At 43.8% G+C, this 116,576-nt stretch overlaps 1 protein-coding gene across 2 annotated transcripts; it reads left to right on the forward strand.

The window, feature by feature from the left end:
- Window positions 1-21,940: 21,940 nt before the first annotated feature.
- On the forward strand, window positions 21,941-109,866 carry LOC138371342 (peptidyl-prolyl cis-trans isomerase-like). 2 transcript variants are annotated; one of them, XM_069336130.1, is made up of 6 exons: window positions 21,941-22,227; window positions 31,803-31,873; window positions 83,499-84,199; window positions 97,778-97,924; window positions 101,539-101,712; window positions 101,829-109,866. In XM_069336130.1, the coding sequence occupies exons 4-6, from the start codon at window positions 97,808-97,810 to the stop codon at window positions 102,339-102,341; spliced, it is 804 nt and encodes a 267-aa protein (XP_069192231.1). In that variant the 5' UTR covers window positions 21,941-22,227; window positions 31,803-31,873; window positions 83,499-84,199; window positions 97,778-97,807; the 3' UTR covers window positions 102,342-109,866. The 2 variants fall into 2 exon arrangements, with proteins under 2 accessions (XP_069192231.1, XP_069192232.1); XM_069336131.1 differs by lacking the exons at window positions 21,941-22,227; window positions 31,803-31,873 and adding an exon at window positions 54,040-54,139.
- Window positions 109,867-116,576: the final 6,710 nt, after the last annotated feature.

The raw sequence follows: 116,576 nt of genomic DNA on the forward strand, positions 1-116,576 counted from the left end.
AAGGCCCGGAAACGGTTGTGAGTCTGAGGAAGGCGGGAAGGACGAGGAGAGGAAGAGCGCAACACGTGAGCATAAGAGATATTAGCATAAGGCGGGAGCCGGCGAACCTGGCGCCTCGCCTCAGGAAAAGATAAACCCTCCCGGTGCTTCAGGTTGAGGACGGCTGCCTCAAGCTTGTAATGGACACACGCACGGGAGAAGGTAGGATGGGCCTCACCGCAGTTGAGGCAACGAGCCTGGGGAGAAGTGCACTCCGACTTAGAGTGACCTTCGCCACCACACAAAGGACAGAGAGAGACAGTCCCGGAGCAGCGGAGGGCACCATGCCCAAACCTCCAGCACTTGTTGCAGAGCCGAGAAGGAATGTACTCCTGGACAGAGCACCTGGCACCAGCAAGAATGACAGAGGGTGGAAGGGTCCTACCATCAAAGGTAATCTTCACAACCCGGAGGGGTTGACGGCGACTACCACGAGGGGGACGAGTAAACGTGTCCACCTGGCGAATAGAATGGCCCTGGGCAGCGAGGATATGGCGAATATCGTCGTGGCAGTCGCGCAGGTCCCGAACACCGGTTGCAACATGGGGCGGGAGCAAAATAGTGCCAACACTGGCATTCAACTGAGCGTTCTTCGAGACCCGAACGGGGGTCTCGCCAAGGCAGGATAAGGCAGCCAAGCGGGAAGCAGCATCCTGAGAAGGAGCAGCAACGACACGTGTACCGAGACGAGTGGGGTTGAAAGTAATGGAGGCATCCACGGAATCAATGAGATGTCGATGAAGGGAGAAATCGTCAGGAGGCGCAGAATCAAGAGGGAGGAGATCAAAATATTTGGCCCACGAAGCGGGACCAAACAAGGCTTGATAGGTAGCAGAACTGGAAGGAATCGAGCGAGGGCGGCCGTGACGAGGACGGCGGTGAGAACCCCCAGAGAGAGAGGGGTTAAAAGGCGCAGTAGTTACAACTAGAGAAGGAGCCGCGCCAGGGGACGAGGTAGTCACCACTGGGGGCTTGGGGCTCGACCCAACCACAGAGGAGGGAGGGGAGCCAGGGGAAGGAGTCAGAGAGGCCAAAGGAGGAGCAAGGTCGGGGCCCAATGCAGCGGAGGCTACAGAGCCCGGTCTTCCAATACGGACCGACTCGGGGGCTTGGTCGCCCACCCCACGAGCCTGAGAAGGTAAGGCAGAAGCAGCCGAAACAGGGGTTATCATCTTGACGAAATGAAGAATTCACTCACGAATGTGCCCCCCACACCCACCATGGAGCCACAATTAGAGGCAGGACACCCAACAAGAAGCTATCGCCGATCTTGTCGGGGCCTCCTAGGGGTGCGTCGTGAGTATACGCCCCACAAACGCCACCTTAAGAAACCGACAGTCAGTCGAGATCGGGTTCAGTGACGAAGTGGGGATTGACAATAAAAGGTTCCCCTCGCTCTCGACGTCGGGTACTGCAGTTCTACGGGTGCATGAGTATGCCTCCTCAAGCACCCGGGCGTCAAAATAGAAGAAGTCCATGGAAGAACCAGAACGAGCAAAAGGTCGGCAGGAAACGGCAAGCAGATAGGAGAAGAGGGGGGAGAAAAACGAAACAGAAGGAAAAGGAAAAGATGCCCAGCAAAATTGGAGAGGACGGCAGCAGGAGCACAAGGCTAGAAAAGGACAGAGGACTGTCCCAAGGAGCATCACACTCCGGCAGCCGCCCACTAAGCCCCCACACGGCGACAACGAGCTGAGCGGGGAGGGGGCTGGTATGTACAAGACGCCTTAATCCACTTGACCATCACGACCGGACATAATGAGGTGATAGCCTAAGCTATTTGAACCACCCCACCGCTGGCACTCGGATAGTAATCTTGGGCATAGCATTTTACCAAATCACCTCATATATATATATATATATATATATATATATATATATATATATATATATATATATATATATATATATATATATATATATATATGCAATTGACGATCACAAAACACTGATCATTTTATGCGGAAAATCCACAGAGAAATATGAAATGAGGTGAACGTTTCGGCTTGTTAAAGCCTTTGTCAACACCAGACTGACTAAAGGAGAAGGGAGAAGGGGGAGGATATATAGGCCGACACCTGACCAACCCATCCCTAGGGAAAGAATTAACCAGAAACAGGTATAGCTTAGCTTAGAATGGTCAAAGAGGATTAAGCGGTCAGAGAATAAGGATGAAAGATTAAAGTAAAGCCTCATGAACACACAATATATGAATATAAAATTATAATGAGACATTGTAAGCCTCTCTATCAGAGTTTTTTCTTAAACTGTTGTGCAATATTATAACTTAAAAATGGATCACGTTTGTACATTCCAGTACTAACATTAAGAAGATTTGGACACTGATTAGAGCAGACTCAATTAAATTCCGTTCCACGAAATCCCCACAATTGGTAATGCTTTTTGCCCCATTCCAGTTAATATTGTGATCGCATAAACTCATATGTAGATACAATGCATTAGACGTTTGGGCAGTTCTAATACTATACGCATGTTGTGACAACCGCAATTGTAAGGACTTTCCTGTTTGTCCAAGGTACACAGAATCACAATCATTGCAGGGAATCAAATACACACAACCTGCTGTATCAGGGGAGTTTTTTATTAAATTGGATTTGATCGTACTATTAGTGAACACCAAATTTATATTAAGTTTCTTAAAAATCAGAGACAATTTTTCAAGTCCACTCGCATAAGGTACCACCAATGAGTTAATTTTTGGTTTCGCCTTAGGGACGTGATTATAAAACGTACGCTTGGCTTGTTCAAACGAGAAATCCAAAAACCTCTTAGGATATTGTAAACTCTTCCCAATTTCATATATTTTAGCAATCTCTTCATCAAAAACTCAAGGCTGCATACCCTCAAAGCTCGTAGAAACATTCCTGAAAAAACTGCCTGTTTAACTTTACTATGATGATTCGAATAAAAATGAACATACGACCCCACGTTGGAAGGTTTCCTAAAAGAAACCTACCAACGTGGGGTCGTATGTTCATTTTTATTTTCTGTATATAGTGAATAAAAGCAAAAACAGTATTGTGGGAGGAGAATGTGGGTGAGTCAGGTGACTTGAGGGAGGGCGTGAGTGGCTGGCTGGTACACGGCGGTCACTCCTCGTTACTTTTTGACTCATAATAGCAACTTAGTGGTTCGTTATGGTGAACAAAACATGCTGATACTTATATATAACCTGTGTATATAGTGTAGTAACCGACAAAGTATTTGTTCACTGTTTGATGAACATAATTGAATCAACAATATGCACACCATATTTTTGAGTACAGCGATGATTCACTCATTTTATTATATAAATATATCACACAACATACTATTGAATAATATTACAGCAAAAAAACTAAGAAAAATCAGAGACATTGAAATAATTAGGTAATTATCTCTTTGTGGCAACTCCGGCCTGACAGCTGGCGATCAACAGACCGCCTGGGACGCACGCTGAGTCAGCGCCTGTTTTTTGTCAGATTTCCCTGCCCTATAGCGGGCAATATATGCCACTTACGATTTTTTTATTATTTTTCCCATGATCAATGAACACAAATTAACAGGTTAGGAAGAAAAACGATTTTTTTGAATGCGCCTGTGGGTGTCAAATGGTATATAGCCATGCGCCATTTAAGGGTTAAAATATTTTAGACAAAATCGGCAGAATTGATATTGGTCTATAATTGATGACTTCATTGAGGTTGCTGCTTTTATGGACTAAGGTTACTCTTGCTTTTTTCTCAAAATATCAGGAAAGGTTTAGAGTTCATATAATTTGTTGTAGAGCAATGCAATGGCTGGAGCTAAAAATCTAGAGGCTTTTTTGTAAATTAGGGTTGGTATCTCAACATACAGTATTTATGTATGGGATTCATTCATCCACTGCAAATTACCTCAAACCCATCATCACCAAACGAAAATCTGCTATCAGAACAATAAAACTGTCTTCAAACCGCACACAGCCTCTCTGTTTAAATCCCTGAACATGCTACATATACATTTGCTATACACATCCTCTTGTGCTATTTACAAGTACAAAACCTTGTTCCTAAATGCCAACCCTGATCTGAAACTCTCCATTGATAGACGTAATAGAACCCACAAGCACCACATCATTAATAAATATTTCTTTGATATAAATTATTTATATAAATTGACAATCAGGCTAATATAATTGCCAATCAGGCTAATATAATTGCCAATCAGGCTAACATAACTTTGAATCAGGCTTTATCACCCACAGGGTTATTGATCGATGGAACTGCCGAAGCCATAACTGCTAAAACTGTGCTGAATTTCAAAATATACATGGAAAAAATCATGAAGGCAAACTGGGAGGGGGAAGGGAACCTTCAACAAGCCGACTTCCTGTTCTCATTGAGGCCACTCGGGTTAGTGGCCCTCAGGTAAATCGGGTAAAATATTATTCCCAGACAATTACAGCATAACTCATAAAGTTAGGCTAGAGTAATAAATTTCTGGTAAATTTAGAGTGATAAATTTCTAGAGTACTATAAATTTAAATATCATATTAACTTGACTGACAGCTATAAATGCCAATCAGCCTTCAATATACTCTTCGGTGAATTATTTATAATCAAGAGTAGAACTCATAAATAGGGCTAAAAAAAAAAAAATAGACATCAGTTTGCATATGAATCTGATGAGAAAATTCCTTGATTAACATACATTTCCTTACCAATCAAATGGTCTCACCTTAAGTACGTCTCAGATTGTCTTCTTCACCAACTCCAATGCTAAATAATATTACAACAAAAATGTCCATAACTTAGCTACAGAGTATATTACATTTTAAATAAATTTCCACAGAAAGGAAAAAAAGGAAGCACATTATTTACATAAGTATGAAGAAAAACATTTAAAGCTTTGTTTTACCTTTGCTAAATTAAAGAGATATTTCTATACTTATAAGCAATTTTGAGTTTTCCTAGTGACAGCTTCTCTAGTTCTTGCTTGGTCATCTTTCATAAAAGAACAATATAATAAAATATATTCAGATCTTTACCTTTTCATTGTGAAGTGTATTTCTCAAACAAAATATAATTACCTCTGAAGGACATCTAACTGACATTGTGATAGCACACTGTTAGATTAAAAGTAAGTTAATATACTATTATGTGCCTCATTATCCTTCCACATTCTCTTAATGATCTTTCACACTCAAAGTGTTTAGCCTATTATCTGCATGTATCATCTTGTGCTTCTTCATTTGTCCAAGACGACTGAATCTCTTCCCACACTCTGGACCCTCATGTGGTTTGTCCCTTGAATGCACTAACATATGAGTCTTCATAGTTCCACGCTCTCTGAATCTCTTTCCACATTCTGGACACTCGTGAGGTTTGTCACCTGAATGCACTAACATGTGCTTTATTATAGTTCCACGTACTCTAAATTTTTTGCCACACTCAACACATTGAAAAGGTCTCTCATCCGCATGCACCATCCTGTGCCTCTTCATACTTCCACGCTGACTGAATCTCTTCCCACACTCAGGACACTCATGTGGTTTGTCCTTTGAATGCACTAACATGTGACGCTCCACATCTCCAGTACGGGTGAATACCTTCTGACACTGTGGACACTGGTGAGGCTTCATCTTCTTTATGACAGGTGCAGTTTGTGTGAAGGTTTTCTCCCCCGGATGTTGGGAGAAGCGTCAAGGCTTGAGTGTTGTTTCTAAGAGTTAGACTTGATGTGAGCACTTGGCGGTCAGTGGTGGTGCTTCTTCTTTATGACAGGTGCAGTTTGTGTCAAGGTTTTCTCTTAATGTTCGTGATGGACATCACCGGCTGTAGCGCTGCAAAAATGGCGGCGGTTGTTTACCCTCTCATCACCTAAGGGTTCCAATGTTTTTGTCGGGTTCCACATATAATTTTTCTACTTCTTATTTTTGTTTATAACTGGTCATTTACAATTAAGACTTGGATTTATCCTCTTGTTTTTCAATCAAAGAATGTACTTGGAATTGTTTCTTTAAACATAATGCTACACGATTATGCTTTTTGAAGGAAACAGCTCTCCCATAGTGAATGTGTTCCGAACCATAATGGAACTGACCCAAGTATCAGTTGGGTTAACCCAAGTATCGCGTTTCCAAAATGGTCTCCCATGTTGGAATAGTCGAACGCCGAAAAAATATGGTTGAAAACATCTTGATAACTTAAATTATTTATTAGACAGAAGAAAGACAGAAATGGGAGCAATATATAAAACCTTTACCAGACAAATATTTTTTAAAAATTAAAAATTTAAATTCAAAGGTTTATTTAGGTAAAATACATACATACAAGGGGTGAAACAAAAATTGATGAATTTATAGATAGAGCTAGTACATACAATGCTAGTACATTCAATATATTAAGTAAAACCAAAGATATTTGTAGTTGTATAAAAGTGGCAGTTTAGACACTCCGTACATTGACAACGTGAAATTGAAATTGAAATAAGCTTATTGACGTAAAATACACACAAAGAGATGAGGTAGCTCAAGCTATTCTCACCCCGTTCAGTACATCGTGTTAATACGTACATAGATACATATCACAAACAATAAACATATTACCAAACATTCTGAGAGATAAACATATACATTTCCTCCTTTACACAACCAGTATGGTATCAGACGTACACATAAATACTTTTATGACCTAGGTATACTGTATACACAATTTGCTAGAGACATGCAGATAATTCAACAAAAAAATTACAGTCTTGGTGCAAAATTCTTATATCTCTCAAAAATATCATCAACCTTTCCGTTGTGACACATCCAGGCTATTTGTTCGGGAACAGTCCTTATCTCAGTGTTTCTATATACATTAATCAACGGACAATCAAGAACATAATGGGCAAGGGTGTGAGACCTTAACATACCACATAGTTTACACTTCGTGTCATTATCATGAACACCTATCCCCATAGGGGACTGGTCAAGTCGTATACTGCAATTTCGGATACCGGGCTAGAAACAACTTCGTTCACTGAGAAGTTTGTACATACAAACCATTCCGTTCGTATATGCGCTGGTTTGTGTTCGCTGTTGTTCTCGTCTGAATAAATACATGGCACTTGTTCATATAATTAGCGCTTCTATTATTAGAATTATTTATCCATTATTAGAATAATAATGGATAAATAATTATTAAACGAGCTAAATTAAACGAGCTGCCTCCCCATGTACTGACTTTAAGCGTCCCGCTGATAATCCATGGCTCAGATTATTGACTCAAATACATGATGACCAAAAGTCTATAATCCGAGAGCAGTCGGACCTGATAATGAAGCTTCAGAGTGATGCTTTGGCAATGCACAAGGCTAACCAAGATCTGTCTGCCAGAGTCGGCCACCTCGAACATGAATTAAGCTCTCTTCGGATCTCGGTTACTAACTTTAAACCAGCAGAAACCTCTAAGAAGCAAGAAGAGATGTTACAAAAGTTAGAGAACCATTTTAACTCCCTACAACAGCAACAAACTGCAACCCAAGACGAACCAGACCAACTTAAGCTCCTTGATTCTGTCATCATCTCATCACAGGATTTTCCCCATGAAACTGACAGAGAAGACTGTACTGCCATCGTGATCCAGGAATTGCGTACTAAGTTGAATTATTCAATCGAAGCAAGAGACATTAAGTCAGCTTATAGAGTGGGTACCAAATCATCTGGTGCAAACAACAGAAGGATACGCGTGAAGTTGGATAGCTGCTCCCGCAAGTCAGACCTTATCACTGCTGCAGTCGCTAGGAAATCCAAGGTTTATGTGAACGAATGTCTTACCAGATTCAGACAAAATCTCTTATTTAAACTACGTGGAATTCGCAATAGATCCACTGCTATTAAACATTGTTTTGTGCGCGATGGTAAAATAATAGCTAGGAAGACTGACTCTGGAAAAACTTATGTCATAACCACTGAAGCACACCTCACTTCTTTCCTGGATGACTGTGGGATATCAGCTGAATAACCAGAACATAATTTGTAGTCTCACATACAACCAAAGTGTACTTAAGCTCTGCCTTTCCTTTCCAAAGGTGTTTATTTTTATTTTTATTTTAATTTTTACTTTATTTTTTGTTTGTCATCTTTGCCTGTTTTATACTCTTAATTATTTGTTCTTAGTTAATCCCCTTGTCACTAAACCTAGGGCTTTTTATTACCCTGTTAATTAACCATTACTAAGCTAATTATCTTCAAGATCATTTTTTTATGATTATTATTTTTCTTATTATTTTTTATTTTACATTTATATTGTCAGTCTCTACTGATTTTTTGTGTTTTATTTTATGTAACTTCTGTGTCCTCCCTGGCTATCTATTGGATCTTTATTTTACTTCTAAATTGTTACTATTTTATTGTATCTGCTCTTATTCTTGTGTTTTGCTTTATCGTGTATCTTGTATCGTGATCCCTCTGCATCTCTATGCACACTGATATTGATCCTGATCAAAATCTTCTGTCTCATATCTATACCAACCAGCACATTGATCATCATTATTGTAAGTATTTCACAGCACACCAGGCTAAAAACAAACTCCAAAATAGCACCTGTCTATCAGTCTATAACCAAAATGTTAGATCACTTGGTAAACATTTTGACGATTTAAATGCACTACTCACAGCACTAGGTACTAACCTATCGTTCATTATTTTAACAGAAACTTGGCTAAATAAAGACTATACCCAACTCTACAACTTAGCTGGTTATAAAGCCATTCATAACTGTAGGCCTAATAAAAAAGGTGGTGGCACAGCTATATATTACCGAGATACATTTATCTGCAACAGTGTTATTAGTGACAGAGATGACTACTGTGAATATACTTTTGCTCAGTTTACAATTAAATCCCTTAAATCCTCTTTGACTATTGGAGCCATCTATAGATTTCCTAATACTAACATAGCTTCTTTCTCAGACAACCTAAGGAATCTTATTATAAACAACAATCTCAACAAAAACCACATCATTCTGGGAGGAGACTTTAATATTGACCTGGGTCAACAAAACTGCTCTCAAGTTGACTATTTCCTTAACAGCATGAACTCCTGTATGCTAATCCCCACTATCACCAAACCTACCCGAGTCACTCAAACATCAGCCACTACCTTGGACCACATATGGACAAACATAACAGCTCCCCTTGTATCTGGTATAATCTACGACAGAACAACTGACCACTATCCTACCTTTCTCATAGCGAACATGGACATAACACCACCAAAAAGCAAGAAATTTTCATTTAGGCTACACAGTGAATCAGCTTTAGACAATCTTACAGAGGCACTTCACAATATTAACTGGGATTCTGAATTCAATAATACCCATGATATAAATTCATTAGCTAACCTCTTCCTCTCCAAAACTCTAAGCCTCTACAACCTTCATTGTCCCCTTCTTACAAAGCAAGTAACTGACAAAAGATTAAACAATCCATGGCTCACAAATGGCATTCTCAACTCAATCAACAAGAAACATGAATATGAAAAGAAAGTTAGGATTGGCCTAGTTTCAAAGGAAGTAGCTAAAAGGTACTCATCAATGCTTACCAGTATCATAAGAAAGGCAAAACTTGCATATTATGTGAATAGATTCAATGAAGCAAAAGGCAACATGAAAAACACTTGGAAAACTATCTCTAGTATCCTAGGAACTAAACAACACTCACATAACCAAATAAAACTCTACAAGGATGGGGATATACCGTCAACTGATTTAGAAATGGCAAATGAATTTAATAGTTTCTTTTCATCGGTTGGTGCTAATCTTGCCAGTAAAATCCCACAGACTCAGACACATATTAACACATATCTCTCAGGCAGCTATCCAAACTCTCTTCTCCTTTCACCAATCAGCCCGGCAGATGTTGTGTCCATCATACACTCTCTAAAAACCAAGGCAGGGAACACCAGTGAAATTCCGTCCATTGTGTACAAGAGAGCCTCCCATGCCCTTGCCCCACCCATAGCACTACTGTTCAACAAATCTATAGAGTGTCACACCTTCCCTGATATCCTCAAAAAAGCAAGAGTAACGCCAGTCCATAAAGGAGGCAATCCGGCGGACATAAACAATTATAGACCAATATCAAATCTACCCATTCTATCAAAAATATTTGAAAAAATTATTTACAAACAGCTCTATTCCTACCTCGTAAAATTCGACATACTCAGCCCCTGCCAGTTTGGCTTCCGGTCCCAAAAGAGTACCAATGATGCAATCATTAGTCTCCTTGACATTATCTACTCAGCCCTTGACAAAAATGAGTTTCCGATTGGACTCTTCATTGACCTAAGAAAAGCCTTTGATACTGTTAATCACAACTACCTCTTATTTAAACTCCAGCATTATGGAATCCGAGGCCTTGCCCTTGACTACATCCGATCCTATCTTAGTGACAGACACCAATATGTAACCATCAATGATACAACTTCTTCCACTCTACCAATTACCGTTGGAGTGCCACAGGGCAGCATCTTAGGACCTCTTCTATTTCTTATATATATAAACGATCTGCCTAATGTCTCTAATATTCTCAAACCTATATTGTTTGCTGACGATACTACCCTTATCTACTCAAACCTCAACCCACATACACTAAATAATGTTGTGAATAATGAATTAAAAAAAGTCCACTTATGGATGTCAACGAACAAACTAACATTAAACATCGAAAAGACTTACTACATCTTATTTGGAAGCAAATCATCAAATGCAATTCAGCTACAGATAGACAACATTAACATCAGTAATAAAAATGATGGCAAGTTTCTTGGCCTATTCCTAGACAAGAGACTCAACTTCAGCACCCACATTCAACACATAACTAAGAAAGTTTCTAAGACAGTTGGTATACTCTCCAAAATCAGATATTATGTTCCTAACTCTGCTCTCCTCTCACTATATTATGCACTAATCTACCCCTATCTTAATTATGGTATCTGTGCATGGGGGTCTACCACTGCAAACCACCTTAAGCCCATCATCACACAGCAAAAATCTGCTATCAGAATAATAACTAACTCTGCTTTCAGACAACACTCAGCTCCCTTGTTTAAATCTCTAAACTTGCTAAATATTAACTCCCTCCACACATTCTCTTGTGTCAACTATATTTACAAAACCCTGTTCTTAAATGCAAACCATGCTCTGAAACTCTCCCTGGACAGATGTAATAGGACCCATTATCACCACACCAGAAATAAATATCTCTTTGATATCCCCAGGGTCAAACTTAATCTGTGTAAACACTCTATGCAAATTAAGGGACCTAGTCTATGGAACTCACTCCCTAGTGAATTGAAAAACTGTAAAACTTTTGCCTTATTTAAAAGCAAAACCAAAAAGTACCTAACTTCATCTATTTAGTTTCCTACACTGAGCTTTAAATTTGCTCTGTACCTAGTGGTACCCAATCTCCTAATTTTTATGTAATATCAAACAACCTTATCATTGTGTTCATTGCTGTCTTCTTTTATGTGCTAGCCATATGCTGTATTGTGACTACCAATTTTTGTCAACTACCATTCAAGCTGTCATTGCAATCAATCTTATATTGTTTCTGCTGTATTGTGCCTACCAATTTGTTGTCAACTACCATTTTAAGCTGTCATTGCAATCAATCATAGCTACCTATGTGCTTTAATATACTGTACCTATAATTTTCTCTCATCTTTTTTTTTTTTTTTCATTCCATGTAATCTGTTATCATTTTTTTGTCTATAAATTTTGCAAGTATTTACCTCCTTAAAATTTTCTTAGATTAAGGACCTGCCCGAAACGCTGCGCGTGCTAGTGGCTTTACAAGACTGTAATTACCATAATTGTATCCTCACATTCCTTATGTACATTCTTGTATATGCATAAATAAATAAATAAATAAATAACAAGGTGCAAACCATACCCCCTTACAGTTGAAATCTATTTATTTATATACAAGAAGGTACATTGGGTTGCGAGAGTACATAACATTTATTAAGAGGTACATTGTAGCAAGATTTGAGATTAAAGGATTTAAGACTAACACGTTTAGAAACAAGGCGCCCCCGAAGGAGGCTATTACTTGTTATGCACCCCATACTCAACTAGTAAGTAGTGGAGCAAAACATAGATTACATGGTCATAAAGTCTTAATCAGACCAATTCAATTCAATTTCTTTCTTTATTATGCACCCCATACCCATCCAGTGGGCGGTGGTGTAAAGGATTACAGAGGCACATAATCGGTTCAGGAACTGAACCTTGTAGTTCGTTTAGCTAAGCAAATATCAATTTGTGACGCTAGTTACAAAATTATTAATATTATATATACATGTACACACTCTCATACATACATGTACATATATATATATATATATACGTATACATATATACATACACATACATATCTAATCACCTACACAAATACACACATCAATAATCTTTGTGTCACAAGTGATCAACAAGAGGCTCACAACAGTCACTATACAAGGCACTTTACATCTATGGTGAGTCACACAGTTACTAGTCTTGCTGCACACCCACCCAACTGGGCGGCAGCTTTACAGTCATGTGCATGCATTACCTACAGTAAGCAAATTTTGGATACTTCGCTAAGATTTCGAGCAGCACATCATTATGAATGAAGTACTTACACATTTCTTGGACACTATTGATGGTGTTATCTCTAAATTCCGCGATTTTTCACATTCCATTATATAATGACGCAAAGGATGCGAATAGTTCTGCTGACAGAGTTTACATTTAGTCAAATCTACATCAGCAGATGTTACAAACTCCCAGAGGTACTTGTAGCCGAGCCTAAGCCTAGCAGTGGTAACATCTAGATTCTAGAAGTCTGCTAACATTATTGGATGACCCACAGACGTGCGGTTCTTCCTGCATAACAGAATGATGATAGATGGAGTAACTGGTTTGAATTTCACTTTGCCTCAAGTCTCCGAAATTTAGTTGATGTTCCTGGGATATTGCTGCCCTCAGGCTGCTCAAAGGCAGTCCAAGTTTGTAATCAATTCCCTCTTTACGAGCAAAAGTCTTGGGCAACTCATCAGTTCTCAGTGGCTATTTTTACATTATCATTTACAACTAACTTAAGTTAAATAACAACCAGTAAACAGACTGCTGTTTTCTAATTCTAGTTCAGGCACTTCCTGGGATAAAACGCGAACATTCCTTGAGGAACTGTGAGGTGCTTATCTGTTTTTCCTCGTAACGGTCCCAAAGCTTCCACAAATGTTCCTGTTTCTCTTTATTGCCCTTGCGGCGACTGGACTTTAGCTTTTGATCAGAAACCAGTTGGTATTGCAAGGTTACCAGGGACGCCTCACGGTATAGTAAGGGGATTAAAATATATAAAGCCAAGTTGTCCCTCACTGCCCTTTGATTCAGACGCTAGTGCCCTCCTTCTACGTCATTGTTGGTCCTCACCAGTCGTCTAAATGCACACCAGTTCCCCAATTCTCACACACTGTTGCACAGCCACGTATTTTTTTATGTAACGAGTTAATTGTGTCGTTAAGGGTGGACTGCTAGCCGACTTTTCTAATTCAGCAAACGCCTTACAATTATGTAGTACATACGTACCACATAAGTACGTGTGTGTTACACACGTACACACACACACACACACACACACCTTGTCAAGCACAAGACGAAGCTTGAAAAAGTTTAGTGGTATGCCAATAGGCTAGTCCCAGGACTAAGAGGAATGAGTTACGAGGACAGGCTGCGAGAAATGCACCTCATGACACTGGAAGACAGAAGAGTAAGGGGAGACATGATCACTACCTACAAAATTCTCAGAGCAATTGATAGGGTACATAAAGATAAACTGTTTAACACGGGTGGTAGGCGAACAAGGGGACACAGGTGGAAACTTAGTACCCAAATGAGCCACTGGGATGTTAGAAAGAACTTTTTCAGTGTCAGAGTAGTTAATAGATGGAATGCATTAGGCAGTGATGTGGTGGAGGCTGACTCCATACACAGTTTCAAATGCAGATATGATAGAGCCCAGTAGGCTCAGGAATCTGTACATCAGTAGATTGCCAGTTGAGAGGTGGGACCAAAGAGCCAGAGCTCAACCCCCCGCAACCACAACTAGGTGAGTATACACACAAACACACACACGTACACACGTACACACACACACACAGACACAAACATAGACACACTAATGCCTCTATTCACCTTGCAGTAAATAGGAACCTGAAAGTCAGGAAGCTGCTAAAGGCTGCATCTTGGGGATGTGTGAGTGTGTTAGATAAAAATATATGTTGTTTAGATATGATGGAGGAAAAGAGGCCGAGAGTCGGTACATTAGACAACCGACGCTTAGAAAGGCGGGGTCCAAGAGCTAACAGTTAAATCTTGGAAATAATAAATTAAAATATTTAATACACCCACATACATGTTTCACATTATTTTGGCTGAGGGCACACTGAGGGCTGATGGCCCCGTCGACGGGGCAGGAAGTCGGTGGTTGATCAAAGGCCTCCCACTTCCTCCACATACCTGAGGATTATTCCGGCTTAATTTTAAACGGAAGTAATGTCTTGGCATTTACGGCTTCAGCGGGTGGGCGGCTCCGTGGGTTTATTACACTATGAGTGAAAACAATCGCCTATTCTCAATTTTATATTGCCGCTTGTAGAGCTAGAAGCTGTTGCCTCTTGTGTGCGTTGCACAAGGGGATTAATATCTTTCAATATTTCCAGTATTTTTTAAGGTATCGCTTAAATACCGAAGATACTGCTATTGGACACCGCTTAATTGACAATGTCTCAACAACGCAGGCTAAAGATGTGCGTGGCTCATGCTATTGCAATGCTGCTCATTTGTTTTTCAATGATGGGCCTTAGTTGCCCCCTCTCTAACTTACCGTTCTAAATACCCCTTCTCCATCTTCCGCAAACATTTCCCCTCATACATCTCCCCCCTTTCCTCCTGTCCCCCCTGTCCATCTTTGTCCCCCTGTCCATCTTTGTCCCCTGTCCCGCACTTTGTCCCCTTGCCCACATAATAAATAAATAAATAAATAAATATGTTTATTCAGGTAAGGTACATACGTACAAGTGATGTTACATTAATGGATTGATATATAGATAGAGCTAGTACATACAATGCCTAAAGCCACTATTACGCAATGCGTTTCGGGCAAGAAAAACATTAATATCTAGAACTTAATACTAATTGAGCATAAAGAATAAGAGGTGTTGAAAACAAATACAAATAAAGATAAAAAAAAGGGGGAACATGACTGAAAAAGCAGCACAAATACAATAGGTTGACAAACAGTGTTGATTAAAAAAAAAATAATAATAATAAAATAAAATAACAGACATGAGTTGACAATAAAGGAGTGAGGTGGGTTACAGGGAATTTATTAGGTAGTGTTTAGTTTTTATCTTAAACTGGTTGAGAGAGGTACAGTCTTTAACATGGTTGGGAAGGTCATTCCACATTCTGGGTCCCTTGATTTGTAGAGCATTTCTAGTTTGATTAAGTCGTACTCTAGGAATATCAAAACTGTATTCATTCCTGGTGTGGTGCTCATGGGTTCTGTTACAACCTTCAATGAAGCTTTTGAGGTCAGGATTGGCATTACAGTTCAGCGTTTTATATATGTATAATACACAAGAGAGAATGTGCAGTGACTTAATATCTAACATATTCAGAGATTTGAGTAAGGGTACCGAGTGATGTCTGGGGCCAGAGTTGGTTATTGTCCTAATAGCAGCTTTGTGTTGGGTAATGAGAGGACGTAAATGATTTTGGGTAGTAGAACCCCAAGCACAAATACCATAGTTGAGGTATGGATAGATGAGGGAGTAATAGAGAGTAACCAGGGCAGGGCGGGGTACATAATATCTGATCTTAGAAAGAATGCCAACAGTTTTTGAAACTTTTTTTGATATATTTAGAATGTGACCCTGGAAATTCAGCTTGTGGTCGATGAGAACGCCAAGGAATTTGCCATCTAATTTGTTACAAATTTGGGTATTGTTTATTTTGAGATTTATCTGATTAGAGGATTTATTGCCAAACAGAATATAAAACGTTTTGTCAATGTTAAGGGTGAGTTTGTTGGCAGTTAGCCAAAGATGGACTTTCTCTAGCTCAGTATTTACTGTGGCATTTAGAGCCAGGGGGTCAGGACTGGAGTAAATGAAGGTTGTGTCGTCAGCAAATAGAATTGGTTTGAGGTGTTGGGAGGCATTTGGAAGGTCATTAATGTAGATGAGAAAGAGGAGAGGGCCAAGTATGCTGCCCTGAGGAACACCAATGTTGATGGGTAGGGTGGGAGAAATTGTATTATTCACAGAAACATACTGGAGCCTGTCAGTAAGATAAGATTTGAGGTATTGCAGGGAGTGTCCTCTGACTCCATAATGATGTAATTTAAGAAGAAGGTTTTGATGGTTGACAGTGTCAAAAGCCTTACGCAGGTCCACAAATAACCCAACAGGAAACTCCTTTTTATCAAGAGCTGCGTGAATTAAGTTAATCATACTAATAAGTGCATCGTTAGTGCTTTTTTTGGGTCTGAAGCCATATTGACAAGAGCTAAGTATATTGTGTTTGGCTAGAAAAGAGTAAAACTGCTTGTAGATTAGCTTTTCGAATATTTTTGACAAGTTAGGCAGGATTGATATAGGTCTATAGTTGTTAACATCAGTGAGATCACCACATTTGTAGACAGGGGTTACTCTTGCTTTTTTTAGAATGTCAGGAAAGGTTTGGAGTTCAAGTGACTTGTTGAAGAGCAATGCAATAGCAGGGGCTAGAGATCTGGAGGCTTTTTTGTAAATTAAAGTTGGTATCTCCTCGAGGGCACTAGACTTGGTTTTAAGGGAAAGGATTATTTCATTGACATCAGTGGAACTAGTAGGCTTTAGGTACAGAGACTGTGGATAGTTACCTGTAAGATAGTCCTTAACATCAGTACAGGAAGATGGAATATCATTTGCAAGGGATGACCCAATGGAAGAGAAGAACCTATTGAACTCAATAGCAGAATCAGAGGCTGAAAGCTGACCAACGTTATTGGAAAGGAGTGTTGGTTTGTTATTTAAAATCTTCTTTGATCCCAATATTTGTGAAATTGTGCTCCAAGTTTTTTTAATGTTGCTCTTTATTTGGGTAAATTTATCTTCATAGTATTTAGTTTTGGCTCGTCTAATTATTTTAGATAGCAATAACGAGTAATTCTTTGAGAATTCTTTGGAGACTGTTCCTAGCCTATACTTCTTCTCAAGGTCGTGTTTTTTGTTAATGGATTTAAGTATTCCCTTTGTAAGCCAAGGATTGTTAAGTCTTTTGCTTGTGACTTGTTTTGTAAGCATAGGACAGTGGGTGTTATAAAGGCTAAGAGTTGTTTGTAGAAAAGATTTCACTGCTAGGTTGATGTCCCCTATGTTACCTAACTCGGACTCCCAGTTGACATTATCAGCAGCAGTTATAAAATTGTTTATAGCAGTTTCATTGTGCAGCCTAAAGCTTAACTCCCTTGTCTCTAGAGGTGGTTTGCTAATGTTAGTTAAGAGAAATGTGGGGTAATGGTCTGTAGTGCTATCGGTGATTATACCTGAAGTAAGCGGAGAGGTTATGTTGGTCCAGATGTGATCTAGAGTCGTAGCAGTACTATCAGTGATTCTAGTTGGTCTAGTGATTAAGGGTATGAGGAAGCAGGAATTCATACAGTTGAGGAAGCTAACAGCAGTAGGGTGTTCAGGCTCGCAGAGGTCAATATTAAAGTCCCCTGCGATAATTAGATGGTTTTTGTTCAATCTGTTATCTAGTATTAGATTTCTAAGGTTTGAGTTGAATTCAGACACATCAGTGTTAGGAATTCTATAGACTGCACCCACAGACAGGACAGACTCGGCACCCTTGACTCTGAAACTGGCGAAGATATACTCCCCACAGCAGTCTCTAGTTCTAATTATTTTTAAGCATGTTAGTTCTTGGTGGTAGTAAAGAGCAGTACCACCACCTCTCTGCATTTGACGACAGTTGTGAATTGCCGAGTAGTTAGGCATGTTAAAGAGTTGAGTATTATCCTCTTTCAACCACGTTTCAGTAAGTATAATAAAAGAGAATTTGTTGTCAATAGTTTCAATCAAGGCACTAACATCATCGAAGTGTTTACCTAGGGATCTAACGTTCAAGTTGATTACAGAGATATTGAGATTATCTGTTAATACATAGTTTACATCATGTGCTGTAAAATATCTGCAATTTTGATCATTGAAGTGATGATTGTCATAGATAGAGGATAAGAGGTTTAGTTCTGGGTCTATACTTGTCTGCATAAAAAGGCTGATTGCAGGAAAACAAGGTAAGAATGGCAAATTACAAAATAGAAAACAAAGAAAAAAAACAGATTAAAAATTCTAAAGTAAAATAAACTTAATGGTAATTTTAAGTAAAAAGAAAAAAAAAAAAAAAAAAACTTAATGGGAACTAGGAATGTAAAAAATTAACTAGAATAATTAGTAACAATAGATGACCAAAAAAGTAAAAAAAAAACAATTATGAAATCTATAAGAAAATAAGCTTGCTTACTATACTATTATAAGTACACTATAATTGAATACTAAAGTTACACTAAAACAAACTGAGGTAGTTTAAATAGAGATTTTCTAAAATAAAATAAACATTTTCTGTCCTCTGTCCCAGATCCCTTTCCCCCCCTCTGTCCCCTGTCCCCCTCTCTGTCCCCCTGTCCCCCCTTTCCATCTCTCTGTCCCCCTGTCCCTCTCTATCCCATTGTCCCTCTCTCTGTACCCCCTGTCTCTCTCTGTCCCCCTGTTCTTCTCTGTCCTCCTGTTCCTCTCTCTGTCCCCTGTTACTCTCTGTCCCCCTGTTCCTCTATGTCCCCCTGTCCATCTCTCTGTCCCCTGTACCTCTCTGTCCCCCTGCCCACTCTTTCTGTCCGCTGTCCATCATCTGTCCCCCTCCCTTTCCTTCAGTCCCCCTATCCATCTCTGTCCCCTTGTCCCTGTCTCTCTTCCCCTGTCCCTATCTCTGCCCCCTGTCCCTCTCTCTGTCACCCTTTCTGTCCCCCTGTCCGCCCTTTCTGTCCATCTGTTCCTGTCCTTCTCTGTCTGTCCCTGTCCCTCCCTCTGTCCCCCTGCCCACTCTTTCTATCCCCTGTCTCTCCTCTGTCCCCTCTCTCTTGGTCTCCTGCCCCCCCCTCTCCTCCCTCTGTCCCCCGGTCCCCCTCTCTGACCCTGTCCCTCTGTCTCTGTCCCTGTGTTCCTGTCCCTCTGTCTCTGTCCATGTCCCCCTCTCTGTCCCTGTCTCCCTCTCTGTCCCTGTCTCCCTCCCTGTCCCACTGCTCCCCCTCTGTTCCCCCGTCCCTCCTCTGGCCCTGTCCGTCTGTCCCTGTCCCTCTGTCTCTGCCTCTCCTCGTTTCTGACATTCTCTGTGTCAGCCTATCTCTCTGTCTCTTTCCTCGCTCTATCTCTGTCATTCTCTCACTGACTTTGCATATCCTTATCTATACGTCTCTGTGTCTAACATTCTCTCCCTGACTCTGTCTATATCTATTTCTCTGTCTCGATCTTCATCTCTTTCTCTCTCTCTCTCTCTCCTTCTCTCTCTCTCTCTCTCTCTCTCTCTCTCTCTCTCTCTCTCTCTCTCTCTCTCTCTCTCTCTCTCTCTCTCTCTCTCTCTCTCTCTCTCTCTCTCTCTCTCTCTCCTTACATACATACATACATACATACATACTTATTATATATATATATATATATATATATATATATATATATATATATATATATATATATATATATATATATATATATATATATATATATATATATATATATATATATATATATATATATATATATATGTGTGTGTGTGTGTGTATGTATGTATGAGTGTGTGTGTACATGTGTATACAACATTAATAATTTTGTAACTAGCGTCAAACATTGTTATTTGCTTAGCTAAACGAACTAGAGGGTTCAGTTCCTGAACCGATTATGTGCCTCTGTAATCCTTTACACCACGGCCCACGGGATGGGTATGGGGTGCATAATAAAGAAAGAAATAGAAGAAATTGAAATTGCATAATACGGTTATTGACATTCAATAATAGTAAGATAAAGCAATGAGGACCAAATGGGAGACCTGTGATCAGATGAATATTACAGACTCAAGGGTAGCCTTCTCTTCTTGTATATAAATGAAAAAATAAATTCGTTTGTTTAATTCTAATGCTTGTAGGCGAGAACAGTTGTGAACGCCAGCTAGCGCACAAGTACATGAGCGCCCAAAATACTTTTTCACAAAAGACATGTACAGACAGGCGTGTGGCTTCCGACTTCTTTTTTATTGATTAATATTAAATATTAGGCGCTTACCTATAATAGTTATCATTTTATACAAGTATAACTCTCACATAATAAATATAAAAGGAGTTTATCTAAAAACTGACAGAAGTGTTGTGTTTTGTGCGTTGTATCGTGTTTGTGGGTATTCGGGTGTGTTGTGTTTACGCTGGCGGGCGGCGTCCTTACCAACTCCGGATTATGTCTATTACATCACTAAACTTCATTTAATAACTATATGCCTGTTAAATAGAAGATTTTAATTGTTAATAGCATTATATTGTCGTTTTAATGTGGAACACGTACACATATGCGAAACATCGAAAGCTGGTGTCCGAAGTGGTAAAAATATTAGTGTGCGATGTTGTCAATGTACGGAGTGTCTTGTATCCCTCCCATATTCCCAGTAATATTTGTACCCAAGCCTGATCTTCTCTGTGTACAAATGCGGCTCGAGCCGCATTTGTACACAGTCACTCCAAGCATTTCTCCTTTTACCGTAAGTGAAATATAGGTGTTTTGACTCACATACATGTAGTGTTGCATGGTTTGACTTCTCTCATACATTATACTTCTCCTCTCTACTTCTGCCTGTGCCTGAATATTTCTGATTTTGCTTCTTATTGTGAATTCTTCTTATCTTATTGGATGTGCATGCGCAGAGTTGATTAGCAAGAATTTCATATTCACTTTAATTTATGTATTGATTATTTATTGTTGATTTATTATTGATAATTTATTGATTTTTTATGATTCATTGATTAATTGATTGATTTTATTGATATATATACATTATATATATTAGTATATTACAACAGATAGATGAAGAATGCGACATTGGAATCAGAATCCATCATTCACTAAAAGTTGCACAACAAGTGGGAGCGGCAGTAAAAAAAGCGAACCAAACCTTGGGAATAATCAAGCGTGCCTTTACCTTCAAGGAAACTAAAGTAGTCCTTCAATTGTATAAGTATTTGGTGCGCCCCCACCTGGATTATTGCATACAGGCATTGAGACCTTATCTTCAGAAAGACATAGCTGCTCTGGAGAAGGTGCAACACCGGGCAACAAAAATCATACCAGAGCTTAGTCATCTCTCGTATCAGGAAGGGTTGAGGGCCACTGGCCAAACAACACAGCAAACCAGGCATGACAGGGCGGAGCTCATCGAAACACTTAAAATACTCAACAATTTGGACGATGTTGATCCGGACACTTTCTTCAAAAGGTCAGATGTAACACGAACGAGGAGCAACGGGTTCAAGCTCAACAAGCCACAATGTAGGACAGAAAACAGGAGAGGCTTTTTCACCCGTATGGTGGTAAACCCGTGGAACAGCCTACCCGCCAAAAAGTAGGTAAGGTAAACGCCAAAACTCTACTGGGTTTTAAAATACAGATAGAAAAGATCGTCCAGGCAAATGGTAGGACCTTTGACAAGCCGCCAGCTTCCTGTCCTCGTTGAGGCCACCAATATTAGTGTCTCAAGTAAATTAAACGTCGGCAAAGATCAGTAACCAAAGAAAATGGGAAGAGCAACGTGGCGGGTAAGCGAGCGAGCGAGTGACGTCATCACAACAAAGGTTGCTATAGACGTCTCCACGACTCGTGAAGTTCGCCTGTCTTAAAGACCTGTGTCCACAATACCCGCCAAATTGTCCCTCCCACAGTACTCTCAGGACACTTATGGCAGTGTAAGTGTGTAGTGAGGCCACACCACTGAAGACATTGAGGATATACCACGAGGGAGAGACAAAACTGTTGAAGGAAGGAGTCACTGGCTCCGCCTGACCACCTTGTTTCTCGCACTCTCATCTTCCACCGTAAGTACTGGAGTACTTTCTGCTCCACTATTGTCTTACACCCCAACATGCAATTGTTGGGGTGTGGAAATAGGCCTATGGCATTGTTGGGATGTAGACGTAGGCCTATGGAATTGTTGAGGTAAATTATAAGCCTATGGCATTGTTGGGGTGTGGACATTGGCTTATCGAATAATAATAATAATAAGAATAATAATAATGAGAAAATCCACTGGGACTGTGTGGTGTCGCAAACCCACGACCAAGGCATTGCCAGCCGCATACTCTACCACTGTACCACCACCGACTTCCTAAAAGTCTGACAATCAGATTTCTACTGGGTCCGTTTAATTACCACAAGCTTCACAAAGCTTCAGAAAGCTTCCTGGCAATACGTTAGTAATGAATAAATATGATAGGCTGACCTAACCTAAACTAACCTAACCTAACCTAACCAAACCTAACCTAACCTAACCTAACCTAACTGACGCTTGAATCGTCGACTTTATTTGGTGTCACCAGCTCTTTATTTTCGTCTAATTTCTTAATAAAAATATACTTTTTCAGATTAAAATTACATTTTCTCGTATTGTACATTCTGCACCAACATTATAATGAGTAAATATATCATATTTATTCATTACTAACATATTGCCAGGAAGCTTTGTGAAGCTTGTGTAGCTTGTGGTAATTAAACGGACCGTTTCTACTGATGTCACAGGAAGTCTGTGATATCCTTATGTCACAGGAAGACTTGAAGCCAGTCCAAATTTTACGTAAGACCCCTCCAAGCACTCAGGTGAAGTGGTAAAGTGTTGTAGTTGAACACTGTACGCCCAACTTCAGATACTACACTGAAAATCGCACTAAGGAGATATACATCAATGAACGATCCACTGGGGCTGTGAGGTGACGCAAACATTGCAGGTTCGCATCGCCTCACAGCCCGAGTGAATTTTCTCATTGATGTATATCACGTTAGTGTGATTTTCTGTGAGTAAATAATAATAATAATATGAATACAGTAATAATATTATTATTATTTATTCAAAAGAGTGTGTACAAAGAACATAAGAGTAATAAATGAATAAATCCACAAGGGCCATGACGAGGGTTCGAACCTACATCCGAGAAGATCCCAGACGCTCCTTAACCACTTAACTGCGCCAACCGAGAATACTCGGTTTGATTTTTTCGTACCCATTCTAAATGTGCGCGAGGTTGGTTGTGTACGAAATGGAATCTTAGGACCTCCAGTGAGAGGTAGCCATCTTGGAAAAAATTCCCCTTATGCCCTAGGGCATCTGGCTGGGTTAGTACTGAGTGAGCAACCATGAGTGGCACACGCACCTCTGGCTCCCAAACACCTGTCCGACGCGGAGTTGAAAGATCGCGCTTTGTCGGTGAAATTCAAACCTTAATGTTTGAAGAATATAAGGGTCATAATATTGGTGAAGCTAGGTGCAATAAGGACCTAACACAAAGGTCAGATGCAAGTGATACAGCACCTATGAGGACAATACAGCGAGCGTATCCAGTTGTAGCTCTGAGCGCCACCCTTGCCCACCTATGCTATCTCCAATTTATTTAGATGATACATAGATGAATCGTTTTCTGCATTCAGTGATGATGCATCTGATACAAGTAGCATAGATAAACAGTGTTAGCAGCTTCCATGGTGGTGTTTTCCATAGATATTTTCAAGAATAGCTGAATCTCTTCTTAACTGACGGACACTCTTTGAGGCTGGCTGAATCTCTTCCAGACTGACGGACACTCTTTGAGGCTGACTGAATTTTTTCCTGTGTGGGACCTTACAAGGCGATCTTTTCACGACTACCTTACAAATTGATCTTTCCCTGTAATCTTTACAAGACTACCTTATGTTTTACAAGCTTGGCTACATACCACCTACAGGTACTAATGCCAAGGGTGTACATGAGTGCGTTATTTGCAAGCACACAGAACAAAGAAACAGGAAGTGAAATTCTATCTGTACCAGGTGCAACGAGAGAGAAGTCGCACTGTGTACCCTGGACTACTTCGTTGATTATTACTCACTTCCGAAGTACTGAGTGTGTAATACAGTGTGTTACTGTGTAGTGTGTGAAACTGTACATATTGTAATTTTAGTGAATTTTTAACAAGTAATATTGCGACAATAAACATTTATTGTGGACACATTGCTGACACATGTATCACAGTTTCATGGAACATTATGAACGTTCTACTGTATACATATTGTAAATAATACAAATATGCATCATATACGATAAAAAAACAAACAAATAAAACTGCATTGGAAATACATAAAACAAATAATTTAAAATATATTTGTGCCAACATCTGGTGCTTGAATGGCCCGCGCGATGATGTCTGGGCGTGTCACGCACAGGTGACCAGCCCCTGATGACATAACAACGCACCTTGCCCACGTTCCCAGAGCCAAAGTAAGTGGAATTTGGTACAGTATTTATTTTTACATAGACATGTTCAGGGAAGGGAATTTATCATTTTATGAAGAAAAATGAATTTTTTGGGAACGCTTTATTTCATGCGCACAGGGGAAATTTCACAATAAACTCGGCGCAGCATGGTGGTTAATTGACTGAGCTACGACATGGATAAGAATTGCAACCGAGAAATCAACTTGACCTACCACGGATCCTGCAGTCTTTCTGAGACACAAACTACTGTAGGTTTTTACACAATTCCCCCATGCACCTGAGCTCTGTCAATAAGCTGTTCTACCTCTTCGCCCTTCCTTCATTACACACTCTCGGACGTAGATTTGAACCCTCGTCACAGCTCTTGTGGATTTGTTCATTTCAAACTTGAAATGAAACAAACAAACAAACTCATTTCAAATTTGTTCATATCAAACCTACCCGTACTATCAAAAATATTTGAAAAAAATATATACAAACAGCTGTACTGCTACCTCGTAAAATTCGACATACTTGGCTCCTGTCAGTTTAGCTTCCGTTCCCAAAAGAGTACTAACGACGCAATTATTAGTCTCCTTGATATAATTTACTCAGCCCTTGACAAAAATGAGTTTCCGATTGGACTCTTCATTGACCTGAGAAAGGCCTTTGATACTGGTAATCACAACTACCTCTTATGTAAACTGCATCATTATGGAATCCGAGGCCATGTCCTGCACTATATACAATCCTATCTTAGTGATAGACAATAGACACCAATGTGTAGCCATCAACGATATAACTTCCACTCTACCAATAACCACTCTACCAATAACCATTGGTGTGCCACTCGGCAGCATCTTGGGACCTCTCCTATTTCTTATATACAGTACATCAATGGTCTGCCTGATGTCACCAACATTCTGAAACCTACATTGTTTGCTGATGATACTACCCTCATCTACTCTAACCCCAAAACACATACACTAAATAATGCTGTTAATAATGAACTAAAAAATAGTCCACTTATGGATGTCAACCAACAAACTAACACTTAACATAGAAAAGACCTACTACATCTTATTTGGAAGCAAATCAACAAATGCAATTCAGCTTCAGATAGACAATGTTAGCATTAGTAATAAAAATGATGGAAATTTTCTTGGCCTATTCCTAGATAAGAGACTCGACTTCAGCACCTACATACAACACAAAACTAAGAAAGTCTCTAAAACAGTTGGTATACTCTCCAAAATCAGATACTATGTATCTAACTCTGCTCTCATCTCACTATATTATACACTAATCTATCCCTATCTTAATTATGGTATCTGTGCATGGGGTTCAACCACTGCAAACCACCTCTGGTCCATCATCCCCCAGCAAAATCTGCTATCAGAATAATAAATTCTGTTTTCAGACAACACTCAGCCCCCTTGTTTAACTCCCTAAACATGCTAAACATAATCTCACTCCACACATTCTCTTGTGTCAACTACATTTACAAAACCCTGTTCTTAAATGCAAATCATGTTCTGAAACTCTCCCTGGACAGATATAATAGGACCCATTATCACCACACCAGAAATAAGTAAATCTTTGATATCCCCAGAGTCAAACTTAATCTGTGCAAACAATCTTTGCAAATAAAGGGACCTAGTGTATGGAACTCACTCCTAATGAATTGAAAAGATGTCCAGCTTTTGCATCATTCAAAAACAAAACTTAAAAAGTACTTAATTTCATCTTCATAGTTTTCTACCTTGTTGCTTTAAAATTGCACTGTATGTAGTGCTACCCAATCTTCATGTACCCAATCCAAACAACTTTACCATTGTGATCATTGCTGTCTTCTTATATGTGCTTTCAATTTGCTGTATGGTGCCTATTAATCTTCGTTTAAATTACCAATCAAGCTGTCAATGCAATCAGTCTGAACTTTAATATACCAATGTGCTCTAATATTCCTACTAATCTCTCTCATCTCATTTTTTTTCTTTCTTGCAATGTATCTGTTATCATTTTATTAATTCTGCTAGAATTTACCTACTTAAAATTATCTGATAGATTAAGGACCTGCCCGAAATGCTGTGCGTACTAGTGGCTTTACAAGATTGTAAATACCATGCTATGTATTCTCACAAACCCAATGTACCTTCTTGTATATAAATAAATAAATAAATAATAAATAAGTAAATAAATTTGATGCATCACACTATTGTGATTTCTATGTGTAATAAGAGTATTGTTCAATTGAAGGGACAGCAGTTACACATACTGTACTAATGAAGCCACTATTACGCAAAGCGTTTCGGGCAAAATTAATAGTAATATAGAAATTTTTTAATTAATATTGTGATGGGGTAAAACACTTAATACTATAAGAGAAGTAAGTTAACAAAATGAGAATGTTCAAGGAAAATAAAAAATTAATACAAAGGTGATACATAAGGATGACAAGCATTAATTTATTTATTTATTTATATACAAGAAGGTACATTGGGGGTTAAGAGAAAATATAGAAATGAAGTTGATTTTACATTCTTGTAAAGCCACTAGCACGCATAGAGTTTCAGGAAAGTCTTTAAACTAACAGATAATTTTAAGTAGATAATTTACAGTAAAATTGACAAAAAATGTGAACAGGTACTTTACAGCCTTACTTTACAGGTACAGAGTATAGTCAGAGTACTGGCATAGATTATTACATTATGGAGTCAGTAGTTCTAGCAACAGTACAGTAGTTTATTTACATTAATTACAGAATGGAAATACAAGGTGTAATTTAGAACTACTCCTCATGACATTTTCTTGGAACTTATCAGAACATAGAGTAATATAAACATACTATAATTTAAGTTTAATAGGGTCAATGGGGTGATTGTGCTGTCAATCTGCTGTATGGTGTCTATTAATCTTGTTTAAATTACCAATCAAGCTGTCAATGTAATTAATCAGAGCTCTAATATACCAATGTGCTTTAATATACTTACTAATCTCTCTCATCTCATTTTTTTTCTTGCAATGTATTTGTTATCATTTTATTAATTCAGATAGAATTTACCTACTTAAAATTATCTGTTAGATTAAGGACCTGCCTGAAACACTTCGCGTACTAGTGGCTTTACAAGATTGTAAATACTGTACTATGCTATGTATTCTCACAAACCCAATGTACCTTCTTGTATATAAATAAATAAAGATAAATAAATAAAAAACTTACAAATTACCAAGATCATAAAGGACACGAGTAAACACTTTATCAAAGAAATGCATGAAATTAAATGTAGATAGTAAATGTAGAAATTATATGAGTAATACAGTGTGCCCTCGTTTGAACGAACTATATGGGGGCATAGCCGATTCATTCATGTGTGGAATTCATTCCATCAATCCGGCCCCAGCATCCCCCTTCCCCCCCCCCCCAAAAAAAAATAATAATAATACATATGCCAGTACACATTTGCCTTTTGAAAAATTTAAATAACAAAGAATTTGAATTGCAATGAAATAAAATGATATTGCACGTTACAGTACTGTACTGACCCTACCAGTTGAGTTTTGTAGTGCAAACTTTGTTAGCCTTAATATCCTGAGAGAGCCACACACATGAATATAAATTGTTTAAAGAACAGTAACTTTTCTAACAAATGTACATTATACACTACATCTGTACATAAAGTACAGACCACTAGAATCACACTACTGCAGTACACTTATATCATAAACTACACTTTGTACATTTAATGTCATTAGAACTGTACTGTACAGCTCAATTGGTACTCCCAGGTAAGTTATGGCTAGTGCTGGGTGCTGGTATAGAGGCCTGGGCATCCTTGGAAGGTGAGTCCTTGCTAGTGCTGGGTGCTGGTCCAGTTGCCTGGACATCCTTGGAAGGTGAGTCCTTGCTAGTGCTGGGTGCTTGTCCAGTTGCCTGGGCATTCTTGGACGGTGAGTCCTTGCTAGTGCTGGGTGCTGGTCCAGTTGCCTGGGCATCCTTGGAAGGTGAGTCCTTGCTAGTGCTGGGTGCTTGTCCAGTTGCCTGGGCATTCTTGGAAGGTGAGTCCTTGCTAGTGCTGGGTGCTGGTCCAGTTGCCTGGACATCCTTGGAAGGTGAGTCCTTGCTAGTGCTGGGTGCTTGTCCAGTTGCCTGGGCATTCTTGGAAGGTGAGTCCTTGCTAGTGCTGGGTGCTGGTCCACTTGCCTGGGCATCCTTGGAAGGTGAGTCCTTGCTAGTGCTGGGTGCTGGTCCAGTTGCCTGTTTATCCTCGGAAGGTGAGTCCTTGCTAGTGCTGGTTGCTGGTCCTGTAGGCCTACTGTGAAACCATACCAAAACTTTTGAATCTTAGTTTGTTTCTTTCTTGTGAGCTTCATTACAGTATCTTTCATAATATATAGTTTCAGTTAAATATCTTATCATATACATATCTTTCAGATAAAGCCATTTTTATCTGCTTTGTACACTTAAAACCAGCTTTGATTATTAGATATCATGTGCTGAGAAAGTTTATGCTTATATGCATTAGCACTTCCAACATCTGCACTTAATGTTCACCACAAATTTTCATGTTAATGATGTATTAGCTCTCTTTAAATCGACATACCTATTCAGTGCTAGCCTTGAAATTGTCTATGTTTAACTTTACAGCAAGTCTTTCAGCTGCATTTCTAATAGAATCAACTTACAAATTGTTTTATTAAAAATATTATTATTGTTAGTTTGACATTTTATACATTTTATTCAGTACAGTTCTGTATTAACCCTTAAGCTGTGCATGGCATACATATTTATTTATTTATTTATTTACAAGAAGATATATTGGGGGGTTAACAGAGAATTTAGAAATTAAGTTAAGTTACCATTCTTGTAAAGCCACTAGCACGCATAGTGTTTCGGGACCATATACACCATATTTCGGGAGCATATATGACAGGACCTGATGGCAAAGTTCAGTTTCTCAAATTTGCTCTAATGCTTTCCAATTTTTTGTGCATACTAGCAAATCCTGCAACTTTGTCTAAATGATCACAAACGTAACTTAAAAAATAAGAAAATAAAAAATAATTATAAAATTGAATATTGAGAACATCAGATTTTGAAATCCGCTGCAAAAATATAAACTATCACCAATTGTTCCTTTGGTGTTATTATGCTCTCAGAATAGTATAGGATCTTCATTTTCATAGATTTAGAATGTATGTTTTCAGTTTAGTTTACTGTAAAAAAAATTGTCAATGTGGCATTTGAATTATACGCCAAACCTAGAAAAAAAATTGATAACTCCAAACATTTAGGGTTTGGGAAAAATCCATTCAATAGGATTGTAAAAGAGACAGCTGTGCACATTATTTGGAAAAATGGTGAGAATCGGTCAGAAACTGGATTTTTTAAAACTGACTCAAAGTTGAAACTCTAATTTTAGAGATAATAGAAGTTGAAGTTATCGACAATGAATAATTTAGTTCTTATTCATTAATTTACATATATGTTTTATTAAAGGTTGTTTGGCATTCTTACTCGAATATGTGAAACTTTTAGGTCAATGTGTGTTGTAATGATGTCAAGAATAAATACCCCCCCCCAGAGAAATAAAATATAGGGATTAAGGGGATAAAAATGTATTCTGTATAAAAGTTATAAAGCCCTAATCTGGTCCCTAATCATCAAAACTGCCTAAAGATACAAAGAAAATAGAATTTGAAATCTGAAAAACTGTCAAAAAATTCAGTCCCAAGTTCTGCCAGTTGTGACTGATTTATTTGATGACCAATTTCATTCTATCTTGACATAGTTAGGGATGGATATTCACTCTCCAGGATGTAGAGGTTACAACAAAATCTGATAATAAACAAAGGAGAAAAAACAAATCTCCTCCCCCCCCCAAAAAAAAAAAAATTGGACATTTGTGAAAGTAACAGAAATTAACATTAGGCAATGCATTTTTATGATATATAACAAAATAGAGCATGATAACATACTCATTATTATTGGTATTATTATGTATTACTCAGCAATGCTATACAGGCACCAGCTGCATATCCACTTTGTGGACACTTCTTGCTACTATTTTTCTTTGTACATTGGACAAGTGCTTACATCTCTTTATTACTGCATTATCCCTCAGTTCCAGTTAACAGGAGCTGTTCTCCTTATCAACAAAATGTTCTCCTTTTTAAAAAAAATTGTCTAAAATACATTTCTGAACATATTGGAATGAAACTTTCATGACACTTAAGCCAATAAGTTGGAGATTTGTTTAACATTTAATATTAATTTTCACATAATTCAAATATTTTTTGCCCAGCCCCAGCTTTTACAGCCCAGGCTGTAGCAGCTTTAGGGTTAATGCACGTGGTTTGTATTACGTAGGCTGTTAGAGAGGGAGGGGAGGCAGCCGAGAACCTGCCCATACCCCCTTCCCCTTTCCTGCCCACCCTCCTTACTCCTGCCCACCCTCCTTATTGCTGCCCACCCTTCTTACTCCTGCCCACCCTCCTTATTCCAGCCCACCTTCCTTACTCCAGCCCACCTTCCTTACTCCAGCCCACCTTCCTTACTCCTGCCCACTCTCCATACTCCTGCCCACTCTCCATACTCCTGCCCACCCTCCTTACTCCTGCCTACCCTCCTTATTGCTGTCCACCCTTCTTACTCCAGCCCACCTTCCTTACTCCAGCCCACCTTCCTTACTCCTGCCCACTCTCCGTACTCCTGCCAACTCTCCGTACTCCTGCCCACCCTCATTACTCCTGGCTACCCCCCTTTCTCCAGCCCACCCTCCTTACTCCTGCCCACCCTCCTTATTTCTGCCCACCCTCCTTACTCTTGCCCACCCTTCTTATTCCTGCCCACCCTCCTTATTCCTGCCCATCCTCCCCACTCCTGCCCACCCTCCTTACTCCTGCCCACCCTCCTTATTCCTGCCCATCCTCCCCACTCCTGCCCACCCTCCTTACTCCTGTCCACCCTCCTTATTGCTGCCCACCCTCCTTATTGCTGCCCACCCTCCTTATTCCTGCCCAGCCTCCTTACTCATGCCCACCCTCCTTACTTTTGCTCAAAGCATAATACCTAAAAAAAATTATTTAATTTTTCTAAACATTTACTGTGTTTTGGTGGGAAAAATTTAGTCATAGAAACCTTAAATTTGTTTTATTTTGCCTTAATAGGTAATACTGCTTCCAGTCTCTGCTCGGCTACCCAGGACGATAGCAAACACAACTTCTGCCCATTAATGATGGTAAGGACAATTTTATTCTTACTGTACTACCAGTGTGTGTGTTTATCATGTTGATGTCGATATCCAGTGATTGTGAGTGTATTAATCAAGATATTTTCATTAACTAGTGTATTAATGTTGGTGTTGTCATTTACCAGTGATGGCGAGTGTATTATTTATTATCATTACCCAGTGATGGTGAGTGTATTAATCATATTGGCATTACCCAGTGATGTTGAGTGTATTAACCCCTTAACTGCGTTGCCTCCAAATATGACACCCCCGCAGTGCGCAGGAAATAAATTCTCCGGAATTTTTTTTTTTAAAGTGTCAAAAACCCTTCCCTGAATATGGGTATGTAAAAAAAAATCGAAATTGTACTTACTTTGGCTGCTATGGGGTCCATAAGTTGGGGCGTGACGTCATCATTCCCCATTCGCCCGTGACGTACGCTCCCGGGGCCAGTAGGGCGTGGGGCGCGGGGCGCGCGAGTTGCTGCAAATATATATTTTTTCATTTTTTGCGCACAGTTCCAAATACATTTTATTTGTTTTTACGTGCTAATTCTATGTATAAAGAACACGTACACTATATTATGGCAGTAAAACATCCGTACTGTCCGAAGACACTGTGTTACGTGCAAGACACATGTGTACACGTATGTTGCACATATTTACCATGTATCATGCTAATTTATGTATATATACAATCTATTTACACACTATACACTGTCACACAGTATATACATTCACCATCAACATACACAGAACTCCTCGAGTGTGAGCAGCCACACCCAGCCAGCCAGTCCTCCCTTATTCCTCCAACATCGTACTCACTATCACCCCTCCTCCCACCATACTGTTATTCACACCAATGTTTTGGGTTCATTTATGTATATTTACAACACATTTACACACTCTGCACTGTCACACACCATAAACACACTCAGAACTCAGCGAGTGAGAGCTGCCACACCCAGCCAGCCAGTCCTCACTGTCTCCTCCAACATCGTACTCGCCATCACCCCTCCTCCCACCATACTCTTACTGTTTATATTACACTATTTACATATGTTATGTATACCTATCTACATGTTTTATTCACCAGAACTATGCAAGTAAGCCGGTATTGTGTCCTAACAGTACAGTTGCTACCATACACTGCATGAGAAATCACACAGCAGACGACGCTGCGATTACGACGTCACCTCCCTCACAAAAATAGCTCCTCCCAACATACTCTTGTTGCTGTTATTATACTATATACACACACTGTATATACCCATGTACATATGTGTTCCCCATAGTGAACCACTAAGCTAGTATGGTGAGCAAAACAAGATTGGCTCCCACACACAGTGGAGGCTACCTCAATTCTCTCCCTCCCTCCCTCACCAAAATTCCTCCTTCCACAATACTACGAACAATGCTAATTATAACCACAATCCTGGTCACTAATTCCTGTAAATGAATAATTGACCACACGTTTATTTTGAAAAGGAACCTAAGAAGTCATTTGAAGATTCCAAATGGACGAAATAATGCTGTGGTGCTGTGAACATCGTGAACAGCATTGAATCACTGATATTTGAACATTGTTCCAGGTCATTATCACACTCAGGCTCTTCTATAATACTATCATGGCTAAATAATACAGATTATATATATATTTTGACATTATTAGGCGATGCTGTGGTCACTCGCTGAACAGCAGTGCTGTGCACTCATACTGCGTGCGCCGGCCTTGGTTGCTCACTCACTACTGAGGCTCCAACACCCGGGAATGTGGACTACGATTTTTTTTAAAGATGGCGTCTGTTTACAAGAGCCCTGAGGAAGCTGATGTGAACCCCACATAGCCGCGGGAGTTTTGAATGGAACGTGAAAAATAAAAATACCCGGAGGCACGTTGCGCAAACCAGACGTGGGCCTGCAGGCGCATTGCGCAGTTTAAGGGTTAACCCTTGTGTTGCTAAGGGCTATTTGCATCTTGTCACCCACAGGTGCATAACAAAAAAGAAAAAAAATTGTTTCCTAACCTGTTAATTTGTGTTCCCTGACCACAAGAGAGAAAAAATTAATCGTACGTACAAATGGCATAAATGAGTCGACAATATGAGCAATGACGTCACACCCTGCATGCTTGCTCATGCAAGGTGCGGCCGAGAGGCATCGCGCGCAGTCTTCAAGCAGCCAGAATTGCTACGAATTTATTTTCGCGGCATTATTTATAGTGTCTACGCATATTTTATCACAAATATTCACTAATTGTGTTGCATATAATGTTACTTCATGTTCAATGGTAATAAATGTTGCATACATTGAGTATACACATGCGCACAAAAATGTTTTCCCATTATGCCAATATAATATGTATTCACATTGTTCATTATTATATTTACACACACATGCACACACTATTTACAGGTTTTTGTAATATTATTGCACATTTAAGAAGTCTTGGGGAGAGTGGTAGGCATTGAAGCAGTTGACAGCACATAATGGAACTGCACACGCTTCACACCATGTTTGCACATGTTTACGTTTCTGATCTCTTTTTTTTTTTTGTTCTACAAACTAAGCAATCACGCTTGCCTATTGCACGCTTTCCAGCTGGTGGCAAATGTTTTAGTCTGTGTGCTTGAATGACCTCCATGTGAGCGTGCCTGGGTGTAGCAGCATTCTGCAACACTGGGTTCATGATGGGTCTTTGTATGCCAGGAACATCTTTGCCAAACTTTGCTAATAACTGTGTCCCAAGTGTAAAAGCAAACGAACGGAAACTTGGTTTACGTCAAGTTTTAACCAGATACATATTATAGCTATTCATCATGCTTATGTCAACAAGACGGAAAAACACTTTTTTCGTCCACTTCAATGTTTTCTGCACACACTCGACAGTGCCCACCATCATGTCAGATTTATCAACCAAACGCATGTTGATATTATAGTCAAGAACACAATCTGGCTTATATACTGGTTCTTGCGTTACTCAGTTCACCTTGCCTCTGTTCATCATTGTACCATCACGAACGGTTGTCAGCAAGTTCACTTCTCTTTTGTCTTTCCACGTAACTGAGCGTATTTGATCACTTTTTCTTAGCTGGCAGTCATAAACTTCAAGTTTATTGTCAAACACTGGCATTTCCCTTCTTCTTGGCTTTACTGTACCAAACAATCCAGTTCTATTTTAAATCAAGAACCTAGCTGGCAAGGGACTTGTATAGCAGTTATCCGTGTATAAAATGTGGCCCTTGTTCATCCATGGTACCATCAGTGACTTCACCACACTACCTGAGAAACCATGTTGGTCGTTACCGGGAATGTCTACATCGCTAGCAGAATACAGAATCGTGTGTAAAATGTATCCTGTTTCACAGTCACAAAGAACAAAGAATTTCAATCCAAATCTGTTGCGTTTGGAGGGAATATACTGCTTGAATGCAACACGTCCTCTGAAAAGCACAAGGGAATCGTCAATCACCAGCTTCTGTGCTGGTACGTAGAAATCTCTGAACTTTCCAGTCACTTCATCCATATAGTGTCTAACTCTCCAAAATCTATCATCCTCTGTCCGGTCCTCATTACTTGCAAAATGAAGACACCTGAGGAGTATCTGAAACCTGTCTCAGAACATATATTTCCTGAAGAAAGGTGTTGGAATAGTCTGGTCTTTGCTCCAATAATCTGTGATAGCGTGTTTGACACAATGTTTCATCAACATACATATTGCCAAAAATGCATACATTTCACCTACAGTAGAGTTTTTCCAATGCTGCAATCGTGAATATTCTGTTATCTCTTTTCCAATGAGATGAGTCGCATTAAGGTTCATTTGGTGTACAATATATTCCATGAGCGGCTCATCATAAAATGCTGTAAAGTAATCCATTTCACACATGTCCTCACCATTATCAGGGAAAAGGTCTGTAATCCCAACTTCTTTATTGTCAAAGGCAGGAATTAGAGGAATAAAGTCATCACCATCACTCCACACAAGTACACCTGCTGTCCTGCGAGACGCAACAGCGGCTTGACAGCGAGGAAGCGTTGCACACCATGGACCAGGAGCTGTAGCCCGTCTACACAAAGTACGGCCGCTATGTGAACATGAGGTGAAATCACGTGAACATGAGGGTCTTGGTTCCTCATGTGGTGCCATGCGTCGGCGCTTGGCTGGGCGAGACGCTGCTGACGCGACAAGTTCTCGCCCGGTATCACCACTGGCACTAGCAACAGGCACGGTAACACTATGCTCTGAATCCACTTCACTAAAACCAGAAAATGAGTCACCTTCCTCTGACTCATCGCCCAAAATATCCTCGTACTCTAAATAAGCACAAGAACTGTGTGGTCGTGGGTGAATTGGAGTAGACACTGGGCGAGGAAGCACGGGTGAGCGTGTAGGCCTCGCCATGGGAGGAGATTGTATCTAATATTCACTGTTTGTGCTACTATCATCGGTCAATTGTCTGTAGTCCTTATCAATGTCAGGGTCATCAAAAATCACTTTCCTCACCATCAGAAAATAATTCACTAGTTATTTGGTCTTGAGTAAGTGATTGCGTGGTGCGTGCTCAGGAGGCATTTGGCCGTGTGTTCGCCATGGTGACCGCTGGGTAATTGGGGCCTCCCATGCATTGGTAGCGTGAGCTGGATTTTTTTTTACAAAATGGCAGCTGGTTTACTATAGCCCCTCGGCAGCATATGGGGGGCCCCCTACCCCGCTGGCCATTCAAATCTTGTGCGGTATTCCATCACGTCATATGACATGATGCACAATTTATAGCAAGTTACTCAAGACATCATATGACGTGTTGCGCAGTTTAAGGGTTAATCATGGTGTTATTACCCAATTATGTTGAGTGTATTAACCCTCTGAAATGCAAATAGCGCATAATTTTGCTCAATCATGGGTGCGCATAACACCTTAACCACTGCACTGTGCCAAACGACAAATGCCATTCGCCAGGTACTGCGCCAACTGACAAAAGTATTTTTTATTTCTTCATATACGGTCGAAGCACGCTCGCGGTAGGTTGGGTACAAAATGGACTCTTAGGACCTACAGTGAGAGGCAGCGATCTTGGAAAAAATTCCCAGATTGTTGTAGGGCTGCTGGCTGGGTTAGTACTGAGTGAGCAACAATGGGTGGCACACGAGCCTCTGGCTCCCAAACGCGGTGTTGACTTGGGTACAAGATGGATTCCTGAGGTGTTTGCCAGATTGAAAAAAAATTCCCAGCATTCCCCATGGTCATGGGCAGGCTCATATTCAAGGTAGCAACCGTGTCGTATTCATCCATATCGAGCTCCCAGCCCTAGTCGGCCATGTTTTTAAGAAAACATCATCTGATGTTGGAATACAAGGCATATTGCTTGAAGATGAGCATGCCAATGATTTTGATAACCCAAATCTGGAAAAAGACCTAACACAGGTGTCTGCTACTAGTGATATGCATATTGAAGTGAACGATGTGGAGAGTGTGTACAGTACACAGCTCTCACAGCCCTGCCGTGCCGGACTAGGTCATCACCATCAGTGGAACAACACAAATTAATTTTTGTATGTTCCACTGAACATTTAGTGCCAAATGCAATTCATTTGGACCATCCGGGAATTCGTTAGAGCGGGGTCTGTTATAGTGATGGTGCACTCTATTTGAAAAGAAAAAAATGCAAGAATAGAGAAGTGATTGCAAATATTATTCAGCAGATATGTAAGTAATAAAATTTAGCAGATACTGTATATAAGTAATAAAATTTACCAGATATAAAAGTAAAAATAATAAAGAACAGAAGAGTGGGAAATTAGATAATTAATCAAATTTAGATTCCTAGAGTAAACGAATTAAGATTCAAATAATTAATCAAATGGAATACAAATAATTAGCTAATTTAAGAATTAGATTAATATTGTAATACATGAATATGATATGGTAATAATACAACATGGGCAAAGATATGCAATATAAACGGGCAATACACAGGCCAAAAAAAAAAAAAAAAGAGAACAAAGTGAGAATTAGACAATTAGATTAAGATTGTGAATAAACAAATGGATTCAGATTCAAAATAATTAATAAAAAAAGAAACATAATTAATCTAATTAAAAATTCAGTAATCTCTTAAGATTGTAATACAGTAATATCATATGGTAATAAGACAAGTTGGATAAGGGTATGCAATAGAAACAAACACATATGGGCTGGAAACACTGATGCACTTAAAGCTTAAGAATCCATTAACAATACTGTACTGGTATATTAGACAACAAACAAGACTAGTAGCTAATATTAATGGGCAGATATATAAGTGAGAAATTAAATTATTAATTTTTAATTCACAAAGTAATGAATTAAAGATTCAGATAATTTGGCAAATTAAGAGTTCAAGGTTTATTACATTTTGGGAAATTGAAGTGTTAGTATCAACAGATAAATGGGTAAATTGCAAATATTGTAAGCTAAGAATCTGATAACTAGACAAATTAAGCATTCAAAAAATTATTACATTTTATAAAATTGAAGTCAATGTAGTAATAGTTATAAGAGGATGTATTTGAAGCCAATTATATAAAAAAGAAGCATATATTATTTGATATAAAAATATAAAAAAAAACAAAATTTTAATATGGTAAGGCTTGGTCACTTATGTGTTAGTTTCAGCAATGACATTGGAAGTTTGTTGGCTTCCAGTTATGTCAAAATCAATAAAGAAAGACAATAATTGTTGGGCACTTTTTATTTCACGTCTTTTGCCTGTTCTTTCTTGCCAATGATTGTTCCATTCCTGGTGTAGCACTGCTTGATAAGATTTAGGTTTTGTTTGTGAACATGATGCGGTCTGTAGAGGAGGATCAACGCTGCTTGGTAAGGCACTCATTAATATAAAGGTTGGTTTTATATTTATAGCTGATTGAATGAGATCTTACTTATCATTGGGATAAGCTAGTTTAGTGAGCTTACCTGTCTGGTGCTTTAGTGACTGTTTTTATCTATTCTGATAGATTTAAAAATATCATTAAAGTTTATCTCTGATCTAATCAGTTGATGAGCTACACCTGAGTAGTTCTCACCTTCTTGTTCTTCAGGCAGTTCAGTAGAGCTGATGATGAGCAAATCATGGAGTTTTTGTTGATCCCTGTTGTTTGGAGAACCTGAAACACTTATAAATCCATTACAGTAGAACCTCGAGTGACGACCGCTTCAAATGGCGAGCAATTTGGTTAACGAACACCTCGATTGCCGACAATTCGTCTTGTTTGGCGAGCACTCGTTTGAATAATGTCAACACCACATGGTGGGGTCGCGCTGCTTCTCGCAGATTCTCGAACGCCTCCGACGATGCAAATAAATTATTTTTCTTTGTTTAACATTATACATTAATAGCTGTTTTAGTGTTTAGTGCCTTAATTTAAACACCCCGCATAGGATAGGGGGCAGCTATAGTGCAGCCATGACCGATAGTTGACAGACACCACCTAGAAAAAAAATCCTGGCCAACATTCCTGGGTGTGAGAGCTTCAATACTGAGCGAGCCACCAAGGCTGACGCATGCGGCATGAGCTCACAGAACCACTGTTCAGCTTGTGACCACAGCATCACCTAAAAATGTCAAAATATATATGTTCATGCTATTATTTAGCAATGATAGTATTACAGAAGACCCCCCTGAATGTGATCAAACTGACCAGGATTCTGATAATAGCAGGATTGTGGTGATATTTAGCACTTTGCTCCATGGTGGGAGGAGTAATGTTGAGGGAGGGAGGGTTGTGGCGTCATCTTCTGACTGTGTGTGGCCACCTTTTATTGACTGGAATTACCACACCAGCTTAGTGGTTCACTATGGTGAACACAAATGTAGATACTTATATATAACGTGTGTATAGAGTGTAATAACAGCAATAGAAGTATGTTGGGGCCACCATTTTGGTGAGAGAGGTGCATCATCTGTAAGACATGTCTTGTTGTTTACTGGTGGCCACTATGGTCTTTGGGCACCATACCAGCTTAATTGTACAGGTATGGTGAATAAAACATGTAGATAGTTATATATAATGTGTGTATATAGTGTAATAACACCACAAACAGTATTGTTGGAGGAGAAATATTAGTGCATCTGGCCTCAAACCAGTGAAGGTGGCCGCCACCAGCTGACTATGTGAGTAGCTATGTCTTATTGTCTTTACTCGTCATACATGCTTAGATGTACAGTTTTGGTGAACAAAACATGTAAATACTTATATATAAAGTCTGTGTATAGTGAATAAAGGCAAAAACAGTAGCGTGAGAGGAGAATGTGGGCAAGTGAGGTGTTGTTGAGGGAGGGAGTGCCAGCGAGTGGCTGGCTGGTGTGTGACGGTCACTCCTCGTTGCATTTTGACTCACAATACCAACTTAGTGGTTCGTTATGGTGAGTAAAACATGCAGATACCTTTATATAACCTGTGTATATTGTATAATAACAGCAAAACTATTTGTTTATTGTTTTATGAACATAATAATTGAATCACTAATATGCACACCATAATTTTGAGTATAGCGATGGTTCACACATTTTATTATATAAATATATCACAATACACACTATTGAATAATATTACTGCAAAACAACAAAGAAAAAATCAATCAGAGACATTGAAATAATTAGGTAATAATATCTTTGTGGCAACAAAGCCTGACAGCTCGGGCAGAGCAGACCTTGTCTGGCGACTGCTCTGTCAATGCTTCTTTTTTGCCAGACTTCCCCACCCAATTGTGGCCAAAATATGCCACCTATGATTTCTTTGTTATTTTTTCCATGACCATGGAACACAAATGAACACTTTTATAAAACAAAAGAATTTTTTTATTTATTTTTTTTTGTTGCGCCTGTGGGTGTTGAAGCCATTATGACCTTTAGCGGCTCAAGGGTTAATGATGCTATTGATGCTGGGATGTTGTAAAGCATTGACTTTTTATGTAAAAAAAATGAAAGTAATTAAAAAAAAGAACAAATGTCAAAAAGGTTCATTTATTGGTTGTCAGGTAGGCTGCTCCATGTTTCTTAAAAAAAAAAAAACTTTGAAAAACTTTGAAAAAGGACAAATGCCATATAAGTTCGTTCAGCGTTTGTTGGGTAGGCTGCTCCATTATTGAGAAATAAATGAAAAATACAAAACAAATGGAACACATTGAAACACAGAAAGAGTGTGATAATGGAGCAGCCTATCCGACAAACACTGAATGAACCTTTATGGCATTTGTCCGTTTTTCAAAGTGTTTCAACTGTTTTATTTTTTTATTTTTATTTTTTTTTATTTTAGAAACATGGAGCAGCCTACCTGCTGAACCTCGAATGAATCTTTTTTGACATTTGTTCTGTTTTTCAAAATTCTTCATTTTTTTTTTAAGAAACATGGAGCAGCCTACCTGACAAACACCGAACGAACCTTTTGCTATACAAAAAAAGAAAAAAAGAAAAAAAAATTGAACAAATTTTGAGAAAGAAAAATGTCATAAAGGTTTGTTCAGTGTATGTGAGGTAGGCTGCTCTCCATTATTTATAACAACGAATATTATACTGATGTTTTTTGGTGGTAGAACGGAATATTTTTATTTACATTATTTTCAATGGGGAACTTCGTTTTGAATTACGTCAGTTTCACATGACGACCACGGTGCCAGAATGGATTAAATTCGTTATTCGAGGTTCCACTGTACTACCTACCTAACTACACATACTGTATTGCATATTAATGGGTTATAAGCCAGTCCAAACAGGGTATAAGTATGGAATACTATAACTCTCATACTGGGTGGGGTGGATATTATGAGGGACTGGTGGCTCATAACAGTTGTTGCTAACGTGTGTTGGTGAGTGTATTAATATACCTGAGTCTTGTCTCTCCTTACTCATAACCTTTGTGTACCTGAGTTTTGTCTCCCCTTATTCATAACCTTTGTGTACCTGAGTCTTGTCTGCTCTTTCTCATAACCTTTGTGTACCCGAGTCTTCTGTCTCCCCTTACTCGTAACCTTTGTGTACCTGAGTCTTGTCTGCTCTTTCTCATAACCTTTGTGTACCCGAGTCTTCTGTCTCCCCTTACTCGTAACCTTTGTGTACAAGAGTCTTGTCTCCCCTTACTCGTAACATTTGTGTTCCTGAGTCTTGTCTCCCCTTACTTGTAACATATGTGTTCCTGAGTCTTGTCTCCCCTTACTCGTAACCTTTGTGTACAAGAGTCTTGTCTCCCCTTACTCGTAACCTTTGTGTACCTGAGTCTTGTCTCCCCTTACTTGTAACATATGTGTTCCTGAGTCTTGTCTCCCCTTACTCGTAACCTTTGTGTACAAGAGTCTTGTCTCCCCTTACTCGTAACCTTTGTGTACCTGAGTCTTGTCTCCCCTTACTTGTAACATATGTGTTCCTGAGTCTTGTCTCCCCTTACTCGTAACCTTTGTGTACAAGAGTCTTGTCTCCCCTTACTCGTAACCTTTGTGTACCTGAGTCTTGTCTCCCCTTACTTGTAACATATGTGTTCCTGAGTCTTGTCTCTCTTTATTCTTAACCTTTGTATTCCTGTGTCTTGTCACTCCAGTAATGTGAGAGTATGTTAAATTGAACATTAGTAAATGTGTATGATTGTGTGTATTAAGTTTTCCCACAAATTTTCGTGAGAGTACCGTCCCAGCACTCTACGAGGACAGAGAGGGAGGAGCGAGACTTCACACGCTGCGGGTGTGTGGTGTGTGCTGGTGAGGAGTCCACCTCACTGTGTGGGGTTATTTACCTCCATTATATCTCTGTGACTGGAATACTGTCATTAATGGTGAGCGACATGTTATTCCTTGGTAGTGTATTGTCCCATTTCCTGTGTTTTAATAAATGTAATGCATGTACTGTACTTTACCTGGTTGATACCTGGTTGATGGGGTTCTGGGAGTTCTTCTACTCCCCAAGCCCGGCCCGAGGCCAGGCTCGACTTGTGAGAGTCTGGTCCACCAGGCTGTTGCTTGGAGCGGCCCGCAGGCCCACATACCCACCACAGCCCGGCTGATCCAGAACTTCTCTTAGAAAACCATCCAGTTTTCTCTTGAAGATGTCCATGGTTGTTCCGGCAATATTTCTTATAGTCGCTGGGAGGACGTTGAACAACCACGGACCTCTGATGTTTATACACTGCTCTCTGATTGTGCCTATGGCACCTCTGCTCTTCACTGGTTCAATCTTGCATTTCCTTCCATATCGTTCACTCCAGTACGTTGTTATTTTACTGTGTAGATTTGGGACCTGACCCTCCAGTATTTTCCATGTGTATATTATTTGGTATCTCTGTCGTCTTCTTTCTAGAAAGTACATTTGAAGAGCTTTGAGACGATCCCAATAATTTAGGTGTTTTATCTCGTTTATGCGTGCCGTATATGTTCTCTGTATTCCCTCTATTTCAGCAATCTCTCCTGCTCTGAAGGGGGAAGTGAGTACTGAGCAGTACTCGAGATGGGACAACACAAGTAATATAATAACCCATGGTTTAATAGACAGTGTCAGGAAGCAAAAATGGCCAGCAGGCGGGAGTGGAGGAAGTACAGAAGACAAAGGACAGAGGACAACAGGATCAGATACAACAGAGCTAGGAACGATTACATTAACATAAGACGAACATCGGAAAGGGACTATGAGAACAATATTGCAATCAAAGCGAAAAAACAACCTAAGTTACTACACAGTCATATAAGAAGAAAAATGTCGGTGAACGACCAAGTGACAAGACTAAGGAAGACAGAGGGGGCATATACTGAAAGTGACAAGGAAATCTGCGAGGCACTGAATGCCAGTTTCCATGGAGTGTTCACTACCGAGCCTGAGCAGCTCCCATTGTTGGAAGGGGTTACCATAGATGAAAGACTATCAGATATAGAGGTGACAGCAGAGGAGGTAATGAAACAGTTGACAACTCTAGATGCAACTAAAGCAGTTGGACCAGACAAAGTATCACCGTGGATACTAAAAGAAGCAGCACAGGCCCTCAGCGTGCCTCTGGCAATGATCTTTAATGAGTCACTTATGTCAAGAGAATTGCCCAGTTGCTGGAAGAAGGCAAATGTCGTGCCGATCTTCAAGAAAGGTGATAGGGAGGAGGCACTTAACTATAGACCTGTATCACTGACAAGCATCCCCTGTAAAATACTGGAAAGAATAATTAGGCTACGACTGGTTGCACACCTGGAGAACATTAGGTTTGTGAACAAACATCAACATGGGTTCTGGACAGGGAAATCGTGCCTAACAAACCTGGAATTCTATGATAAAATAACGAGGATAAGACAGGACAGAGATAGTTGGGCAGACTGCATATTTCTGGACTGCCAAAAAGCCTTTGATACAGTACCGCACATGAGACTGCTGTTCAAGCTTGAGAGGCAGGCGGGGTTGGGGGGAAAGGTCCTAGCATGGATAAGGAACTACCTAACAGGAAGGAGCCAAAGAGTTACGGTAAGGGGCGAGAAGTTGGACTGGCGAACAGTAACAAGTGGAGTACCACAAGGATCGGTGCTGGGACCAATTCTATTTCTTGTATATGTTAACGACATGTTTACAGGCGTAGAGTCCTACATGTCGATGTTTGCGGATGACGCAAAGTTGATGAGAAGAGTTGTGACAGATGAGGATTGCAAGATCCTCCAAGAGGACCTGAACAGGTTGCAGAGATGGTCAGAAAAATGGCTACTGGAATTCAACACGAGCAAATGTAAAGTTATGGAAATGGGACTAGGAGATAGGAGACCAAAGGGACACTACACAATGAAGGGGAACAGCCTACCTGTGACGACGCATGAAAGAGACCTGGGGGTGGACGTAACACCTAATCTATCTCCTGAGGCACATATAAATAGGATAACGACAGCAGCGTACTCTACACTGGCAAAAGTTAGAACATCATTCAGAAACCTAAGTAAGGAGGCATTTAGGGCGCTTTACACTGCCTACGTGAGGCCAGTCTTAGAGTATGCCGCCTCATCATGGAGTCCACATCTGAAGAAGCATATAATGAAACTGGAAAAGGTTCAGAGGTTTGCAACGAGACTCATCCCAGAGCTACGAGGGATGGGGTATGAGGAGCGCCTGAGGGAACTGTGCCTTATGACACTAGAAAGAAGAAGGGAGAGGGGGGGACATGATAGGAACGTATAAGATACTCAGAGAGATTGACAGAGTGGACATAGACGAAATGTTCACACGGAATAGTAACAGAACGAGGGGACATGGATGGAAGCTTGAAACTCAGATGAGTCACAGAGATGTTAGGAAGTTTTCTTTTAGCGTGAGAGTAGTGGGAAAATGGAATGCACTTCAGGAACAGGTTGTGGAAGCAAATACTATTCATAATTTTAAAACCAGGTATGATAGGGAAATGGGACAGGAGTCATTGCTGTAAACAACCGATGCTCGAAAGGCGGGATCCAAGAGTCAATACTCGATCCTGCAGACACAACTAGGTGAGTACAAGTGACTTGAAGAGTACAACCATTGTGATGGGATCCCTGGATTTGAAAGTTCTCGTAATCCATCCGATCATTTTTCCGGCTGAAGCGATATTTGCTTTGCTATGCTCCCTAAATGTTAGATCGTCGGACATCATTATTCCCAAATCCTTGACATGCTGTTTTTCTACTATGGGAAGATTCGATTGTGTTTTGTACCCTGTATTATGTTTCAGATCCTCATTTTTGCCATACCTGAATACAGTGTACCTGAAATTTATCACTGTTAAACATCATGTTATTATCTGCTGTCCAATCGAAAACTTTGTTGACATCTGCTTGTAGTTTTTCAATGTCTTCAGCAGAGGTAATTTTTATGCTGATTTTTGTGTCATCTGCAAAGGACGACACGAAGCTGTGCCGTGTATTTTTGTCTATATCAGATATGAGAATAAGGAACAGTAGCAGTGCAAGGACTGTACCTTGAGGTACAGAGCTTTTAACATCGCTTGGACTCGATTTTATTTGATTGATTGTTACTCTTTGTGTTCTGTTCGACAGGAAATTGAGTATCCAGCGTCCTACTTTTCCAGTTATTCCCATTGACCTCATTTTGTGAGCTATCACCCCATGGTCACATTTGTCAAACGCCTTTGGAAAGTTTGTGTATACAACATCTGCATTTTGCTTTTCTTCTAGGGCTTCTGTGATTTTGTCATAGTGATTGAGTAACTGTGACAGACAGGATCTTCCCGCTCTAAATCCATGTTGTCCTGGATTGTGCAATTCATTGTTTTCCATAAAACTAGAAATTTGATTCCTAATTACTCTTTCAAACACTTTTATTATGTGTGATGTTAGTGCAACTGGCCTTTTTTTGCCAAGGCTTTACTCCCCCCCTTGTGCAACGGAGCTATATCTGTAGATTTAAGTGCTACTGGTATCTCCCTTGTATCCGGGCTCTTTCTCCATATTACGCTGAGTGCTCTCGCTACTGGTACTTTACAATTCTTTATGAATATTGAATTCCATGAGTCAGGCCCAGGAGCTGAGTGCATAGGCATATTGTCAATTTCTCTTTCAAAGTCTTCCGAGTTTGTGGTAATATCTGTTATATTATCTGCAGCTTGAATGTCATTCATAAAGAAGTTGTCTGGGTCATCAACTTTCATGTTGTTTATTGGTGTGCTAAACATAGCCTCATACTGGTCTCTTAGAATTTCACTAATCTCTTTGTTGTCCTCTGTGTACGTACCTTCATTTGTAATTAACGGTCCAATACTGGTTGAGGTTTTGGATTTTGATTTTGCGTATGTGAAAAAATATTTCAAATTTTTCCTTATCTCTTGTATAGCTTTCTGTTCCAATTCCATTTCCTCAGACTCATATGATCACTTCAATGTTTGTTCTATTTCTTCGATCTCCCTGCTTAGGCTTGTTTTCCTTGCTTGTGATAGTTGTGTCTGCCGAAGCATTTCGGTTATTTTTTTCCTTCTCCTGTACAGTCGTCTGCGTTCTCTTTCTAGAGTGGTCCTCTTTCTGCCCCTCCTCACAGGCACGTGCTTCAAGCAGACCTTGTAAGCTTCAGCTGTCAGTTGAGCTATTCCCTGTGTGGGAGTTTTGTCGCATAAGACCGTCTCACATTGAATGGTTGCAAGGTCTACATTTATTTTTTCCCAGTCAATCCTCCTATTGTTGAAATTGAATTGATTAAATATTCCTTCTCACTTGTTGGGTCTCTTAGACCTACTACCGTTTTTTATGCTAGTTCGCACTTCAATGAGCTTATGATCTGAGTATGAAGTATCTGAGATTGTGATGTCTCTGATTAGTTCATCATTGTTTGTGAATAACAAGTCTATTAACAAGTCAATAACAAGTCTACTTTGATTGTCGAGTTCTGCCAATTCAAAAAATATGGTACCAGCCCCATGTTGTTACTCTTGTGTTTGAAGGTTTGAAGTGTTTATAAATGCACATTGGCTCTACATCCCTGTTTTAAAGTAACATATCTACACTATAAGTAAGGAAGTGCTGCTGCCCCTCCAACTTTATCAGCTGCTCCTTGAGCCCACAACATCCCAAACATGATGTAACAACCCCAGAAGGCAGCTAAGTACCCAGTGACCTAAATGTGACCGAAATATTCGTCAAAACCTAACCTACTAGCTCATCTCGACCTCATTAGTGTTGCTCTCTGGAGGAAGCTAACCTGACGTTTGCTGCTGCCATATCAACGAGTCTACCCCATCTGCTGCTACCATGCAAAACAATTCTAAGTTCGGTAAGGCCGCAAAGAAAGATAGCACACCTATCAGGATGAACCCAACCAGCCAAGCTAGCAACAGGAATAACGCGGCAGTCTCCCCCTTAGTGGCTACCGGGGGGAGTACCGACCCTCCCTGCGTCAACAATAACTAACCTTCCCAGCTGATTGAAGCGTCGTCACTGACTCGAGCCTTACAACAGTTATGTAACCATATGGAGCAACTTAAACGAGCTGCCTCCCCATGTTCTGACTTTAAGCGTCTCGCTGATAATCCATGGCTCAGATTATTGACTCAAATACATGATGACCAAAAGTCTATAATCCGAGAGCAGTCGGACCTGATAATGAAGCTACAGAGTGATGCTTTGGCCATGCACAAGATTAACCAAGATCTGTCTGTCAGAGTCGACCACCTCGAACAGGAATTAAGCTCTCTTCAGATCTCGGTTACTAACTTTAAACCAGCAGAAACCTCTAAGAAGCAAGAAGAGATGTTACAAAAGTTAGAGAACCATTTTAACTCCCTACAACAGCAACACACTGCAACCCAAGACGAATCAGACCAACTTAAGCTCCTTGATTCTGTCATCATCTCATCACATGATTTTCCCCATGACACTGACAGAGAAGACTGTACTGCCATCGTGATGCACGAATTGCGTACTAAGTTGAATTATTCAATCGAAGCAAGAGACATTAAGTCAGCTTATAGAGTGGGTACCAAATCATCTGGTACAAACAACAGAAAGATACGTGTGAAGTTGGATAGCTGCTCCCGCAAGTCAGACCTTATCACTGCTGCAGTCGCTAGGAAATCCAATGTTTATGTGAACGAATGTCTTACCAGATTCAGACAAAATCTCTTATTTAAACTACGTGGAATTTGCAAAAGATCCACTGCTATTAAACATTGTTTTGTGCGCGATGGTAAAATAATAGCTAGGAAGACTGACTCTGGAAAAACTTATGTCATAACCACTGAAGCACACCTCACTTCTTTCCTGGATGACTGTGGGATATCAGCTGAATAACCAGAACATAATTTGTAGTCTCACATACAACCAAAGTGTACTTAAGCTCTGCCTTTCCTTTCCAAAGGTGTTTATTTTTATTTTTATTTTATTTTTTTTGTTTGTCATCTTTGCCTGTTTTATACTCTTAATTATTTGTTCTAAGTTAACCCCCTTGTCACTAAAATTAGGGTTTTTTTATTACCCTGTTAATTAACCATTACTAAGCTAATTATCTTCAAGATCATTTTTTTTATGATTATTATTTTTCTTTTTATTTTTTATTTTATATTTATATTGTCAGTCTCTACTGATTTTTTGTTTTTTATTTTATGTAACTTCTGTGTCCTCCCTGGCTATCTATTGGATCTTTATTTTACTTCTAAATTGTTACTATTTTATTGTATTTGCTCTTATTCTTGTGTTTTGCTTTATCGTGTATCTTGTATCGTGATCCCTCTGCATCTCTATGCACACTGATATTGATCCTGATCAAAATCTTCTGTCTCATATCTACACCAACCAGCACATTGATCATCATTATTGCAAGTATTTCACAGCACACCAGGCTAAAAACAAACTTCAAAATAGCACCTGTCTATCAGTTTATAACCAAAATGTTAGATCACTTGGTAAACATTTTGACGATTTAAATGCATTGCTCACAGCACTAGGTACTAACCTATCGTTCATTATTTTAACAGAAACTTGGCTAAATAAAGACTATACCCAACTCTACAACTTAGCTGGTTATAAAGCCATTCATAACTGTAGGCCTAATAAAAAAGGTGGTGGCACAGCTATATATTACCGAGATACATTTATCTGCAACAGTGTTATTAGTGACAGAGATGACTACTGTGAATATACTTTTGCTCAGTTTACAATTAAATCCCTTAAATCCTCTTTGGCTATTGGAGCCATCTATAGATTTCCCAATACTAACATAGCTTCTTTCTCAGACAACCTAAGGAATCTTATTATAAACAACAATCTCAACAAAAACCGCATCATCCTGGGAGGAGACTTTAATATTGACCTGGGTCAACAAAATTGCTCTCAAGTTGACTATTTCCTTAACAGCATGAACTCCTGTATGCTAATCCCCACAATCACCAAACCTACCCGAGTCACTCAAACATCAGCCACTACCTTGGACCACATATGGACAAACATAACAGCTCCCCTTGTATCTGGTATAATCTACGACAGAACAACTGACCACTATCCTACCTTTCTCATAGCGAACATGGACATAACACCACCAAAAAGCAAGAAACTTTCATTTAGGCTACACAGTGAATCAGCTTTAGAGAATCTTACAGAGGCACTTTACAATATTAACTGGGATTCTGAATTCAATAATACCCATGATATAAATTCATTAGCTAACCTCTTCCTCTCCAAAACTCTAAGCCTCTACAACCTTCATTGTCCCCTTCTTACCAAGCAAGTAACTGACAAAAGATTAAACAATCCATGGCTCACAAGTGGCATTCTCAACTCAATCAACAAGAAACATGAATATGAAAAGAAACTTAGGATTGGCCTAGTTTCAAAGGAAGTAGCTAAAAGGTACTCATCAATGCTTACCAGTATCATAAGAAAGGCAAAACTTGTATATTATGTGAATAGATTCAATGAAGCAAAAGGCAACATGAAAAGCACTTGGAAAACTATCTCTAGTATCCTAGGAACTAAACAACACTCACATAACCAAATAAAACTCTACAAGGATGGGGTGGGGATATACCGCCAACTGATTTAGAAATGGCAAATGAATTTAATAGTTTCTTTTCATCGGTTGGTGCTAATCTTGCCAGTAAAATCCCACAGACTCAGACACATATTAACACATATCTCTCAGGCAGCTATCCAAACTCTCTTCTCCTTTCACCAATCAGCCCAGCAGATGTTGTGTCCATCATACACTCTCTAAAAACCAAGGCAGGGAACACCAGTGAAATTCCGTCCATTGTGTACAAGAGAGCCTTCCATGCCCTTGCCGCACCCATAGCACTACTGTTCAACAAATCTATAGAGTGTCACACCTTCCCTGATATCCTCAAAAAAGCAAGAGTAACGCCAGTCCATAAAGGAGGCAATCCGGCTGACATAAACAATTATAGACCAATATCAAATCTACCCATTCTATCAAAAATATTTGAAAAAATTATTTACAAACAGCTCTATTCCTACCTCGTAAAATTCGACATACTCAGCCCCTGCCAGTTTGGCTTCCGGTCCCAAAAGAGCACCAACGATGCAATCATTAGTCCCCTTGACGTTATCTACTCAGCCCTTGACAAAAATGAGTTTCCAATTGGACTCTTCATTGACCTAAGAAAAGCCTTTGATACTGTTAATCACAACTACCTCTTACTTAAACTCCAGCATTATGGAATCCGAGGCCTTGCCCTTGACTACATTCGATCCTATCTTAGTGACAGACACCAATATGTAACCATCAATGATACAACTTCTTCCACTCTACCAATTACCGTTGGAGTGCCACAGGGCAGCATCTTAGGACCTCTTCTATTTCTTATATATATAAACAATCTGCCTAATGTCTCTAATATTCTCAAACCTATATTGTTTGCTGACGATACTACCTTATCTATTCAAACCTCAACCCACATACACTAAATAATGTTGTGAATAATGAATTAAAAAAAGTCCACTTATGGATGTCAACGAACAAACTAACATTAAACATCGAAAAGACTTACTACATCTTATTTGGAAGCAAATCATCAAATGCAATTCAGCTACAGATAGACAACATTAACATCAGTAATAAAAATGATGGCAAGTTTCTTGGCCTATTCCTAGACAAGAGACTCAACTTCAGCACCCACATTCAACACATAACTAAGAAAGTCTCTAAAGATTGTTGGTATACTCTCCAAAATCAGATATTATGTTCCTAACTCGGCTCTCCTCTCACTATATTATGCACTAATCTACCCCTATCTTAATTATGGTATCTGTGCATGGGGGTCTACCACTGCAAACCACCTTAAGCCCATCATCACACAGCAAAAATCTGCTATCAGAATAATAACTAACTCAGCTTTCAGACAACACTCAGCTCCCTTGTTTAAATCCCTAAACTTGCTAAATATTAACTCCCTCCACACATTCTCTTGTGTCAACTACATTTACAAAACCCTGTTCTTAAATGCAAACCATGCTCTGAAACTCTCCCTGGACAGATGTAATAGGACCCATTATCACCACACCAGAAATAAATATCTCTTTGATATCCCCAGGGTCAAACTTAATCTGTGTAAACACTCTATGCAAATTAAGGGACCTAGTCTATGGGACTCACTCCCTAGTGAATTGAAAAACTGTAAAACTTTTGCCTTATTTAAAAGCAAAACCAAAAAGTACCTAACTTCATCTTCTTAGTTTCCTACACTGAGCTTTAAATTTGCTCTGTACCTAGTGTTACCCAATCTCCTAATTTTTATGTAATATCAAACAACCTTATCATTGTGTTCATTGCTGTCTTCTTTTATTTGCTAGCCATATGCTGTATTGTGACTACCAATTTTTGTCAACTACCATTCAAGCTGTCATTGCAATCAATCTTTTATTGTTTCTGCTGTATTGTGCCTACCAATTTTTGTCAACTACCATTCAAGCTGTCATTGCAATCAATCTTAGCTACCTATGTGCTTTAATATACTGTACCTACAATTTTCTCTCATCTTCTTTTTTTTCATTTCATGTAACTGTTATCATTTTTTTGTCTATAAATTTTGCAAGTATTTACCTCCTTAAAATTTTCTTAGATTAAGGACCTGCCCGAAACGCTGCGCGTGCTAGTGGCTTTACAAGACTGTAATTACCATATTTGTATCCTCACATTCCTTATGTACATTCTTGTATATGCATAAATAAATAAATAAATAAATAAATAAATAAATAAATAAATAAATAAATAAATAAGTAAAGGATTGGTTTTGTGAGTTCGTACTCTAGGGTACGGCTTACAAGTTCATGCCCTTATACTCTTTATTTTTAAACTTTGTATACCCGAGTCTTCTCTCCTACTTGTTCTTAACCTTTGTAAAGAATGTAAAGAAAGTTTTTAATCTCTTCATCAGGGACGTTCCTAATTCCATGGCTTGTCTTTGTCATCCTTCTCTGTACATGTTCATCAGGGAGGTTCCTAATTCTTGGGATTGTGTTTGGCATCTCTGTTCATGTTCAAAAGTTTGTTTGCTCAATACTGTACTGAAGTTCTGCCCTCTGCGATGTTTGTCAGCAAATTAACCCATATCTCAGATGTTTCTCAGAATGTTAATCTAGCTCTGGGATGTTATTCAGAATATTAACCCAGCTCTGGGATGTTATTCAGAATATTAACCCAGCTCTGGGATGTTTCTCAGAATATTAACCCAGCTCTGGGAGGTTTCTCAGAATATTAACCTAGCTCTGGGATGTTTCTCAGAATATTAACCCAGCTCTGGGATGTTTCTCAGAATATTAACCCAGCTCTGGGATGTTTGTCAGAATATTAACCCAGCTCTGGGATGTTTCTCAGAATATTAACCCACCTCTGGGATGTTTGTCAGAATATTAACCCAGCTCTGGGATGTTTGTCAGAATATTAACCCAGCTCTGGGATGTTTGTCAGAATATTAACCCAGCTCTGGGATGTTTGTCAGAATATTAACCCAGCTCTGGAATGTTTCTCAGAATATTAACCCAGCTCTGGGATGTTTCTCAGAATATTTACCCAGCTCTGGAATGTTACACTCCCCAGCCTAACTGCTGGACCTCAATCTTTCGTTTATTCCATCTATTCGTTTGCTGTCCGGCCCCAAGCGGCGCCTCAACTCACGAGAGGCTTATGTAGTTTCACATCCGACCACTGCGTTGCAGCGGCGCAACCTCTGCACCTGCTCGACGACCCTGTATTGTTTTTGTGGCTAACTGCGGTGTGCAAAGACTTTTCCCCTCTTACCATTTTATATCTGGGCATATATTTGGGGGGAAGACCCTTTGGCTTCTTGGAGCTATCCAGGCTGATATGGATATATATTTGACTTTGGCATCAGTCAAAATGCTACTCAAAAAGTATGTCAAAAAGTACTCAGAATGGAGTACTTAGCCCTACCAGAGACCACAAGCCAGAACCTGGACCCCTCAGAGAGGCATGAGGAGCAATGGGCTATAGAAATGCACATTTGGTTTGGAGCATTCTATGTCTGTCATCGACCGGATCAGGCACCCAAAAGGTAAGCGCCCCAAAACAAACCCCTATTCTGGTTAAAACTGTTACTGAAATTCAAATGAGTGGACAGAACTCCCTAAATGAAAACGAGTAAACGAGCATGACGTCACCATGTGCCATGCCGCTGTCTACGCAGGTCCACCCCTCCCAAGAAGGGGGAAAGGGGAGCCCCAGACCCCAGTTTGTGAGCTGATGTGATAGGCAGCGGTCGTGCGACTCTGGCTCCAGATTTGTCCTCTAGCTCTGTGCCTTATGGTGTGGTGCTGTTTTTTGGTGTGTGTGAGCCAGGAGTAAGTACTGCCCTTGGGACTTAGGGCCACCTTCCACAAGTCACCTTGGGATCTACCTCTGCTTGGTCCTTTGCTGCTCGGTGATCAGCCACTCTTAGTGTGCTGGGGTTTTTTTCTGCATCCTTGGTTGCCTTTGGGAAGGGATAGTTTGCACTGGAACTGCACAGCTAATTATCACCTCTCATAGCTGCCGGCTCTGTTCCGCCTGGGTACGTTGTCCTCTTGCGGGGTTTTTCTTTTGTTTCCCAGCCTGGCGGGGGTTGCCCCTTGTGTTCGGTTATTACCATTGAGTCTTAGTGGTACCTCCACTAGTTCCCCGTGAGTGGACATGTCCCGAGGTTGCAGCATTTAGTGGTTTTCTTGGTAGACTTGGGTGCCGGGTCGCAGTACCCTGCCTGGGCTTTCATTAGTGATGGTATACCAGTTTAAGGGCCATGAGAATTCCCGTGGGGCACTTGGGTCTAATAGATGTGACCCTTAGGTCCCCTCTCACTTTGTGCGGGTTTGAGGGGTTGCTCTGTCTCCTTGCCTCTGGGTGACTCTCACTGTGTTTTCTTCCGTCGTGCTGCCTGTTGGGTTGGTGACACCTTCGACCCAGATTTCTGAAAGTTTTGTAACTTGTTTGTGACTCAGTTCACCCAGTCCACTTATGATTCTATTTGGGTGCAGGCAGCTCAGGCATTGCATGCACAGTTTAGGTTGCTGCAATGCGCTCTTTTGATAGCTGCCCCATTTTGGTTATAGAGACCCGTACAGTGGTTCCTCAGCTTACAAGCGCCCCCTGGTTACGAGTTTTTTTTAGTTACGAGCAGGATTTGCTCGGAAAATTTGTATCGGGATACGAGGGTTGCCTTAGGATACGAGGGTGTTGATACACGTACGGGCCGACTAGCACGTGGTGGCACGGCAATCGCCGCTCAGTTTACCAGTGCCTCGCGCCCAGTGACTATCCTGCCTAATTCTTCACCAGGATTTACAGTGTTTTGTTGGATATTTGGCCATTTGAACATAAATGTTGTTATTATATATCTTGCAATGGGTCCCAAGAAAGCCAGTGGTAAGGTTCAACCTAAGAAAATAGTTGGGAGTAGAGGATGTTCCTTCCTCATTAAGAAAATGTGTGAAGTATGGGAAGAACTGCAAAGTTTTGTTGAAAAAACTCGCTCAGATAAAGCTGTAGCAGGCCGTTGTATTGATCTTTTAAATGACAATGTGATGTCTTACTACAGACAATTGTTAAAATGTAGGGAAAAACAAGTGTCTTTAGACAGATTCTTAGTAAGACAAGCAAGCAGTGAGCCACAAGCAGGTCCAGGTGGTATGCAGGCAAAATGTGCCAGAGAGTGCACACCAGAGAAGTCCTCACTGCCTAATGTTATAATGGAAGGGGACTTCCCTTCCAAACAGTAACATCTCTCCTTCTCCCCCTCCTCACCATCTTCCATATGCCAACAGCAGTCATCAGCAAGGGTAAGTAATAACTTGAACATAGTTTTGTAGTGTAGATTTCGATGAATTAGGTATAAAATTTGGTTTGAAGTTAGTTTTTTGGGTAGTCAGAAACATATTAATTCATTTCCCATTATTTCTTTTGGGGAAATTAGCTTCGGTTTACGAGTTTTCGGGTTACGAGCTGTCTCCAGGAACGGATTAAACTCTTAAACCGAGGTACCCCTGTACTTGGGGGTGGTAGTCACCTTGACTCTGGTTCAGTCCGCACCTCCTCGTCCTTTCCCTGCTGTGGTTCATTCTGGTCCCCCCCCCCCCCTCCGCCCTGCTTCCGGCTCCGAAGTGTCTAAGGACTTCAGGGTCGGAGCAGGGTTTAGCTGGTTTTGTGACTTGGGCAGTCTCGGAGGATGCCCCGTTCCGGGCTGGCGATGGAGGCATTTGAGTTGGTTCTTCCTGCTGTGGCATCTGGGTCTGACCAGTGGTTCCTATTCCTTCCTGCCTTTCCGGCTGATTCGGTTTTTCTTTTCAGGCTGGGACTTTGGAGGACGACTCAGCCCCGGGTCCTGATGTGGAGGTTCCCGGGGCTGGGGAGGGGTTGACTTGGGGGCTTTGGGGCCCTATTGGACCCCGCTTTTTTTTTTTTACCCTTGGAGCGGGGCTTGTTGTTACTAGGAGTGGTTTTTTTTTTCCACCCCTCCTCTGCGTACGAGTTGGTTTTGTGTCAATCCCTCTTCGGGTTTGGTGTCTCTTCGGGTCCATTGGTCCCATACTTCCAGAGGTTATCGGCTTCCCACATCTTGCCTCATGAGGTGCAGGAGGCCATTGCAGCTTACCTCCTCCAGGACCCGGATTCTGCCTCCATCATGAATCCGTCTTCATTCAGGTTTGGGTCTTCATCTCTTTACCGGGTTTGTTATGAGGTTCTGGAGTCGTCCTGGCTAGCAAACTGCCCCTTGTTTTTGTTGGAGGCTTGCTATACTTTCTGTCATTCCCGCACGCTAGAATGGCACGAGGCGCTAATGGTAGTCCAGGTTTCCCTCGGGGGGGGGGGGGGGGGGAGGGGGGGCGAGTTTGCGCACCTCAATGCATGCATTTTCACCCCTGCCCTTCCTCGGAATATTGGTGTAGTGCAGCTCCACGTGCAGGTTCCCTCCCTTTCAGCTGCACTGGTTGCTGAGGACTTGCACGCTCGTGGCCTGTTGTCTATGGTCTTGCAGTTCTTTTTCCTCCTGGAGCTATCCTCGGATTGACTTGAGGATGTGGAAGTGCTTGGGGCTGTTCCTGGGTCTTGTGCCTGGATCTCGGCGACGCATTTTTTTATGCTGTTTGCGACGATCCTGAGGAATGTGGTGGGTCTGTTTTTCGCTTCGCGTCTCGTGTGTCAGCAGGTGGTTCTCGCTTCCTCCTTTGAATCTGCTTGGGCCTTGGCTCTTAGGTTTTCTTCACCTTTTTGTCCTTTGCTGTCTGCAGAGTCTGCGGTTGGGCAGTGCTGCATAAACTCGCTAATCCGGACTATATGGGAAGCATCCCCAGCCGGATTAGCACGTTTTCTGGATTAACGTACTTTGTGACAGTACAGGATGTGGGGCGGTTAAGGCAGGCAGGGTGGGAGGGAGGGAGAGACTTGGAGGTAGGCAGGCAGGCAGGCAGGCAAGGAGGAGGGAGGGGGGCAGGGAGTGAGGGAGGGAAAGGCATGCAGGCAGGGGGGAGGGAAAGGCAGGCAGGCAGGGGGGAGGGAAAGGCAGGCAGGCAGTGTGGAAGGGAGGGAGGCAGGCAGGGGGAGGGAGGGAGGCAGGCAGGGAGGAAGGCAGCCAGGCAGGGAGGAAGGCAGCCAGGCATGGAGGGAGGAAGCAGGCAGGGAGGGAGGGAAGCAGGCAGGCAGGCAGGCATGGAGGGAGGAAGCAGGCAGGGAGGGAGGCAGGGAGACAGGCAGGCAGGCAGGCAGGCAGGCAGGCAGGGAGGCAGGCAGGCAGGCAGGGAGGCAGGCAGGCAGGCAGGCAGGGAGGGAGAGAGGGAGGGAGGGAGGGAGGGAGGCAGGCAGGCAGGCAGGCAGGCAGGCAGGCAGGCTGGCAGGCAGGCAGGGAGGGAGGGAGGGAGAGAGGGAGGGAGGGAGGTAGGCAGGAAGGGAGGTAGGTAGGTAGGCAGGGAGGGAGGGAGAGACTGGGAGGTAGGCAGGCAGGCAGGCAGGCTATGTGACCAGTGGAGCAAAGAGAGTGTATGGGATGTGGGGGGGTGAGGAAGTGAGTGTGGGAGGAAGAACAGCAGTGAGGATGACTCCCTCCCTCCCTTCATGACTCCCTCTCTTCCTGGTGGTGGTGTACAAAGAGTGTTAGGCCGGGCTTATCTCTCAGTGGTAAAGGTTCACATTTTATATTCGGTGGCAAGTAGACCCTTGGTTTTGGAGAGATTTTTAGGTATCAAACTCTCTTATCATTATACGCTGATCCGTCCAAATATCCGCCAGTCTGGCTTCTATAAACAGTTTGGCCGGATAGGGAGATAACTTTATCTGGCCACGATTTTTGCCGGATTAGGGCGTTTTCTGAATTGGCAGATCCCGCATTAGTGAGTTTCTACAGTACCTGCAGGCAGCCTCTTCTAGTTGCTGTCCGATGTTGGACTTGTTGGTTCTCCAGGAGGCCCGAGGTGGTGGGGGGTTCTTCCCAGAGAGGTTATGCCAAGGCTCGTGATTCCTCTCATCATGTTCGGCTGGTGGTGCCAGTTTTTGAGCTGGCACCACCTTCGGACCTGTCTTCATCTGATCGGTGTGATCGCTCTGTGTGTAAGTCGGGTTCTCGCAAGGGATGTCGGCCCTTTCGCTGTTCGCCCCATTGACGTGGCAATTGGGGGGGGGGGGTGGCCCCTTCTCCTTCAGGGAGTTCAGGGCTAGTGGGGCAGGCCTCCTTTTCTGCGTTCTGTCGAGTCATCTTGGAGCGGCTGCACTTGGGCATGGTCGAAACGATGACATCCATCGGATGGGTTTCCCGTCTGTTCCCAGTCCCGTATGTGGACCTGTGGTTCATTCTGGACTTGTCACGTCTGAACCCCTGGGTTTCTTGCCCCTCCTGTCGGATGACTAGTCTGTCCCAGGTCCAGCTGCTTTTGGAGCCAGGCGCTTGCATGGTGCCCCTGGACCTCCGGGTCGCATATTGGCACATTCCAATTTATCCGGGGTTCAGGGACTGGCTCGATTTTCTTGTGGGGCATCTCAGTTACTGCTTTTGTTGCCTCCCATTCGAGTGGGATCTGGCTCTTCTCGTGTTTACACGCCTTACCTTTGTCGTGGTGGCCCGTCTGCGTATGTTAGGGGTTTGGGTGCTTGCCTACCTCGACGACTGGCTGGTGTAGGCTCCCAGCCAATCTGCGTGTCTGTTTGCAAGGGATTTGGTGCTTTCCCAGCTCGCCGGGTTTGGATTCCTAGTGAACTGGAGGAAGTCCCATCTGGTTCCCTCTCATGTTCGGACTTGGTTGGGTCTTGTGTTGGACTCTCAGACTGCTTCCTTGTCTCTCCCTCCGGAGTCTCTACTTCAGCTTCAGTCCTGCCTTCAATTGTTTCTGGGGTGCTCTCAGGTCACTCGACAGTTTGTCGATGATTTGTGCGGGAGTCTGAACTTTACTGTGTTGGTCTACCTGTCGGGTTGAGTTTGGCTATGTTGTCTGTTCTGGCTCCTTCAGGGACGTCTCTTTCGCCTCTCTCACGATCGCTGGGTTCTGCCTTCAGGGGGCCTTGTGTCGGTTGTTGCGTCGTCGGCTTCCTCTTCGTGTTTTCAGGGTTCAGTGCCTCGGTGCCTACCTGAGCCCTCGCTCAATGTTTTTACGGACGCGTTGTCTCTTGGCTGGGGCTTTGTGACCAGTGCTTGCCTAGCGAGCACTCGCCAGGACAATGTTCCTGGCCCTAGCTGGGCGTGTGTCGCATTTGGTCAGCGGTTGCGGCCTGTTGCTTTGTTTTCGGGTTGGTATGCAAGTGGCGACTGCCTCCCGGGTTAGTCCCACGTTTTTTCTTTGGGTAAGTAGCTCAGGCGAAACAAAGGGGTCTCTCCCTCCCCCAGAAAATCAGCCTTGAATGTAATGAAACGTCAGTTTCTGGGTGAGACCGAGAGACTCCCTGGCAACCCTCTATCTCAAGCTAAACGAAATTTCTTTCATCCTAAACCTGCCTCCAACACTAGTAGCACTGTACTATGCCTTCCCTTCATATCTGAACTCAAAACTTTTACCAATATCTTTCGTCCTCTAGACATTAAACTCGCCTTTCAACAAACTAACACACTTCGTAGCAATCTAGTTCATACTGCTCCTCCTGCTTCTAATGCTGCTGGTGTCTAATCTATATCCTGTTCGTCTTGTCCTCTCCAATACTTTGGCGAAACTGGCCGTACTCTTAATGACAGACTTAAAGAACACGAGAGAAATGTTAAAGTCTGCAGACACTAACAATGCTCTCTTCTGTCATATGAGGGATTCTAATTATCCTATTGATTGGTCTTCCTCCAAAATAATCTTTCCTGCCTTACTCTACACAGACGCCATCTTGTTGAATCGGTTTTAATACACAACGTACCCAACATGAACTTTAGTCCTGGCTTTGTTGCTGTTGACTCTTCCCTTTCACAATATATACTCAAATGCTCTAATCTTTCTAACATATGTGACCTAACATAAGCTTACCCTTCCATTTATCTTTCTCTTTCCTTTTCTTTCCCTCTTCTCTCTTTTTTCTGTTCATTGTTTTCTCTTACGTTCCCTTGCTATCCTCTTCTTATTCCAATTACTCATTCCCCTTCTCATTCGGTGGTTATAATAGGAGCTTCCTCGTATGGGCCAATGGGCCTTCTGCAGTTCTTATTCCTACTATTATCCCCTCTACTACACCTTACCTTGCTCCTCACCTCTCTCTTGCCTATTTATTGCCTGCATCAACTTCCTCATCACAATCGACTTGAGAATGGTCCAGGACGGACCGAAACGTCGTCGTCCCTTCACCTTCTATAATTGGGTATAAATTGGATAAGTTTAGATTTAGGAAAGACTTGGGTAAATACTGGTTCGGTAACAGGGTTGTTGATTTGTGGAACCAATTACCACGTAACGTGGTGGAGGTGGGGTCCCTCGATTGTTTCAAGTGCGGGTTGGACAAGTATATGAGTAGGATTGGGTGGTTATAGATAGGAGCTGCCTCGTATGGGCCAATAGGCCTTCTGCAGTTACCTTTGTTCTTATGTTCTAGTGTGTGGTCTGGTCAACATTCTTCAGCCACGTTATTGTGACTCATCGCCTGCAACCCTCCATCCCTCCAGTAGGCGTTTTTTTTTTTGCATGTTTTGACATCCAGCCTCAGAACTGGGGTGTAGATAGCCGGCACAAGGAGTCTGGGGCTCCCCCTACTCCCTTCCCAGTGAGAAGGGAGCTGGGCAGACAGCGGAGCGGCACGTGGTGACGTCATGCTCGTTTGCTTGTTTTCATTTGGGGATTTCTGTTCACTCGTTTGAATTTCAGTAGTAGTTTTAACCAGAATAGGGTTTGTTTTGGGGCATTTACCTTTTTGGGTGCCTGACCCGGTCGATGGCAGAAATAGAATGCTCGAAACCACATGTGCATTTCTATAGGTCCCTTCAGAGGCTCCTTGTGCCTCTGAAGGGGCCAGATTCTGGCTCATGGTCCCCGGTAGGCCTAAGAACTCCATTTACTTGACTGATGCCAAAGTCTAATACAGTATATCCATATCAATCTGGATAGCTCCGGGAGCCTCCGGGTCTCACCCAAAAACTGGTGTTCATTACATTCAATGTTTTTTTTTTTTTTTTTGCATCCTGGTAATATATCAGGAAATGCAGGAAATCTGTTGTTCATGGCTTCAACAAGTGGTAGAGCCAAGAGAAAACAGGTTGTGATGACTTTTGAATAAAAAGTTCAGCTTATAAAGGAAGTTGAAAGTGGATTTACTAGAAGTGTTGTGTGCATCAAGTACAGTGGCACCTGGACTTACAACTGCCCTTGCTTACGAATTTTTTGAGTTACGACGTAAATTTCGTCGGAAAATGCAACTTGACTTACGTCCTTTGCCTCGACAAGCGACTTTGTTGATACGCATATGGGTCGACCAATCCCGTGATTCCTGGAGGCACAGCCGACCCGGCCTCAGTTTACCAGAGCTGCCTGCTTAGTGACGATTGTGCTTGTAAAGAATTTAATTATTTTTGTTTTTTGAACATAAAAAGTAATTATTATATATCACATAATGGGTCTCAAGAAAGTCGGTGGTAAGGTTCAACCTAAGAAAGCACATGTGAGGATGACCATAGAGGAAAAACAAAGAGTTCATTCATAAACACGAAAAAGGTATGAGGGTTGTTGATATAGAGTAGAGGAAGTCCCTTCCTCATTTATTAAGAAAATGAGTGCAGCATAGGAAGAATTGCAAAGTTTTGCTGAAAAATGTCACCCAAATCAAGCTTTTTTTTTTTATTTATTAATTTTTTCTACCACAAATATGGCCACACATTTACAATGCTAACCAGCATATATACATTTTCTTCTGTCCTCCATGGACAGGGTTAGAGATGTGTTAAACATATAGTTCAAGGGTTTATTGAACAATCAACCACAGAATTTGATTCGGGGCTTTTAAAATGCTAAGCTAACCTACATACGTAAATACATAGATACCCAGATTTACGTATGCCTTACATAAAGTGTTCGATGTGTCTTTTACATAGTGTCATTAATGTGCATTTACAAAGGTGAAATGTATTTCTGATCAGCTTCCATATGTACTTTATACACATACATACTGTGACGGTAAAGCGTTGCTGTTCGGCTGTTTCAAAAGCTAGGGGCAGGGCCTCGTCACATAAAAAAAAAAAAAAAAGTTGGTCCTTTCGTCTGTGGTAAGGTAATGGGAAGACACACAAAACACAAGTATATAAACAATGAAATTTTAATTACTCTAGAAAAACAAGGCATGAATAAAGGTAATCACATAAAATATGCAAGATAAGTCAACAAACAAAATAATATGAATAATCACTGGCAAATGAAAAGTTACGTTAAGACAAGTAAGTTACAGTGATAGCAAAATAAAATATTAGTGGTGCTGGAATACTGGCTTCGAGCTGCCACCTCCCTTAGTACACGAAAGCCAAGGCTTAGTCTACCAGCGAGAGATGTCAACTGCAAGGAGCACTGAGATATTCTAACGAGACTGTCGCACTGCAGCCCAGACGTCGACTTGTGGTGGAGGCGGAGGGCAGGGGCGACGAGTCACCAGCCAATCAGCGACAGGCAGGCAGAGGATGAGCAGTTAGCTGGTTACGGCGGTGGTAGCAGGTGTCACGGTGTGCTGGGTACGATTTGCTCTCTGGGCAAAACGTTTGGCGATACTTGGTGGACGTATTTTGTATATAGTCTCTTGTATATTGACGTACTTATGTAGGGAAGAGCAGGCTCAATCTCTCTTGAAAGAGATTATCGTCACAATACACACACACACATATATATGTACACATACATATATACATTCATGTATACATATATATATACATACATGTATACATACATATATACATACATGTATACATACATATATACACACACACACACACACTCACACATGCATTCACATACATTTGTCTCTTTTACTCTGACAGAGTGAGATAGCTGATAGAGAAACTAGTGTGCAATTAAGCACTTAATCACTGGTGATGAAGGTGCTTTTACAAGCTCAGGTTATATAGTTACATCACATACATTATATAATTGATACATTACATGGTTAATCTTGGGTACAAGTCCAATATATCATCACGTGTTCCAGTACTCATATAGTAATTACACAGTTCAGCATACCTTAGCCCAGGAGGGCGAAAGTCAGTCAATATGGGACATTCTACAATGTTCAAGAGAGAGAAATCAAGCTGTAGCAGGCTGTTGTGTTAACTTTTTATCCCTTAAATTGCACAAAGCATCATATGATGCTTTGAGTAACTGTCAACAAATTGGGCACAGTATCATATGATGTTTAGGAGTATCATGCAAGATTTAAAAGTCCCACGGCTACACGTGGTTCACATCAGCTTCCTCAGGGCTCTTGTAAACAGATGCCATTTAAAAAAATCTTGGGCAACATTCCCAGGTGTGAGAACCTCAGTAATGAATGAACCACCAAGACTGGCATATGCAGCATGAGCTCACAGCACTGCTATTCAGCTTGTGATTACAGCATCGCCTAAAAATGTAAAGGCAGTTGCCACAAATATATTATTACCTAATTATTTCAATGATTGATTTTTTCTTAGTTTTTTTGCAGTAATATTATTCCATACAGTGAATTGTGGTATATTTATATTATAAAATGTGTGAACCATCGCTGTACTCAAAATTATGGTGTGCATATTAGTGATTCAATTATTATGTTCATAAAACAATAAACAAATAGTTTTGCTGTTGTTACAGTATATACACAGGTTATATATAAGTATCTGCATGTTTTGTTCACCATAACGAACTACTAAGTTGGTCTTGTTAGTCAAAAAGCAACGAGGAGCGACCGCCAAACACCAGCGAGCCACTCCCTCCCTCAACACCACCTCACTCACCCTCATTCTCCTCCCACAATACTGTTTTTGCATTTATTCACTATACACAGACGTTATATATTCGTATTTATGTTTTGTTCACCATAACTGTACATCTAAGCTTATATGGTGAGTAAAGACACAAAAATGTACCTACTCACACAGTCAGCTGATCGGCGGCCATCCTCAAGGCCAGACGCACTAATATTTCTCCTCCAACAATATTGTTTATGGTGTTATTACGCTATATTCACACATTATATATAAGTATCTACCTGTTTTATTCACCATACCTGTAAAAATTAGCTGGTATGGTGCCCAAAGACCATAGTGGCCACCAGTAAACATGCCAAGTCGTGCAGACGACTCTCCTCCCTCACCAAAATGGCGGCTCCCAACCTCTCGCTGTTTTCTCACACTATACACACGTTATATATAAGTATCTACATTTGTGTTCACCATAGCGAACCACTAAGCTGGTATGGTGAGTGCAGTCAATAAATGGTGGCCACACACAGTCAGAAGACGACGCCACAACCCTCCCTCCACAGCCTTACTCCTCCCTCCATGGAGCACAGCGCTAAATATCACCACAATCCTGCTATTATCAGAATCCTGGTCAGTTTTATCACAGTCAGGGGGCTTCAGTAATACTATCACTGCTAAATAATAGCAGTATCAAATATATTTTGGCATTTGTAGGCGATGCTGTGGTCACAAGTTGAGCAGCGGTGCTGTGAGCTCGTGCTGCGTGCGCCAGCCTTGGTGGCTTGCTCAATACTGACGCTCTAACACCCAAGAATGTTGGCCTGGATTTTTTTTCTAGGTGGCATCTGGCAACTATCAGTCGTGGCTTTACTATAGCTGCCCCTATCCCAGGCGGGGCATTTAAATTATAGCGCTAGACACGAAATCATATATAAATGATGTGCGCGGTTTCGGTTTTGTCACTGATATCATTTATATATGATATGCGCGGTTTGAGGGTTAAGTGCATCTGGTATCTCCCCCATGTCCAAGCTCTTCCTCCACACTATGCTGAGTGCCTGTGCTACTGGCACCTTGCATTTCTTTATGAATATTGAATTCCATGAATCTGGACCCGGGGCTGAGTGCATGGGCATGTTTTCAATTTCTCTTTCAAAATCTAGTACAGAGCACCACTTGGTTTCCGAACTTTAGTTATCCGAAACTTCCAGTTTCCCGATTGGGGTTGGAGAGTCATGCTACCCGAACAAAGTTCGGGTAGGAAGGGGTTCGCCAAGCGTCACGCCGGCTTGTGGTGGTGGGTGGGCGATGGTCCAGTTTGCCCACTGTGACTTCACAGATTCACGGCCTATTATTCCTATTATTTTGAATTGCCATAAGGCTGGAATGTTCATTCTGTGCTTTTGTTTTACATATCTGCACAATCAAGAAACATCTGTGCACCATGTTGGCTCCAAATGCACGCATTGCGTCAGTGATGGCTGACTGGTGGGTGGATGGACGATGGAGCTTAGGTGGGAGGCAGTATGAATGAGGGGGGGGGGAGAATCAGTGAGAGAGGGGGAGAGAGAGAGATGCTAGGAGGGAGGGGGAGGTAGGGAGAGATGTTAGGAGGTAGGGAGAGATGTTAGGAGGTAGGGAGAGATGCTAAGAGGGAGGGGGAGGTAGGGAGAGATGCTAGGAGGTAGGCAGGAAGGGATGGAAGTAGTGAGAATTAGGGAGGGAAAGGCAGGCTGGCAGGCACAGGCAGGCAGGCAGACAGGCAGGCAGGCAGGCAGGCTAGCTTGCAGGAAGGCTGGCAGGCAGGGAGTGAGTGGTAGTCACGCGGTTGAACCGCGTGACCTTGAGAGATGGGATGTAGGGGGGCGGGTGGTTTGTTGGTGGTGGGGGTGAGACCGGCTCATTCCCGAAGATAAGCCTAACACACACTACCCGTTAGCATGATGGCAGGGAGGGAGGCAGGCTGGCAGGCTGAGAAGGAGGCAGGCTGGGAAGGAGGCAGGCAGGCAGGAAGCGATATATGGGTGTTGAAGTGAACCGTGAACCACGTGACCTTTGAGAGTGTGTGTGTGTGTATGGGTTTGGGGTGGGGGGGTGGGGGAGGGACTGGCTGACTCCGTAAGCCTAACCACACTCCACAGACCTGTGACCCAGATTTGTTTCTTAAATGTACAGTACATCATCGTATATTTTAGGCAGGATGTGCCTGCAGGCTGGCAGGATGTGCCTGCAGGCTGGCAGGCAAGCTGGCAGGCAGGCTGGCAGGATGTGCCTGCAGGCTGGCAGGATGTGTCTGCAGGCTGGCAGGCAGGCTGGCAGGATGTTTCTGCAGGCTGGCAGGATGTGCCTGCAGGCTGGCAGGCAGGCTGGCAGGATGTGCCTGCAGGCTGGCAGGATGTTCCTGCAGGCTGGCAGGATGTGCCTGCAGGATGTGCCTGCAGGCTGGCACTCAAGCTGGCAGGCAGGCTGGCAGGATGTGCCTGCAGGTTGGCAGGCAGGCTGGCAGGATGTTTCTGCAGACTGGCAGGATGTGCCTGCAGGCTGGCAGGCAGGCTGGCAGGATGTGCCTGCAGGCTGGCAGGATGTGCCTGCAGGCTGGCAGGATGTTCCTGCAGGCTGGCAGGATGTGCCTGCAGGCTGGCAGGATGTGCCTGCAGGCTGGCAAGATGTTTCTGCAGGCTGGCAGGATGTGCCTGCAGGCTGGCAGGCAGGTTGGCAGGATGTGCCTGCAGGCTGGCAGGATGTTCCTGCAGGCTGGCAGGCAGGTTGGCAGGATGTGCCTGCAGGCTGGCAGGATGTTCCTGCAGGCTGGCAGGCAGGTTGGCAGGATGTGCCTGCAGGCTGGCAGGATGTGCCTGCAGGCTGGCAGGATGTTCCTGCAGGCTGGCAGGCAGGTTGGCAGGATGTGCCTGCAGGCTGGCAGGATGTGCCTGCAGGCTGGCAGGATGTGCCTGCAGGCTGGCACGAAACATCCAGAGGATGTTTGCCAGACGTCTTAATAATCAGTTTGGAACAATTAAGGACTTTTATAAAGCGGATCAGGACTTCACTTATTGGTGAGTAAAAACAAAACACGGTTGCATTTACGCCATGAACCTGTCGATTTTTTTCCCCTAGAGTGTTTTTCGTAAATTTTTCGGAAACATTTCTTTTTACATTTCTAGTTTATTTTTTCCCCTCTATTTCTCGTATACGAACTTACATGTTAACCGACGGGTCTCGTCCCCAAGGGGTTCGGAAACCAAGTGGTGCTCTGTACGCTCGTATTGATATCAGTTATATTTACTGGGGTTTGGATATCACGCATAAAGAAATTATCTGGATCTTCCACTTTCATGTTATTTATTGGAGAGCTAAACATGTCCTCATACTGCTTTTTAGGATTTTACTAATTTCTTTGTCATCATCTGTGTATGAACCTTAACTCGTACGAATGGGTCCAATACTGGCAGTGGTTTTTGCTTTTGGTTTCGCATATGTGAGGAAGTATTTTGGATTTTTCTTTATTTCCTGAATTGCTTGCTGTTCTAACTGCCTTTCTTCAGTCTGATATGAGTCTTCCAATTTCCGCTCGATTTCTTCAATCTCCCTATTTAAATTATTCTTTCTTTGTAAGGAAAGTTGTGTCTGCTTATGCATTTTCATTATTTTTTTCCTTTTTTTATAGTGTCATATGCTTTCTCTTTCTACGCTGGACCTCTTTCTGGCTTTCCTCAAAGGAACATGTTTCAGCCAGACATGATATGGTTTCGAAGTCAGTTTTTCTATTCTTTCTGTAGGACTTGTATTACTTACAACAGTTTCCCATGGAATGTTTGTAAGTTCCCTGTTTATTGTCTCCCAGTCTACCATTTTATTATTATAATTTAATTTACTGAATAACCCATCTCTCACTTGATCATTGTTTTAGGTCTAGTCTGGGTATTGATGGTAGTTTACACTTCAATGAGCTTGTGATCTGAGTACGTGGCATCTGATATCGTAATGTCCCTGATTATGTCATCATTGTTTGTAAAGACCCGATCTAGAATATTTTCATTTCTCGTTGGCTCTGATATCTGCTGGTTGAGTGAAAATTTATCACAGAATCTAAGCACTTCTCTAATCTGTGGTTGGTTATATCCTGATAGATTTCCTGGTATAATATTATTGTTTGCTATTCTCTATCTTAGATTTGGCAAGTTGAAGTCACCTAGGAAGATAATATCAGGTATCGGATTCGCCAAATTATCAAGGCTATTCTCTATTTTGTTTATCTGTTCTGCAAATTCCTTAGCCGTTGTATCTCACAGTTTGTATATTAGAATAAAAACTAAGTTTATTTTCTCTATTTTTACTCCCAGTACCTCTACCACCTCATTTGTAGAGTCAAGGAGTTCCAAGCATACAAGGTCTTCCCTAATATACAGACCCACTCCTTCATGTGACCTAAATTATCCTATCACACCTTTATAGATTATATCCTGGTATCCAGATCTCACTGTCGAAGAATTCCCCTACATGGGTTTCTGTGAAAGCTCCAAATACTGCATTTGACTCCGTGAGGAAGCCATTTATGAATTGTACTTTGTTTTTTTTTTCTTGTTTTTAGTCCTTGCATGTTGGCAAAGATGAATGAGTTCACTCAATTTGGGATAGTTTGACTGGGAGACTTTTTTGGCAGGTACATTATGCGAGGACATGTTTAGTTTGTTTGGCCCAGTGCTGATTGTTGTAGGGCAGTTGGCTGTCATAGTTGTAGTTCCTTTTTGGTGTACTCACCTAGTTGTGCTTGCGGGGGTTGAGCTTTGGCTCGTTGATCTCGCCCCTCAACCGTCAATCAACTGATGTACAGATTCCTGAGCCTACTGGGCTCTAGCATATATACATTTGATACTGTGTATTGAGTCAGCCTCCACCACATCACTTTCTATAGTGCATTCCATTTACTAACTACTCTGACACTGAAAAAGTTCTTTCTAATGTCTCTATGGCTCATTTGGGTACTCAGCTTCCACCTGTGTCCCTTTGTGCATGTACCACCTGTGTTAAATAATCCATCCTTGTCTACCCTCGTAGGGGCCTCGTAGCCTGGTGGATAGCGCGCAGGACTCGTAATTCTGTGGCGCGGGTTCGATTCCCGCACGAGGCAGAAACAAATGGGCAAAGTTTCTTTCACCCTGAATGCCCCTGTTACCTAGCAGTAAATAGGTACCTGGGAGTTAGTCAGCTGTCACGGGCTGCTTCCTGGGGGTGGAGGCCTGGTCGAGGACCGGGCCGCGGGGACACTAAAGCCCCGAAATCATCTCAAGATAAACTCAAGATAAACCCTGTCAAATTGCAATTTGTATCTGTATTGGTATCGGGTGTGTAATTGTATCTGTGATTCTGGTATGCAAGTGGGTCTGGCATCCAGTTCCATACATTCTCTATGTTTCCCCTTTTGAAATCTCTTTTGGCTTGGTATAAAAAATTAATTGAGTGTCCTCAAAATTCATTATCTTGTTTGCCACTCTTTATGTAACGTTCCGTGCCTTTCACGTGAAAGTATTGGCAGCTGAGGTCATAGTATTTTCTGTCCTCGAGTGAGGTTTGGCACACGTCAGGATAGAAAAACCTACATGTTGATCCAAATTGACACTGTCCTTTCCTAAGTACATTTAAACATTTTTTGGGATGGTGGTAACTGCATTCTAATCCTTTCTTATTACCAGCATATCTCCATATGCTCTTTACATAAAATTTATATGTCTGTCCTTCTGGTCTGACTCGCTCTATCTGGGACTGTTGTAGTGTTTGTACCTATCGTGCTGTCTATTACACTTTCTAGTCTATGGTCGTCTGCATCCGGGCATACTGAATCAGAGTTTAGAACTTACAGAGTTTCTGCTTCAGTTTCCTCCCTGACTATAGTCTCTGCCCCTGGTCTATTAGAATTATTGTTGTTCATTTCAAACTCTCTCTGGATGGCTGGTACACTTTCAATGAATTATGTTTTCTGGTCATGCGTCGTGTTATCTAGAAGTTTTTTTTAGGATATTCCAAGATGGCATTTAATTTTTATACACCCAGAACAAATGGCCAGCTCTCAGTCCCATGGTGTTACTCCTATACAAGCTGAATGAAATCTATTCTTACATATATAACATTCAATTCCTGTTGCTTTCGACTTTAAGGTTTTATTAGTGGCAGCAAATTAATTTGTTTACTGCCATTTTCTGGGGGGAGCCCCGTCTGCTCCCTGGAGCTTTACCAGGCTGATATGCTAATGTCAGACTTTGGCATCAGTCATGTGTATGGAAATCTAGGGCCTACCCGGGACCACGGCCAGAACCTGGCCCCCTCAGAGAGGCAAGGGGAGCAATGGCCTATAGAAACCCCCGTGTGGTTGGAAGCATTCTATGTCTGCCATCGACCGGGTCAAGCATCCAGAAAGGTAAGCATTCCAAAACAAACCCCTATTCTGGTGAAAATTGCTACCTAAAGCCGAACTAGTGGATAGAACTCCTCAACAGAAAACAAGCAAACTAGTATGACGTCATACGTCACTGCGCCGCTGTCTGCGCAGCTCCCCCCTCCCTGGGAGGGGGAAGGGGGAGCCCCAGACCTCCCAAGCCGGCTATCCACCCATCAGTTCTTCGGCTGATGCTATAAACACCAGTTATGTGCTCTGGCTCCAGTGGTTGTTTCAGCACTGTACCTAGAGTGTGGTGTCTGTTTTCTAGGTGGTGCGTGAGCCGGGAGTGATTCTCCAGTACTCGGGCTGTATGCGCCTAGGGTTCCCTTCCCTAGGTGCCCTGTAAGTGCTGCCCTTGGGGCTTGGGGCCACCTTCCACAAGTTCCTTGGGTCCTGCCCCTGCTAGGCCATATACTACTTGATTTTCGGCTGCTCTTTGTGTGCTCGAGTGTTCTGTCTCCCTTGTTCGCCTTATAGTAAGGGGCAGTTTTGCACTGGTGGGGCGCAGGGTACTGTGCAGCTTGTCTTTACCAATCATGGCGGCCGGCTCTGTTCCGCTTGGGTACGCTGTCCTCTTGTGGGGTTTTCTTTTTCTTTTTGTTTATCTACCTGGTTGGGGGGTCTGCCTTCGTTCTTGCCCCTTGTGTCCCTTGTGTTCTGAGTATTTTCTGGTGGTACCCCCTGCTAGGTCCCCGTGAGTGTACACGTCCCGGGGGTTCAGCTCTTAGAAAGTTGTTTGGTAGCTTTGGCTGCCGGTTAGCAGTATCCTGCCTGGGATTACCTGAGCGCGAGTCCTCTTATAGTAAACGCTCGGGACCCTGGGAAACCCCTGGGGGCGCGCGGGTCCGATGGATGTGACCCCAGAGTCCCCCCTCGCTTCCAGCGAGTTTGAGGCTTGCTCTTACCCTTTGTCTCTGGGTGACTCTCTGTTTTGCCTCCGTCTGCTGCCTGTGGGGTCGGTGACACCTTCGACCCGGAGTCCTGCGAATTCGGTGGCTCGTTGTGGCTCGGTTACCCAGTTGTGCTGACTAAGCGGGTGCGGGCAGCAGGGGCGTTGCACTTGAGTCTTGGTGGTGGCAACGTTCTCGTGGTTACTCCCCGGGAGCCCCGGGGCTGCCCCGTTTTGGTTCGTTTTGGGACTTGGGGGTGTTGGTTGCTTTGGTTCCATCCACGCCCCCTTGTCTTTCCCTTGGATCACCCTTCCTGCCTGCATCCGGTTCCTTACCATCTGTAGGTTCGGGGCGGGGTTTTGATGGTGTTGAGACTCGGGCAGTCTCGGGGAATTCCCCTTCTGGAGTAGTGACGGGGGCATTTGAGCCTGTTCCTCCAGCCGTGTTGTAAGAGTCTGCCAGTGGGCTCCCTTCCTTAGTGTTTTCACGGCTGCCCCGGTTTTCTGGTACGGCCGGGGCTTTGGGGGAATGGCTCGGCCCCGGGGCCTGTCGTGTAGGTTCCCGGGGCTGGGGAGGGGCTGACTTGGGGGGGCCTTGGCCCCGTTGGACCCCATGGTTTTTTTTATCCCCCTCTAGGCGGGGCTTGTGGTTACGCTGAGTGGGGTCTTTCCTCCCCCACTCGCCGTACGTGCTGTTTGGGCGTCGGCCCCTCCCCGGGCTCGGTTCCTTGGCCTTTGAGTCGGTTGGTTCCATCCTGTGGGTGGATGTTTCCTCCCACCCATTTTTGGGACGGTGTTTTCGTCATGTTTCCTCGTTCTTGGGGTTTTACGTGACTTCTGGTCTCGGGTGCGCCTGCGCCTTTGTGTGCCTTCGCCTTTGTGTGCCTTCGGGACTAGTGTTGGCTTCTGTGTTCTCGAGGGTTCGGGAAGGTTTTTCGCTACTTCCCGCATTATTGGAACGTCTGTCAGCTCCTTGTCCTTGTCGCCGTTTTGGGCTACTTGTGGCCCGGTTGGGCTACTTGTGGCCCGGTTGGGCTACTTGTGGGCCGGTTGGGCTACTTGTAGCCCTGTTGGGCTACTTGTAGCCCTGTTGGGCTACTTGTTGCTTTGTTGGGCTGCTTGTGGCCTGGTTGGGTTCCTTTTTGGGCTCTGTCTTCGCTTCGTTGGCCGGTTTTATTGTTTCTGCTTCCTCTTTCGGCTACTTTTCTAGTTCAGTAGTCCTGGTTGGCGCCTTCCCGCAGAGATGGTTGTGCGGTTTGGCCAGCGTGTCATGCGCATGCGCCGTAGGGTTTGTTTTGGTCTGGGCGGTGTTTCAGTGCTGGTGTTTTGCGCCCTTTTTGCTAAGGTGCTTCGCCTCTCGCTCTTCCCCCTGGCTACGGTATGTGCCCCTTCGCTCCGGGGGTGTCCTGGTTCCCAGTTGTGGGGAGGATGCCGCGGTTTTCCCTGTGTCATGGGTGTGGGCCGCCTCCTTCGCCTCTACCCTGCTCTCCTGCGGGTCTGGCTCTGGCATCTTCACCTGGCGGTGCTCCCAGGTTCTTCTGGGCGCGGTTGAGTCGTGTCACGTTCATGCCACTGTTCGCCAGGTGAGTTTCTGCGGTCTGGCGTCTTTTGGCCAGGCGCTGGATGCGGTGTTTATATACCTGTCTTTATTTAGGTATATTTTTGTATGACTGAGACCGTTCGCACACCAGTGACTGTCCCTTTTTCAACCCTTCCAGTCCCCCTCATGTGCATGTCCAACCCATGCTAGAGTCATTCAGGGGACCCACCTTTTTCATGTTGTGAGGTGTGGGGGTTGTGGGGTTGGTTCTGTACTCACCTGGTAAGGCTCCTGGCTGTGCTTGCAGGGTTTGAGCTCTGGCTCTTGGGTCCCGCCTACCTTGAGGTTACCTTGTAGATCTGGTAGAACTTGCGGGATAGTACCAGTGGAGTGCAGTGGTGCTATAGGCACAGTTGGGGAACACTGTATAACCATCAGAGGTCTGCGGTTGTTACACGACCTACTTGCGAGCATAAGCCTTATTGCTGGTACGTCCGTGGACTTCCAGGGCACCCTAGCCTGTTTTCATATAGAAGTTCCGGCCCATCCTGGTTGTGGGGGTAAGTGGGCCTGCGGGCCGCTCCAAGCAGCTGCCTGGTGGGCCACCCTCTGGCCGGTCTAGCCTGGCCTCGGGCTGGGCTTGGGGTGTAAATGAGCTCCCAGTACCCCATCCAGCAGGTATCGAGCGGGGTTTCTCCGCCGTCAGTCGCCTGGTGTGCTGGGTTTTGTCGTGTCTCTGTTGTCCCTGTCTGGGGTCTGCCTACTCCGTTCTCTGCCTTTGCAGAAGCGAGTTGCTATTTACAGGTTGCATGTTGTGGTGGTGCCTGTTGCTGCTACTGCACGTGTGCATTGGTACCGTGTTTCGCGGTGACGTGTCCTTCTTCCTGTGTCTGGTTGTGGTGTGGCGCTTTGCTGCTGTTTTGTACATGGGGTTTGTGTATGGGGGTTTGCTTGTTGTTTTTCGTGGTCTTCGGATAACTGGTTTGGCCCTCTCATGTGCTTGGGGGGTTTTCTGTCCCTGCCTGATTGTCCACCCCTTGTTGTTTTCCTGGGGTTTATGTGCTGCTCTTTTTTCCTGCCTCCTCTGCAGCAGGGGTATTCTGCGTGTGTTCCTGGGCTTCTTGGGCGTTTTTCAGCCTGTGTCCTGTGGTGTGCTTCTTTGTCTCGGTCTATTGCAGTTGTTCGTACCCCTTGGTTCGGGTACTGTTCTGGCGGCAACCCTTCCGCCTTCTTTGGTTTCCTAGCTTGCCCTGCCAGTTGGTTTTTTGGGGTCTTGCGATGTCTCGTGTTGGACCCGTCATTTCTGAATTCCTGGCGGGCTTGCTTGCTTTGGGGAGTTTTTCTGTTCGGCAGACGTTCCAACTCCTTGTGCCGCCTGGGTTTCGGTGGTCGCACCCGAGATCTTCCCGCGGCTCTGCCTTTTCCTGGGCTCGGAGGGGCCTTGTCGGGGCTGCTTATGTTCTGCCTCGCGGTCTCGCCTCTGGTTGGTGGTCGGGTGGCTTCGTGGTAGGTGTCCCACCTGCGTGCTTCTCTTGGTGGTAGTATGGGGTATTTTGGCGGTCCTTCCTTTTCCTGTCCCTTCTTAGGTGGTTACTCTTGTTAGCTTGGTTTACTCTCGGCTTGGTTTTCTGGTGGGGGTTGGGGGCCGTCGTCTTGCCACATACTGTTGCCCTTTTTCGTAATTACCTAAGTGTAGTTGCAGGATGAGAGCTACGCTCGTGGTGTCCCGTCTTCCCAGCACTCTTTGTCATATAACGCTTTGAAACTACTGACGGTCTTGGCCTCCACCACCTTCTCACCTAACTTGTTCCAACCGTCTACCACTCTGTTTGTGAAAGTGAATTTTCTTATATTTCTTCGGCATCTGTGTTTAGCTAGTTTATATCTATGACCTCTTGTTCTTAAAGTTCCAGGTCTCAGGAAATCTTCCCTATCGATTTTATCAATTCCTGTTACTATTTTGTATGTAGTGATCATATCACCTCTTTTTCTTCTGTCTTCCTGTTTTGGCATATTTAATGCCTCTAACCTCTCTTCGTAGGTCTTGCCCTTCAGTTCTGGGAGCCACTTAGTAGCATGTCTTTGCACCTTTTCCAGTTTGTTGATGTGCTTCTTAAGATATGGGCACCACACAACCGCTGCATATTCTAGCTTTGGCCTAACAAAAGTTGTGAACAATTTCTTTAGTATATCACCATCCATGTATTTAAAAGCAATTCTGAAGTTAGAAAGTGTGGCATAGGCTCCTCTCACAATATTCTTTATGTGGTCCTCAGGTGATAGTTTTCTATCTAGAACCACCCCTAGATCTCTTTCTTTATCAGAATTCTTTAAAGATTTCTCACATAATATATAGGTTGTGTGGGGTCTATGTTCTCCTATTCCACATTCCATAACATGGCATTTATTAACATTAAATTCCATTTGCCAAGTGGTACTCCATATACTTATTTTGTCCAGGTCATCTTGAAGGGCATGACAATCATCTAAGTTTCTTATCCTTCCTATTATCTTAGCATCATCAGCAAACATGTTCATATAATTCTGTATACTAACTGATATATCATTTATGTAGACAATAAACATCACTGGTGCAAGAACTGAACCCTGTGGTATTCCACTTGTGACATTTCTCCAGTCCGATACATTGCCTCTGATCACTGCCCTCATTTTTCTATCAGTCAGAAAATTTTTCATCCATGTTAGAAGCGTACCTGTCACCCCTCCAATATGTTCCAGTTTCCAGAACATCCTCTTATGTGGAACTCTGTCAAAAGCGTTTTTTAGGTCCAGATAGATGCAGTCAACCCAACCATCTCTTTCCTGTAATATCTCTGTTGCTCGATCATAGAAACTGAGTAAATTCGATACACAGGATCTTCCAGATCGAAAACCATACTGTCTGTTTGATATTATATCATTTCTCTCCAGGTGTTCTACCCATTTAGTTTTAATTATTTTTTCCAATATTTTGACTATTACACTTGTCAATGATACCGGTCTATAATTAAGGGGGGTCTTCCCTGCTTCCACTTTTGTAAATTGGAACTATGTTAGCCTTTTTCCACACATCAGCTACAACTCCTGTAAACAGGGATGCCTGAAAAATCAGTTGAAGAGGAATGCTGAGCTCAGGTGCACATTCTCTTAGAACCCATGGTGAAACTCCATCTGGACCAACTGCCTTGTTCTTATTTAGCTCCTTGAGCATTTTTTCTGCTTCGTCTGTAGACACCTCTATGTGCTCTATGTTGTTTTTTGGAATTCTTATTGTATCTGGTTCCCTGAAGATTTCCTTTTGTACAAACACACTTTGGAACTTTTCGTTTAATGTTTCACACATTTCCTTTTCATTTTCCGTGAATCTATTTCCCATTTTCAACCTCTGTATATCATCCTTTACCTGCAATTTGTTGTTTATGAATTTATAGAATAGACCTGGTTCTGTTTTACATTTGTCTGCAATCCCTTTTACAAAATTTCTTTCTGCCTCTCTCCTCACTGCCGTGTAGTTGTTTCTCGCATCTTTGTATCGCTGGTATGTTTGGGGGTTAGGCCTCTTCCTGTATTGATTCCATTTTTGTGTCTTTTGGTCTCTGGCCCTCTCGCACTTTCTGTTAAACCAATCCTGTTTCCTAGTTCTGCTTCTCTGTTTTGGTATAAATTTTTTTGTGCCTTTATCATATATTTCACAAAACTTGACATACATCTCATTCACTTCCTTGCCTAGCAACAAGTCTGTCCAATTATACCCACTAAAAAAAATTCTAAGGTTGTAATAATGTCCTCTCCTAAAGTCAGGTTTTTCAATTGCATCAACCTTCATATTTTCTTCCAGATAATAACGCATTGCATACTTTATTCCCAAAAAGACATGGTCACTTTTACCCAAGGGAGGAAGGTACTGAATGTCAAATATTTCTTCCTCCTTCCTGGTAAATATCAAATCTAGCATGGAGGGAACGTTCCCTTCCCTCATTCTTGTAGCTTGTTTAACATGTTGATACAAGAATGTTTCCAGGATGAGGTCTACAAATTTACAGGTCCAGAAATCTTCTGTTTTAGCTTCATATGCTTCCCAGTCTATGGCTTTCAAGTTGAAGTCGCCGACTATCAACAGTCGTGAACTATCGTTATCCGCTTTCGCTATGATCTCTCTCATTATTGTTATAAGACCTTCTCTTTTACTATCTAGCTCCTCCTTTGACCATGTGCTGCTTAGCGGTGGACTGTATGCATTTATGATCATTAGTTTATCATCCTCATGGCAGATCTTTAGTGCTATTATGTCAACTTCTTGTGGATTGTCAGTCATTATTTCGTTCACCTTTAGGTGTTCTTTCACCAGCACAGCAACGCCACCGCCTTTCCTAATTTTTCTGTCCCGTCTCCAAATTGAGTAGCCCCTTGGGAATATGACTTCATTTAAAATAACATCTTCAAGTTTTGTCTCCGTGAGTGCAACAATGTCTGGTGTCTGCAGCTGTATTACATCACTTAACTCCAGTATCTTCGATCTTACTCCATCTATGTTGGTGTATGCAATCTTCAGGAACTTGTTCCCCCTTTTCTTATTTTTCACTCCCCCTCTCTCTAATGATTTTGTTGGTTTGCCTTTATGTACCACTTTACTGGTCTGCCTACCCCTATCACTTTGTAGAAAAAAGAATCGATTTCTTCTTCATTCCTGCTCTCATTTAAACGTTTTGCCTCGGCAAGGTTCAGTTTCAGCTTCTCTCTATCTTCTTTTGAAAGATCTTGTCTTAACGACCACACTTTCCCATCCTCATCACTTTGTAATTTTCTAGCATTCCTTAGTACTTCTTCCATCTGTTTGGCACTGTTTAGGGTGATCCTCGATCTTTCCCTTTTACAGATCTGCCTATTCTCCTGTAGTCGCACACATTCTCTATGGTTGTAAGACCTTCCACGAGGCCAACAATTTTATCTACTACTTTTGCTTCTTCTACAGCTCTTTCTGACCTAGATGTTATCTCCTTTTCTTTACAGCCAAAAATGATCAGGGACTTACTCCAATCAACTGTGTTTTGCACCAACTTCGGGTTAGATGCCAATTCTTTTCTCACTTCCGGCCTAATGTTTGTTTTATCTTGGTTGCTGCAGTGTTTGACTTCCTTAACTGCTTCTTCTATTTTTTCCTTCTCCTTGGCCACTTGTGCATAAGTGAGTTGCATATCTTTCTTGCACTGTTCTATTCCCTGTGTAACTTCCTCCATCTGTGCTGACAAAATCGTGCATCTTGTGGCACTGGCAGAGCCGCTTCGGCTGGCTTTCGGTCTTGATGTTGCTTCTGCACCGTTAGTAAGCTGTCTCGTGCGTCGTTTCACCTCTGGCCTGTTTGTGCACCGCTTGCACCATCCTGGTCTCTGGTCAGCGTGCTCTTTCTTCTCGGTTTGTAGTGCCCCTTCGGTTCAGGTGTGTTTTTTCGTCGGCTCTTTTTTCCTTTTGGCATTTGCCTCTGAGGGTCGGGTCGCTGTGTTTTCTTGCTCCTTCGATTTTAGCGTTTTGGTTGTTTGGTGGCAGCAGTCTCCATCTTTTCTGGCGCAGGGTGGGGCTACTACATTCTGGAGGGGTCCAGGGTTTGTTGGTGCTTCGTTGCCGGGGGTGTGTCGTGTTTTGTGTTCAGTGGCGGCCCTCTGCTGTTGTTTGCGTGCCACGGCGTCTGTGTCCGGAGCGCGTTTTGCATTGATCCGGTTCTGTTCTTCCCGGTTCGCGGGTGATGGTGTCCCGGGTTGTCAGTCGTGTTCTTGCGGCTAAGCTGCCTGTGTTCTTCCCTCATGCCCATGGCATTCGTGGCTTCGGTGCTCTCGCTGCCGTCTGGGCGACGTGTCCTTGCGGTCTTTCGGGCATGGATTTTTGGTGTTCGTACGGGGACCTTGCTGCTCGTTGTTCTCGTGTTGTTCCCGGGACTTTTCAGGGCTGTGGCGCCTTGGGTTGGGGTTTGCTGCCGGTTGTCTCGCTTCCATGGGGGGTGCGTGGTGTCTTCCTCCCGGTTCCGTCCCTTTGACCTTCCTCTGTGGGTAGTTAGCTCTGGGGAGCCGACAGGGCTCCCGCCAGAAAACCAGCGTTGAATGTAATTAAACGCCATTTTCTGGGTGAGACCCGGAGGCTCCCCGGCAACCCTCCCTCCCTCCGGTCGGTGGTTTTTCGCATGTTTTGACATCCAGCCTCAGAACTGATGGGTGGATAGCCGGCGTGGGAGGTCTGGGGCTCTCCCTTCCCCCTCCCGGGGAGGGGGGAGCTGCGCAGACAGCGGCGCGGTGACGTATGACGTCATACTAGTTTGCTTGTTTTCTGTTGAGGAGTTCTATCCACTAGTTCGGCCTTAGGTAGCAATTTTCACCAGAATAGGGGTTTGTTTTTGGAATGCTTACCTCTCTAGATGCTTGACCCAGTCGATGGCAGACATAGAATGCTTCCAACCACACGGGGGTTTCTATAGGCCATTGCTCCCCTTGCCTCTCTGAGGGGGCCAGGTTCTGGCCGTGGTCCCCGGTAGGCCCTAGATCTCCATACACATGACTGATGCCAAAGTCTGACATTAGCATATCAGCCTGGTAAAGCTCCGGGGAGCCTCCGGGTCTCACCCAGAAAATGGCGTTTCATTACATTCAACGCTGGTTTTGTCCTGTTTTGCAGTGCACTTGGAATGGGGTTGCCAGTGTTCTATATTTGCACGAATGCCAACCTCTTGTACCTATCTAATCTTGAAAGTGTGTATTACAACATTCATTATGCAAGACCAGTTTGTCTATTCCCTTTATCTCAAACCCTACCCAGCTGCATGTTCCAGGGTATACTGTAGATGGCAACCTGGAGTTTAGTGAGTGGCTCCACTCCCTGGCTGTTCCCTGGGTCACCATCACCACCAGTGTGGAGGTGCCAGTTTTCTGTTTGGTGTCCTTAGTATTTCAGTATTTAGTAAACTGTCCTCAGTATTTTACTACTTCTAATATTACAGTATATGTATATTAAAATTTATATGCTTAACCCTTATGTACAGGTACTTATCGTATGTAGAGGAGTACAAGTCACTGTTGTTGACCGTAACCTTCCCCTCAGGTCTCTGGGTTGATGTGTCCTGTTGCTGCTACTTTGTTCTTAAACCATTAATGACTGGTTGGCTGTATCCATTATCATAAGGAATTTTATGCTTACTTTCTGGCTTCCTCTGTTGACTTACTCTATTATTTATTTCTAGATTCCCATTCCCATATTTCAATATAAATTCACAGTTTATTCTCACTGAGGACGGCTCTAGCCCTGGTCACCTCGTGGCTAGTGTATACACATTCAAGGGTGTTGCCTTATTTTGGCACTCTTATACATCTCCACTTTTTCACATGGCAATATTCCTACATTTCAACTTTTATGTGTCGTGTTACACTTCACTGTAACTTCACTGAATCACTGTTTTAGAATAGCTAATACAGTGGAACCTCAGTATTCGGATTTAACTGGTTCCTGAAGGAGAGACGAATGCCAAAAAGTGCGAATGCCGAATAATTTGTTCTCATATGAAATAATGTAAATTGGATTAATCAGTTCCAGACCACAAAAATAAAAATAGTTATACAATAATTAAATGAAATAAATGCTAACACACTTTACCAACACTTAGACATATGTTGATGGCATATGTGGAAGGTGGTGAGGCAGAGGAAGAGATGTTCTTTGGTAGGGGAGTCCCATACCATTATAACTTCTGGTAGTTGTGCTTCTGGGATTCTTTCTCTTTTCTGTCTTTTTCTGTTTCCCTCATTATACTCACTGGATGCTTTTCTTACAAGAAACTTGTCCAAGGATGATTAATTTTGTCAGCACTTTAACGTCTCAACTGCTCAACATGCCTGCAGGCCCTCAATGGGGGGGGGGGGGGGCTTGCAATGCGCCTCCGGGGATCTTATATTTTTAGCGTATGATTCAAAACTCTCATGGCTACATGGGGTTCACATCAGCTTCCTCAGGGATCTTGTAAACAGACGCCATCTTTAAAAAAAATCGTGGGCAACATTCCCTGGTGTGAGAGTCCTCAGTACTGTACTGAGTGAGTAACCAAGGCTGGCACACGCAGCATGAGCTCACAGCACTGCTGTTCAGCTTCTGACCACAGCATTGCCAAATAATGTCAAAATATATATATAACTTGTATTACTGTATTTAGCCATGATAGTATCACAGAAGAGCCTAAGTGTGATAATGACTGTGTACATTGTTCAAATATCAGTGAATCAATGCTGTTCACGATGTTCACAGCGCTAGCCACATCACAGCATTATTTCGTCCATCTAGGAATCTTCAAACGACTTCTTATGTTACTTTACAAAATAAAGCTGTGGTCAATTATTCATTTACAGGATTTAGTGGCCAGTATTGTGATAATAGCTGGATTTTGGTGATAATTAGCACTGTGCGTAGTATTGTGGGAGGAGGAAGTTTGGTGAGGGAGGGAGGGAGAGATTCCAGATAGCGTCACTGTGTGTGGCAGCCACTCTTGTTTTGCTCACCATACTAACTTAGTGGTTCGCTATGGTGAACACATATGTACATGGGTATATACAATGTGTGTATGTAGTGTAATAACAGCAACAGGAGTTTGTTGGGAGGAGCTATTTTGGTGAGGGAGGTGACGTCGTAATCGTAGCGTCATCTGCTGGCTGCTGTGTGATTTCTCATGCAGTGTATGGCGGCTACTGTGCTGTTTGGACACAATACCGGCTTACTTGCATAGTTCTGGTGAATAAAACATCTAGATACGTATACATAACATGTGTAAATAGTGTAATAAAAACATTAACAGTATGGTGGGAGGAGGAGTGATGGCGAGTACGATGTTGGAGATGTGAGGCTGGGAGTGGCAGCTCACACTTGAGGAGTTCTGAGTGTGTTTATGGAGAATGTATATAGTGTGTGATAGTGTATAGTGTGTAAATATGTTGTAAATATACATAAATGAACATGAAACATTGGTGTGAATAACAGTATGGTGGGAGGAGGGGGGATGGCGAGTATGATGTTGGAGGAGTGAGGGAGGACTGGCTGGGTGTGGAAGCTCACACTCGCGGAGTTTTCAGTGTGTTTATGGTGTGTGTATATAGTGTGTGATAGTGTATAGTGTGTAAATAGAATGTATATATACATAAATTAGCATGATACATTGGCAATATGTGCAGGATATGTGTACACGTGTCATGCACGTAACACAGTGTCTTCGGACAGTACGGATGTTCTACTGCCATAATATAGTCTACGTGTTCATTATACATAGGATTGTCACAAAAAAAATAAATAAAATGTATTTGGAACTGTGCGCAAAAAATGAACAAAAATATATTCGGGGCAACTCACGCATCTTGAGCCGGCGCCCTTACTGGCCTCGGGAGAGTACGCCACGGGCGACCGGGGATTAATGACGTCATCTTGAGGTTATCTTGAGATGATTTCGGGGCTTTTTAGTGTCCCTGCGGCCCGGTCCTCGACCAGGCCTCCACCCACAGGAAGCAGCCCGTGACAGCTGACTAACACCCAGGTACCTATTTTTACTGCTAGGTAACAGGGGCATAGGATGAAAGAAACTGCCCATTGTTTCTCGCCGGCGCCTGGGATCGAACCCAGGACCACAGGATCACAAGTCCAGTGTGCTGTCCGCTCGGCCGACCGGCTCCCTTTGGTTTTATGACCGGTTCCCATGACCAACCACGACCTTACGGACCCCATAGCAGCCAAAGTACAATTTCGACTTTTTGTTAACATATCCATACTCAGGGAAGGGTTTTTGACACTAAAAAAATCCAGAGAATATATTTCCTGCGCACTGGCGGGGGGGGGGGGGGGGTTGCCGTATTTGGAAGCTGAGCAACCCAGAGGTTAAAATGTTTCTAAAGTGAGACATGGCAATGTCTTTCAACAGGTTTATAACACAGTTTGTCAGGGTGATAATTTTCAAGAAAATGTTTTCCATTTTGCACACCTTCCTTTTATTAGAGAACTATATTTAGGAATACCAAACTCTGTATCGAGAGCAGACACACGGGCACCACTTTCATATTCAGCTACGAGTTCTTTCTTCATCTGTGTCTTGATTCAAACCATTTGTTTTTTTTTTTTTTGCTTGGCCCTTATCACTAACTTCATAAGTGACATGATGACTTATTTACACTAAGAATATCAAACATATCCAAAATATCCAAGAGAAAAGTGTAGTGGGTTGTGTAGTGAACAACAGCTATGGTGAAACTGAAGCAGCAGAGACGCATGTTTACTTCTGAACGCTTGGCAAACGGATGAACACTGTGTCTGAATACTGTAAAGTGGGAATTGGAAGCAGTGCAAATATTGAGGTTCCTCTGTACAAGGAAATTATGTAAATATTATATAATTTGTATTGAAAAATACAGTACAGTACTGTAATATTACTTTTTATTGCAACTACATCTAGCTTAACCAAATATTCTTTTCCACAGGATAACAAGCCAGAGGAATGTTCAGTGTGTTTTAACGATTATGGCGACAATCAGCTACGGCCTCGCACACTGCCGTGCGGCCACACATTCTGCTCCCAGTGTATTGACAATGCTATCAAGAATGGTCAGGTGACCTGCCCCAGCTGCCGGGCCCAGCACGCTGCCACAGCTGCTACTCAGTTCCCAATCAGTTATGGTATGGAGGCCCTTATCAGAAAACTAAAAGGTATTGAGGTTGTGCCAGGGGTAACAGTACCAGCAAAACCCATTAAAACTCCTGCGAGAGGAATCAGCAAGAAGTTACGCTCCCTGGTGCAGGAGCAGAAGAGCATCATCAGCAGCCTCATTACTAGCTGTGAAGAGGTACTGTCCCAGCTGGGGAAGTACCAGGGGCAGCTGGGGGACTGGAAGACTCACCACCTCCAGCTCCAGGACAGACTCTATGCTCTGGTAGAGCAGAACAAGTCAGCAATGAAGCTTTTGGAACTGGAGGATACCAGTGTGGTGAATATGACAACACAAGGAGAGGAAGGGAAGACTCAGCTGCAGGCCATGTTGGGGAGCCTCGACACAGTCAACACCCCACAGGAGGTTGACACAACCATAGACACAGCTGATGAGTGCAGCATGAAGATAGAAGATTGGCTCCAGAAGTGCCAGACGCACTTCCCAATGTCAAGACTGTCCACACCTCAGTGAAGGTACGATGCTGAAGGTCACATTGTTCTCACCCAACTGTGTGTAGTATTGCCTCTATATAAACACTTTTGACATAGAGACACATCAAGATGAGAGTAGACTTTATATATAGGAAACTTTCTGGGGGAAGCCCCTTCGGCTCCACGAAGCTATCCGGACTGATATGAATGTATTAGACCCTAGCATCAGTCAAGCGAATGGAGTTCTAGGCATAACGGGGACCACGAGCCAGAACCTAGCCTCCCCTCAGAAAGGCACGACGAGCAATGGCCTATAGAAACCCCCGTGTGGTTGAAAGCATTCTATATCTGCCATCGACCGGGTAATGCACCCAGAAAAGTAGGCATCCCAAAACAAACCTCTATTCTGGTTAAAAGATTGCTACTGGAAGCCGAACTATTGGACAGAACTCCCCAAATGAAAAATGAGCAAACGAACATGATGTCACAACCTTCACCGTGCCGCCGTCTGCGCAGCAACCCCCCCTCCCCGGGAGGGAGTAGGGCAGCCCCAGACCCCCGTGCCGGCTATCCACACACCAGTTCTGTGGCTGATGTGCTTCCTGGACGGTTGTGCGACTCTGGCTCTGAATTTTCCAGTGTTGTGCCTTGTGATGTGGTCCTGTCCTGTGGTGGTGTGCGAGCCAGGAGAACCAGTACTCGGTCTGCTTGCGCCTAGGGTTACCTTCCCTAGGTAGGTAGCCCTAGAGTACTGCCTGTAAGTACTGCCCATGGAGCTTGGGGCTACCTTCCACAAATCACCTTTGGGGTCTACCTCTGCTGTAGGGCTTTTGCTGCGTGAGTGATTACCCTCCATTGGAGTCAGCTGGGGTGCTTCATGCACCCCTCTTTGTCTCTGGGAAGGAGGTAGTTTTCGTCACTGGTTGGGATGCAAGGTATTGTGCAGCTAGTTGTCACCTACTCATAGTGGCCGGCTCTGTTCCGCCTGGGCACGTTGTGCTCCTGCGAGGTTTTTTGTTTTTTTATTGTTTTTGTTTTCCTGCCTGGTGGGGGGTCTGCCCCTTGGTTTTGGTCCTCACCCAATTATATCTTGGTAGTCCTCTACTAGGTACCCGTGAGTGTACATGTCTCGTGAGTTCAGCAATTTGGAGTTTGTTTTGGTAATTTTTGGCGCTGGTTAGCAGTACTTAGTCTAGACTTCCCCTAGTGAGAATATACGACAAAGGGCCCTGGAAAACCCCATGTGGCTCAGTGGTCTGATGGAGGCATCCCTCGAGTCCCATCTTGCTTTGTACGAGTTTTAAAGGTTGCTCTGTCTCCTTATCTCAGGGTGACATTCACTGTTTGTGCCTCCGTCATGCTGCCTGTTGGGTCGGTGACACCTTCAACCTGGAGTTCTGCGAGTTTTGTTCCTTGTTTGTACTCCAATACACCCAGTCCACTGATAATGATCTTCGGGTGCAGGCAGCTACGGCATTGCATGCGCGTTTTAGGTTGCTGCAATGAGCTAGGTTGGATGCTCACCCGGAAGCCCTGAGACTGCCCCATGTTTGGTTATAGGGACCCAGATTTGGGGGTGTTAGTCGTTTCGACTTTGGTTTCGTCAGTGCCCCCTTGTCCTTCCCCTGCTGTTGTTCGTTTTGTTCCTCCCCCCTCCCCCTTGCTTCTGGCTCCGATGTGTCTGAGAGTTTCAGAGTCGGGGTAGGGTTTAGTTGGTGTTGAGACTCTGACAGTTTCAGGGGATGCCCCTTCCTGTGTGACGATGGAGGCATTCAAGCCTGTTCCTTCAGCTGGTGCTTCTGGGATTGACCAGTGGGCCCTCTTTGTTCCAGCTTTTCCGGCGGCTTCTGCCTTTTCTTTTGAGGCAGGGGGCTTGGAGGACGGCTCAGCCCCGGGTCCTGATGTGGAGGCTCCCGGGGCGGGTGGAGGGGTTAACTTGGGAGGCTTGGGCCCATTACACCCCGCTTGGTTTTTGGTGCTCTCTGAGCAGGGCTTGTTACAGGGGGTTGGGTTTTCTTATCTTCCCTCCCTGTACGAGTTTGATATGGTGTCGACCCCTCCCCAGATTCGGTTCTGTGTTTCCTTGTGTGCCTCAGTCCAGTCCTTCCGGAGGTTTTTGGCCTCTTGCATCCTGCCTCATGAGGTGCAGGAGGCTCTTATGGTGGTTCAGGTTTACCTGGGGGACAACTTTGAGCACCTCAATGCGTGCTTGTTCGCCCCTGCCCTTCCTCGGGATGGCGGCATTGTGCAGCTTCACATGCAGGTTCTCACCCTTTTAACTGCCCTGGTTGCTGAGGATTTTTGCGCCCGTAGCCTTTTGGTGTTGGTCTTGCGGTTCTTTTTCCTTCTCGAGTGGTCTTTGAATTGACTTGAGGAGGACATGGAGGCACTTGGGACCGATCCTGGGTCTAATGGTTTTGGGTTGGTTTTGGTAGTGCGGGCATCGTCTGCCCTGTTGAAGCTGTTCGCATTGATCCTGCGGGATGTGGTGTCTGTTTTTTGTTTCTTATCTCGCATGTCGGCAGGCAGTGATCGTTCAATCCGTGGAATCAGCTTGGGCTCTGGTTCTTAGGTTTCTTTGCCTGTTTGTCCTTTGCTGTTTGCAGAGTCTGCGGTGGTGCAGTATCTTCAGGTAGCTTTTTCCGGTTGCCGTCCCATATCGAACTTGTTTGTTCTCCAGGGGGCCTGTGGGGAGGTCGTCCCAGAAGGGTTGTGCCAGGGCTTAGGGTTCCTCTTGTCGTGGTAGGCCAGTGGTGCCAGTTTTGGGGATGACACAGCCTTCAGAACTGATGATGGCTGGTTAGCGTGATCGCTCTGCTCATAATGGGCTTTTCATATTGTTTCTGATGGCCTGCGGTGGTGTTGGGTGGCCTCTCCTCCTTTAGGGGGTTCAGGGCTGGTGGGTGGGTCCCTCAGGTGGGTCCCGCATGTTTCCGGTTCTGAAACGGGACTGTGCAGACCTGCAGTTCACTCTGGACTTGTTCTGTCTGAACCCTTGGGTCTCCTGCCCCTCCTTTCGGATGTCTACCCTGTCCCAGGTCTGTCTTTTCTTGGAGCCGGGCACTTGGATGGTGTCCCTTGACTCCGGGATGCATATTGGCATGTCCCAATTCATCTGGGGTTCAGGGACTGGCTTGGTTTTTTTGTGGGGCATCAGGCTTACCATTTTCATTGCCTTCCATTCGGCTCGAATCTGGCACCTTGCGTGTTCACACGCCTTACCCAGGTCGTGGTGGCCCATCTGCTTTTCTTAAGGGTTCGGGTTTTGGCCTACCTCGATGACTGGCTGGTGCTGGTGACATGTGGACTGGCTCCCAGCCAGTCCGCATGTCTGCTCGCCAGGGATTTGTTTTTTTCCCAGCTCGCCTGATTCGGGTTCCTGGTGAGCTGGAGAAGTCCCATCTGGTTCGCTCTCAGGTTCGGTCTTGGCTGGGTCTTGTGTGGGACTCTCGGAGTGCTTCCTTGTCTCTTCCTCCGGAGGCCCTTTGGCAGCAGTCCCGCCTTCGCCTGTTTCTGGGGGGCTCCCGGGTCACCCGGCGGTTGCTCGAGGGTTTGTGCGGGAGTCTGAGCTTAGCAGTGATGGTCTACCCACCGGGTTGGGTTTGGCTTCGTTGGCTGTTCTGATTCCTTTGGGGTCATCCCTTTGGCCTCTCTCGCGATTGCTGGGTTTGGCCTCTGGGGTCCTTGCATCAGTTGCTGAGTCGCTGACTTCCTCTTTGGGTTTTTCGGGGGTTCACTGCCTTGCTGCCTACCCGAGCCCTCGCTCAATGTGTTCATGGACGCATTGTCTTTAGTCTGGGGGCTTTGTGACCAGTGCTCAGAGGACCAGTCAGGGGCGGTGAGGTCTTTCCTTCCTGACCCACCGCTTGGTGTGGGAGTTCGCGGCGGTGTGGCTGTCACTTCGTAGGGTTCAAGTTGCTCGCGGATTGATGGTCAGGCTCCATTTGGAGTGCTCCCCAGTGGTTCATTGCCGGGGTTCGATGTGGTCTTTGGCTCATTGGGGCTGGTCGCTTCGGTTGACTCGTCTGCTGAGTTCTCAGTGTTCGGCTCTCCTGGCAGTTCACGTTCAGGGGGGTGTCCAACGTCCTGGCGGACGGCCTGTTGTGGTTCATTCCACTGTCCACGGAATGGACAGTCGACGCTGACTCGTTCAATTGGCTCTGCCGGACATACGGGCTCCTGGAGGTGGACCTCTTTGCATCTGCATGGTTGGGGCGCCTCCCATTATATGTGGCACCCTTCCCCAACTGCAAGGCTGTCAGGGTCGACGCCTTCAGGCAGGACTGGTCAAGGTGGGGTTTCCTCTACCTCTTCACTCTGGTTCAGCTGTTACTCCAGGTCCTAACTCGCTTGGAGACTACCAAGGGAGAGTAGTCCTCTTAGCTCCTTGGTGGCCGGCCCAGCCTTGGTTTCAGGTGCTGCTTGCTCGATGTCCGAACCCCGCGGGTCTTCCCGTGGCTCTGCCGATTTCAGTAGATCGGACCGGTCCGTTACGTAGCTGGTTCTATCTTCTTGAGTCTTCATGTCTGGTCTTTTTGATGTGGGTCTATCTCCGTTTGTATGGTGATCAGGTGGCTTTGTTAATGGTGTCCCACCTGCATGCTTCATCTCTGTAGCAGTATGAAGTTTCCTGGCGGTCCTTCCGTTATTTCTTATCCCTTCGTAGGTCTCTGATAGGGTTGTCCTCTTCTTCCTTTCCTTGTTGTTTTGGGACCGTCATCTTATGCAGATTACTGTATAAACCCGCTAATCCGGACTATATGGGTAGGACCCCACGCCAGATTAGCCGGTTTTCTGGATTAACATACTTTTTCACCGCGTGAGTCCAAAAGTGACCATTTCCAAAAATGTTTGTACAGACAACCACTTGGTTTGCAAACTTAAGTTATCCAAAGGCAGGCATGGAGGGAGCTGTCAAGTCAGTCAAGTCAGTCAGTCCAGTCCAGTCAGTGGAGGAGAGGTAGTGAGGGATGTGTAATTACCTAAGTGTAGTTACAGGATGAGAGCTACGCTCGTGGTGTCCCGTCTTCCCATCACTCTTTGTCATATAACGCTATGAAATTACTGACGGTTTTGGCCTCCACCACCTTCTCACCTAACTTGTTCCAACCGTCTACCACTCTGTTTACAAAAGTGAATTTTCTTATATTTCTCCGGCAGCTTTGTTTCGTTAGTTTAAATCTATGACCTCTTGTTCTTGAAGTTCCAGGTCTCGGAATTCTTCCCTATCAATTTTATTGATTCTTGTTACTATTTTGAACGTAGTGATCATATTGCCTCTTTTTCTTCTATCCTCTAGTTTTTGCATATTTAATGCCTCTAACCTTTCCTCGTAGCTCTTGTCCTTCAGTTCTGGGAGCCACTTAGTGGCATATCATTGCACCTTTTCCAGTTTGTTGATGTGCTTCTTATGATATGAGCACCATACAACCGCTGCATATTCCAGTTTTGTCTAACAAAAGTCGTGAACAATTTCTTTAGTATTTCTCCATCCATGTATTTAAAAGCAATTCTGAAATTAGTGTAGCATAGGCTTCTCGCACAATGTTCTTAATGTGGTCCTCAGGTGACAGTTTTCTATCTAGAACCACCCCTAGATCCCTTTTTTTCAGAATTCTTTAAAGATTACTCACATAATTTATAGGTTGTGTGGGGTCTATGTTCTCCAGTTCCACATTCCATAACATGGCATTTAGTCACATTAAATTCCATTTGCCAAGTGTTGCTCCATATACTTATTTTGTCCAGGTCTTCTTGAAGGGCATGACAATCATCTAGGTTTCTTATCTTCCCTATTATCTTAGCATCATCAGCGAACATGTTCATATAATTCTGTATTCCCACAGGTAGATCATTTATGTAGACAATGAACATTACCGGTGCAATAACTGAACCCTGTGGTACTCCACTCATGACATTCCTCCAATCTGATATCTTGCCTCAGTTTACGGCCCTCATTTTTCTGTCAGTTAGGAAATTTTTCATCCATGTTAGAAGCTTACCTGTCACCCTCCAATATGTTCCAGTTTCCAGAACAACCTCTTATGGGGAACTCTGTCGAAAGCCTTTTTTAGGTCCAGATAGATGCAATCAACCCAACCATCTCTTTCCTGTAAGATCTCTGTGGCTCGATCATAGAAACTAAGTTCGTTACACAGGATCTTCCAGATCGAAAACCATACTGTTTGTCTGATATTATATTGTTTTTCTCCAGGTATTCTACCCATTTAGCTTTAATTACTTTTTTCCCCAATATTTTGACTATTACACTTGTCAATGATACAGGTCTATAATTAAGGGGGTCTTCCCTGCTTCCACATTTGTAGATTGGAACTATGTTAGCCTTTTTCCACACATCAGCTACAACTCCTGTAAACAGGGATGCCTGAAAAGTCAGTTGAAGTGGAATGCTGAGCTCAGGTGCACATTCTCTTAGAACCCATGGTGAAACTCCATCTGGACCAACTGCTTTGTTCTTACTTAGCTCCTTGAGCATTTTTTCCACGTCGTTTCTAGGCACCTCTATGTGCTCTATGTTGTTCTCTGGAATTCTTATTGTGTCTGGTTCCCTGAAGACTTCATTTTGTACAAACACACTTTGGAATTTTTTGTTTAATGTTTCACATATTTCCTTTTCATTTTCTGTGAATCTATTTCCCATTTTCAACCTCTGAATATTATCCATTTACCTGCAATTTGTTGTTTATGAATTTATAGAATATACCTGGTTCTGTTTTACATTTGTCTGCAATCCCTTTTTCAAAACTTCTTTCTGCCTCTCTCCTCACTCTCTCCTGAAACAACTCTAGTTGTTTCTCGCATCTTTGTATCGCTGGTATTTTTGGGGGTTTGGCCTCTTCCTGTATTGAATCCATTTTTATGTCTTTTGGTCTCTGGCCTTCTCGCAATTTCTATTGAACCAATCCTGTTTCCTAGTTCTGCATCTCTGTTTTGGTATAAATTTTTTTGTGCCTTTATCATATACTTCACAAAACTTGACATACATCTCATTCACTTCCTTGCCTAGCAACAAGTCTGTCCAATTATACTCACTAACAAAAATTCTAAGGTCGCCATAATGTCCTCTCCTGAAGTCAGGTTTTTCAACTGCTTCAACCACCTTATTTTCTTCCAGACTATAAAGCATTGCATATTTTATTCCCAAAAAGACATGGTCATTTTTACCCAAAAATGAAGGTACTGTTTGTCAAATATTTCTTCCTCCTTCCTGGTAAATATCAAATCTAGCATGGAGGGAACGTCCCCTTCCCTCATCCTCGTAGCTTGTTTAACATGTTGATACAAGAATGTTTCCAGGATGAGGTCTACAAATCTACAGGTCCAAAAATCTTCTGTTTTAGCTTCATATGCTTCCCAGTCTATGGATTTCAAGTTGATGTCGCTGACTATCAACAGTCATGATCTATCGTTATCCGCTCTCGCTATAATCTCTCTCATTATTGTTATAAAACCTTCTCATTTACTATCTAGCTCCTCCTTTGACCATGTGCTGCTTGGCGGTGGACTATATGCATTTATGATCATTAGTTTATCATCCTCATGGCAGATCTCTAGTGCTATTATGTCAACTTCTTGTGGATTGTCAGTCATTATTTCGTTCACCTTTTGGTGTTCTTTCACTAGCACAGCAACATCACTGCCTTTCCTAATTTTTCTGTCCCGTCTCCAAATTGAGTAACCCCTTGGGAATATGACCTCATTTAAAATAACATCTTCAAGTTTTGTCTCCGTGAGTGCAACAATGTCTGGTGTCTGCAGCTGTATTACATCACTTAACTCCAGTATCTTCAATCTCACTCCATCTATGTTGGTGTATGCAATCTTCAGGAACTTGTTTCCCCTCTCCTTATTCTTCACTCCCCCTCTCTCTAATGCTTTTGTTGGTTTGCCTTTATGTACCACTTTACTGGTCTGCCTATCCCTATCACTTTGTAGAAAAAAGAATTGATTTCTTCTTCATTCCTGCTCTCATTTAAACTTTTTGCCTCGGCGAGGTTCAGTTTCAGCTTCTCTCTATCTTCTTTTGAAAGATCTCGTCTTAATGACCACACTTTCCCATCCTCATCACTTTGTAATTTTCTAGCATTATTTAGTACTTCTTCCATCTGTTTGGCACCATTTAGGGTGATCCTCAAAGGTCGATCTTTCCATTTTACATATCTGCCTATTCTCCTGTAGTCGCACACATTCTCTATGGTTGTAAGACCTTCCACGAGGCCAACAATTTTATCTACTACTTTCGCTTCTTCTACAGCTCTTTCTGACCTAGATGTTATCTTCTTTTCTTTGCAGCCAAAAATTATCAGAGAATTACTCCGATCAACTGTGTTTTGCACCAACTTCGGGTTAGATCTATCTCAAGATAGATGCCAATTTCTTTCTGACTTCCAGCCTAATATTTGTTTTATCTTGATTACTGCAGTGTTTGGCTTCCTTTACTGCTTCTTCAATTTTTTCCTTCTCCTTGGCCACTTGTGCATAGGTGAGTTGCATATCCTTCTTGCACTGTTCTATTCCCTGTGTAACTTCCTCCATCTGTGCTGACAAAAGCTGTTTCTCCTGTTGAATTTCCTTACCTAACCTATTGTAGTCATTTATGTTTAAATTTATTTTAACTTCTTTCAAAATTATTTTTAAGAGTTTATTTTCTTCTTCCATGGCTTTGCAATTTGTTTCCAATTGATTCTTATCCATGCACAAGTCTTTCACTAAACCCTCAAGACATAAAACTTTGCTATTTAACCCTCAAACCGCTAGGGGCCCAAATGGATTTCACACCCACAGGCGCAACAAAAAAAAAAATCCAAAAAATTCTTTCGTCTGATAGAAGTGTTCATTTTTGTTCCCTGATCACGGAAAAAATAACAAAAAAATCGTGGGTGGCATATTTTAGCCGCAATAGGGTAGGGAAGTGTGGCAAAAAAGGGGCGTTGACGGAGCCTTCGCCAGACGAGGTCTACTCCGCCCGAGCTGTCTGGCGGCAGTTGCCACAAATATATTATTACCTAATTATTTCAATGACTCTGATTTGTTCTTAGTTTTTTTGCAGTAATATTATGCAATACAGTGAATTGTGATATATTTATATAATAAAATATGTGAACCATCACTGTACTCAAAATTATGGTGTGCATATTAGTGATTTAATTATTATGTTCATAAAACAATAAACAAATAGTTTTGCTGTTGTTATACTATATACACAGGTTATATATACGTATTTGCATGTTTTGTTCACCATAACGAACCACTAAGTTGGTATTGTGAGTCAAAATGCAACGAGGAGTGACCACCACACACCAGCCAGCCACTCACTGCCACTCCTTCCCTCAACAACACCTCACTTGCCCTCATTCTTCTCCCACAATACTGTTTTTGCATTTATTCACTATACACAGACGTTATATATATAAGTATTTACATGATTAGTTCACCATAACTGTACATCTAAGCTTGTATGGTGAGTAAAGGCACAAAGACGTAGCTACTCACACACTCAGCTGGTCAGCAGCTGCCCTCAAGGCCAGACACACTAATATTTCTCCTCCAACAATATTGATTGTGGTGTTATTATACTATATACACACATTATATATAAGTACCTACCCGTTTTATTCACCATACCTGTAAAAATAAACTGGTATGGTGCCCTAAGACCATAGTGGCCACCAGCACTCAACATGGTAAGTCGTGCAGACGATGCACCTCCCTCACCAAAATGGCGGCTCCCAACCTACTCCTCTCTCTGTTATCACACTCTATACACACGTTATATATAAGAATCTACATTTGTATTCACCATAGCGAACCACTAAGCTGGTATGGTGAGTGCAGTCAATAAAAGGTGACCACACACAGTCAGAAGACAACGCCACCACCCTCCCTCCCACAGCCTTACTGCCTCCCTCCATGGAGCACAGCGCTAAATATCACCACAATCCTGCTATTATCAGAATCCTGGTCAGTTTTATCACTGTCAGGGGTCTTCTATAATACTATCATCGGTAAATAATAGCAGGATCATATATATTATGACATTTGTAGGCGATGCTGTGGTCAAAAGCTGAACAGCGGTGCTGTGAGCTCGTGCTGCGTGCGCCAGCCTTGGTGGCTTGCTCAATACTGACGCTCTAACACCCAAGAATGTTGGCCTGGATTTTTTTTCTAGGTGGCATCTGGCAACTATCGGTCGTGGCTGTACTATAGCTGCCCCTATCCCAGGCGGGGCGTTTAAATTATAGCGCTAGACACGAAATCATATATAAATGATGTGCGCAGTTTCGGTTTTGTCACTGATATCATATATATATGATATGCGCGGTTTGAGGGTTAAATGGTCATTACTTTCTTTCAATTTACTAATTATTTCTACATGAGAGTTCACTATTGTATCTAATTTTACCAACTTGTTGTATAGACTGGGTATATCAATGCTTTCTTCATTGAATCCAGCAAAATCAAGCTCTGTTTTGTATTTCCTCTTGCAGGCAGCCATCTTGAATGTTCTTTTCTGCACTGGAAACACTAGGGCAACTTTTTCTCATCCAATTTTTCGCTTCCCTTGGCACATTCCTGTTATCTCACCTATTTTTCAAAAGCACTATACCTTTATGTTCTCTGGGACACTCACTATCATCATCCTGTACTACAATACTTAGGATTGTTGAAATATGCTGAAGCTCCTTCGATGCAAGTGTTGACCCTGGGGGTGTCACCTTTTTGAAAAGGTGTGTTATGAAGTCAGCGTGTTAATTCACTGACAAAGCACCGAACAAAGTCTCCCACCCATATTAAAATTTATATCTTAGCTTTATGCTATTAAATGTTGATTTTTGTGTTAAGTGTACAGTCTTATGATAAATTAATAATCATTAACATGTTTTATTGCTTCCTGTTTATTAATTACACAAATACATTTTTACTTATGAATTATGGACAGTTGAACTATGTGACCAGTATAGCAGTGTGTGTATACGGCATGTGGGGGGGTGGGGGTGGGGGAGGTGTGTCGGTGGTGGGGGAGGGCTGGCTCACTCCAATAACCCTAACACACTCAACCCCGTTAGCCAGATTTGTTTCTTAAATTCTGGATGTACATGCTCATATATATTTTTGGGTACAGATTTTGTTTAATAATATTATTAGGATAATAAAAAGTTATAAAATTACTTGTTTTATGAATGGTTTATTATATTTAATGGAAATTCTCCAGGCTATTTCTGGCTGGCAATCTACTGCCACCTACAGAAGGATCTCTTGGGGAGGGAGGCAGTGAATGTGAGTGGGACAGAGGAAGTGAGCAGCAGTGAGGGTGACTCCCTCCCTTCATGACTCCCTCACTTCTCGGTGGTGGTGTACAATGAGTGTTAGGCTGTTGATTTGGCCAAATATCTGCTAGTCCGGCTTCCATGGAAATTTTCGCCAGATAGAGAGATAACTTTATCCGGCCATGATTTTTGCCAGATTAGGGCATTTTCCGGATTGGCGGATTTCGGATTAGTGGGTTTCTACAATACTGTCACCTCATATCGTGCTGCGCTGGCAGAGCCACTGCAGCTTGCGTTCGGCATTGATGTTTCTTCTGCACTGTTCCCCAAGCTGTCTCGTGTTGTTTTACCTCCAGCCTGCTTATGTGCCTCCTGAACCGTCCTGGTCGTTGGACCGGATGCTCTCTTTTCTGTCTTCTCGGTTTGTGGTGGCCCCTTTGGTTCAGGACTGTTTCTCCAAGGCTCTTTTCTTGTTGGCATTGGCCTCTGGGGGGTTTGGGTTGGGGAGCTTCATACTCTCCTCCTGCACAGGGGTTTTCTGCTCTCTTGGTCCCGGTGGTAGGTTTTTTCGGTTGCAGCCGTCTCCTTCTTTTCTGGCAAAGAATGAGACTGCTACTTTCTATAGTGGTCCTTAGGTTGTTGATGCTTTGTTGGTTCGGCCAGGGGGTGCGTCATGTGTTGTGTCCGGTTGCGGCTTTCCGCTGTTACATGCGTGCCACGGCCTCGGTGGCCGGGGACATGCTTTGGGTTGACCTGGTTTCCCAACTTCCCTTTTCCAGGGTTCGGGTCTCCCAGGTCATCCACAGGGTTATTTGGTCAAGCCAGCCTGCGGTCTATCCTTGTGCCCACGACGTTTGTAAGTTTGCTGTGTAGGCTGCCGTCTTCGGTAACATGTCTTGGCCTGACATTCGGTCATTCCTTAGTCTGGTATGTGTCGCATTGGGTCGGCAGTTGCAGCCAGTTGTCTCGACTTCAAGTTGAGGAGCGAGTGGTGACCGTCTCCCGGGTAAGTCCCTCCTTTTGTTGTCTTTGGGTAAGTAGCTCCGGGGAGCCAAAGGGGCTCCCCCAGAAAACCAGCATTTAATGTAATTAAATGCCAGAGGCTCCCTCGGCAACCTCCCTCCCTCCATCTGGTTGACAGTTTTATGCGTGTTTTGACATCCAGTCTCAGAACTGGGGCATGAATAGTCAGCGCGGGGGTCTGGGGCTCCCTCTTCCCCCTCCCAGGGAGGGGAGAGCTGCGCAGAAAATAAAAGGGTGACTGTTGTGACGTCATGCTCGATTTTCAGTTGGGGAGTTCTGTCCAATAGCCTGGCTTTTAGTAGCAATCTTTTAACCAGAATAGGGGGTTTGTTTTTGGGCATTTACCTTTCTGGGTGCCTGACCCCTGTCGATGGCAGACATAGAAGGCGTCCAATAATATGGGGGATTCTATAGGTCATTGCTCCTTGTGCCTATCTGAGTGGGCCAGGTTCTGGCTCGTGGTCCCCGGTAGGGCTAAGAACTCCATTCACATGACTGATGCCAAAGTCTAATATATCCATATCAGCCTGAATAGCTCCGGGGAGCCTCCGGGTCTCCCCCAGAAAATGGCGTTTCATTACATTCAATGCTGTATTTTTTGCTCTAACACCTGAAACATTGTTAATAATAAAGTCAACCGTCATCTTGGCATTTCTCTACACTGTGGTCAATACAATACTCAGTGTTCACTACACCCATGTCAACTGTCATCTTGGTGTTTCTCTACACTGTGGTCAGTACTCAGTGTTCACTACACCCATGTCAACTGTCATCTTGGTGTTTCTCTACACTATAATCAGTGTAGAGAAACAACATTACTTATATTGTCAATATATTTTATATTGTCATATATTTTATTGCCTGTCTCTACTTCCTCATCACAATCGACTTGAGAATGGTCCAGGACGGACCGAAACGTCGTCGTCCCTTCACCTTCTAGTGTGTGGTCTGGTCAACATACTTTAGCCACGTTATTGTGACTCATCACCTGCTTATATTGTCAAATTACTTTACTCAGTCTGATGCTTCATTATAGTTAATTACTTCTTTACTCAGAGCCTGATACTTCATTGTAGTCCAGTTTCTTTACTCAGAACCTGATGCTTCATTGTATTCCGGTTACTTTACTCAGAGCCTGATAGCCTTTATAGTCCAGGTTCTGCCATTAATGTTTGTGTTGGTAATGACAGGTGCAGGAGACCATCAGGGAGGCCCTGGAGATAACGACCACAGAGACAGGTGCCACAGCTGACCCCATACACCTGGGAGACTCAGCCTCCACCATTAATGTTTGTGTTGGTAATGACAGGTGCAGGAGACCATCAGGGAGGCCCTGGAGATGATGACCACAGAGACAGGTGCCACAGCTGAACCCGTATACCTGGGAGACACAGCCACCAGCATCATGAAAAAAGTTCAGGAAATCACTGGAGAGATCCCCCAGAAGCAATTAACAGTAAGTTTTTTATTTTCTCTCATAGGTCATATCTCAAGATAATGAATTGCGTTTTGAGAAGAGGAAGTTTGTTCTTAGGTTTACCGAGGTTCCCCAAGTTCTACTACTGACTTTCCTTAACATACAATCCACAATACGATCTAAAATATTTGTCTAACTCCTGGATAAATATATTCTGGTAAGTGAACAGATAAACAGATCAGGTGAAAGGAAACATGGGAACCTTTTCTGTTCTCCATGATGATTAAGCCTGTGATCCTCTATTGAACCCGGGATCCTGCCCCCCCCCCTCACAGAGGCACAGAGAGCGGGTGACACTCCACCAATTTACCGGGAAAGCATCCAGGAGGTCAGTGAAAATAAACAGACCACTGCTGGCTTCGAAGAGACTGAAGCCTTGAAACTGCCAACAAACTTCTGGAACAATGACAGCACCAACCCCATGCCAGTAAAGGGGGGGCCTGGAGCTACTGGTGCAGCACCAACCACCTGCCAGTAGAGGGGGGGCTGGAGCTACAGGTCCAGGAGCAACCCCCTGCCAGTAGAGGGGGGAGGGCTAACGCTACAGGACCAGCAGCAACCCCCTGCCAGTAGAGGGAGGCTGGAGCTACAGGTCCAGAATCAACCCGCTGCCAGTTGAGGGGGGCTAGAGCTACAGGTCCAGCACCAACCCTCTGCCAGTAGAGGGGGGCTGGAGCTACAGGTCCAGCACCAACCTCCTGCCAGTAAAGGGGGGCTGGAGTTACAGGTCCAACACCAACCCCTGCCAGTAGAGGAGGGCTGGAGCTACATGTCCAGCACCAAACCCCTGCCAGTAGAGGGGGGAAGGAGCTGCAGGTCCAGCACCAACCCCCTGCCAGTAGAGGGGGGGGGGGTGGAGCTACAGGTCCAGAACTAACCCCCTGCCAGTAGAGGTAGGCTAGAGCTACAGGTCCAGCTCCAACCCCCTGCCAGTAGAGTAGGGGCTGGAGTTACAGGTCCAGCACAAACCCCCTGCCAGTAGAAGGGAGGGGGGTGCTAGTGCTACTGTTCCAGGGCCAACCGCCATGCTAGTAGAGGGGCCTGTAGCTACAGGTCCAACACCAACCCCCTGCCAGCAGAGGGGGGCTGGAGCTACAGGTCCAGCACGAACCCCCTGCCAATAGAGTTGGGCTGTAGCTACAGGTCCAGCACCAACCCCCTGCCAGTAGAAGGGGGCTGGAGCTACAGGTCCAGCACCAGCCCCCTGCCAGTAGAGGGGGGCTGGAGCTACATAGCCCAGCACCAACCCCCCTGCCAATAGAGAGGGAAGGGTGAAGCTACAGGTCTAGCAACAACCCCCTGCCAGTAGAGGGGGGTGTCCTGAGCTACTCGTCCAGCACCAGCCCCCTGGCAGTAGAGGGGGACTGGAGCTACATGTCCAGCACCAACCCTCTGCCAGTAAAGGGGGGCTGGAACTACAGGTCCAGCAACAACCCCCTGCCAGTAGAGGGGGGCTAGAGCTACAGGTCCAGCACCAACCCCCTGCTAGTAGAGGAGGGCTGGAGCTACATGTCCAGCACCAACCCTCTGCCAGTAAAGGGGGGCTGGAACTACAGGTTCAGCACCAACCCCCTGTCAGTAGAGGGGGACTGGAGCTACAGGTCCAGCACCAACCCCCGGCCAGTAGAGGTGGGCTGGAGCTACAGGTTCAGCACCAACCCCCTGCCAGTAGAGGGGCGCTGGAGCTACAGCTTCAGCACCAACCCCCTGCTAGTAGAGAGGTGGCTGCAGCTACAGGTCCAGCACCAACCCCCTGCCAGTAGAGGGGGGGCTGCAGCTTCAGGTTCAGCACTAACCCCCTGCTAGTAGAGAGGTGGCTGCAGCTACAGGTCCAGCACCAACCCCCTGCCAGTAGAGGGGGGCTGCAGCTACAGGTCCAGCACCAACCCCCTGCCAGTAGAGAGGTGGCTGCAGCTACAGGTTCAGCACTAACCCCCTGCCAGTAGAGAGGTGGCTGAATCTACAGGTCCAGCACCAACCCCCTGCCAGTAGAGAGGTGGCTGCAGCTACAGGTCCAGCACCAACCCCCTGCCAGTAGAGGGGGGCTGCAGCTACAGGTCCAGCACCAACCCCCTGCCAGTAGAGAGGTGGCTGCAGCTACAGGTTCAGCACTAACCCCCTGCCAGTAGAGAGGTGGCTGCAGCTACAGGTCCAGCACCAACCCCCTGCCAGTAGAGAGGTGGCTGCAGCTACAGGTCCAGCACCAACCCCCTGCCAGTAGAGGGGGGCTGCAGCTACAGGTCCAGCACCAACCCCCTGCCAGTAGAGGGGCGCTGGAGCTACAGCTTCAGCACCAACCCCCTGCTAGTAGAGAGGTGGCTGCAGCTACAGGTCCAGCACCAACCCCCTGCCAGTAGAGGGGGGCTGCAGCTACAGGTCCAGCACCAACCCCCTGCCAGTAGAGGGGGGCTGCAGCTACAGTTCCAGCACCAACCCCCTGCCAGTAGAAAGGGGGCTGGAGCTACAGGTCCAGCACCAACCCCCTGCCAGTAGAGGGGGGCTGGAGCTACAGGTCCAGCACCAACCACCCTGCCAGTAGAGGGGTGCAAGAGCTACAGGCTCAGCACCAACCTCCTGCCAGTAAAGGGGGGCTGGAGTTACAGGTCCAACACCAACCCCTGCCAGTAGAGGAGGGCTGGAGCTACATGTCCAGCACCAAACCCCTGCCAGTAGAGGGGGGAAGGAGCTGCAGGTCCAGCACCAACCCCCTGCCAGTAGAGGGGGGGGGGTGGAGCTACAGGTCCAGAACTAACCCCCTGCCAGTAGAGTAGGGGCTGGAGCTACAGGTCCAACACCAACCCCCCTGCCAGTAAAGAGGGACAGGAGCTACAGGTCCAGCACCAACCCCATGCAAGTAGAGGGGGCTCGATAATGGCGCTGACACTGCCCACAGGTGATAATGGGGCTGACACTGACCACAGGTGATAATGGGGCTGACACTGACCACAGGTGATAATGGAGCTGACACTGCCCACAGGTGATAATGGGGCTGACACTGCCCACAGGTGATAATGGGGCTGACACTGCCCACAGGTGATAATGGGGCTGACACTGCCCACAGGTGATAATGGGGCTTACACTGACCTCAGGTTATAATGGGGCTGACACTGTCCACAGGTGATAATGGGTCTGACACTGCCCACTGGTGATAATGGGGCTGACACTGCCCACTGGTGATAATGGCGCTGACACTGCCCATGGTTGATAATGGGGCTGACACTGTCCACAGGTGATAATTGAGCTGACACTGACCACAGGTGATAATGGGGCTGACACTGTCCATAGGTGATAATGGGGCTGACACTGACCACAGGTGATAAAGAGGCTGACACTGTCCACAGGTGATAATGGGGCTTACACTGCCCATGGTTGATAATGGGGCTGACACTGACCACAGGTGATAATGGGGCTGACACTGACCACAGGTGATAATTTGGCTGACACTGACCACAAGTGATAATGGGGCTGACACTGACCACAGGTGATAATGGGGCTGACACTGACCACAGGTGATAATGGGGCTGACACTGACCACAGGTGATAATGGGGCTGACACTGTCCTCAGGTGATAATGGGGCTGACACTGTCCACAGGTTGAGGACCTCCGCAGGATGAGGGAGCCCATCAAGAGGCTGGTGGAGGCTGGCCGGGTGGTGGCCGTCCAGGAAGACCAAGATGGCCGCCGCTCCGCCAGGATAACTCTACAAGACGGACAGCTGTACCTCCACGCACTCCTGCGTCAGCCCACGCCCGCCCACACCCTCCAGGTTACTTTATTACACCCACTAGTCTTACTTACATTACTGACTTACTGAATTATGATAACTTATATGATAACATTTTGTTATAGAGTTATCAGCATGATTTATTTCATTTCCTGCAGGAGAGTGAGGTTGTGGGCGTGCTGGAGCCCTCCTGCACCCTGGCGTTCCTTGACCTCGGGTGGGCGGGGTCAACAAGAGGGCGGGTCACCATCCGGCTGACCCCTGACACTCCGCTGGCCAGACAGTTTGTGTTGTTGTGTACGGGCCAGCGGGGCCACACCTACCGCAACACTAAACTGTTGGTGGTGGTGGACAAGGGTCACCCGGGGGAGTGTGTGGGGGCCGGAGACTACGAGAGTAATGATGGTAAGGGAGGAGCCCCACTGCTGCCTGACCTCAAGGGGCAGTACCGGGAGTCACGCCAGGCAGGAGCTGTGTTGGCCATGGGTAGGCCGGGGAATCCCAGGTGTGCCCAGTTCGCCATCACCACCAGGGACCTCCCGGATGATGACCAGTGGTCATATGCCTTCGGTGATGTGGTGAGCGGCCTGGATGTGGTGAGGGCAGCAGTCAACCACAGTGACATTAGGGAGGTGACCGTGGTGGACTGTGGTGTTGTGCTGCCACTCTAGTTCACTGTACCACCACCATCACTACTGTGGTGTTGTGCTGCCACTCTAGTTCACTGTACCACCACCATCACTACTGTGGTGTTGTGCTGCCACTCTAGTTCACTGTACCACCACCATCACTACTGTGGTGTTGTGCTGCCACTCTAGTTCACTGTACCATCACCATCACTACTGTGGTGTTGTGCTGCCACTCTAGTTCACTGTACCACCACCATCACTACTGTGGTGTTGTGCTGCCACTCTAGTTCACTGTACCACCACCATCACTACTGTGGTGTTGTGCTGCCACTCTAGTTCACTGTACCATCACTACTGTGGTGTTGTGCTGGCACTCTAGTTCACTGTACCACCACCATCACTACTGTGGTGTTGTGCTGCCACTCTAGTTCACTGTACCATCACCATCACTACTGTGGTGTTGTGCTGCCACTCTAGTTCACTGTACCATCACTATCACTACTGTGGTGTTGTGCTGCCACTCTAGTTCACTGTACCACCACCATCACTACCGTGGTGTTGTGCTGCCACTCTAGTTCACTGTACCACCGCTACTGTGGTGCTGTACTGCCACTCTGGTTCACTGTACCATCACCATCACTACTGTGGTGTTGTGCTGCCACTCTAGTTTACTGTACCATCACCATCACTACTGTGGTGTTGTGCTGCCACTCTAGTTCACTGTACCACCACTACTGTGGTGCTGTACTGCCACTCTGGTTCACTGTACCACTACCATCACTACTGTGGTGTTGTGCTGCCACTCTAGTTCACTATACCACAACTATCACTACTGTGGTGTTGTGCTGCCACTCTAGTTCACTGTACCACCACCATCACTACTGTGGTGTTGTGCTGCCACTCTAGTTCACTGTACCACCACTACTGTGGTGCTGTACTGCCACTCTGGTTCACTGTACCATCACCATCACTACTGTGGTGTTGTGCTGCCACTCTAGTTTACTGTACCATCACCATCACTACTGTGGTGTTGTGCTGCCACTCTAGTTCACTGTACCATCACTATCACTACTGTGGTGATGTGCTGCCACTCTAGTTCACTGTACCATCACCATCACTACTGTGGTGTTGTGCTGCCACTCTAGTTCACTGTACCATCACCATCACTACTGTGGTGTTGTGCTGCCACTCTAGTTCACTGTACCACCACTATCACTACTGTGGTGTTGTACTGCCACTCTAGTTCACTGTACGATCACTACTGTGGTGTTGTGCTGCCACTCTAGTTCACTGTACCATCACTACTGTGGTGTTGTGCTGCCACTCTAGTTCACTGTACCATCACTACTGTGGTGTTGTGCTGCCACTCTAGTTCACTGTACCACCACCATCACTACTGTGGTGTTGTGCTGCCACTCTAGTTCACTGTACCATCACCATCACTACTGTGGTGTTGTGCTGCTACTCAAGTTCACTGTACCATCACTACTGTGGTGTTGTACTGCCACTCTAGTTCACTGTACCATCACTACTGTGGTGTTGTACTGCCACTCTAGTTCACTGTACCACCACCATCACTACTGTGGTGTTGTGCTGCCACTCTAGTTCACTGTACCATCACCATCACTACTGTGGTGTTGTGCTGCCACTCTAGTTCACTGTACCATCACCATCACTACTGTGGTGTTGTGCTGCCAATCTAGTTCACTGTACCACCACCATCACTACTGTGGTGTTGTGCTGCCACTCTAGTTCACTGTACCACCACCATCACTACTGTGGTGTTGTGCTTCCACTCTAGTTCACTGTACCACCACCATCACTACTGTGGTGTTGTGCTGCCACTCTAGTTCACTGTACCACCACCATCACTACTGTGGTGTTGTGCTGCCACTCTAGTTCACTGTACCTCCACCATCACTACTGTGGTGTCGTGCTGCCACTCTAGTTCACTGTACCACCACCATCACTACTGTGGTGTTGTGCTGCCACTCTAGTTCACTGTACCATCACTACTGTGGTGTTGTGCTGCCACTCTAGTTCACTGTACCACCACCATCACTACTGTGGTGTTGTGCTGCCACTCTAGTTCACTGTACCATCACTACTGTGGTGTTGTGCTGCCACTCTAGTTCACTGTACCATCACCATCACTACTGTGGTGTTGTGGTGCCACTCTAGTTCACTGTACCATCACCATCACTACTGTGGTGTTGTGCTGCTACTCAAGTTCACTGTACCATCACTACTGTGGTGGTGTGCTGCAACTCTAGTTCACTATACCATCACTACTGTGATGTTGTGCTTCCACTCTAGTTCACTGTACCACCACTATCATTACTGTGGTGTTGTGCTGCCACTCTAGTTCACTGTACCACCACCATCACTACTGTGGTGTTGTGCTGCCACTCTAGTTCACTGTACCTCCACCATCACTACTGTGGTGTTGTGCTTCCACTCTTGTTTACTGTACCACCACCATCACTACTGTGGTGTTGTGCAGCCACTCTAGTTCACTGTACCATCACCATCACTACTGTGGTGTTGTGCTGCCACTCTAGTTCACTGTACCACCACCATCACTACTGTGGTGTTGTGCTGCCACTCTAGTTCACTGTACCTCCACCATCACTACTGTGGTGTTGTGCTGCCACTCTAGTTCACTGTACCACCACCATCACTACAGTGGTGTTGTGCTGCCACTCTAGTTCACTGTACCACCTCCATCACTACTGTGGTGTTGTACTGCCACTCTAGTTCACTGTACCACCACCATCACTACTGTGGTGATGTGCTGCCACTCTAGTTCACTGTACCATCACTACTGTGGTGTTGTGCTGCCACTCTAGTTCACTGTACCACCACCATCACTACAGTGGTGTTGTGCTGCCACTCTAGTTCACTGTACCACCTCCATCACTACTGTGGTGTTGTACTGCCACTCTAGTTCACTGTACCATCACCATCACTACTGTGGTGTTGTGCTGCCACTATAGTTCACTGTACCATCACTACTGTGGTGTTGTGTTGCCACTCTAGTTCACTGTACCTCCACCACCATCACTACTGTGGTGTTGTGCTGCCACTCTAGTTCACTGTACCTCCACCATCACTACTGTGGTGTCGTGCTGCCACTCTAGTTCACTGTACCCCCACCATCACTACTGTGGTGTTGTGCTGCCACTCTAGTTCACTGTACCATCACTACTGTGGTGTTGTGCTGCCACTCTAGTTCACTGTACCACCACCATCACTACTGTGGTGTTGTGCTGCCACTCTAGTTCACTGTACCATCACTACTGTGGTGTTGTGCTGCCACTCTAGTTCACTGTACCATCACCATCACTACTGTGGTGTTGTGCTGCCACTCTAGTTCACTGTACCATCACCATCACTACTGTGGTGTTGTGCTGCTACTCAAGTTCACTGTACCATCACTACTGTGGTGGTGTGCTGCAACTCTAGTTCACTATACCAGCACTACTGTGATGTTGTGCTTCCACTCTAGTTCACTGTACCACCACTATCATTACTGTGGTGTTGTGCTGCCACTCTAGTTCACTGTACCACCACCATCACTACTGTGGTGTTGTGCTGCCACTCTAGTTCACTGTACCATCACCATCACTACTGTGGTGTTGTGCTGCTACTTAAGTTCACTGTACCATCACTACTGTGGTGTTGTACTGCCACTCTAGTTCACTGTACCATCACTACTGTGGTGTTGTACTGCCACTCTAGTTCACTGTACCACCACCATCACTACAGTTGTGTTGTGCTGCCACTCTAGTTCACTGTACCATCACCATCACTACTGTGGTGTTGTGCTGCCACTCTAGTTCACTGTACCACCACCATCACTACTGTGGTGTTGTGCTGCCACTCTAGTTCACTGTACCACCACCATCACTACTGTGGTGTTGTGCTTCCACTCTAGTTCTCTGTACCACCACCATCACTACTGTGGTGTTGTGCTGCCACTCTAGTTCACTGTACCACCACCATCACTACTGTGGTGTTGTGCTGCCACTCTAGTTCACTGTACCATCACTACTGTGGTGTTGTGCTGCCACTCTAGTTCACTGTACCACCACCATCACTACTGTGGTGTTGTGCTGCCACTCTAGTTCACTGTACCACCACCATCACTACTGTGGTGTTGTGCTGCCACTCTAGTTCACTGTACCATCACTACTGTGGTGTTGTGCTGCCACTCTAGTTCACTGTACCATCACCATCACTACTGTGGTGTTGTGGTGCCACTCTAGTTCACTGTACCATCACCATCACTACTGTGGTGTTGTGCTGCTACTCAAGTTCACTGTACCATCACTACTGTGGTGGTGTGCTGCAACTCTAGTTCACTATACCATCACTACTGTGATGTTGTGCTTCCACTCTAGTTCACTGTACCACCACTATCATTACTGTGGTGTTGTGCTGCCACTCTAGTTCACTGTACCACCACCATCACTACTGTGGTGTTGTGCTGCCACTCTAGTTCACTGTACCTCCACCATCACTACTGTGGTGTTGTGCTGCCACTCTTGTTCACTGTACCACCACCATCACTACTGTGGTGTTGTGCAGCCACTCTAGTTCACTGTACCATCACCATCACTACTGTGGTGTTGTGCTGCCACTCTAGTTCACTGTACCACCACCATTACTACTGTGGTGTTGTGCTGCCACTCTAGTTCACTGTACCTCCACCATCACTACTGTGGTGTTGTGCTGCCACTCTAGTTCACTGTACCACCACCATCACTACAGTGGTGTTGTGCTGCCACTCTAGTTCACTGTACCACCTCCATCACTACTGTGGTGTTGTACTGCCACTCTAGTTCACTGTACCACCACCATCACTACTGTGGTGTTGTGCTGCCACTCTAGTTCACTGTACCATCGCTACTGTGGTGTTGTGCTGCCACTCTAGTTCACTGTACCACCACCATCACTACAGTGGTGTTGTGCTGCCACTCTAGTTCACTGTACCACCTCCATCACTACTGTGGTGTTGTACTGCCACTCTAGTTCACTGTACCATCACCATCACTACTGTGGTGTTGTGCTGCCACTATAGTTCACTGTACCATCACTACTGTGGTGTTGTGTTGCCACTCTAGTTCACTGTACCTCCACCACCATCACTACTGTGGTGTTGTGCTGCCACTCTAGTTCACTGTACCTCCACCATCACTACTGTGGTGTCGTGCTGCCACTCTAGTTCACTGTACCACCACCATCACTACTGTGGTGTTGTGCTGCCACTCTAGTTCACTGTACCATCACTACTGTGGTGTTGTGCTGCCACTCTAGTTCACTGTACCACCACCATCACTACTGTGGTGTTGTGCTGCCACTCTAGTTCACTGTACCATCACTACTGTGGTGTTGTGCTGCCACTCTAGTTCACTGTACCATCACCATCACTACTGTGGTGTTGTGGTGCCACTCTAGTTCACTGTACCATCACCATCACTACTGTGGTGTTGTGCTGCTACTCAAGTTCACTGTACCATCACTACTGTGGTGGTGTGCTGCAACTCTAGTTCACTATACCATCACTACTGTGATGTTGTGCTTCCACTCTAGTTCACTGTACCACCACTATCATTACTGTGGTGTTGTGCTGCCACTCTAGTTCACTGTACCACCACCATCACTACTGTGGTGTTATGCTGCCACTCTAGTTCACTGTACCTCCACCATCACTACTGTGGTGTTGTGCTGCCACTCTTGTTCACTGTACCACCACCATCACTACTGTGGTGTTGTGCAGCCACTCTAGTTCACTGTACCATCACCATCACTACTGTGGTGTTGTGCTGCCACTCTAGTTCACTGTACCACCACCATCACTACTGTGGTGTTGTGCTGCCACTCTAGTTCACTGTACCTCCACCATCACTACTGTGGTGTTGTGCTGCCACTCTAGTTCACTGTACCACCACCATCACTACAGTGGTGTTGTGCTGCCACTCTAGTTCACTGTACCACCTCCATCACTACTGTGGTGTTGTACTGCCACTCTAGTTCACTGTACCACCACCATCACTACTGTGGTGTTGTGCTGCCACTCTAGTTCACTGTACCATCACTACTGTGGTGTTGTGCTGCCACTCTAGTTTACTGTACCACCACCATCACTACAGTGGTGTTGTGCTGCCATTCTAGTTCACTGTACCACCTCCATCACTACTGTGGTGTTGTACTGCCACTCTAGTTCACTGTACCATCACCATCACTACTGTGGTGTTGTGCTGCCAGTATAGTTCACTGTACCATCACTACTGTGGTGTTGTGTTGCCACTCTAGTTCACTGTACCTCCACCACCATCACTACTGTGGTGTTGTGCTGCCACTCTAGTTCACTGTACCACCACCATCACTACTGTGGTGTTGTGCTGCCACTCTAGTTCACTGTACCACCACTATTACTACTGTGGTGTTGTGCTGCCACTCTAGTTCACTGTACCATCACTATCACTATTGTGGTGTTGTGCTGCCACTCTAGTTCACTGTACCATCACCATCACTACTGTGGTGTTGTGCTGCCACTCTAGTTCACTGTACCATCACCATCACTATCACTCCTGCATCACCATGGACTGCGTATTTTGATGACATTGTAATTTAAGGACACGCCTTTATCACTATATCATCATAACTTCACTATCTCTGGTATTTAACACTTTGGTATTTATACTTTGGTATCATATACCTGACAATGACGGCTGTATCACCATGAGTGCTTTATCTTCCCACTACTGTAACCTATCATTGCTGTATCACTATAGCTTCACTATCACCTCTATATATCACCATCACCTCAGGCCCCACACTTGGGGTCATATACTGACCATGTTGAGTAACAAATTGTTGGTGTCACTATATGACAGCTGTGGTCACTGTTATATCACCAATAGCTCACTATCACATAACACTGTCACTGCTACACCAACATCATTTCACTTTCTCTGCATTATCACCTCACACTGATAGATTTCCTCCTTACATTTACTAATATATCACTATCACTGCTACAGCACCTCTGCTGCACCATCACTGCTATATCACCATCACCTCACCATCACTGTCATATCACTATCACCTCAGTATCACTGCTGTATCACCACTATACTATCTCAGCTATATTACCATCACCTCACTATCGCTGTCATATAACCACCTCAGTATCACTATCACACTATCTTTATTAAATTACTATCACTGCTATATCACCATCACCTCACAATCACTCAGGTGTGTTGTCATATTACCATACAGGTCCATGGTGTGTTGTCATATTACCATACTGGACCATGGTGTGTTGTGATATTACCATACTGGACCACGGTGTGTTGTGATATTACCATACTGGACCATGGTGTGTTGTGATATTATCATACTGGTCCATGGTGTGTTGTGATATTACCATACTGGACCACGGTGTGTTGTGATATTACCATACTGGACCATAGTGTGTTGTGATATTACCATACTGGACCATGGTGTGTTGTGATATTACCATACTGGACCATGATGTGTTGTGATATTACCATACTGGTCCATGGTGTGTTGTGATATTACCATACTGGTCCATGGTGTGTTGTGATATTACCATACTGGTCCATGGTGTGTTGTGATATTACCATACTGGACCATGGTGTGTTGTGATATTACCATACTGGACCATGATGAGTTGTGATATTACCATACTGGTCCATGGTGTGTTGTGATATTACCATACTGGTCCATGGTGTGTTGTGATATTACCATACTGGTCCATGGTGTGTTGTGATATTACCATACTGGACCATGGTGTGTTGTGATATTACCATACTGGTCCATGGTGTGTTGTGGTATTACCATACTGGACCATGGTGTGTTGTGATATTACCATACTGGACCATTGTGTGTTGTGATATTACTATACTGGTCCATGGTGTGTTGTTATATTACCATACTGGTCCATGGTGTGTTGTGATATTACCATACTGGTCCATGGTGTGTTGTGATATTACCATACTGAACCATGGTGTGTTGTGATATTTCCATACTGGACCATGGTGTGTTGTGATATTACCATACTGGACCATGGTGTGTTGTGATATTACCATACTGGTCCATGGTGTGATATTACCATACTGGTCCATGGTGTGTTGTGATATTACCATACTGGTCCATGGTGTGTTGTGATATTACCATACTGGTCCATGGTGTGTTGTGATATTACCATACTGGACCATGGTGTGTTGATATTACCATACAGGTCCATGGTGTGTTGTGATATTACCATACTGGTCCATGGTGTGTTGTGGTATTACCATATGGGTGTGAGGTGGTGTTATGCCCACACATACACCAGTATGATCATACTGTAGCTGGTGTATGATGTGCTCAAACTGTATAGTGATGTCTTGGCTGATTAGCCTAGTATCACGAATATTAATTTATGTAGTTATTCTTTTTTTGACAACACACTATTATTAAATGTGTATTGCCAATGTATGCCACATATATCTATGTATATTATATATCTGTACCATAACTCCTTGCCATGTATTTGTGGATATATATTAGAAGTCTAGTGAATAGCCGTAGCCTAATGTCATGTAGCTTGAAATACATCCTTATATACTTATATTATGGAATGCCACATAATGCGGTATAGGAAATATTATGTGGACTATGATGGAGAATGTATAAATTTAGGTCTCGGATGTATTACTGTCATGTATACTGTGTAATTTCCCTTTCATTATTGTTCATTGCATTGTCCTCTAAAATTAAATTAGATTTTGGCACTGTGAGATATATACCACATAGACATGGTTTGGATTCACATGTTGCATATATATACTTAATATTGTATTCACGTATTCTTATGTATAATGGCTGGTGGGCAGACGTCTTGAAATCCTCCCTTAACCACTCCTCCCCTCTCCTGCCAGTGTTACTATGTCTTGCCAATATGAATTCTTTGTTCACATATTTTTATATCATGATATAATCTTTAATGTACTGAATTATTGATATGTATTATTATGTAAGGTTGTGTATTATAGTCTTTATTTTGTTGATATATGAATTACAAGTTCTTGATCGAGATATGTCTGTACATGAGCTTGAGATATTTGAAAGAGAGGAGTCAGCTGACTCATAGAGGTGGATACAGTGTCGCTCCCGGCCAGCATGACTCTAGGAGGTCACTCTTTGATTTTCTCAGTCGAGCGCCTGTGTTGCCGCTACGGTCCGGGTTTTGTGACCTTATTTGTGTCATTTGACTGCTAGGATATTTGTCATGTTGCAGTAATGTATACCATGGATCAGTTCTACCATTGTGCATCCTTTATACCAGGTGATAGGTGCTGTTATATATCTTAGTGAGGTGGGTACCTGAGGATCTTAAGTGATGCCATTGTGCTGTATATGATATTGATTCCTCATACCTCATTTGTTAATGGTTGTGACACCACCACCACCACCCTGTATTGGTATTAGCAGCATAATAGGGGCTAGTGTCCCACTGCGCCACGATAGAGCCTGGCGTCAGCTAGTGCTGATTGTATGCAGTTTTGAGACCTGTTGATGATCATTCCCAGCTTTGAGAAGCTGGATAAATCATTGAGTGTGAGTTTATAGATTGTATTCTTTTTCAAGTTTTGTTCATTTATGTTAATGCCCAGTAAACTGGTATATTTTTTGTTAGCCTTTCACTCCCCTAGACACTTATTGATATTTGGCAAGTCTATGTTTTTCATTGATCTCCACTGAAGCCTGACCAGGATTTTCACACAATTTCCCCCATGCACTCTCGCTGTCATTTAGGAATGTTCTACCTCTGATGCTTCTCTTTTAATACACAGAGTAATGACACTAACATGTGATTACCCCCCCATGCACTTTGTCAGAGTGCATGGGGGGGGGGGGGGGATTGTGTGAAAATCCTGGTCCGGCTTCAGTGGAAGCCTCAGAAAACCCTCGTGTGTTCTGCAGAACTCCAGATTGCAGTTCTTTGATATGTCATGGCCTGATTGTCTGGGGCATGAGCATGAAAATACCCACCACAATGGTTCGAATCCTCATCACGGCTCCTAAGGATTTTCTCACTAATTTAATTATTCCCATCCTGATTAGTAACAATATGTATTCGAGAAATAGTGATGGGCTTTAATTACTCTTGGTTCACTTCCACACCTGCAGAGGTAGGAAATAAACTCCTAAGTCAAAAAATAGAACATTCAATACAAATAAATGACCATGGCAAATATTGATATTAACTGAGGCTGGACCCACAACCCCTCAGTGTACTCTTCTTGAACTCTCCTCAACACTCCCGTTACACCATGTTACAAACATGTTGTTAATTGTCTTATATCACACGTGACTGTCTCCTCTGTAACTGAGGTGAACCTTTGGTCAAAACTGTACATATATCTAATGTGCTCATGTGTTCAATATCTTCACCACATAACCTTGACTTCCTGGCCAAAAGTAGTTACCAATAAATCAACATATGGTCAAACACTCCACATAATGGACAATAATAAATGGGTACACTAACTTGCACATCTAATATTGGTAAGTCCCTTGACGATTGTTCATCAATAACATTTCCTGAGGTAATTAAGATCAGCCATTCTCGACACCAAGACAAAAGAACATTACATGCATGGAAAGGTATGAGCAGTTGGTCATAGGAGACTATTATAAAAAAAAATGGTGGTCTTGCTATGGGGGAACTGGTTCTATTAAGGGGTGAGGGTAGTTAGAAGACAGAGTTATCAAATATGGGAGAGCTAAAAGGCCCGGCCCCCAAAATAAACTATCCACCGTAATAATAACTTGCTACTAGACCATATATGTCAGTCTAAGGGTTGATCAATGCACTCCCACACAGGAAGAAGGGATACTCTGTTCTAATTTACTTATTTATTAACCCCTTAACAGCCCCCCCAAATACATTCACACCAATAACAATAATAATAATAACTTTACCACACTACCTTACGTTAAAAGCCTTGGTCCACATAAGCAGGATACAAGGTTTTACACTGAACACAAGCTAGGGTAAAGCTCTACTACTGAATAACTTGAAGTTAGAGTCAGCTTAGGGTAGGGGACCACGTGGTTCCAATGGTACCCCCTTTAGAATAACTAGTAATATAAACTCTAAACACACCTACTACACACAAAATATACTACTCTACACATAGAACATGAGTATGCCAGACATGGAATAATGTACTTATCTTAAACAAGACACAGAAATAAGGAAACGAAGAGGAAGGGTAGGAGGTTCCTGTCCACACCACGCCAGCTCAGAAAAAGATGGAGTCTCTCTCTCCATCCCCCCAGCTGGCTGCTGCCGGCAGACTGCTCAAATAATCGTACTGCAGCCCTATACCAAGTTTACTCAGGTTTACTTTACAAATGATTAGAAAGTATTAGTAAGCATAGTTGGTGCCTATGTTATTATTTAATAATCAACCCCCAGCTCAGTCTTTAAATGCTCTTTGAGAAACAAGAATAGTCTTACGTCTGGCAGGGAAGATACAAACAATTGCCACTCGTGATGCGCTCAACTGTACTATAAGAAAGTTTAATAACTAAATTTTGACCTCTGGTTTCCACTGAAGATCCCAGGGTCGTAACAGAGACACTGCTAACGACCCGTTGTTGAGTGCCTTAAACACTCCACTGGGATGTTGGGGCAATGTTTACACTGATGCATCTGGCAGCGTGGCGCCTCCCTTGCTGGCTGAGACCCAGTAACAGTCTGGGCTTCACACTCTCCTCCAAATATATCAACCCAGCCTCTTGTTTACACACTGCTTTTGTAACTATGTGCACCTGTGTACTGCTGTGTAACTATGTGCACCTGTGTACTGCTGTGTAACTATGTGCACCTGTGTACTGCTGTGTAACTATGTGCACCTGTGTACTGCTGTGTAACTATGTGCACCTGTGTACTGCTGTGTAACTATGTGCACCTGTGTACTGCTGTGTAACTATGTGCACCTGTGTACTGCTGTGTAACTATGTGCACCTGTGTACTGCTGTGGGAGTGGACGGGGGTAGAGGGAAAGACCCGGCTTAAAAAAGGTGAAACGTATAAGAGTCAATATCTTCACTAGTTTATAATCACATCTCCACCATACTAGTTCTCTTCACACAATGGGACTTTCCACCTGCAGAGTTCAGTACGATCATCCCGTGTAAATGGTGTTTACCAGAGATGAATTTACAATAATCTGACCCAATTAACACTCCTATATTTTTGATACGTTTAGATTTGATTTATGAGTAAGCTAATTTGACTCGCTGCTGTTTTAAATGTTTAATTGTGATCCCTAGACCTGGTACATGTAGGTCAGATGGGATTGTGTCCACGACTATAGAGAATACAGGTCTGAGGTAACCACCCAAGGGAATGTAGGGTTTGACTACGTTTAGGTCCACTGTTGGATAAAAACCCAAGTATATTCAGGGTGACCTGCATCACTGGTTTGAATTCCATTTGTTCTGCCGCCCTCTGTGTGACAGTTTTTCTGGGAACCCTCATAAAACAGCCCCTGACTAGTAGTTACCTTTTCCCCTGAGGCAGAGTTAACATGGCTGTTGGCAGGGTTGCAGCAGTGTTGGTTTGGGTCAGCATAGCCCCTGTACTGCCTTCCACTTGACAGTCGTTGTCTGCTGCAGTAGTTTAGGGTTTAACGCCGGGTGACGATGGAGTTGGTCTCCTACCGTCACCCCTTCACATTCCTGCCCGTTGTTGACGTGAGGAGGCTTGGTGGGCTGCTGTCAGAGTGTGATGCTCCATGGGACAGCATTTCCTCTGTCCTTTAGTAGCCTTATGCTTCTAAAGGACATACTCCATTGTCCTTTCGTGAGAGAGGCTTAGTGGGCAGCAGCCGGGGTGTGATGATCCATGGAACAGTCCTCTGCCGTCTCTACGAATCATGCTGGTTGCTATTTCCTCTCCTTATGTTTTGTTTTCCCTTCCCCATCTTTTTCTTTCTAATTGTCATTTCCCGCCGATCTTTTGCATGGCTTCATTATTCTTTCGAACATCTTCTGTTTTGACGCCCGGATGTTTGGGGAGGCACACTTTCACCCGTAGAACTGTGGTACCCGACGTTGCGAGGGAGGGGACGCTTTTATTGTCGATCCTCGCCTTCATTGCTGAACCTGATTTCGACGGACTGACGGTTCTTAAGGTGATGATTGCGGGGTGTATACTCATGATGCACCCCTGGGGTGGGGGGGGGGGGCCATCTTGCTGGGTGTTCTATCTTCTAATTGTGGCTCCATGATGGGTATGGGGGTTTATTCGTAAGTTTAATTAATACCTGCTCATTCCAATGCCACTGAATGATCCTCTTATAACTTACCCAGGCTCGTGGCGTGGGCGACCAAGCCCCCGTGGCGGACTGTGTTGGAAGATTGGGCTCTTTAGCTCCCGCAACATTGGGCCCAGATCAAGCTACTCCTTTGACCCTATCGACTAACTCCCTCCGGTCCCCTCCCACCTCTGTGGTAGGGTTAAGCTCCACGACCCCAGAGATGACCACGTCAGCACCTTTTACCTCCCCCCTCTCCCCACTCTTACTGGGAGTGCTTCATCCCCCCCCCCCCCCCCACAGCTGCACTCGCATGATTCCTGCCAGTGCTAATATGTTCCACACCTTGTTTGGCCCTGCTATGTGGACTAAATACTTTGATCTCAACCATCTGCATTCTACACGGCCTGATGATTTCTTCCTCCATAAACACCCCGCTGATTCAGTGGATACCTCTGTTTCTTTTAACCTCACCCGTACTGGTTCATGTGTCATTGCTGCTCTTTCTCAGGAAGCAGCTGCCCACTTAGCCATATTGTCCAGCATTGGGGAGACCCCTGTTAGGATCTCCAAAAATACCTGGTTAAATGTCAGTATTGGCACTGTTATCCGCCCGCACTATGTTGCGGCTGGTGTTAGGGACCTGAAAGACTGCCACGAGGATATTAAACATATCCTTGCAGCCCAAGGCCATTCTGTCCTCCAGGTTGATACGTTCACCCAAACCTTTCGTGGTCGTCACCAGCCTCTTCGCAACCATGCAAACCATGCTCTGAAACTCTCCCTGGACAGATGTAATAGGACCCATTATCACCACACCAGAAATAAATATCTGTTTGATATCCCCAGGATCAAACTTAATCTGTGTAAACACTCTATGCAAATAAAGGGACCTAGTCTATGGAACCCACTCCCTAGTGAATTGAAA

This window comes from Procambarus clarkii, chromosome 35, assembly GCF_040958095.1.
Source record: "Procambarus clarkii isolate CNS0578487 chromosome 35, FALCON_Pclarkii_2.0, whole genome shotgun sequence".
NCBI classification, from domain to species: domain Eukaryota; kingdom Metazoa; phylum Arthropoda; class Malacostraca; order Decapoda; family Cambaridae; genus Procambarus; species Procambarus clarkii.

What these genes read in the sequence shown, in the direction of transcription:
- LOC138371342 (XM_069336130.1), top strand. Translation starts at nt 97,808, where the DNA reads ATGATGACCACAGAGACAGGTGCCACAGCTGAACCCGTATACCTGGGA. An exon ending in TCCCCCAGAAGCAATTAACA is followed by an intron (nt 97,925 to 101,538) that starts GTAAGTTTTTTA and finishes CACTGTCCACAG; the next exon opens with GTTGAGGACCTCCGCAGGAT. An exon ending in CGCCCGCCCACACCCTCCAG is followed by an intron (nt 101,713 to 101,828) that starts GTTACTTTATTA and finishes CATTTCCTGCAG; the next exon opens with GAGAGTGAGGTTGTGGGCGT.